At 69.3% G+C, this 121,896-nt stretch overlaps 9 protein-coding genes and 1 non-coding gene across 17 annotated transcripts in view; 8 read left to right on the top strand and 2 right to left on the bottom strand.

The window, feature by feature from the left end:
- Positions 1–853: 853 nt before the first annotated feature.
- On the bottom strand, positions 854–2,988 carry C13H14orf119 (chromosome 13 C14orf119 homolog). The gene is made up of 2 exons (XM_039498313.1): positions 2,853–2,988; positions 854–1,746 (listed from the first exon to the last, which is right to left on the bottom strand). The coding sequence occupies exon 2, from the start codon at positions 1,744–1,746 to the stop codon at positions 1,393–1,395; it is 354 nt and encodes a 117-aa protein (XP_039354247.1). The 5' UTR covers positions 2,853–2,988; the 3' UTR covers positions 854–1,392.
- ACIN1 (apoptotic chromatin condensation inducer 1) lies at positions 2,812–29,081 on the top strand. Its single transcript, XM_039498753.1, is given in 18 exon segments — positions 2,812–3,554; positions 10,566–10,631; positions 11,049–11,160; positions 12,284–12,378; positions 14,148–15,674; positions 17,720–17,884; positions 18,021–18,106; positions 21,945–22,086; positions 25,605–25,650; positions 26,073–26,209; positions 26,299–26,451; positions 26,536–26,677; positions 26,967–27,011; positions 27,014–27,108; positions 27,369–27,476; positions 27,554–27,661; positions 28,021–28,031; positions 28,520–29,081. Coding segments are annotated over 18 exon segments (3,906 nt in total). The 5' UTR covers positions 2,812–3,029; the 3' UTR covers positions 28,863–29,081.
- LOC120380527 (splicing factor 3A subunit 2-like) lies at positions 22,791–24,851 on the top strand. Its single transcript, XM_039498301.1, has 2 exons — positions 22,791–23,263; positions 23,310–24,851. The coding sequence occupies exons 1-2, from the start codon at positions 22,823–22,825 to the stop codon at positions 23,835–23,837; spliced, it is 969 nt and encodes a 322-aa protein (XP_039354235.1). The 5' UTR covers positions 22,791–22,822; the 3' UTR covers positions 23,838–24,851.
- Positions 29,082–40,349: 11,268 nt separating the features above from the next.
- On the top strand, positions 40,350–60,279 carry CDH24 (cadherin 24). The gene is made up of 11 exons (XM_039499451.1): positions 40,350–40,693; positions 41,267–41,561; positions 42,738–42,857; positions 43,423–43,590; positions 50,225–50,406; positions 53,390–53,643; positions 55,515–55,651; positions 56,940–57,061; positions 57,144–57,258; positions 58,259–58,513; positions 58,972–60,279. The coding sequence occupies exons 1-11, from the start codon at positions 40,490–40,492 to the stop codon at positions 59,394–59,396; spliced, it is 2,277 nt and encodes a 758-aa protein (XP_039355385.1). The 5' UTR covers positions 40,350–40,489; the 3' UTR covers positions 59,397–60,279.
- Positions 60,280–68,991: 8,712 nt separating this feature from the next.
- On the top strand, positions 68,992–71,454 carry PSMB5 (proteasome 20S subunit beta 5). The gene is made up of 3 exons (XM_039497288.1): positions 68,992–69,255; positions 70,282–70,588; positions 71,063–71,454. Exons 1-3 carry the CDS (start codon positions 69,052–69,054, stop codon positions 71,362–71,364), a joined length of 813 nt encoding a protein of 270 aa, XP_039353222.1. The 5' UTR covers positions 68,992–69,051; the 3' UTR covers positions 71,365–71,454.
- Positions 71,455–78,995: 7,541 nt separating this feature from the next.
- Positions 78,996–89,391, top strand: C13H14orf93 (chromosome 13 C14orf93 homolog). 4 transcript variants are annotated; one of them, XM_039497210.1, is made up of 7 exons: positions 78,996–79,053; positions 85,216–85,786; positions 86,106–86,363; positions 86,442–86,503; positions 86,778–86,881; positions 88,090–88,202; positions 88,373–89,391. In XM_039497210.1, exons 2-7 carry the CDS (start codon positions 85,313–85,315, stop codon positions 88,778–88,780), a joined length of 1,419 nt encoding a protein of 472 aa, XP_039353144.1. In that variant the 5' UTR covers positions 78,996–79,053; positions 85,216–85,312; the 3' UTR covers positions 88,781–89,391. The 4 variants fall into 4 exon arrangements, with proteins under 4 accessions (XP_039353144.1, XP_039353143.1, XP_039353142.1 ...); XM_039497209.1 differs by lacking the exon at positions 78,996–79,053 and having other exon boundaries at positions 85,005–85,654; XM_039497208.1 differs by lacking the exon at positions 78,996–79,053 and having other exon boundaries at positions 85,005–85,786; positions 86,193–86,363.
- Positions 89,392–90,900: 1,509 nt separating this feature from the next.
- Positions 90,901–96,884, top strand: HAUS4 (HAUS augmin like complex subunit 4). Its single transcript, XM_039498752.1, has 10 exons — positions 90,901–91,031; positions 92,572–92,632; positions 92,701–92,843; positions 92,918–93,049; positions 93,828–93,968; positions 94,050–94,146; positions 95,495–95,640; positions 95,724–95,854; positions 96,230–96,322; positions 96,660–96,884. Exons 2-10 carry the CDS (start codon positions 92,578–92,580, stop codon positions 96,841–96,843), a joined length of 1,122 nt encoding a protein of 373 aa, XP_039354686.1. The 5' UTR covers positions 90,901–91,031; positions 92,572–92,577; the 3' UTR covers positions 96,844–96,884.
- A 10,508-nt stretch (positions 96,885–107,392) lies between these two features.
- On the bottom strand, positions 107,393–107,465 carry TRNAR-ACG. Its single transcript has one exon. It is a non-coding gene; the product is annotated as a tRNA-Arg (tRNA).
- A 403-nt stretch (positions 107,466–107,868) lies between these two features.
- Positions 107,869–117,951, top strand: PRMT5 (protein arginine methyltransferase 5). The gene is made up of 17 exons (XM_039498825.1): positions 107,869–108,005; positions 109,045–109,163; positions 109,458–109,543; positions 110,540–110,674; positions 110,747–110,859; positions 111,036–111,085; positions 111,180–111,343; positions 111,545–111,706; positions 112,790–112,867; positions 113,060–113,118; positions 113,322–113,444; positions 115,574–115,749; positions 115,887–115,996; positions 116,128–116,221; positions 116,518–116,634; positions 117,215–117,279; positions 117,467–117,951. The coding sequence occupies exons 1-17, from the start codon at positions 107,872–107,874 to the stop codon at positions 117,617–117,619; spliced, it is 1,938 nt and encodes a 645-aa protein (XP_039354759.1). The 5' UTR covers positions 107,869–107,871; the 3' UTR covers positions 117,620–117,951.
- The window catches only part of RBM23 (RNA binding motif protein 23), an 8,456-nt gene continuing 4,510 nt past the window's right edge, over positions 117,951–121,896 (top strand). For 2 of the 5 annotated variants that reach the window (XM_039498827.1, XM_039498828.1), the window contains exons 1-7: positions 118,349–118,473; positions 119,275–119,380; positions 119,470–119,550; positions 119,699–119,746; positions 119,825–119,874; positions 121,101–121,145; positions 121,414–121,569. In XM_039498827.1, coding sequence (XP_039354761.1) covers positions 118,418–118,473; positions 119,275–119,380; positions 119,470–119,550; positions 119,699–119,746; positions 119,825–119,874; positions 121,101–121,145; positions 121,414–121,569 — 542 coding nt within the window. In that variant the 5' untranslated portion in view covers positions 118,349–118,417. Of the gene's footprint in view, positions 118,474–118,741; positions 118,769–119,274; positions 119,381–119,469; positions 119,551–119,698; positions 119,747–119,824; positions 119,875–121,100; positions 121,146–121,413; positions 121,570–121,896 lie in introns of those variants that run through there. The other 3 variants (XM_039498831.1, XM_039498829.1, XM_039498830.1) reach the window with 3 other exon arrangements.

Genomic DNA, 121,896 nt, shown 5'->3' with positions numbered 1-121,896 from the left:
CCGGCCTCGGCTCGATGGGGGACCCGCGGGGCGCTGGCCCGGACGCCTGGGTCCTGGGCTCTGGCCGGTCTCCCCTCCCCCGGCCGCGGTGTTGTGCAATGCCGGTTGGTTCAGCCCGCGGTCGGTGTCTCAACCTCCAGAGCTTCCGGGGGGGAGGTGGGGCAGAGACACCGTTCCCCCAGGGGTGGAGCGTCCCCCAGGTCCCCCCGTCCCCCAGATCCCCCCAGCGAGGGCCAAGGCCCTGCCCCCCCTGCAGCCGGGGAGATTGCACCGAGTTGTGAAACAGGCCGTTACCCCGCCCCCCCCGGGGTTTCCATGGGGCCGGTTTGCGAAACTCCCGGCCAGGCTCTTGCCACCCGCAGGGCGGACCTGGGAGATCCCCTCCCCCGCCCTGCGCACCCCCCTCTCCACCGCTTCCCCTTTGCCCCCGGGCTGGGAGCGAACCCAGGCGTCCTGGCTCCCAGCCCCCCCTGCTCTAACCACCAGCCCCGAGCTGGGAGCGAACCCAGGAGTCCTGGCTCCCAGCCCGCCCCGAGCTGGGAGCGAACCCAGGAGTCCTGGCACCCAGCCCCCCTGATCTAGCCACCAGCCCCCCCACCCCGAGCTGGGAGCGAACCCAGGCGTCCTGGCTCCCATCCCCCCCTCCTCTAACCACCAGACCCCTGAGCTGGGAGCGAACCCAGGAGTCCTGGCTCCCAGCCCCCCCTGCTCTAACCCCGCCCCCCTCCCCCCGAGCTGGGAGCGAACCCAGGAGTCCTGGCTCCCAGCCCCCGAGCTGGGAGCGAACCCAGGCATCCTGGCTCCCAACCCCCCCCCATGGCAGTGTGTGAACAGACCACTCGGGGCTGCTGCGTTGGTGCTTTTGGACCCATTCACTGTTTATAAACAACGTGGTGACCCCCGTCCCCGGGCCTCCGCTGGCTGCTCCAGGCACTCAGGACAGGCCTGTAGGTCCTACGTAAACAAGTCCCCATGAAGAAACGGCCAGAGGTGTAGCTCAGGCCGCGGGTGGGGTGTAGAAAGCATTGTAGGGCCTATGTCAACAAATGCCACCGTGGTGACTGGCAGGGAGGCTGGCACGGAGCGGGTCGCCAGGGGGCAGCTGGCTGATGCAATGATGTGTAGGCCCTACATAAACAGACTCACTTATTGTAGGTCCTATGCGATGTGCATCCTGAGATACAGCGGGGAGGGATTTGCCATGGGGTCCCTGTGCCTTTCCCACAGCTGCCGACTTCTTCGCGGTCCCACATCAACAGGCCGACTTACGGTAGGTCCTACGTAAACCACTGCTGTGGAATGGAGGCTGGTGAGCAGATGGGGGGGGTTCCCCCCCAGTGCAGACCGGAAAGGGGGTCCCTGGCGCGGCGCTGGGGGGCAGCCCCCACCCACCTAGTCCTGCCCGGCGGTGGCTGCCAGCTGGCTGTAGAAGTGGGCGGCGAAGTCCGGGTCGACCTGCTCCAGCCGGGCCAGGAAGTGGTTGCGCTCCGGCTCGCTCCAGCCCCGGAACCACTGGTCCCACAGGCGCAGCTGGCACTGGAAGAGGGAGGGGGGCGGGGTGGGCGCCCCGGAGAGGCTCAGCCCCTCCAGCCCCTCCAGCAGGGGGCGCAGCTTGCCGGGCACAGCCTTGGCCAGCAGGTCCCGCAGGAAGCGCTGGCGCTGGGGGGGCGCCCAGCCCGAGAACCAGTGCAGGACACAGCGCATCTCCTGGGCCACCCCGCGCGCCGGCAGGGGGCGCTCCGCCATCTGGGGAGAGAGGGGTCAGCGCCGGGGTCAGAGCCCCGCCCCCAGCCTGGGCACAGCCCCGCCCCTCTGCTGTTAGCCCCGCCTCCTGGGCACAGCCCCGCCCCTGTGGTGATAGCACTGCCCCCTGGGGATCACCCCCAGCCTGGGCACAGCCCCGCCTTCTGCTGTTAGCCCCGCCCCCTGGGCACAGCCCCGCCCCTGTGCTGATAGCCCCACCCCCTGGGGATCGCCCCCAGCCTGGGCACAGCCCCGTCCCTGTGCTGTTAGCCCCGCCCCCTGGGCACTGCCCCGCCCCTGTGCTGATAGCCCCACCCCTGGGCACCGCCCCGCGCCTGTGCGGTTCGCCCCGCCCCCTGGGGAGCGCCCCCAGCCTGGGCACAGCCCCGCCCCTGTGCTGTTAGCCCCGCCCCCTGGGCACTGCCCCGCCCCTGTGCTGATAGCCCCACCCCTGGGCACAGCCCGCCCCTGGGCACCGCCCCAGCCTGGGCACCGCCCCCAGCCTGGGCACCGCCCCCAGCCTGGGCCCAGCCCCGCCTCTCTGCAGATAGCCCCGCCCCCTGGGCACAGCCCCGCCCCAGTGCAGTTATCCCCGCCCCCTGGGCAATGCCCGGCCCCTGTGCTCATAGCCCCACCCCCTGGGGATCGCCCCCAGCCTGGGCACAGCCCCGCCCCTGTGCTGTTAGCCCCGCCCCCTGGGCACTGCCCCGCCCCTGTGCTGATAGCCCCACCCCTGGGCACAGCCCCGCCCCCTGGGGATCGCCCCCAGCCTGGGCACCGCCCCCAGCCTGGGCACCGCCCCCAGCCTGGGCACAGCCCCGCCTCTCTGCAGATAGCCCCGCCCCCTGGGCACAGCCCCGCCCCTGTGCTGATAGCCCCGCCCCCTGGGGATAGCCCCCAGCCTGGGCACAGCCCCGCCCTTGTGCCGTTAGCCCCGCCCCCTGGGCACAGCCCCGCCTCTCTGCCGTTAGCCCCGCCCCCTGGGCACAGCCCCGCCTCTCTGCAGATAGCCCCGCCCCCTGGGCACAGCCCCGCCTCTCTGCCGATAGCCCCGCCCCCTGGGGCAGGGAGCGGGACAGAGCCCGGCCGGGGGAGAGCTCAGTCCTCACCCGGGTCCGTTCCGCGATCGAAAGGCGTCCACACGCGCAGCCCCCGGCCAAGCCTCGTTTTCACCGGGGCCCCGCCCGCAAGCACACGAGCGTTTCCGGAGCGGCCCGAGCGCACGGACCCGCCTTCAGCTGGCGGCGGAAATAACCGAGCGCGTCCGAACGGCCGCCGTCCAGCGCATGCGCAGTGACGGAACCGAGTCGGTGCCGGACGTGCCCGATATTTTCCGAGTAAGGACGGACGCACCCGAGCGCTGCAGGATCTCACTTCCGGGTCCCGAGCCGCAACCCGAAAGCTCCCGAGGAGTGACGGAAAGTCCCGAAGCCCACTTCCGGGTGGGCGATGGCGCCGGCGCGGACCGAAGCGAGGCCGGAAAGACCCGAAGAGCCGAGGCGGGGACTTCTAGGTGGGCGAAGGCTGCCGAGCGTCTCCGGAAAGAGCCGAAGGTGCGCGAGAGGCGGCCTGGCGGCGGCCGAGCCTCTCCGGAAAGAGCCGAGGTGTGGCCGGAAGTTGCCGAGCGGGCCCGGACCGGGCGAGGGAGGAGGCCGGCAGCGGCGCCACACAAGATGGCGGACGGGGAGGAGGTGACTCTGGACGGGAGGCCGCTGCAGGCGCTGCGGGTCGCCGACCTGAAGGCGGCCCTGCAGCAGCGCGGCCTGGCCAAGAGCGGCCAGAAGAGCGCGCTCATCAAGCGGCTCCGCGGGGTGAGGCGCGGGGCGCAGCGCGCATGCGCGGCGGGACCCCCGCTTCCCGCCCGGCACAGGGCCCGGGGCCCCGCGGGGAGCCAGCACGCATGCGCGGGGATCCCACCCTGGCACGGGCGGGGGCGGGGAAAGGGGAGCCCGGGGCGCAGGGGTGGGGAGGCCCGGGATAGCGCCAACTGCCGCCCGCGGGGGGCGGGGCTTGGGGAGACCCCACTACTGGCACCACCCATGGGGGCGGGGCTTGGGGAGACCGCACTGCCCCCGCCAGCGGGGGGCGGGGCTTGGGGAGATCCCACTACTGGCACCACCCATGGGGGCGGGGCTTGGGGAGACCGCACTGCCCCCGCCAGCGGGGGGCGGGGCTTGGGGAGACCCCACTGCCCCCGCCAGCGGGGGGCGGGGCTTGGGGAGACCCCACTGCCACCAGTGGGGGGGCGGGGCTTGGGGAGATCCCACTGCCACCAGTGGGGGGCGGGGCTTGGGGAGATCCCACTACTGCCACCACCCATGGGGGCGGGGCTTGGGGAGACCCCACTGCCACCAACGGGGGGCGGGGATTGAGGAGACCGCACTGCCCCCGCCAGCGGGGGGCGGGGCTTGGGGAGACCCCACTGCCACCAGTGGGGGGGCGGGGCTTGGGGAGATCCCACTGCCACCAGTGGGGGGCGGGGCTTGGGGAGATCCCACTACTGCCACCACCCATGGGGGCGGGGCTTGGGGAGACCCCACTGCCACCAACGGGGGGCGGGGATTGAGGAGACCCCACTGCCACCAGTGGGGGGGCGGGGCTTGGGGAGATCCCACAGCTCCAACCAACGGGGAGCGGGGCTTGGGGAGATCCCACTGCCACCATCCATGGGGGCGGGGCTTTGCCACCATCCATGGGGGCGGGGCTTGGGGAGATCCCACTGCCACCAATGGGGGGCGGGGCTTGGGGAGATCCCACTGCCACCATCCATGGGGGGGGGGGCTTGGGGAGATCCCATTGCCACCACCAACGGGGAGCGGGGCTTGGGGAGATCCCACTGCCACCACCAACGGGGGGAGGGACTTGAGGAGATCCCATTTCCGCCACCAGTGGGGGGCGGAGCTTGGGGAGATCCCTCTGCCACCACCAACGGGGGCGGGGCTTCAGTTGACTCCCCTTCTGCCACCAATAGGGTCAGGGCTTGAGGAGATCTCCCTGCCCCCGCCAACTGGGGTTGGGTCTTGGGGAGACCCCACTGCCACCACCAGTGGGGGGTGGGTCTTGGGGAGAGCCCACTGCCGCCAGCAGTAGGGCTTGGGGAGAACTCACTGCCACCAGCAGAGGGGGGCGGGGCTTGGAGAGATCCCATTGCTGCCACCAATGGGGGGGCGGCGCCGGCTTCGGGAATCCCACTTCCCCCATCAATGGGGGCAGGGTTTGGGGAGATCTCACTGCTGACTCCAATAGAGAGTGGGGTTTGGGGGATCCCCTTGCTACCACAAACCACAGAGGTGAGGCTTGGGGGGATCCTCTTCCCACCACAAATTCAGGGTGGTTGAGGCTTGGGGAAATCCCACTTCCCCCACCAATGTGGGGGGCAGGGCTTCGTGTGGATGTTGTGTTGGACAGTTCATGGTTGGTGGAGTTGTGGTTCAGGGACACAGTTGATTTGGTTGGAGAGCGAATGTGCTAGCACTGGATGTTGGATTATTGTTGAATTACATGATTGGATTGGATGTGTCTGAGATACATGGTGGAATAGGTTGGATGGCAGCTGTTGTGTTGGACAGTCAACATTGGGTTGAGTTGCCGAGTAGTATGGAGGGAGTGGGTTGTATGGCAGATGTTGAGTTCGGCAATCTACACTGAATTAGGTCGTTGAATTACAAAGTAGAATTAGATTGGGTGGCAGTTGTTTGCTTCAGTTGTAGTTGAGTTTTGCGAAGGAATTCAACTGGGTGGCAGTGGTTGAGTTGGGCAGCCAACATTGGGTTGGGTTTTAGTTGCGCTGTGTAGTGAATTGTATTGGGCAGTGGTGGTTGGGTTGGGCAGCCATCATTGGGCTGGGTTGTGGTTGAGTTGGGCAGTAGAATTGGATTGGGCGGTGGTGGTTGGGTTGGACAGCCAGTGTTGGGCTGGGTTGTAGTTGAGTTGTGTGATGGAACTAGATTGGGTGGTGGTGGTTGGGTTGGGCCTCCAATGTTGGGCTGGTTTGTAGTTGAGTTGGGCGGTGGAATTGGATTGGGCGGTGGTTGTTGGATTGGGCAGCCAGTGTTGGGTCAGATTCTACTAGAGTTGTGCAGTGGAACTGGATTGGGTGGTGGTGGTTGTGTTCGACAGCTGACGTTGGGTTGGGTTGTAGTTGAGTTGTGCGGTAGTATTGGATTGGGTGGTGGTGGTTGTGTTCGACAGCTGACATTGGGTTGGGTTGTAGTTGAGTTGTGTGGTAGTATTGGATTGGGTGGTGGTGGTTTAGTTGGGCATCCAGTCTTGGGCTGGGTTCTAGTTGAGTTGGGCCGTGGTGGTTGCATTGGACAGATGACATTGGGTTGGGTTCTAGTTGAATTGGGCCATGGAATTGGATTGGGCAACGGTGGTTAGGTTGGGCTGGGTTGTAGCTGAGTTGGGCACTGGAATTGGATTGGGTGGTGGTGGTTTAGCTGGGCATCCATTGTTGGGCTGGGTTCTAGTTGAGTTGGGCAGTGGAATTGGATTGGGCGGTGGTGGTTAGTTGGACAGCCTGTGTTGGTCTGGTTTGTAGTTGAGTTGGGCAGTGGAATTGGATTGGGTGGTGGTGTTTGTGTTGGACAGCTGATGTTGGGTGGTGGAATTTGATTTGGTGGTGATGGTGAAGTTTGGCATGCAATGTTGGGTTGGGTTGTCGTTGAGTTGGGCAGTGGAATTGGATTGGGCCATGGTGGTTAGTTGGACAGCCTGTGTTGGGCTGGTTTGTAGTTGAGTTGAGCGGTGGAATTGGATTGGGCGGTGGTAGTTGGGTTGGACGGCCTGTGTTGGGCTGGTTTGTAGTTGAGTTGGGAGGTGGAATTGGATTGGGCGGTGGTGGTTGGGTTGGACGGCCTGTGTTGGGCTGGGTTCTAGTTGAGTTGGGCGGTGGTGGTTGGGTTGGACGGCCTGTGTTGGGCTGGTTTGTAGTTGAGTTGGGCGGTGGAATTGGATTGGGTGGTGGTGGTTGGGTTGGACGGCCTGTGTTGGGCTGGTTTGTAGTTGAGTTGGGCGGTGGAATTGGATTGGGTGGTGGTGGTTGGATTGGACGGCCTGTGTTGGGCTGGGTTGTAGTTGAGTTGGGCGTTGGAATTGGATTGGGCGGTGGTGGTTGGGTTGGACGGCCTGTGTTGGGCTGGTTTGTAGTTGAGTTGGGCGGTGGAATTGGATTGGGCGGTGGTAGTTGGGTTGGACGGCCTGTGTTGGGCTGGTTTGTAGTTGAGTTGGGCGTTGGAATTTGATTTGGTGGTGATGGTGAAGTTTGGCATGCAATGTTGGGTTGGGTTGTCGTTGAGTTGGGCAGTGGAATTGGATTGGGCCATGGTGGTTAGTTGGACAGCCTGTGTTGGGCTGGTTTGTAGTTGAGTTGGGCGGTGGAATTGGATTGGGCGGTGGTAGTTGGGTTGGACGGCCTGTGTTGGGCTGGTTTGTAGTTGAGTTGGGCGGTGGAATTGGATTGGGCGGTGGTGGTTGGGTTGGACGGCCTGTGTTGGGCTGGGTTCTAGTTGAGTTGGGTGGTGGTGGTTGGGTTGGACGGTCTGTGTTGGGCTGGGTTCTAGTTGAGTTGGGCGGTGGAATTGGATTGGGCGGTGGTGGTTGGGTTGGACGGCCTGTGTTGGGCTGGGTTCTAGTTGAGTTGGGCGGTGGAATTGGATTGGGCGGTGGTGGTTGGGTTGGACGGCCTGTGTTGGGCTGGGTTCTAGTTGAGTTGGGCAGTGGAATTGGATTGGGGGGTGGTGGTTGGGTTGGACGGCCTGTGTTGGGCTGGTTTGTAGTTGAGTTGGGCGGTGGAATTGGATTGGGCGGTGGTGGTTGGGTTGGACGGCCTGTGTTGGGCTGGGTTCTAGTTGAGTTGGGCAGTGGAATTGGATTGGGGGGTGGTGGTTGGGTTGGACGGCCTGTGTTGGGCTGGTTTGTAGTTGAGTTGGGCGGTGGAATTGGATTGGGCGGTGGTAGTTGGGTTGGACGGCCTGTGTTGGGCTGGTTTGTAGTTGAGTTGGGCGTTGGAATTTGATTTGGTGGTGATGGTGAAGTTTGGCATGCAATGTTGGGTTGGGTTGTCGTTGAGTTGGGCAGTGGAATTGGATTGGGCCATGGTGGTTAGTTGGACAGCCTGTGTTGGGCTGGTTTGTAGTTGAGTTGGGCGGTGGAATTGGATTGGGCGGTGGTAGTTGGGTTGGACGGCCTGTGTTGGGCTGGTTTGTAGTTGAGTTGGGCGGTGGAATTGGATTGGGCGGTGGTGGTTGGGTTGGACGGCCTGTGTTGGGCTGGGTTCTAGTTGAGTTGGGCGGTGGTGGTTGGGTTGGACGGCCTGTGTTCGGCTGGTTTGTAGTTGAGTTGGGCGGTGGAATTGGATTGGGCGGTGGTGGTTGGGTTGGACGGCCTGTGTTGGGCTGGGTTCTAGTTGAGTTGGGTGGTGGTGGTTGGGTTGGACGGTCTGTGTTGGGCTGGGTTCTAGTTGAGTTGGGCGGTGGAATTGGATTGGGCGGTGGTGGTTGGGTTGGACGGCCTGTGTTGGGCTGGGTTCTAGTTGAGTTGGGCAGTGGAATTGGATTGGGTGGTGGTGGTTGGGTTGGACGGTCTGTGTTGGGCTGGGTTCTAGTTGAGTTGGGCAGTGGAATTGGATTGGGTGGTGGTGGTTGGGTTGGACGGTCTGTGTTGGGCTGGGTTCTAGTTGAGTTGGGCGGTGGAATTGGATTGGGCGGTGGTGGTTGGGTTGGACGGCCTGTGTTGGGCTGGGTTCTAGTTGAGTTGGGCAGTGGAATTGGATTGGGGGGTGGTGGTTGGGTTGGACGGTCTGTGTTGGGCTGGGTTCTAGTTGAGTTGGGCAGTGGAATTGGATTGGGTGGTGGTGGTTGGGTTGGACGGCCTGTGTTGGGCTGGGTTCTAGTTGAGTTGGGCGGTGGAATTGGATTGGGCGGTGGTGGTTGGGTTGGACGGCCTGTGTTGGGCTGGGTTCTAGTTGAGTTGGGCAGTGGAATTGGATTGGGGGGTGGTGGTTGGGTCGGACAGCTGATGTTGGGCTGGGTTGTAGTTGAGTTGGGCGGTGGAATTGGATTAGGTGGTGGTGGTTGGGTCGGACGGCCTGTGTTGGGCTGGGTTCTAGTTGAGTTGGGCAGTGGAATTGGATTGGGGGGTGGTGGTTGGGTCGGACAGCTGATGTTGGGCTGGGTTGTAGTTGAGTTGGGCGGTGGAATTGGATTGGGCAGTGGTGGTTGGGTCGGACAGCTGATGTTGGGCTGGGTTCTAGTTGAGTTGGGCGGTGGAATTGGATTGGGTGGTGGTGGTTGGGTTGGACAGCCTGTGTTGGGCTGGGTTCTAGTTGAGTTGGGCAGTGGAATTGGATTGGGTGGTGGTGGTTGGGTTGGACGGCCTGTGTTGGGCTGGGTTGTAGTTGAGTTGGGCGGTGGAATTGGATTGGGTGGTGGTCGTGTTCAGAACATTAGGTTACGTATACCCACCTCGTTTGGGTCGAGTGACTAGTCCAGTGCCCCAGGGTTTTTCCAGCTGGGAGTAGAAATTGGCGATGGAATCTGGCTTTTTGTCTCCTGCAGTTGTATTTGCTTACAAAGAACATACATAGTCTCGTTTTTCTGCATGCAGGAGGAATCCAGCACCAGCAGATGATTCCTTTGCTTGCTGTCCCGGGCTTGCCTTCCAGCCAGTTATGTGCCCAAAAAGCTTTTGCCTTTAGTTTTCTCATCAGGCCACGTTACTGTGCTTCCAATCTGCCTGCTTGGCTTTCTCTCTGTGTCCATGTGTCTCTCTCTCTCTTGTGCTGAGTCTAGTCTTCTCACACTCTGACACACACGTACCCTTATCCCGAAAACAATACTCGGTGAGAACCTTTGTGTCTGAGTTGTTTGTATTCTTGAGTGGCCTTGGGTGTGCCTTGGAGCTCCTACGGTTACTTGTGCGAAGCCTGAGCCAAGTGCAGCATTTCACCTCACTGAGAATAATGGGCAGTCTGTAACAGCGCGCCGAGGATAGCCACTCTTGTGGTGTTCTGTTGGGTTAATCACATGGCAGCTGTGGACAGGGCGGCAGATGGATTGAGATGGGATGAAGCTGGATGGGTGAGTTGAAAGGTGGCTGTTGAGTGTGATGGATGGGGATGTTGGCAGGCTGAGCATGGCTGACAGGTGTTGTGTCGTGGTGGAGTTGGTTTGGATGGCGGATGTACTGAGAAGGTCCAGGAACGTAGCAGAGGCTGTTGGGAGTCTGGTGCGATGGTGGATTTTCAGGGCTGTCTAGCTAGGTCTGCGGCTGGTGGAGGGTCACGTGGGTTGGATGGCAAACGCTGAGTTGGTCAGCCCATGGGCGTCGTGTTGAGAGAGTTGACTGGGGGGTCTTGGGTTGTGTGGTGGGTTACAGAGTAGATATTGTGTGGGTAGGGTTGAGTCAGGCCTTGAATATAGCCTTGATGGGATGACTGCTGGGTTGGAGGGGCTGCGAATGGACATTGGGTGGGAAGGTGGTCATCAGGGCGGGCGTAGCTGGCTTGGGTCAAGTCACGGATGAAGGCTGGAGGCGGGGGGATGTGGCTTTGGAAGGGTGGGCAGAGGGTTTTGGGTTGGGCTGCAGAGGCGGTCCATTGAGGGAGTTAGGTTGTGGATGGGTTAAAGGAGAGCACTTGGATGGTTGTGTGGGGTCACGCGTGTGAGGGTTGGGCTCAGCTGGGCGGGGGCAGGCCCTGTCTGTAGGGTTGGGACAGGAGGGCTCGGAGGAGCTGGGGAGTGGAGGCTGGGCTGGGGGGCCAGTGCTGGGGGCCCCTTCAGCAGCAGGGATCCATCTCTGAGCTCGGTGTCTCTCCGCCCCAGGCCCTGATGCTCGAGAACCTCCAGAAGCACTCAACCCTGCACGCCACCTTCCAGCCCAACTCCCAGGTGAGACCCCGTCACGAGCACCGGGGGGGGCATCTGAGCACAAGTGCAGGCAGCTCTTCCATAGCCCCAGCCACCGCCAGCCCACTGGGTGGGGGGGGGGGGGGGGGCTGTTCCCTCTTCTAGGCTTGCCTCTAACCACTAGAGTCCACTGCCTTCCCAGAGCCAGGAGAGAGCCCAGGAGTCCTGGCTCTCAGCCCCCCTCTCCCAATCCCCTCCCAGAGCCGGGGAGAGAACCCAGGAGTCCTGGCTCCCCCCCCCCCCAACCACTAGAGCCCATTGCCTTCCCAGAGCAAGGAGAGAACCCAGGAGTCCTGGCTCCCAGCCCCACCCCCACTCTAACCACCATCCCCGCTCCCCCTGCAGAGCAAGGGATGGAACCCAGGCATTCTGCCCCCTCACCCTCTCATCTCCCTGCAGATCGGTGAGGAAATGAGCCAGAACAGCTTCATCAAGCAATACCTGGAGAAGCAGCATGAGCTGCTGCAGCAGCGGCTGCAGAGGGAGGCACGAGAGGCAGCCGAACTGGAGGGTGAGTGTGGGGTGGGGCCCACACTAGTGTCAGTGCCCAGGGACCCTGGTTCTTTTCAGCCGGGGAGGGGGGCACCGGGCACATCTGATTGCCTGGGATTCCCCTCAGCATTCAGCCAGTGAGCATGAGGCGTCTTCAGAACCCAAGCCACCGGTGAGGTGGAAATGGGTGCCTTTGATTGGCTGACTGCAGAGGGGGTGTCAGCCAATGGCAGGGCTGCTGCCAGGTTTGCATCTCTGGGTCTGCCCAGTACTACCTGCATCCTTCCCCCTTCCTGTGGCTGAGCAAGCTTTGCCCTCTGCATCTGGAGCAGGTGGCTGACTGGACTCTAGAACCCTGGGATCTAGAACAGCATGCTCTGGAGCTGGTGTTCTGGAGTTGGATTCTAGAATGAGTGGTCTGGAATCTAGCAAACATAGCGCGTGGACTGGTCTAGAACATGCTGCCCCAATCTGGAATTTGCTCTGGAAGGGTGTGTGAGACCCAGAAATCTGAGGTGATCTAGAACCTTGCTCTCCCCAGGGGTGTGTCATTGCACTGGTCATGAGCTCTCTTCGCCACAGTAACCAAGCATTTTAGAATCAGGGGTCTAGACCGAGACACTTAGAATATTGCTTGGGTCTAGACCTCTCAGTGCGCTCTTTGAGGCCAGTTCAGCAGAGATCTAGAATGCTGTCTGCTCCAGATAAGAGTTTTGAGAGACCAGGATATCAGTCTAGAACCTAGACCACTCTAGATCCATGCCACTCAGTTTTGAAGTGAACACTGGCTCCCATGATCCTTTGCTATCTGGATGCAAGATCTGGTCGGGGGTGGGGAGTCAGAGTACTGCAGTTGCAGAAACCTCACTTCCTGAGGAGCTAGAAAACCAGAGAGGCAGCAAGAATGGAGAAGGAAGGTGCTGGGTCTAGGACAGGTGAGTTCTGGATCAGATGGAGCGAGGTTCTAGATCACTGGGTGGTGGGTTCTGTCCAAGCGGGATCTAGATTCAAGAGGCTGGGCCTGGCCTGGGTATCCAGAAGGGAGAGGTTCCGGATCGGGGGTGGTGCAAACGTCAAGAACAGGATGCAGCCTGGACTCCAGGCCCAGCTCCTCGAGCTGATGGTTCCCTGTCACTTCCCAGCCTCCGGGAAGAGCTACCCCATCTCCCGGGAGAGAAACGACTCTGACGAGGAGGGAACCAGGAGGCAGGAGCGCCGCTCCACCCGGGTCAGGCAGGTCAGTGCTGCAGCATAGAGCTAGGGGGCGCCGGGCTGCAGGGGGCGGGGCAGGGGGCAGCAGGGGCGCCGGGCTGCAGGGGCAGCAGGGGCGCCGGGCTGCAGGGGCGGGCGGGGGCACCAGGGGCGCCGGGCTGCAGGGGTGGGGCAGCAGGGGGCACCGAGGGGGTACCTGGGCTGCGAGGAGCAGGGAGAGGACAGGGGCGCGTGCTGGGCGTGGGGGCAGGGAGTGGGGGCAGGGGCGCTGTGCTGGAGGGTGGGGGCAGGGAGTGGGGGCAGGGGAGCCGTGCTGCAGGGCGTGGGGGCAGAGAGTGGGGAGGGCACCGTGCTGCAGGGCGTGGGGGCAGAGAGTGGGGCAGGGGCACCGTGCTGTAGGGTGTGGGGGCAGGGGCGCCGTGCTGGAGGGTGTGGGGGCAGGAGTGGGGCAGGGGCGCTGTGCTGGAGGCGTGGGGAAGGGAGTGGGGGCAGGGGCGGGAGTGGGGCAGGGGCGCCGTGCTGCAGGGCGTGGGGGCAGAGAGTGGGGCAGGGGCGCCGTGCTGCAGGGCGTGGGGAGCAGGGAGTGGGGGCAGGAGTGGGGGCAGGGGCCGTGCTGGAGGAGTGGGGGCAGGGAGTGGGGGCAGGGGCGCCATGCTGCAGGGTGTGGGGGCAGGGAGTGGGGGCAGGGGCGCGTGCTGGAGGCGTGGGGGCAGGGAGTGGGGGCAGGGCGCCATGCTGAGGGAGTGGGGGCAGGGAGTGGGGTAGGGGCGCCATGCTGCAGGGTGTGGGGGCAGGGAGTGGGGGCAGGGGCGCCGTGCTGGAGAGTGGGGGCAGGGCGCCGTGCTGGAGGGTGTGGGGGCAGGGAGTGGGGGCAGGGGTGCTGTGCTGGAGGGTGGGGGCAGGGAGTGGGGGCAGGGAAGCCATGCTGCAGGGCGTGGGGGCAGGGCGTGAGGGGCAGGGGCGCCGTGCTGGAGGAGTGGGGGCAGGGAAGCCATGCTGCAGGGCGTGGGGCAGGGAGTGGGGGCAGGGGCGCCGTGCTGCAGGGGTGGGGGCAGGAGTGGGGAGGGCAGGGGAAGCCATGCTGCAGGGTGGGGGCAGGGAGTGGGGGCAGGGGCGCCGTGCTGCAGGGCGTGGGGCAGGGGCACCGTGCTGCAGGGAGCAGGGTGGGGGCAGCAGGGGCGCCGGGCTGCAGGGCGTGGGGCAGGGCGTGGGGCGGCAGGGGCGCCGGGCTGCAGGGGTGGGGGCAGGGGTGCCGTGCTGGAGGGTGTGGGGACAGGGCGTGGGGGCAGGGGCACCGTGCTGCAGGGCGTGGGGCAGGGGCACCGTGCTGCAGGGAGCAGGGTGGGGGCAGCAGGGGCGCGGGCTGCAGGGCGTGGGGGCAGGGAGTGGGGCGGCAGGGGCGGGCTGCAGGGGGCAGGGCTGTGGGGGCACAGGGCGCTGAGCCTTGGGGGCAGGGGTGCCGTGCTGGAGGGCGTGGGGACGGCGTGGGGCAGCAGGGGGCGCCGGGCTGTGGGGGGCACAGGGGGTGCTGAGCCTTGGGGGGGCAGCAGGGGGCGCCGGGCTGTGGGGGGCACAGGGGGCGCTGAGCCTTGGGGGGGCAGCAGGGGCGCCGGGCTGTGGGGGGCACAGGGTGCTGAGCCTTGGGGGCAGCAGGGGCGCCAGGCTGTGGGGGCACAGGGGCGCTGAGCCTTGGGGGGGCAGCAGGGGGCGCCAGGCTGTGGGGGGCACAGGGGGCGCTGAGCCTTGGGGGGGCAGCAGGGATGCCCTCTCTGAGCCGCTCCCCTTCTCTCCCAGGCCAGAGCCGCCAAGCCCCCGGAGGGCCCCCAGGCCGTGGGGCCGGAGGAGCGGGAGGCGCCCCCTAGGGGCCGGAGGCCCGGGCCACGGCCCCCCCTGAAGCTGGAGCAGGAGCAGGAGGAGGACGAGGAGGAGGAGGAGGAGGACGAGGAGGAAGACGAGGAGGAGGAGGACGAGGACGAGGAGGAGGAGGAAGCAGCAAAGGCTCCGGAGGGGAAGGAGGCTTCCCGGGGGATGGGGGAAGCCTGGGCCCCAGGCCCTCAGGCCAGCAGCTCACCCCAGGAAATCAGGGGGGCCCGCCAGGAGAAGGGGGGGCTCATGGTCCCAGCACCCCAACCGACAGGAGTGCCCAGATCCCCAGCACCCCAGGAAGTGGGAGGGGGCAGATCTCCGGCACCCCAGGAAGTAGGGGGGGCTGAGACCCAGGGAGTGGGGGGCCCCACATCACCAGGGCCCCAAGAAAGGGGGTCAGCCCAGGCCCTGGGGCCCCAGGAGACAGAGGGGCCCAGAGCTCCAAAGCCCCAGGAAAGGGGGGTGACCAGGCCCTCGGAACCCCAGGGAAGTGGGACAGTTGTGACTCCAGCCCCCCAGGAGAAGGGGAAGCCCAGTCTACCGGCCCCCCAGGAGAAGGGGGAGCCCAGCCTGCCAGTCCCCCAGGAGAAGGGGGAGCCCAGCCCAATGGCCCCCCAGAAGGAGGAGGAGCTGAGCCTGCCAGCCCCCCAGAAGAAGGAGGAGCCGAGCCTGCCAGCCCCCCACGAGAAGGGGAAGTCCAGCCCAACAGCCCCCCACAAGAAGGAGGAGGCCAGCCCGCCAGCCCCCCACAAGAAGGGGGAGCCCAGCCCGCCAGCCCCCCACAAGAAGGGGGAGGCCAGCCCGCCAGCCCCCCAGGCAAAGGGGGAGCCCAGCCCGCCAGCCCCCCACAAGAAGGGGGAGGCCAGCCCGCCAGCCCCCCAGGCAAAGGGGGAGCCCAGCCCGCCAGCCCCCCACAAGAAGGGGGAGGCCAGCCCGCCAGCCCCCCAGGCAAAGGGGGAGCCCAGCCCGCCAGCCCCCCACAAGAAGGGGGAGGCCAGCCCGCCAGCCCACCAGGAGAAGGGGCAGCCCAGCCCCACGGCTCCCCCGCTGGAGGATTCCCCAGAGAAGAAGGGAGTGACTGGGCTCCAGGAAGACAAGGGGGTCCCCCAGGAGGAGGCAGAGGAGCCCCCTGAGATCTCACAAGAAGGGGGGGTGGCTGCAACCGCCAGCTCCCCAGCCCCTCCCCAGCTGTCAGAAGGGGAGGCACCGATGGCCCCCCCTGGGGAGGATGAGCCCCCTCCGCCACTGCTGACCAAGGAGGCCCCCCCCAGTCAGAAAAGGCCATCGGGGACCCACCCAGCATCACCATCCCCTCCCCCCCAGCGCCGGCGGAGGGGTGGGTCCGACTCAGACTCCGACTCAGATTCCACTTCCTCCGGATCCCGCTCCAGCCGTTCCGAGTCGCCCACCAGGAAGCGCCAGGCCTCACGCTCCAGCTCCAGCAGCAGCAGAAAGGTGAGCCCCGAGCCGCCTGCCCTGCTCCCTGTGCGATCTAGAACCCCAGCCTATGCCAGAGCCATGTTCTGGAGGGCTAGACCGGTTCCAGACCCAGTCTTGGTGTTCTAGATCACTTCCCCACTAGCTCCTCCTGCCTGTGTGATCTAGAACCCCAGCCTATGCCAGAGCCATGTTCTGGAGGGCTAGACCGGTTCCAGACCCAGTCTTGGTGTTCTAGATCACTTCCCCACTAGCTCCTCCTACCTGTGTGATCTAGAACCCCCAGCCTATGCCAGAGCCATGTTCTGGAGGGCTAGACCGGTTCCAGACCCAGTCTTGGTGTTCTAGATCCCCTTCCCCTCCAGCTCCCTGTGCGATCTAGAACCTGACCCTATGCCAGAGCCATGTTCTGGAATGCTAGGCCTGTTCCAGACCCAGTCTTGGCGTTCTAGATCCCCTTCCCCTCCAGCTCCCTGTGTGATCTAGAACTCGACCCTACGCCAGAACCATGTTCTGGGGGGGCTAGGCCTGTTTCAGACCCAGTCTTGGTGTTCTAGGTTGCAGCCTCCTCTTATAGACCCAAAAGGTGCCCCATTCCTCCATGAGCTAGTTCTGGGCCCCATTCCTGCTCCCCTTCCTGGGGTGCTGGGCTCACTTCAGGTGCAGGGGGGCATTCTAGAGCCTAGCCAAGCCCCAGACCCTGCCGGGGCACCTGCCTCTCCAGGCCTCTGCTCCAGAAACCATACAGATCCTGCCTCTGGCACTGGCTATTAGTGACCATGCCAGAGAAGCTGAACATCACGGGGGGCTCCCCCCAGTAGTATCTGCATTCAGAAAGGGATCGATCCCAACCGAGACTGCTGGTGACCAGGGTGAAATGCCTGCAAACTGCAGGGAGAGTCAGGGAGGCTCAATTTGCAGCTATTCCCCCAGGGAGAGGCCAAACGGGAGTCAGAGCAGGGACAGAGGAGCAGCTGGCAGGAGCCCGTCGGAAGCAGGGAGTGTGGCACGAAGGGAGCCCAAGGCCATGGCAGAGACGCGCTCTCGGCATCGCGCCTCGCTGGCCGGCCACGGGTCAATCCCCAGCCGCTCTCGGGGGGTGACGGGGCTGAGGACGCGGTGTGATGCCCCAGGCCCAGGGCTCTGTGCTACGGAACTGGCCTCGCGCCCAGCGGGCTGGCACCTCGCTGCCGTGACGCCCGTTTCTCCTGGCAGTGCCAGGCCCGGCTAAGCTCTAGCAAAGAGCCGCGGGATCGGCCCTGAGCTGGGCCCCACAGGCTGTGGGCAGGGAAATCTGCTTTGCCAGGCAGCCCATGGATCCGTGGGCGGGGAGGGGCAGCGAGCCTGGACCCCAAGGGCTCCTAGCCCAGTGAGCGGGTCAGTGACGCGCCCCAATCCCCGCTCGCCGCGCGGCCGCCCTCGGGCCAGCTCCCGGCGCGTTAGGAGAGAGCCCAGTGCCCACCCTGGCACCCCGCACGCAGAGCCACCCCCAGCTCCAAGGGCTCCAGGCACTGGGAGAAAGGCCAGAGCCGGCCGGGGACAGGGACTGGGGCACCCGGGCCGGGGGCTCAGGAACATGCAGCAGGTTTCCAGCAGGCAGGATTTCCGTTAACCCGTGGAACTCACTGCCGGGGGTGGGCTGAGGCCAGCAGTCGAAGGGGGTTTGACACACAACGAGCCACGTTCCTGGAGGCCGGGTCCAGCGACGGCTATTGGCGCCGGGTGGCCCCAGAGCTCGGGGTGCCAGGAGCTGGCTGGCTCGCTGGATTGCCCTCCTCTGGCCAGTCGGATGCAGTCTGCTGGGCAAGAGGGGTCCAGTTCTTAGGTTCCAGGGCCTGTGATGTTCTAGACCCTGTGGACCCCCCCACCTGCTCCCAATTCTGTTCAGACCCCATCCCTGGTTCCAGATCCAGCTGGCAGTTCTAGATCCTGACCAAGTCCTCGAGCCCCAAGGAGCCTCCGGTCGATACTCTAGATCCGGCTCTAGGTCGCCTCCCCCCATTCCAGATCTCACCTGGGGCGATGCCTCACTAAAGCTCTGTCTGTTTCTCTGGATGCCCCAGTCGCGCAGCCCTGACGCCTCGCGGGCCGGCCCCAGCTCCCCACACACCAAAGAGCCCTCCCCAGCAGGACAGCAGGAGGCGCCGGAGAGTCCCATGGCAGAGGGCAGGCCGGCCCCCCAGAGACGCCCCAGCCACGGGCACCGGCACAGCCCGTTGTTGCAGCAGGTATGAGACAGGGGCATGGGGCCTTTTCCTCGGGGGGCACTGGCCCCGATCCGGCCCCAGGGCCAGAGAGGGAACAGGCTGGGGGGCGGGAATGGGTCCCCTCTAACACAGGCCCCTCGTCTGCCTCTCCCCACAGGGCGGCTCAGAGACCCCGGGGGGCCCAGCCAGGGCAGAGCCCACAGGGGACCCGCCGCGCCAGGCAGAGCAGAGGCAGCGTGTGAGGTAAGTGTCCAGAGGCTGGGAGCGGGGCAGGCTCGGACACCTGGGTCCCTGAGCCGGGGGGGGCAGGGATGGGACATCGGGGGAGGGGCAGGCTCGGACACCTGGGTCCCTGAGCTGGGGGGGGGGCAGGGATGGGACATCGGGGGAGGGGCAGGCTCGGACACCTGGGTCCTTGAGCGGGGGCGGGGGGGGCAGGCTCGGACACCTGGGTCCCTGAGCCGAGTGGGAGGGGGGGCTGTGTGGCAGGGGCGGCTCTAGAAATCGGGCTGCCCCAAGCAGCGCGGAGCGCTGCGCCGCCCTTCCCCGGTCCCGTGGCGGGTCCCCTCTTCCCGCGGCTCCGGTGGAGCTCCCCCCGGCATGCCTGCGGCAGGTCCACCGGAGCCCGGGACGAGCGGGCCTGCCGCAGTCATGCCTGCGGCGGGTCCCCTCTTCCCGCGGCTCCGGTGGAGCTCCCCCCGGCATGCCTGCGGCGGGTCCCCTCTTCCCGCGGCTCCGGTTGAGCTCCCGCAGGCATGACTGCGGCGGGTCCCGGCTTCCCGCGGCTCGGTTGAGCTCCCGCAGGCATGACTGCGGCAGGTCCGCCGTCCCGCGGCTCCGGTGGACCTGCCGCAGGCATGCCGGCGGGAGCTCCACCGGAGCCAAATGCCGCCTCCCCCGGAAACGGCCGCCCCAAGCGCCTGCTTGGCGCGCTGGGGTCTAGAGCCGCCCCTGCTGTGTGGGCTGGCAGTGGTGGTTAGGGCTGTGAGCTGGGACGGGGGAGGGGTGAGCGAGAGGCTGCAGGGGCGGGGCTGTGAGCGAGGGGGGCCGCGTCCGTGGGGGCTGGGGGCTCTGGGCCGGGGATGGGCGGCTGCGGGGCGGGCTCTGGGCCGGGAGATGGGGGTGGGGGCTCTGGGCCGGGGATGGGGGCTGCAGGGGCGGGCTCTGGGCCGGGGAGATGGGGTCGGGGGCTCTGGGCCGGGGGATGGGGGCTGGGGGCGGGGCTCTGGGCCAGGGGAGATGGGGGTCAGGGGGGCTCTGGGCCAGGGGATGGGGGCTGCAGGGGGCGGGGCTCTGGGCCGGGGGGAGATGGGGCGGGGCTTTGGGCCGGGGATGGGGGCTGCAGGGGGGGGCTCTGGGCCGGGGAGATGGGGCAGGGGGCTCTGGGCCGGGGGAGATGGGGGCTGCAGGGGCGGGGCTCTGGGCAGGGAGATGGGGGCTAGGGGCTCTGGGCCGGGGGGATGGGGGCTGCAGGGGCGGGGCTCTGGGCTGGGGGAGATGGGGGTAGGGGGCTCTGGGCCGGGGGGGATGGGGGCTGCGGGGTGCGGGGCTCTGGGCCGGGGGGGAGATGGGGGGTCGGGGGGTTTTGGGCCGGGGGGGGATGGGGGCTGCGGGGGGCGGGGCTCTGGGCCGCTGGGGTTGGGGCGGGGCCGGCTCTACAGATTCCGCCGCCCCGAGCCGTCCTGCGCGGGAGGCGCCCGAGCCCCGGGCTCGACCCGTGGGCTCCGCTGGCGGCGCGCTCGGCCGGGCTCCCGCCGGCCCGATCTGCCGCCCCACGCGCGGGCTTGTCGCGCTGCGCTCTGGAGTCGGCCCTGATGCGGGGGCGGGGCTGTGAGCCGGGTGGGGGCTGCGGGGCGGGGCTGCGGCCGGGGATTGGGGGCTGCAGGGGCGGGGCTGCGGCCGGGGTTGGGGGCTGCGGGGGCGGGGCTGTGAGCCGGGTGGGGCATGGGGGACTGCGGCCGGGGATTGGGGCTGCGGGGCGGCAGGGGGCCGGGGCTGGGGAGGCAGGGGCTGGGGATGGGGGCTGGTGGGGCATGGGGCTGCGGCCGAGGGGGATGGGGTGCTGCAGGGGCGGGACTGTGAGCCGGGTGGGGATGGGGTGCTGGGGCGGGGCTGTGAGCCGGGTGGGGATGGGGAGCTGCGGGGGAGGCTGCGGCCGGGGATGGAGGGCTGCAGGGGCGGGGCTGTGAGCCGGGTGGGGATGGGGGCTGCAGGGGCGGGGCTGTGAGCCGAGTGGGGATGGGGCCTGCAGGGGCGGGGCTGCGGTCGGGGGATGGGGCTGCAGGGGCGGGGCTGCGGAGGGGGATGGGGGCTGGGGCGGGGCAGGGCTGGGGGGATGGGGGCTGCAGGGGGCGGGGCTGTGAGCCGGGTGGGGATGGGGGGCTGGGGGGGGCTGCAGCCGGGGGATGGGGGCTGCAGGGGCAGGGCTGCGGCCGGGGATGGGGCTGCGGGGGGCCAGAGCCGGGTGGGGATGGGGGGACTGCGGCCGGGGATGGGGGCTGGTGGGGCCAGGCTGGGGATGGGGCTGCGGCTGGGGGGATGGGGGCTGCAGGGGAGGGCTGCGGCCGGGGGATGGGGGCTGCAGGGGCAGGGCTGCGGCCGGGGGAATGGGGGCTGCAGGGGCAGGGCTGCGGGGATGGGGGCTGCGGCGGGGGATGGGGGCTGCGGGGCTGGGGGGGGGGGCGGGGCTGCGGCCGGGGATGGGGGCTGCAGGGGCGGGGCTGCGGCGGGGGATGGGGGCTGCGGGGCGGGGCTGCGGCCGGGGATGGGGGCTGCGGGGGCGGGGCTGCGGCCGGGGGCTGCGGCGGCCCGCCCCGCGCGGGCTGCTGGGTAGCGGTAAAATGGCCGCCCCGCCCGCTCGCCGCCCGCCGCTGCCCCGGCCCGGTCCGCAGCCCTGAGCCGCCATCGCCGCCGCCGCCGCCATGCCGGGCCGCGGGCCTGGTGAGACCCGCCCCCTTGCCGGCTCCGGCCGGCGCCCCCCCATTCATCCCTCCCCGCCGGGGCTGGGCGGTGCCCGGCTGGGCTTGGGGGCGCTGGGGTGCAGGGGCTGGGGATGATGGTGTGGGGAAGGGGCTGGTGTTCTGGGGCAGGGAGAGCTGGGGTGCAGGAGCTGGGGGTGATGGTGTGGGGGTGAAGGGGTGGGGTTCTGGGGTGCAGGGGCTGGGGGGATGATGGTGTGGGGGTGAAGGGGGCTGGGGTTCTGGGGTGCAGGGGCTGGGGTGCAGGGGCTGGGGATGATGGTGTGGGGGAAGGGGCTGGGGTTCTGGGGGTGGGGAGAGCTGGGGTGCAGGGGCTGGGGTGATGGTGTGGGGTGCAGGGCTGGGGTTCTGGGGTGCAGGGGCTGGGGTGATGGTGTGGGGTGAAGGGGCTGGGGTTCTGGGGTGCAGGGGCTGGGGTGCAGGAGCTGGGGGTGATGGTGTGGGGTGAAGGGCTGCAGTTCTGGGGGTGGGGAGAGCTGGGGGTGCAGGGGCTGGGGGTGATGGTTTGGGGAAGGGGCTGGGGTTCTGGGGGTGGGAGAGCTGGGGTGCAGGGGCTGGGGGTGATGGTGTGGGGAAGGGGGCTGGGGTGCAGGGGCTGGGAGGTGATGGTGTGGGGTGAAGGGGCTGGGGTTCTGGGGGTGGGGAGAGCTGGGGTGCAGGGGCTGGGGCGGTGATGGTGTGGGGTGAAGGGGTGGGGAGATCTGGGGTGCAGGGGCTGGGGTTCTGGGGTGCAGGGGTTGGGGTGCAGGAGCTGGGGGTGATGGTGTGGGGTGAAGGGGCTCGGGTTCTGGGGGGGTGGGGAGAGCTGGGGGTGCAGGGGCTGGGGGTGATTGTGTGGGGGTGAAGGGGGCTGTGGTTCTGGGGGGTGGGAGAGCTGGGGTGATGGTGTGGGTGAAGGGGCTGGGGTTCTGGGGAATGGGGAGAGCTGGGGTGCAGGGCTGGGGTGATGGTGTGGGGGTGAAGGGGCTGGCGTTCTGGGGTGCAGGAGCTGGGGTGATGGTGTGGGGGAAGGGGTTCTGTGGGGCGGGAGTGCTGGGGTGAAGAATATGGGGGTGAAGGCATATAGGGCGCCCACCCCCCAGTAACCCCCCATTTCCTCCCAGTAGCCAGGAGGAGAAGGAGGAGGTGCCTATGGAGTACGAGCCCCCCCAGGCTGGCGCTAGCCCCCCGGCCGGCCCCCCCACTCAGCCCCCCGGCCCCGACGAGCACCCCGACGGGGGGCCCGAGGACGAGGAGAGGAAAGAGGTAGCATGGCGGGGGCCCCCTGTGGTGTGGTGGGCAGGTGGGGGTCCTGGGGGGGGTAGCTCAGCCAGCATGGGGCAGGGCCTGGGTTGGGGGGCGCCAATGGGGAGGACTTTGCTGGCAAAACCAGGGTGAGGGAGGGGTCTGCCCCCTTTCCAAGGCATTTGGGGGGGTCTCCCCCACTTCCAGAGTTGCTCACAGTGGAGGAGACGGGGGGGCATGTGCTCTCCTGGGCACCCCTAGCCACAGGAGGGTTTCGGGAACCCCCGCCAGAGCCAGCCAAGCCTCCCCCTGGCCCCCCGCTAGCTGTAATTTGGGGGCGCAGGGCCTGGGGTGCGGGAGGGGAGAGGGGTTGGTTCTGCACAATGTCGCCTTGTCATGAGGTTCATCTCTCCCGAGCTCCGCCCTGATCCTCGGTGCCCCCCCCCGCCCCGGCTGGGGCACCCCCTCTCCCAGAGCCGCCTCCGGGGACAGGCAGGCCCCCCCGCGGCCCCCCCAATCCCCCGTTGACCTTCTCCTCTGGACTCCTCTGTTCTGATCCACGTTTTTAAAGAGCATCCGGCCCAGCGGGCACACGCGCCAGAGAGATGCGGAGAGAGAGACAGAGAGCGGGCGGGGGGAGGGGAGCATGAACCCTGGCGTCCGGGCAGTTCAAGCTCCCAGCTGCGTGGAGCCCCTGCTTCTGCGCAGCTCCGCTGGGGCATAGCGTCTGCGTGTGGGGCCGGGGCATCTGCTGCTCATGGACCTTGGCCCCTGGGGTCTCCAGGCTGATGGGACGGTCCGAGGACCTGGGGGTCATCTCCAGGCCCCCCAGGTCACTGATAGCCCCGGGGGTCTCCAGGCTGGTGGATTCACTGCAAACCCCTCTGGTACCGAGCTGCGCCCCCCAAGCGTCTGCGCTGCCAGGAGCCTCCGCTGCTCCTGGGGCTCGCTCCAAGGACCTCCGGCCCCCCGGGCGTCTCCTCCGGCCCCCCGGGCGTCTCCTCCGCTGCTCCTGGGGCTCGCTCCAAGGACCTCCGGCCCCCCGGGCGTCTCCTCCGGCCCCCCCGGGCGTCTCCTCCGGCCCCCGGGCGTCTCCTCCGCTGCTCCTGGGGCTCGCTCCAAGGACCTCCGGCCCCCCGGGCATCTCCTCCAGCCCCTGGGGCCTCCGCTGCTCCTGGGACTCGCTCCAAGGACCTCCGCCCCCCGGGCGTCTCCTCCGGCCTCCGCTGCTCCAAGGACCTCCGGCCCCCCGGGCGTCTCCTCCGGCCCCCGGGGCCTCCGCTGCTCCTGGGGCTCGCTCCAAGGACCTCCGGCCCCCCGGGCGTCACCTCCGCTGCTCCTGGGGCTCGCTCCAAGGACCTCCGGCCCCCCGGGCATCTCCTCCGGCCCCCGGGGCCTCCGCTGCTCCTGGGACTCGCTCCAAGGACCTCCGGCCCCCGGGCGTCTCCTCCGCTGCTCCTGGGGCTCACTCCAAAGACCTCCGGCCCCCCGGGCATCTCCTCCAGCCCCTGGGGCCTCCGCTGCTCCTGGGACTCGCTCCAAGGACCTCCGGCCCCCGGGGCCTCCGCTGCTCCTGGGGCTCGCTCCAAAGACCTCCGGCCCCCCGGGCATCTCCTCCAGCCCCCGGGGCCTCCGCTGCTCCTGGGACTCGCTCCAAAGACCTCCGGCCCCCGGGCGTCTCCTCCGCTGCTCCTGGGGCTCGCTCCAAGGACCTCTGGCCCCTGGGTGTTTCCTCTAACACCCAGGGCAGAACTCAGCTGTTCAGGGGATGAGCTCTGAAGACCTTCATCTCCTGGGGTTCCCTGCAACTCTCACGAGTCATTCCAAGGATCTCCAGCCCCTGGGGTCTCCGTTGCTCTCAGACCATGCCAAGACCTCCGGCCCCCAGGCCTCTCCTCCAGCTCTGGGAGTCTCCATTGCTCTCAGGACGTCCGGGCCCCGCAGTCTCCGCTGCTCTTGGGACTTGCTCCAAGGACCTCCAGCCCCTGGGTTCTCCTCCACCCCGGGGGTCTCCACCCCCTCAGGACTTGGTCCAAGGACCTCCAGCCCCTGGGTTCTCCTCCACCCCGGGGGTCTCCGTTGCTCTCAGGACTTGCTCCAAGGACCTCCAGCCCCTGGGTTCTCCTCCACCCCGGGGGTCTCCGTTGCTCTCAGGACTTGCTCCAAGGACCTCCAGCCCCTGGGTTCTCCTCCACCCCGGGGGTCTCCGTTGCTCTCAGGACTTGCTCCAAGGACCTCCAGCCCCGGGTGCCCGCTCTCTTGGGACTCTCCACCCAGCCCCCCGCCGGCGGGCGGCTCCCACCTTTGCCCTGTCTCCTCCGGGATGCCAGCCAGCGCTAGGTTCCTCCGCCACCACCACCTTGTCTCTTGCCGCCCCGCCCCGCCCCTCCACACCTGGGAGGGTGCATTGCGATTGGACCGGCCGTTGCCTAGCTACCCTGGGCACTGCGGTGCGATTGGCCGACGAAGGACGCCCCAGGTGTGAGATGGTACCTGGCGCCTCTGGCAGCACCTTTATTTCTTCTTGTCTCTTTGGTTTCCTTATGTTCTTTAAAGACAAAGCAGGTTTTTGGTTAAACTCTGTGCGGAGTTTTTGGGGGGAGGGGCCCAGCCTGCAAGGGGTTAATGGATCTGTGGGGCAGCAGGGTTCCCAGCTCCCTCTTCGGGGTTTGAGCTTTGGGGGCAGCGTGGGGCCTGGAGGTCAGGGGGGCAGAGTTGGGTCACGCGGCTCACAGAGAGTAGGGTGCAGCCAGCAGCTTGTGGGATTGGGGTCATGGGAGGCAGTGTGGGGCGGGTGGGGGGCAGTGAGGGGATCGGGGTCATGGGGGCAGTGTGTGGGGCTGGCAGGGGCAATGGGGATCGGGGTCGTGGGGGCAGTGTGGGGCTGGTGGGGGCAATGGGGATCAGGGTCGTGGGGGCAGTGTGTGGGGCTGGCAGGGGCAATGGGGATCGGGGTCATGGGGGCAGTGTGTGGGGCTGGCGGGGGGCAGTGGGGATCGGGGTTGGGGCAGTGTGTGGGGCTGGCAGGGGGCAATGGGGATCGGGTCATGGGGGCAGTGTGTGGGGCTGGCGGGGGCAGTGGGGATCGGGGTTGGGGGTATTGGGGTGGTGGGAGCAGTGTGTGGGGCTGGCGGGGGCATTGGGGGCTGGCGGAGGGCAGTGGGGATGGGGGCAGTGTGGGGGCTGGCAGGGGCAGTGGGGATCAGGGTTGTGGGGGCAGTGTGGGGCTGGCGGGGGGCAGTGGGGGGATTGGGGTCATGGGGGCAGTGTGTGGGGCTGGCAGTGGGGTAGACCCCCTTTCCCAGGACTCTGAGCCCTAGCCGTGCCCTGTTGCTGGGGGGGGAGGGTGCCCCGTTATTCCTGGACTGTCTGAGAACCCCCCATCTCCCAGCCCCTTGGCCCCATCCGAGCCGCTTGCGCCCCCCACCCCAGCGGGTCTGGGGGCCGCTGCCCCACGGAGAGGTGCTGACCGGCCCCCTTCCCCTATGTGGGGCTCTCTCCCCTCCTCCGTCTCGTTCCCTCCTCCCCTCTCTCCGCAGGCCACGGCGCAGCACAAGGCCTTCAAGAGGAAGATCTCCGTCGTGTGTAAGTGCCCCGGGCCCCGCGCCCCGGCCCCGGGCCCGCCCCGGGCCCGGGCCCGCGCCCCGGGCCCGGGCCCCGCGCCCCGGGCCCCGGGCCCCGCGCCCGCGCCCCGGCCTCGCCGCCGCGCCCGGCCCCGCCTCGCGCCCCGGGCCCCCGCCACGCCCCCCCCGGGCATGGGGGTGGTGCACTGGGTCCCTGCCCTATGCTCTGATTGGCTGTAGGGTTGTGTGTGTGGAGGGAGGAATAAGGGGTGGCCCTTCTGGGGGTCTCCATCCTGTGCTCTGATTGGCTGGCAGGGGTGGGTGTGGCCCGGGGTGGGGTGGGGCAGTGGCCCCATGCTGTGCTCTGATTGGCTGGCAGGGGTGGGTGTGGCCGGGGTGGGGTAGTGGCCCCATGCTGTGCTCTGATTGGCTGTTGGGTTGCAGCAGCGGCCAAGGGGGCAGCGGCAGGGAACAGTGACACGGAGGGCGGCCAGTCGGGGGGGCGCAAGCGGCGCTGGGGGTCCAGCACGGCTGCCACCCAGAAGAAGCCGTCCATCAGCATCACCACCGAGTCGCTTAAGGTATGTGGGGCCCCGCCCCGGAGCCCTGGGTCCCGGTCCCTTCCCCTCCCCCGGACGCCTGGGTCCCATTGCTCTCCCGCTGCCCGCAGAGCCTGATCCCCGAGATGAAGCCGGCGGCGGGGCAGGAGGCGGTGGTGGATCTGCACGCCGACGACTCCCGCCTTTCAGAGGACGAGGCAGAGCGGCACGGGGAGCCGCCGGCCCACGAGAAGGGGCTGAAGATCTGCCGGACCGTCACGCAGGTACGGGGGAGCCCCAGAGCCCTGCTCTGCCGGGGGCCCGGCCGCCGGGGGCCCCTTCCCCACGTGTTCTCTCTCCTGCGGCAGGTGGTGCCAGCCGAGGGGCAGGAGAACGGGCAGGGCGAGGAGGAGGAGGAGGAGAAGGAGCCGGAGGAGGAGCAGCCTGAGGCCCCTCCGGTCACAGCAGAGTTGCCGTTGCCCCCACCTGTGGAGCACGAAGTCAAGAAAGGTCGGGACTGGGCTGGGGGGCAGAGGTGGGGGGCAAGGTTGGGCGGACCTGGGGCAGTGGGGGTGGCTGGGGGAGCCTGGAATGGGGGTCGAGGCCAGGATGAGCTCTGGGCAGTGGGGGGGGCTGGGGGTGCCTGGAGTGTGAGGCAAGGCCAGGCTGGGAGACCACGGGTGCCTGGACTGGGGGGCAGCCTGTGGGGCGGGGAGCAGGACCATGGGAGTGAGTGGGGCGGGGTGGATCAGGAGTCGGGGCCCCCCCATGGCTGTCTTACCCTCTCTGTCCCCTGCAGTGACGCTCAGCGACACCCTGACGCGCCGCTCCATCAGCCAGCAGCGCTGGGCGTCTCCATCACCATCGATGACCCCGTGCGCACGGCCCAGCTGCCGTCGCCCCGCGCCAAGCCCAGCCCCATCGTGCACATCTGCAACCTGGTGAGTGGGGCTGATCCCGGCCGGGCCTGGTCCCCACCGCGCGGCGGGCCTGGGTCTCCCCGCGGCCGGGCCTGGGTCTTCCCGCGCGGCCGGGCCTGGGTCTTCCCGCGCGCGGGCCTGGGTCTCCCCGCGCGGCCGGGCCTGGGTCTTTCTCCCCGCACGCGCCGGGCCTGGGTCTTCCCGCCTGCTCGGAGGGGGAGCCCTGCTCTGTTGGCCGCGGCCTGGCACCTTCCCCCGCTCAGCTCGCCCCTCCCCCGCAGGTGCGGCCCTTCACGCTGGGCCAGTTGAAGGAGCTGCTGGGCCGGACGGGGACGCTGGTGGAAGAAGCCTTCTGGATCGACAAGATCAAATCGCACTGTTACGTCACGGTGAGTGGCCCCCGCCCGGCCCCCCGCCCCGCCGCGGGCCGGCCCCGCCCCTGCTGCAGCTCTCTCTCTCCCCGCAGTACTCCACGCTGGAGGAGGCAGTGCTGACCCGCAACGCCCTGCACGGGGTGAAATGGCCCCAGTCCAACCCCAAGTTCCTGTGCGCCGACTTCGCCGAGCAGGACGAGGTACCGGGGGGGGGCACTACGCCCGCTCGGATCCCTTCCCCCCAGCTGGATTACTCTGGGGGGCTCTGTCGGGGGAGGAGTTTGTGGGAAGTCGTTGTGGGGGCTGGGGGGACCAGAGAGAGTTGGGGCACTGAGGATTTTGGGGGGACTGGGGGGAGTTTGGGGGGACCAGAGTGAGTCAGGGCACTGAGGATTTTGGGGCCCTGGGGGGAGTTTGGGGGGACCAGAGTGAGTCAGGGCACTGAGGATTTTGGGGCTGGGGAGTTTTGGGGGACCACCCCTCTCTCGCACTGAGGAGTGGGGGCTCTGGGAGTTTGGGGCTCCAGAGTGAGTCAGGGCACTCACCCCCTCTCTCGCAGTTCGTGCAGGAGTGGGGGGCACCCTGGGGAGTGGGGGCTCCCGGCCCGGCACTCACCCCCTCTCTCGCAGTTCGTGCAGGAGTGGGGGGCTCCCTGGGGAGTGGGGGCTCCCGGCCCGGCACTCACCCCCTCTCTCGCAGTTCGTGCAGGAGTGGGGGGCTCCCTGGGGAGTGGGGGCTCCCGGCCCGGCACTCACCCCCTCTCTCGCAGTTCGTGCAGGAGTGGGGGGCCCCCGGCCCGGCACTCACCCCCTCTCTCGCAGTTCGTGCAGGAGTGGGGGCTCCTGGGAGTGGGGCTGCCCGCACTCACCCCTCTCGCAGTTCGTGCAGGAGTGGGGCTCCTGGGGAGAACTGGGGGCTGCCGGCCCGGCACTGACCCCTCTCGCAGTTCGTGCAGGAGTGAGGGGCCCCGGCCCGGCACTCACCCCCTCTCGCAGTTCTGCAGGAGTGGGGGCACCCAGGTGAGCGTGGGGCTTGCCCTGCACTCACCTCTCTCGCAGTTCGTGCAGGAGTGGGGGGCTCCCTGGGGAGTGGGGGCTCCCGGCCCGGCACTCACCCCCTCTCTCGCAGTTCGTGCAGAAGCAGGCGGAGCGGGCGGCCCGGGCGCGGGAGCGGGAGCGGCGCCGCAAGGAGCTGGAGGAGGAGGAGCTGCGCCAGCGGGAGCGGAGCCGCCAGGCCGAGCGGGACAAGCGACGGGAGCACAGCCGGGAGCGGGGAGCTGGGGGCGCCCCAGGGGGGGCAGGCAGCGCCGAGCGGGGGGGCCGGGAGCGCCGCGAGGCCAAGAGGCACAGCCGGAGCCGGAGCCGCAGCACCCCGGTGAGGGACCGCGGGGGGCGCCGCTGAGCCTCCGTTGGGCAGCTGTGGGGGAGGCGGGCCCAGCCCCCCATGGGGCCCCCCCGGGCTCTGCCGGGGGCTGCTGGGTTATTGAGTTGGATAATTCTGCTGCCCCCTGGGGCAGATCCCCCCGAACCCCGTTAATTTGTATTTTATTTTGGGACAAATGTTTTTTTATTCTGCTGTCGCTGGCAATCGAGAGGAATAAAAGCCGGAGTTAGTTTCATACGCGAGGGGTGTGTGTGATTCTTGGGAGGCCGAGCGCCAGCATCGGGGCCCCTGGGCGGCACTGTGGGGTCACCCCCAAGGTACAGCCAGCCCCCCCCAAATCTACCCAGCACCCTGCGCCCGCTCTGCTGTGGGGCTTCTACCAGGACCAGCCCAAAGAAGCGAGTGGGTGTTTGGGGGGAAATCAAACAAATCCCTTCATAAAACCCTGGGGTTTCCCAAGTGGTGCCACCGCAAATTCTCACACACACACACCCCCCCCGGGCATTTCTCCGCTGGGAAAAGGGGGCGAGTGGGCAGGGCTGAGTGTCTCCGGGTGACGCCCGGATTCGTCGCTCGTTAACCAGGCCACAGTTGTTAAGGGGAAAGGCCCTTTTCCCAGTGGTGGTATTTGTAATTTTCCAGGATAAAAACGCCCTGGCAGGTTTGAAACGGCCCCAGAGCGACAGGTGAGGGGCTGGACCAGTTCTGCGGCTTTGCAGGGTTTAAAACCCCGAGAGAAATGAGAAACCCGGCCCTGGATTTCCCCGGAAATGGGATTAGCCGTTTCTTTGCCCCTTTTCAAACACTTCTCCAGGTGAAGAAACGATAAAAACCTTCCCATCGAATGAGAAATGACTCTCTGCCCCCTGCGGGCGGAAATCTGAAAATATTTAAAATTGATTTTAAAAGGACTAATTTTTTTTTAAAACAATTTTTATTTTTTAGGCTAATTTTAAAAAATGCCAGCTAGGCCAGTTCAAAAATGTAGATTTTTCCCTCATTCTCTCCATTCGTGAGTTTAAAAAGACTCAGTGAAATCCATGAAGGAGAGAAGATACTGACAATTGGGAGAAAGGAATTGGGGGGGTTCCCGTGCACGCTCGCGTCCGTTCCATGGGGGGGGCAGGCCGCGTGCACGGTTGCTGGAGATTTTTCCCCTAGTGGTATCCGTAGGGGCTGGGCCTAGCGCCCCCTGGAGCCCCGTGCTCATGGGGCCACTGGCTCCGCATCATTGACAGTCGCCGGAACGTCGCTGGCGATTGCAAGTCTCCTAGCGGTTCCTGGACTTGCAGGAGTTTTCTCTTGTGTATAGTTCAGATTTTACTTTAGTTATTTAGTTCGTTGTCCCGCTTCGGGTGCCAGGCGTTGCCGCCGTGAGCCACCTGCCGTAAGCCCAGGCCAGCGAGCGGCCGGCGTGCGAGCTGCTCAACGTGCCTCGGGGAAGCTCGCGGCAGGGACGGGTGCAGGATCTGCAGGACCCCGCACAGCGCAGGACGGGGAGGTTGGTTTGAAGGCCCCGTTCTTGGAAGTGGCTCTTAGACCGAGAACGTTGGCCTTGGTGCGCACCGGGGCCCTCCCGGCACCGCTCTCGTGTCAGGCGAGACAGCGAGCAGAAAGCGGACGCTCCCTGGCGCCTCCGAGGACTAGGCGGGGGACAAGGTGAGGGCCGGGCCAGGCGTCCTGCCCAAAGCACTGGCGGCAGCAGCAACACTCCCCAGGACCCATCACCCCCTCCACCTACGAGCTCCATCGACACCTGGCGGCGTTCCAGGCAGTGCCCCCCACATCCTGGAACATCGACCGGCCCCTTGGGGGGGGAATCCCCCCATGGCCTCCAACCTGACGCAGGTCTCCAGCTTCACAACATCCATCTCCGGCTTCACCGGCCCCCAGAGCCACAACCCGTATCACCAGTGTCGCAGCATCAGTCTCCGGCCCGATGCCACTCGCCAGCCCCTCAGCACTGCCGATCCGCGGACACGGCAACGGCTCCGCCATGGTCCCCGAGGGAGGAATCCTCGTCAGGCTCCGGGGTTAATCCATCCCTCCCCAAAGAGGCACCAGTACCAGACGTACACGTCGGGCCTCGGTGTGGGTCTCTGCAGGCGCTTGGCCTTATTGGGATGTCGTCCGCAGTGGTCTCCGAGGCAGACCCGGATTTGGACTCTGAGCCTGGTACTGAGCTTCCAGCGGTGGCAGTGGAGGAGGAAGCAGCTCCTGGCGGTTTCAGCTGTTACCGAGCCGGGGACGAGCGAGCACCACCCCTGAAAATAAGGCCGTGAAAAGACTCGATTGGTCTGGTAGGAAGGCGTGTTCGGCAGCCAGCCGACACGTTTGTATCTCCAGCCAGCAGGCGTTGCTGGGGAGCTTTAAGATTTGGAACTCCGTGGCCAAGCGCCGGGACCCCCTGCCCCAGGAGTTGAGGCAGGAACTCTTGGCCATCCTGGAGGGAGGCAAGACCACCTCAGACACAGCCAATTGGGCGACCAGATGGGTGGCATCGGCTGTCTGTGCGGCTCTGGCCTTCGGGCCTTTCTGCCACGGCTCAGCAGTGGGTCCCAGACGGCCCCTGAGCTGCACAGCTCGAAGGGCTCTAGGGTCAGGCCGTGCTCTCTGCCTGGACACGCTCACAGCCTCGGAGCTACTTCCAGCCACAGCCACCTCTCAGCTTCGCGGGGCCTCCCAGGAGCGAGGCCTACGGAGAGACGGCAAGCGCCAGCAGCCCGCCCCATCCTCGGCCCCCCAGTCGGGCTTGGGAAGATTCCCCGGGAGCCCAAGGCGGCCTGAGGACGGTGCACCATCCCCCTTGATTTGTCCCAGAGAACTTCGCGCCGTTGGGTGCTCAGCACTCGGGCAGGTTTTATCCATTGCCCCCTCTTCAGGGACCGCCTCATGAGCTGCTCCTCATCCAAGGTGGAAGCCCTCCTGCGGGTGGGGGCTGCGGAGGAAAGTTCGTGAGCTGGGGGGCTAAGCCAAAGGGGGGCCTCAGGCCCATCCTGGACCTGCATCGTCTCAACAACTACCTCAAAAAGTTGGAAAAAAGAGCAGGAGTACTTGTGGCACCTTAAAGACTAACAAATTTATTTCAGCATGAGCTTTCGTGAGCTGCAGCTCACTTCTTCGGATGCATAGAATGGAACACACAGACAGGGGATATTTATACATACAGAGAACATGAAAAGGTGGAAGTATGCATACCAACAGGCAGAGTCTAATCAATTGAGATGAGCTATCGTTAGCAGGAGGAAAAAAAACTTTTTGAAGTGATAATTAAGATGGCCCATAGAAGGTGTGAGGAGAACTTAACATAGGGAAATAGATTCAATTGGTGTAATGACCCAACCATTCCCAGTCTTTGTTTAGGCCAGTGTTAATTGTATCTAATTTGCATATTAATTCGAGTTCAGCACTCTCTCTTTGGAGTCTGTTTGTGAAGTTTTTTTGTTGCAAAATTGCCACCTTCAAGTCTGTCACTGAGTGGTTAGAGAGGTTGAAGTGTTCTCCCACTGGTTTTTGAATGTTATGATTCCTGATGTCAGATTTGTGTCCATTTATTCTTTTGCGTAGAGACTGTCCGGTCTGGCCAATGTACATGGCAGAGGGGCATTGCTGGCACATGATGGCATAGATCACGTTGGTAGATGTGCAGGTGTACGAGCCCCTGATGGCGTGTCTGATGTGATTAGGTCCTATGATGGTGTCACTTGAATGGATATGTGGACAGAGCTGGCATCGGGCTTTATTGCAAGGATAGGTTCCTGGGTTAGTGTTTATGTTGTATGGTGTGCGGTTGCTGGTGAGTATTTGCTTCAGGTTGGGAGGCTGTCTATAAGCGAGGACTGGCCTGTCTCCCAAGATCTGTGAGAGTGAGGGATCATCTCTAAGGATAGGTTGTAAATCTTTGATGATGCGCTGGAGAGGTTTTAGTTGGGGGCTGTAGGTGATGGCTAGTGGCGTTCTGTTATTTTCTTTTTTAGGCCTGTCCTGTAGTAGGTGGCTTCTGGGTACTCTTCTGGCTCTGTCAATCTGTTTTTTCACTTCAGCAGGTGGGTATTGTAGGTTTAAGAATGCTTGATAGAGATCTTGTAGGTGTTTATCTCTGTCCGAGGGATTGGAGCAAATACGGTTGTATCTTAGAGCTTGGCTGTAGACAATGGATCGTGTGGTGTGTCCGGGATGGAAGCTGGAGGCATGTAAGTAAGTATAGCGGTCAGTGGGTTTCCGGTATAGGGTGGTATTTATGTGACCATCGTTTATTAGCACAGTAGTGTCTAGGAAATGGACCGCTTGTGTGGATTGGTCTAGGCTGAGGTTGATGGTGGGATGGAAATTGTTAAAATCTCGGTGGAATTCCTCGAGGGCTTCTTTTCCATGAGTCCAGATGATGAAGATGTCATCAATGTAGCGCAAGTAGAGTAGGGGTGTTAGGGAACGAGACCTAAGGAAGCGTTGTTCTAAGTCAGCCATAAAGATGTTGGCATACTGAGGGGCCATGCGGGTACCCATAGCAGTGCCACTGACTTGAAGATATATATTGTCCCCAAATGTGAAATAGTTGTGGGTGAGGACAAAGTTGAAGTTCCTCAGGGTCTCCCTGGCCTCCATCACTCCTCCCTGGACCCAGGAGACGGGTCTGCTGTTCTTGATTTCAAGCAGTGGTTCTCAGCCAGGGGTACACGTACCCTGGGGGGTACACAGATGTCTTCCACGAGGTACATCAGCTCCGCTAGAGACTTGCCTAGTTTTCAACAGACTAATGAAACAGCACTACCAAAGTCAGTCCAAACGAACGTTTCCTACGGACCATACGCTCTGGGTACTAGACCCTGGAGGTAAGTACCACAGTGATAGTCCAGTTGATTTAGAATTAGATGGTAACAACCACCGTGTGCTGTTGGGTTTTTTTCACCCAACGCACAGTCAACCTGGGGAACTCCTTGCCCGAGGATGCTGTGAAGGCCAAGACTCATGGAGGACAGGTCCCTCGATGGCTGGGAGCCAGGATGGGCAGGGACGGTGGCCCTGCCTCTGTCTGCTAGAAGCTGGGAATGGATCTGTCACGGACTCACAGATCTGCCCACGCTTGGCCCCGTGTGGTCCGGGGGGGGGGGGGTCCCTTTCAGTGCGAGAGCCCATCTCGGGGGTCCACTCGCTCTCAGGGCCGCACCTCTCTGAGCCTCAGCTCCTCTCTCTCTTCGGGGGCCCCCCAGGGAATCCCCTCGTTCTGGCCCCCCAGGGACTCCACCCCCCGCAGGGCACAACGCAACCCTGCTCTCCAGCCTGGAGCGACTCTCCCCAGCGTAACACAGGAGGTTTATTGAGGGTTGAACCCAGCACAGGAAACTCTCTGGCCCCCGGCCTGGCCTCCCTCAGCGTGGCCCAGCCCAGTCCCCCTGCAGCCAGGGGGGCTCTGCCTGCTCCCCCCTCCAGCCCCGAGCCCCCTGCGGGGGGCACTGGCCGGAGGCAGGCCACTGGGCTGTGGATGGACCTTGGGGCCGAGCCAGTCTGGCCGTTCTCCTGTGCCTCAAGGAAGCCGGTTTTCGGGCCGGGGAGGCTGAGACACTCGTATTTTTTCTGATTTGGTAAGTGAGGTGGAAGTTGGGGCTGCAGGACAAATCAGACTCCTGCCAGGGGCCAGGCTGGAGAGGGGGAGCCGCTGAGGGAGAGGATGTTCATTTCCAGCTCAGCGGCCGTGGGCACAGGCACGTCCTCCGGCTCGTGCTGGAGCAGCCCCCGCCCCCCTGCGCGCTCTCGTCAGCCCCACGGGTCTCACATGGCAGGGGGGGGTACAGCCCCCGAGGCCAGGCAGCCCCAGGACTGACCCCGCGTGGGCCGGGCACCCGGCGGGAGCTGGGGCTGCCTGTGAACAAGCAGCAGGGAAGGCTGCTGCCAGGCCAGGCTGACGTCCCCCAGCCAGGCGGCGCTCGCGGCTCTGCTCGGGTGGGACGCGCCCGTCCCCTGGAGCCGTCACACCTGGCCGGCGACGCGTGGGGGCGGATCTCCCCACCCCACGGCGGGGGCCTCCCGCGTGGACCTGGTCCCCCCCCAGCAGTGTCCTCCTGTAACACCTTCCTGCCAGCCCCCTGGGTGCCCGGGCTCCTTTTAACTTTGTTCTGAGGGTTCCGAGAACTGAGATTCTGGGGAATGGGGCAGAATTGCGCCCTAGTATTTTTGTCCTGTTTTTCCCTGGGAGGGGTCAGGAATATTAAAGGGGGGGCGGGGGGGTCGCTGTAATTTAACACGTTGCGGGGGGGGTTCTTTGCCCACAGGAGAAGGGGCCGATTTGTCCAGCTTTCCTCAGCCTAAAAATCTTTTACAGTGGGATGGAAACGACGTCGTCACTTTTCCCCTCTGCTTTTCTCGTTGTTCCTTTTGCCGGGCCAGTAACGGAAGCCGCGGCCCCGACCCGGCCGGGTTCGTGCGTTACCCCCCCGGCAGATTTCACCGCACGAGGGAATAAATCAAACTGATGCACCGGGGGGGGGCGGGGCTGCCATTGTGCCTGGGTCAAGGAAGAGGAAAAGATCAAATATTTTCTCTCCTGAGGCTGAAGAAAAGTTTGTTCTATGGAGTGAAGTGGGGGGGTGAAAACTGAGGGTTTGGGGGTCGCTAATGGGGCCTGGTCTGGGGGGGGAGGGGGCTGGCTGGGGGCACAGAATTGGGGTTTGAGCCTCTGGGGGGCTGGACCCGGAGGTGCCAGACACCAGGGTGAGGGGCTGTAAGAATCGCTCCAGGCTGGTGGAGGGTCCCCCTGGCCCAGTGAGGGGGAGACAAGGGGGGGAGCTCAACCCCCCTGGCCCGTTGGGGGGGGACTGGAGCAGAGAGTCCCCAAAGGGGGGGGAGGAGCTATTTGGTGCTTTTTGCACCCTGGCCCCCTGACCTTTACCCCCAGGCTCTCTAAGGGCGAGCGCCCCCCCCCCCCCGCCCCAGTGCAGGAGGGCCCCAGGCACTAGGGGAACAACACCCCTCCCCCTCCCACACGTGCCTGGGCCCAAAGGCCCCCGCTACACTGTTGCCTCGGGGTTATAAGGCCATTAACTAAACACTCGCCAATAGTGCCCCCCACTCCCGACCCGCAGCCCCGCCGGTGCCCCTCATTCCCGACCCGCAGCCCCCTGCGCCCCCAGCCCTGCCGGTGCCCCTCACTCCCGACCCGCAGCCCCCAGCGCCCCCCGCCCGGCCGGTGCCCCTCACTCCCGACCCGCAGCCCCCTGCGCCCCCAGCCCTGCCGGTGCCCCTCACTTCCGACCGCGCCCTGCCCCCAGCCCCTCCGGTGCCCCTCACTCCCGACCCGCAGCCCCCTGCGCCCCCAGCCCTGCCGGTGCCCCTCACTCCCGACCCGCAGCCCCGGCCAGCCCAGCCCTGCCGGTGCCCCCACTCCCGACCTGCAGCCCCAGCCCTGCCGGTGCCCCCACTCCCGACCCGCAGCCCTGCGGTGCCCCTCACTCCCGACCCGCAGCCCCTGCGCCCCAGCCCTGCCGGTGCCCCCACTCCCGACCCGCAGCCCGCCGGTGCCCTCATTCCCGACCCGCAGCCCCTGCGCCCCAGCCCTGCCAGTGCCCCTCACTCCCGACCCGCAGCCCCTGCGCCCCAGCCCTGCCAGTGCCCCTCACTCCCGACCCGCAGCCCCCTGCGCCCCCAGCCCTGCCGGTGCCCCTCACTCCCGACCCGCAGCCCCCTGCGCCCCCAGCCCTGCCGGTGCCCCCCACTCCCGACCCGCAGCCCCGCCGGTGCCCCCCACTCCCGACTCGCAGCCCCCTGCGCCCCCAGCCCTGCCGGTGCCCCTCACTCCCGACCCGCAGCCCTGCCAGCCCAGCCCTGCCGGTGCCCCCACTCCCGACCCGCAGCCCCGCCCCCAGCCCTGCCGGTGCCCCTCATTCCCGACCCGCAGCCCCTGCGCCCCAGCCCTGCCAGTGCCCCTCACTCCCGACCCACAGCCCTGCCAGCCCAGCCCTGCCGGTGCCCCCACTCCCGACCCGCAGCCCCTGCGCCCCAGCCCTGCCGGTGCCCCTCACTCCCGACCCGCAGCCCCTGCCCCCAGCCCTGCCGGTGCCCCCACTCCCGACCCGCAGCCCCACCGGTGCCCCTCATTCCCGACCCGCAGCCCCTGCGCCCCAGTCCTGCCGGTGCCCCTCACTCCCGACCCGCAGCCCCGCCCCCACCCTGCCGGTGGTGCCCACTCCCGACCCGCAGCCCCGCCCCCAGCCCTGCCGGTGCCCCTCACTCCCGACCCGCAGCCCCTGCGCCCCAGCCCTGCCGGTGCCCCTCACTCCCGACCCGCAGCCCCTGCGCCCCAGCCCTGCCGGTGCCCCTCACTCCCGACCCGCAGCCCCGCGCCCCAGCCCTGCCGGTGCCCCTCACTCCCGACCCGCAGCCCCTGCGCCCCAGCCCTGCCAGTGCCCCTCACTCCCGACCCGCAGCCCTGCCCGCCCAGCCCCGCCGGGGCCCCCACTCCCGACCCGCAGCCCCTGCGCCCCAGCCCTGCCGGTGCCCCTCACTCCCGACCCGCAGCCCTGCCAGACCAGCCCTGCCGGTGCCCCCACTCCCGACCCGCAGCCCCGCCCCCAGCCCTGCCGGTGCCCTCATTCCCGACCCGCAGCCCCTGCGCCCCAGCCCTGCCAGTGCCCCTCTCTCCCGCCCAGCAGCCCTGCCAGCCCAGCCCTGCCGGTGCCCCCCACTCCCGACCCGCAGCCCCTGCGCCCCCAGCCCTGCCGGTGCCCCTCACTCCCGACCCGCAGCCCCCTGCCCCCCCCAGCCCTGCCGGTGCCCCCCACTCCCGACCCGCAGCCCCACCGGTGCCGCTCATTCCCGACCCGCAGCCCCCGCCCCAGCCCTGCCGGTGCCCCTCACTCCCGACCCGCAGCCCCTGCCCCCACCCTGCCGGTGCCACTCACTCCCGACCCGCAGCCCCTGCCCCCAGCCCTGCCAGTGCCCCTCACTCCCGACCCGCAGCCCCTGCGCCCCAGCCCTGCCAGTGCCCCCACTCCCGACCCGCAGCCCCCTGCCAGCCCAGCCCTGCCGGTGCCCCTCACTCCCGACCCGCAGCCCCTGCCAGCCCTGCCCCCACCCGCCTTCCCAGCCCCGGCCAAGCATCACCTGCCCGTGGTGATTGTTCGTTAATGAGCTGTTGACTCTTTAACGGTGGAGGGGGGACTCAGCGGGGGCCATTGAACTCCCTTGGCAGCCCCTCCCCCCGCGTTCCCCTTATCCCCAGCTGGGGGATCCCGCCCCCGTGAGTCACAACAGCGACAGTTTGTGGATGCGAATTAGAGACAATGTTAAATATTGATACAGTCCCGGAGCGGCCTCCAGCCCTGGAATATAAATAACCCGGGGCTGGCGGGGGCTGCGGGTCTGGAGTGAGGGGCACCGGCAGGGGGCGGGGCTGCGGGTCGGGAGTGAGGGGCACCGGCAGGGCTGGGGGCGGGGCTGTGGGTCGGGAGTGAGGGGCACTGGCAGGGCTGGGGGGCGGGGCTGCGGGTCGGGAGTGAGGGGCACTGGCAGGGCTGGGGGCAGGGGCTGCGGGTCGGGAGTGAGGGGCACTGGCAGGGGGCGGGGCTGTGGGTCGGGAGTGAGGGGCACTGGCAGGAGGGGGCGGGGCTGCGGGTCGGGAGTGAGGGGCACCGGCAGGGCGGGGGCAGGGGCTGCGGGTCGGGAGTGAGGCACCGGCAGGGGGGGCAGGGGCTGCGGGTCGGGAGGAGGGGCACCGGCAGGCGGGGGCGGGGCTGTGGGTCGGGAGTGAGGGGCACCGGCAGGAGGGGGCAGGGGCTGGGCTGGAAGGGGGCTGCCGGTAGGCACCAGCGGGGGGAAGGGAGACGCTGCGGGGGGTCGGGGGGCTCTTATCTCTCCCCCCCACCTGGAGGGGCGGGGGGCAGGGACGGAGCGAAGGAGGCGGGCGGGGGGTTGCGGGGGGGGCAGGACTCGGCTCTGTCTCCGCATCCCTCGCTCCGTGTCCAGACAGCGGTTCCGGCTCCTCTCCCGTCCCCCCCCCGCGGCTCCTGCTCTCGCCCCCCCCGACCCAGGCTCCCCCAGGCCCAGGTAAGTCCCTCGGGGGGGGACGTCTGTGGGCGTTGGGGGTCGGGGAGGGGGGCCCGACCCCCCCGAATCTCCGTGCCCCCGTTCCACATTCCCCGGGTGTCTCTTCCGCGCTGGGGGGGGAACCGGGGGGGTTCGGGGGGGCGGGAGAGCTCGGGGCTCCGTGGGGGGGCGGTTCGGGGGGCTGAGAGCGGTTTGTCTCTTCCTCTCCCCCCCCGGGGGTATTTGGGATCTGGGGGGGGAGACGGGGGGACCATCCCCCCCCTTTTGTCCGCCAGGCGCGTCCGGAGCGATTAAATATTGACTGTGACAATCGCAGTGACGGGCGAGGGGACATGGGGAGGGGGCGGGGGACATGGGGATCTTCCCGGTCTCTCTCCAGCTCCTTCAGCGGCTCCGACCCGCATTAGCCATTTCGGTCACGCAGCCCCGGCTGTGAATCTGCTTCCAGGGCCGCGGTGCCCCTCACTCCCGACCCGCAGCCCCTGCCCCCGCCAGCCTGCCGGTGCCCCTCACTCCCGACCTGCAGCCCCTGCCCCCGCCCTGCCGGTGCCCCTCACTCCCGACCCGCAGCCCCTGCCCCCGCCCTGCCGGGGCCCCTCCCCCCCGACCCGCACCCCCTGCCCCCCCCGCCCTGCTGGGGCCCCTCCCGCCCGACCCGCAGCCCCTGCCACCCCCGCCCTGCCGGTGCCCCACACTCCCGACCCGCAGCCCCTGGCCCCCCAGCTCTGCCGGTGCCCCTCACTCCCGACCCGCAGCCCCTGCCCCGCCAGCCTGCCGGTGCCCCTCACTCCCGACCCGCAGCCCCTGCCCCCGCCCTGCCGGTGCCCCTCACTCCCGACCCGCAGCCCCTGCCCCCTGCCCTGCCGGTGCCCCTCACTCCCGACCCGCAGCCCCTGCCCCCGCCCTGCCGGTGCCCCTCACTCCCAACCTGCAGCCCCTGCCCCTCCGCCCTGCCGGTGCCCCTCACTCCCGACCCGCAGTCCCGCCCTGCCGGTGCCTCACTCCCGCCCCGCAGCCCCTGCCCCCAGCCCTGCCGGTGCCCCTCACTCCCGACCCGCAGCCCCTGCCCCCCATCCTGCCGGTGCCCTCACTCCCGCCCCGCAGCCCCTGCCCCCCAGCCCTGCCGGTGCCCCACTCCCGACCCGCAGCCCCTGCCCCCGCCCTGCTGGTGCCCCTCACTCCCGACCTGCAGCCCCTGCTCCCCAGCTCTGCCGGTGCCCCTCACTCCCGACCCGCAACCCCTGCCCCCATCCTGCCGGTTCCCCTCACTCCCGACCCGCAGCCCCTGCCCCCCCCGCCCTGCCGGTGCCCCTCACTCCCGACCCGCAGCCCCCTGCTCTGTTGGATTCTCTGCTGAGACCGGGAAGCTCATCACACCGGGTGCTGGTGTCTCTGTGGTTCTCCCACGGCTCTGCTCCCCTTTTCCTCACCCCCTGTCCCCCCCCCTCAGGGTGAATTTCCTGACAACCGGGGGCTGGGAGGGGGAGGGGCTCTGGGGTGTCTGTCTCCATAGCTGACCCTGTCTCCCCCCAGGTCCCCCCCAATGGGGTAGCTGGACGGGGGCCCATGGGCAGTGCCCCTCGCAGGAGGCGGCGTGAGCAGGCACCATGCCCAGCGTCCTGGGGCTCCTGCTGGCCTGGCTGGGGGGCTGCGGCTGTGCCGGACGCCTGGGTCCCCCCTGGCCGGGCTCCCGGGGGACCCCACCCCAGGGCTGGGAACGCCCCCTGCTGAGATCCCGACGGAGCTGGGTCTGGAACCAATTCTTCGTCATCGAGGAGTATGCAGGCCCTGAGCCTGTCCTCATCGGCAGAGTGAGCACCCGGACACCTGGGTCCCATGGGTGGGGGAAGGGCCCGGACACCTGGGTCCCCTGGGTGGGGGAAGGGCCCGGACACCTGGGTCCCCTGGGTGGGGGAAGGGCCCGGACACCTGGGTCCCATGCCTGGGGGCAGGGCCCGGACACCTGGGTCCCGTGGCTGGGGGCAGGGCCCGGACACCTGGGTCCCGTGGCTGGGGGCAGGGCCCGGACACCTGGGTCCCATGGGTGGAGGAAGGGCCCGGACACCTGGGTCCCGTGGGTGGGGGCAGGGCCTGGACACCTGGGTATTCTGGAAGGGATGCGGCCCGGACACCTGGGTCCCGTGGGTGGGGGCAGGGCCTGGACACCTGGGTATTCTGGAAGGGATGCGGCCCGGACACCTGGGTCCCGTGGGTGGGGGCAGGGCCTGGACACCTGGGTATTCTGGAAGGGATGCGGCCCGGGATCGGGTGTGGAGCTGGGAGCCAGGACTCCTGGGGTCTCTGCCTGGATCTGGGAAGGGAGCGGGTCCTGCAGAGGGCCGCAAGCCCGGACGCCTGGGTCCCAGGCCCCCCTCTCCCCCCAGCTGCACTCGGACGTGGACCGGGGCGAGGGGCGGGTCAGGTACGTGCTGACGGGCGAGGGGGCCGGGACGGTGTTCGTGATCGACGAGCGGACGGGGAACGTGCACGTCACCAAGACGCTGGACCGGGAGGAGAAGGCCCAGTACACGCTGCTGGCCCAGGCTGTGGACTGGGCCTCGAACCGGCCCCTGGAGCCGCCCTCCGAGTTCATCATCAAAGTGCAGGACATCAACGACAACCCGCCCGTCTTCCCGCCCGGCCCCTACCACGCCACTGTGCCCGAGATGAGCGACGTGGGTGAGTGCGCCCGCCTGTGCCACCCCCGGGGCCCCTCACTCCCGACCCGCAGCCCCCCGGAGCCCCTCACTCCCGACCCGCAGCCCCCCGGTGCCCCTCACTCCCGACCCGCAGCCCCCCGGAGCCCCTCACTCCCGACCCGCAGCCCCCCGGTGCACCTCACTCCCGACCCGCAGCCCCACCGAGCCCGGCCCTGCCCCCCCGGCCCTGCCGGTGCCCCTCACTCCCCACCCGCAGCCCCAGCTAGCCCGGCCCCAGCCCTGCCGGTGCTCCTCACTCCCGACCCGCAGCCCCCGGAGCCCCTCACTCCCGACCCGCAGCCCCTGCAGCCCCCGGTGCCCTCACTCCCGACCCGCAGCCCCCCGGTGCCCCTCACTCCCCCCCCGGAGCCCCCCGGAGCCCCTCACTCCCGACCCGCAGCCCCCCGGTGCTCCTCACTCCCGACCCGCAGCCCCTGCTAGCCCGGCCCTGCCCCCTCGGCCCTGCCGGTGCCCCTCACTCCCGACCCGCAGCCCCTGCTAGCCCGGCCCCCCCCCCAGCCCTGCCGGTGCTCCTCACTCCCGACCCGCAGCCCCCCGGTGCTCCTCACTCCCGACCCGCAGCCCCCCGGTGCCCCTCACTCCCGACCCGCAGCCCCCCGGTGCCCCTCACTCCCAACCCGCAGCCCCTGCTAGCCCCAGCCCGGCCGGTGCCCCTCACTCCCGACCCGCAGCCCCCCGGTGCCCCTCACTCCCGACCCGCAGCCCCCCGGTGCCCCTCACTCCCAACCCGCAGCCCCTGCTAGCCCGGCCCCCCCCCAGCCCTGCCGGTGCCCCTCACTCCCAACCCGCAGCCCCCCGGTGCCCCTCACTCCCGACCCGCAGCCCCCCGGTGCCCCTCACTCCCGACCCACAGCCCCTGCTAGCCCGGCCCTGCCCCCTCGGCCCTGCCGGTGCCCCTCACTCCCGACCCGCAGCCCCTGCTAGCCCGGCCCTGCCCCCGCCAACCCTGCCGGTGCCCCTCACTCCCAACCCGCAGCCCCTGCTAGCCCGGCCCCCCCCCAGCCCTGCCGGTGCCCCGCACACCCGACCCGCCGCCCCGGAGCCCCTCACTCCCGACCCGCAGCCCCTGCCCCCTCGGCCCTGCCGGTGTCCCTCACTCCCGACCCGCAGCCCCCCCACGGTGCTCTCCCCCCAGGCACGTCGGTGATCCAGGTGACGGCGCAGGACGCCGATGACCCGAGCTATGGGACCAGCGCCAGGCTGGTGTATGTGGTGCTGGAGGGGCTGCCCTTCTTCTCCGTCGACCCCCAGAGCGGTACGGCAGCTGCCGGGGACGGGGGGTGGGGTGCAGCTGGGCCATACAGGGGTGGTGGGGGGGTGAGGAAATGGGGGGGATGATGTGGGGCCCCCCGTGTTCATCTCCCATCCCCCGTGTCTGTGCCATGGCTGGAGCTGGGGGCCCCCTGCCCCCTTCAACCCACCTGCCCCTGCTCATGGCTTCTGTGCCGTGTGTGTGTGTGTGTGTGTGTGTGTGTGTGTGTGTGTGTGTGTGTGTGTGTGTGTGTGTGTCCCCTCCCTCAGCAGCATCCGGCCATCACCTCATCCACGTGTCCACCCGTCTGTCCACCCACCTGCCCCTGCTCATGGCTTCTGTGCCCTCCGTGTGTGTGTGTGTGTGTCCCCTCCCTCAGGAGCATCCGGCCGTCCATCCATCTGTTCGTCCATCCATCCATCCAACACGCCATCCATCCATCGATCCATCCGTCCGTCCGTCCGTCCGTCCCCCCCGTCCCCATACACACCCCTCCATCCGTTGCGGTTAGAATCCACCCGCCCGGCCCTGGCCCCTGGCTCTCTGACCCCCGCTCTCTCCGTGGCAGGCGTGGTGCGCACTGCGACCCCCAACATGGATCGGGAGGCGCAGGCCGAGCTGCTGGTGGTGATCCAGGCCAAGGACATGGGGGGCCACGCCGGGGGGCTGTCGGGGAGTGTCACTGTCACGGTCACCCTGAGCGACGTCAATGACAATCCGCCCAAATTCCCCCAGAGTAAGAGACCCCCCGTGCCCCATCGGCTGCCCCTCCCCCACACCCGACTCCCCCTCCTGCCCTGCTCATGTACTCAACCCCCTGCCCCCAACACCCCCCTCCCTCACGTATCACCCCCAGATCTCACCCCCCCGTAACCCCAAGGGGCTGTGCCCCCAACCCTCTCTACCCCCAACCTGCCCCACTCCCGAAACCACAACCCCTGTGCCCCTCCCGTCCCTTTAACTCCTGCCCCATTGCACCCCCAACCACCCCTCCCTCCCCCCTCCCTCCCCCTCGCGGCGTCCCCCTCCATCTTTCACCTCCCTTCTGTTTACTGGGGGGCACGGGGTGTGTGTGGGCTGCCAGCAGGGGGGGCTCACAATGGGGTCCGTGGGTCACAAGGCAGTGCTGGCTGGGGGCACGGGGTGTGTGTGGGCTGCCAGCGGGGGGGGGGCTCACAATGGGGGGGCTCACAATGGGGTCCGTGGGTCACAAGGCAGTGCTGGCTGGGGGGGCACGGAATGTGTGTGGGCTCCCAGTGGGGGGGGCTCTGTCACGGCGTGTGGGGGCGCCAGGCCCTGCACCCCCGGCTCCCTGCGATTCCCCAGGACTCTCAGCCAGCCAGTAACGCAGCAGGTTATTAGCCGACAGGACACAGGCCAGCCCAGGGCTTCAGGCACCGATAACCGGATCCCCCCGGTTAGGGCCATCTTGGGGCCCCACAGCCCCCCCGGGGATCAGAGCCCTGTCCCTGCTTCCCCCCTTTCCCCAGCCAGCCCCAGTCTGCCCCCCCCACTGGCCCCACCTCTCTGCCCAGCCCCCTCCGGCCCCTCCTGTCACGGCGTGTGGGGGAGTCCGGCCCTGCACCCCCGGGCTCCCTGCGATTCCCCGGGACTCTCAGCCAGCCAGTAACGCAGCAGGTTATTAGCCGACAGGACACAGGCCAGCCCAGGGCTTCAGGCACCGATAACCGGATCCCCCCGGTTAGGGCCATCTTGGGGCCCCACAGCCCCCCCGGGGATCAGAGCTGGGTCTACCTGCTCCCCTCTCTTCTTCAGCCCACTCCCGTCTCCCAGTCCCCTCCGGCCCCTCCTCTCTCCTCCGCCTCCTTCCTTTGTCTGCCCTGGCCAGAGGTGTCACCTCCCCTCCCCCAGGCCAAGCTCAGCTCACAGTTCAATTCCTGACACTCACCTAAACCTCTGGCTCTCCCCTCCCCCGCACAGACAGTCTGTGCTTCCTACTCCCCCACACCTCTCCCCCCTCCGAGACTGAACTGAGCGGGGTCACTCCAGCCAGTGACCCGGGGAAGTTCGGACCCACCTACAACCTTATGCCGCCCGCGCCCTTTCCCCACCCCAGTACCCCTGGGGTGCACGCGGGGCTGGGGCCTCCTCCCCACGTTCCAGTCTGGGGGGGCTGTGATTCGGGCTCTCTCGGTTCAGAGCCCCCCTCTTGACCCTGGCCCCCCTCTGGACAGGCTCCTCGGGGCGGGGCGAGGGTCTTACAGCCACCTTCCCCCCCCTCTGGCAGGGGGCACAGGAGCGGCAGTGCTGCCGGACATGGGCAAAGACCCCAGGCCAGTAATAGTTCTGCAGCAGCCGCTGCTGGGTACGCCAGGCTCCCGGGTGCCCTGAGGGGGGAATGTCATGGGCCTGGCACAGCAGCTGGTGGCGATACTCCTGGGGTACCACCAGCTGCCTCCTGATCCCCCCTGACTCCATCTTCCCTGGGGGAGCCCATTCTCGGTACAGGAGCCCCTTCTCCCACAGGAACCTTTTCCGGCCACCTCCCCCCATGGTCTGTCCCCCCCCGAGGCTGGCCAGGTCCCCTATCCTCCGCAGGGAGGGGTCTTCCCGCACCGCGGCCTGGTACTCAGCCGCTGGGGCAGGGGCGGGGATCTGTCCTCTCTCACCGGCTGGGTCCGGGGCCACAGCCTCTCTGAGCCCTGTCCCGGGGCGTTCCCTCCCCACCGGGTCAGGGTCCGGTGCCCCGGGCAGAGAACCTTCCCCGGGGTCAGGGTGCAGAGCCCTGCGCCGACTCTGACTACGGTTCACGGCCAGGGCACCCCGGGTGTTACTGGGCCAGTCCTCGAGATCCCCCCCATTAACACCTCCGTGGGCAAATGTGGGTGCACCCCCACGTCCTTGGGGCCCTCCTTGTCCCCCCACTTCAGGTGCACCCTTGCTACAGGCACCTTGAATGGGGTCCTGATCACACCCCTCAGGGTCAGGTAGGTGTTGGGCACCATCCGATCTGGGTCCACCACCTCGGACCGGGCCAGCGTCACCTCTGCGCCCGTGTCCCAGTACCCAGTGACCTCCCTCCCGTCTACCTCCAGGGGAACAAGGCACTCGTTCCGGAGGGGTAGTCCCGTGCCCACCCTGTAAACCCAAAACTCAGGGTGGGGAGCATCCAGCCCCTCGGAGGGTCCACCCCAGGGCCCACCTCCCTCCTTCGCAGGTGGTACGCGGCCAGCCCCCCTTTCCTGCGAACGCTGCCCCTCATCCGGCTGGGTCTCTACGCAGTTAACCCGGTGGGGGGTTGGTCGGCTCAGTTTGTCCGGGAGTTTGGGGCACTGGGACCACAGGTGGCCCCACTGGCCACAGTGATAGCAGCCCATGTCTCATGGGTCCCCTTGAACCGGTCGGTTGTCCCTGGCGCTGGCCGTTCCCTTGGGGAGGGGGTTCTCCCGATTCCCCTTTGGGAGGTCCCAGGGTGACTCTCTCTCTGCGTCGCGACGGGCCTGTTCCTTTGGGGTTCCTCCCTGCCACCCCCCGACCGGCTCTTCACATAGTCATCGGCCAGCCGCCCTGCATGTCGCGGGTTCTCTGGCTTTTGGCCCCTCAACCACAGCCTCACGTCGGATGGGCACCGCTCATACAGCTGCCCCAGGACCAGCAGTTTAACCAGGTCCCCCGGCGTCTGGGCCCCAGCTGCCCACTTGCGGGCGTACCCCTCCATGCGGACGGCCAGCTGCAGATAGGAGACCTCAGGGGTTTTATCCTGACTCCGGAACCTCTCCCGGTACATCTCAGGGGTCAGCCCAAACTCGCGCCGCAGGGCCTGCTGGAATGGGTCGTAGTTCCCTTTCTCCTCCTCTCCCAGCTGGCCGTACAATGCCATGGCTTTGGGGTCCAGTAAGGGGGTGAGAACCCGGAGCCTGTCCGCAGGATCCACCTGGTGCAGCTCGCAGGCCGTCTCAAAGGCATCTAGGAAGTCACCCATGTCCTCCCCCTCCTTGCGCGGGGCCAGGATGGACTTATCAAAGCTCCGCGCAGTCCTGGGCCCCCCGTCACTCACCGCCGCCCGGGGCCTGCTGCCCCCCAGCCTCGCCAGGGCCAGCTCATGGTGACGCTGTCGCTCTTCCTCCGCCCGTTCCTGCTCCCTCTGTCGCGCCTCATGGTCCCTCTGTCTCTCCTTCTCCTTCTGGTCATGCTCCCTCTGTTCCTTACGCTCCTCCAGCTCTCTCCGTTTTATCTTTCTCTCCCAGTCCAGCCGCTGGCGCTCCACGGATGAGCGTCGCCGGGGGGATCCCCGGCTGGGGGGTGAGCGTCGCCGGGGGGATCCCCTGCTGGGGGGTGAGCGTCGCCGGGGGGATCCCCGGCTGGGGGGGTGAGCGTCGCCGGGGGGATCCCCTGCTGGGGGGTGAGCGTCGCCGGGGGGATCCCCTGCTGGGGGGTGAGCGTCGCCGGGGGGATCCCCGGCTGGGGGGTGAGCGTCGCCGGGGGGATCCCCTGCTGGCCGGGGGGGCCACGTCGCCCTTGGTGCTCGCTGGGCTCCTCCTCCCCCTCCCCCTAGGCATAGGAATGGGGGGTCTCGGGAAGCCCTCAGCGGCCGGCTGACCCCTCCCAGCGGGGACAGACACTGGTACCTGGGCTGCATCTGCCCGGCTGCTTCCCTCAGAGACCGGGATCGGTTCATTCACACGATCTGCCTCCTCCAGCCGGGCAATCAGCTGGGCCTTGGTGAGTTTCCCACAGTGCAGCCCCCTCCGCTGGCACAGCCCCACCAGGTCGCACTTGCGCTGCGTGGCATACATCTCCCTGCTGGCCGCTCACAGGCCGGGGTGCTCGCCGCTCCCCACGGGTTCCAGGGGGACCCCTAGTGTGCCAGTCCTTGAGGTCACCCCCTCTCTGCCAGGGTCGAGCTGCAGACTCCTCCGCCCCTGGGATCGCTCGCTGTGATCCCCCGGGGGACCCTGTTACTGCAAAGTCCTTCTCTCTGGCCACACTGCCCCAGGGGTGAATCGCCCCTTCGTTTTACTGCTCCCCAGTCACTCACTGCAGGAAGCGCCGTCCACGGGGTGCCGCCGATCCCACCGCTGCCACCAGTTGTCACGGCGTGTGGGGGAGTCCGGCCCTGCACCCCCGGCTCCCTGTGATTCCCCAGGACTCTCAGCCAGCCAGTAACGCAGCAGGTTATTAGCCGACAGGACACAGGCCAGCCCAGGGCTTCAGGCACCGATAACCGGATCCCCCCGGTTAGGTCCATCTTGGGGCCCCACAGCCCCCCCGGGGATCAGAGCTCTGTCCCTGCTCCCCCCCTTTCCCCAGCCAGCCCCAGTCTGCCCCCCCCTCCGGCCCCACCTCTATGCCCCCGGCCCCTCCTCTCTGCCCACCCCTCTGGCCCCTCCTCTCTGCCTACCCCCTCCTGCCCCTCCTCTCTGCCCAGCCCCTCCGGCCCCTCCTCTCTGCCCCCCCCTCCGGACCCTCCTCTCTGCCCCCCCCTCCGGACCCTCCTCTCTGCCCAACCCCTCCGGCCCCTCCTCTCTGCCCAGCCCCCTCCGGCCCCTCCTCTCTGCTCCCCTCCTTCCCCGGGCCAGGAGCTCACCTGACCCCTTTGGCTCCAGCACCTTTGCAGGGAGGGGCCCGGCCAGCCGTTGCTAGGAGACAGTGTCAGGCATTTGCTGCATGGCCTTTTGCTGCTAGATACTTACGATCTGTCCCCAGCCCCCAGCGCAACCAGTCCCACTTCGTCACAGGCTGGCAATGGGGGGGCCGTGGGTCACAAGGCAGTGCTGGCTGGGGGGCCCGGGGTGTGCGTGAGCTCCCAGCGGGGGGGCTCGCAATGGGGGGGCTGTGGGGCACAAGGCAGTGCTGGCTGGGGGGCACGGGGTGTGCGTGGGCTCCCAGCGGGGCTCGCAATGGGGGCTGTGGGGCCCAAGGCAGTGCTGGCTGGGGGCACGGGGTGTGCGTGGGCTGCCAGCAAGGGGGGGTCTCGCAATGGGGTCCGTGGGTCACAAGGCAGTGCTGGCTGGGGGCACGGGGTGTGTGTGGGCTGCCAGCGGGGGCTCGCAATGGGGGCCGTGGGTCACAGCCGGGCGAGGGGTGGCTGGGGGGCCCGGGGTGTGCGTGGGCTCCCAGCAGTGGGGCTCGCACTGGGGGGGCCGGGGGTCACAAGCCAGTGCTGGCTGGGGGGCCTGGGGTGTGCGTGGGCACCCAGCGGGGGCTCGCAATGGGGGCCGTGGGTCACAAGCCAGTGCTGGCTGGGGGGCCCGGGGTGTGCGTGGGCTCCCAGCGGGGGGGCTCGCAATGGGGGGGCCGTGGGTCACAAGGCAGTGCTGGCTGGGGGGCCCGGGGTGTGCGTGGGCTCCCAGCGGGGCTTGCAATGGGGGCCGTGGGGCACAAGGCAGTGCTGGCTGGGGGGCCCGGGGTGTGCGTGGGCTCCCAGCGGGGGCTGCAATGGGGGCCGTGGGTCACAAGGCAGTGCTGGCTGGGGGGCCCGGGGTGTGCGTGGGCTCCCAGCGGGGGGGCTCGCAATGGGGGGGGCCGTGGGGCACAAGGCAGTGCTGGCTGGGGGGCACGGGGTGTGCGTGGGCTCCCAGCGGGGGGACTCGCAATGGGGGCCGTGGGTCACAGCCAGGGCGCCGGGCGGGGTGGCTGGGGGCCCGGGGTGTGCGTGGGCTCCCAGCGGGGGCTCGCAATGGGGCCGTGGGTCACAGCCGGGGCGGGGGTGGCTGGGGGCCCGGGGGGGGCGTGGGCTCCCAGCGGGGGGGCGCGCAATGGGGGGGCCGTGGGTCACAAGGCAGTGCTGGCTGGGGGGCCCGGGGTGTGCGTGGGCTCCCAGCGGGGGGCTCGCAATGGGGGCTGTGGGTCACAAGGCAGTGCTGGCTGGGGGGCCCGGGGTGTGCGTGGGCTCCCAGCAGAGGGGCTCGCAATGGGGGGGCCGTGGGTCACAAGGCAGTGCTGGCTGGGGGGCCCGGGGTGTGCGTGGGCTCCCAGCGGGGCTCGCAATGGGGGCCGTGGGTCACAGCCGGGGCGCCGGGGCGGGGGCTGGTTCGGGGCTCGCAATGGGGGCCGTGGGGCACAGCCGGGGGGCGCCGGGGCGGGGCGGGGGGGGGCTCGCAATGGGGGCCGTGGGGCACAGCCGGGGGGCGCCGGGGCGGGGGCTGGCTGGGGGCTCGCAATGGGGCCGTGGGTCACAGGCAGGTGCGGGCGGGGCTGGCTGGGGGCTCGCAATGGGGCCGTGGGCACAGCCGGGGCGCCGGGGCGGGGCTGGCTGGGGGGCTCGCAATGGGGCCGTGGGGCACAGCCGGGGCGCCGGGGCGGGGCTGGCTGGGGGCTCGCAATGGGGCCGTGGGGCACAGCCGGGGGCGCCGGGGCGGGGCGCCCGGGGGGGCCCTCTCTCCGGCTGACCCCCGGCCTCCTGGCAGGTTCTTACCAATTCTCGGTGCTGGAGACGCAGCCGCCCGGCTCCCCCGTGGGGCGGCTCCGGGCCCACGACCCAGACGAGGGGGCCAACGCGCGGCTGAGCTACCGGCTGCTGGACGGGGCCGGGCCCTTCGCCATCAGCACTGACCCGCTGGGCCGGGACGGCATCCTCACCCTCAGCCAGGTGCGCCGCCGGACGCCTGGGTCCCCGCCGCTCGGACGCCCCCTCCAGAACCCCCCCAGCTCCTCCAGCCAGCTGGCCCCCACCCCAACCCCTTCCCGCCCGGACGCCTGGGTCCCCGCTGCTCGGACGCCCCCTCCCCCCCCAGAGCCCGCCCCAGCTCCTCCAGCCAGCTGGCCCCCACCCCAACCCCTTCCCGCCCGGACGCCTGGGTCCCCGCTGCTCGGACGCCCTCCCCAGCTCATCCAGCCAGCTGGCCCCACCCCCCCCCCTTCCCGCCCGGACGCTGGCGTCCCACCGTGCCCTCCCTGGCTACCGGACTTGCTTCCCCCTTCCCGGATGCCTGGGTCCCTTTGCTATTCAGCTGCCCAATGCCCCCTTTCCCAGGCTGGACCCACCTCCCGGGACCAGCTGCTAACCCCCATTTCCCCGCTGCTAACCCCATCACCCCCGGCTGCTAACCCCCATCACCCCCGGCTGCTAACCCCCATCACCCCTGAGACCGGCTGCTAACCCCCATCACCCCGGCTGCTAACCCCCATTACCCCCGGCTGCTAACCCCATTACCCTCCTGAGACCGGCTGCTAACCCCCCACCCCCCGCTGCTAACCCCCATCCCCGCCCCGAGACCGGCTGCTAACCCCCATCACCCCTGAGACCGGCTGCTAACCCCATCACCCCCGGCTGCTAACCCCCATTATCCCCGGCTGCTAACCCCATTACCCTCCTGAGACCGGCTGCTAACCCCATCACCCCCGGCTGCTAACCCCATTACCCCCGGCTGCTAACCCCCATCACCCCTGACCGGCTGCTAACCCCATCACCCCCGGCTGCTAACCCCCATTATCCCCCGGCTGCTAACCCCCATCGCCCCGAGACCGGCTGCTAACCCCGTCACCTCCCCGGCTGCTAACCCCCGTCACCCCCGGCTGCTAACCCCCATTACCCCCGGCTGCTAACCCCCATCACCCCTGAGACCGGCTGCTAACCCCCATCACCCCAGACTGGCTGCTAACCCTCGTCACCCCCAGACTGGCTGCTAACCCCCGTCCCCCCCAGACCGGCTGCTAACCCCCGTCACCCCCAGACCGGCTGCTAACCCCCTGTCACCCCCAGACCGGCTGCTAACCCCCGTCACCCCAGACCGGCTGCTAACCCCGTCACCCCCAGACTGGCTGCTACCCCCGTCACCCCCAGACTGGCTGCTAACCCCCGTCCCCGCTCCGAGACCGGCTGCTACCCCCGTCACCCCAGACTGGCTGCTAACCCCCGTCACCCCCAGACCGGCTGCTAACCCCCGTCACCCCCAGACCGGCTGCTACCCCCGTCACCCCCAGACTGGCTGCTAACCCCCGTCACCCCAGACCGGCTGCTAACCCCCGTCACCCCCAGACCGGCTGCTAACCCCCGTCACCCCCAGACTGGCTGCTAACCCCCGTCACCCCCAGACCGGCTGCTAACCCCCGTCACCCCAGACCGGCTGCTAACCCCCGTCACCCCCAGACCGGCTGCTAACCCCCGTCACCCCCAGACCGGCTGCTAACCCCGTCACCCCCAGACCGGCTGCTAACCCCGTCACCCCAGACCGGCTGCTAACCCCCGTCACCCCCAGACCGGCTGCTAACCCCCATCCCCGCCCCCAGACCGGCTGCTAACCCCCGTCACCCCCAGACCGGCTGCTAACCCCATCATCCCCAGACCGGCTGCTAACCCCGTCCCGCCCCAGACCGGCTGCTAACCCCCGTCACCCCAGACCGGCTGCTAAACCCCGTCACCCCCAGACCGGCTGCTAACCCCGTCACCCCCAGACCGGCTGCTAACCCCGTCACCCCAGACCGGCTGCCAACCCCCGCCCCAGACCGGCTGCTAACCCCCGTCACCCCCAGACCGGCTGCTAACCCCGTCACCCCCAGACTGGCTGCTAACCCCCGTCACCCCAGACCGGCTGCTAACCCCCGTCACCCCCAGACCGGCTGCTAACCCCGTCACCCCCAGACCGGCTGCTAACCCCATCATCCCCAGACCGGCTGCTAACCCCCGTCACCCCCAGACCGGCTGCTAACCCCCGTCACCCCCAGACCGGCTGCTAACCCCCATCACCCCCAGACCGGCTGCTAACCCCCGTCACCCCAGACTGGCTGCTAACCCCGTCACCCCCAGACCGGCTGCTAACCCCCGTCACCCCCAGACCGGCTGCTAACCCCTGTCACCCCCAGACCGGCTGCTAACCCCCGTCACCCCCAGACCGGCTGCTAACCCCCGTCACCCCCAGACCGGCTGCTAACCCCCGTCACCCCCAGACCGGCTGCTAACCCCGTCACCCCAGACCGGCTGCTAACCCCCGTCACCCCCAGACCGGCTGCTAACCCCCGTCACCCCAGACCGGCTGCTAACCCCGTCACCCCCAGACCGGCTGCTAACCCCCGTCACCCCCAGACCGGCTGCTAACCCCCGTCACCCCCAGACCGGCTGCTAACCCCGTCCTCCCCAGACTGGCTGCTAACCCCCGTCACCCCCAGACCGGCTGCTAACCCCCGTCACCCCAGACTGGCTGCTACCCCCGTCACCCCCAGACCGGCTGCTACCCCCGTCACCCCCAGACCGGCTGCTACCCCCGTCACCCCCAGACCGGCTGCTAACCCCCGTCCCCGCCCCAGACCGGCTGCTAACCCCTGTCACCCCAGACCGGCTGCTAACCCCCGTCCCGCCCCAGACCGGCTGCTAACCCCCGTCCCCCAGACCGGCTGCTACCCCCGTCACCCCCAGACCGGCTGCTAACCCCGTCACCCCCAGACCGGCTGCTAACCCCCGTCACCCCCAGACTCGCTGCTACCCCCGTCACCCCCAGACCGGCTGCTAACCCCCGTCCCCGCCCCAGACCGGCTGCTACCCCGTCACCCCAGACCGGCTGCTACCCCCGTCACCCCAGACCGGCTGCTAACCCCCGTCACCCCAGACCGGCTGCTAACCCCCCGTCTCCCCCCAGCCGCTGGACTTCGAGCGGCGCCAGGCCTACGCCCTGCGGGTGGAGGCAGCCAACACGCAGGTCGACCCGCTGTACATCCGCCAGGGGCCCTTCAAGGACGTGGCCACCGTGCACGTGGCTGTGCAGGATGCGGCCGAGCCCCCGGCCTTCGCCCGGCCCAGCTACCAGCTGGGGGTCCCCGAGAACAGCCCCCCCGGCACTGTGGTGGGGAAGATCACAGCCTCCGACCTGGACACACCCAGCAGCGCCATCCGGTACTGGCTGCATCCTGCAGGGGGCGCTGGGGAGCGGGGGGGCGCTGGCCGTGGGGGAGCTCCCAGCAGGGGGCGCTGGGGAGCGGGGGGGCGCTGGCCGTGGGGGAGCTCCCAGCAGGGGGCGCCGTGGGGCATGGGGGGAGCTCCCAGCAGGGGGCGCTGGGGAGCGAGGGGGGCGCTGGCCATGGGGGAGCTCCCAGCAGGGGCGCCTGGGGAGCGAGGGGAGCTCCCAGCAGGGGTGCGGGGGAGCGAGGGGGGCGCAGGATGTGGGGGAGCTCCCAGCAGGGGGTGCTGGGGAGCGGGGCGCCGGCCGTGGGGCGCTCCCAGCAGGGGCGCTGGGGAGCGAGGGGGCGCCATGGGGCATGGGGAGCTCCCAGCAGGGGGCGCCGTGGGGCATGGGGGGAGCTCCCAGCAGGGGGCGCCGGGGGGCCAGGGGGGCGCTGGCCGTGGGGGTGCTCCCTGCCGGGGGCGCCTTGGGGCTTGGGGGGAGCTCCCAGCAGGGGGTGCTGGGGAGCGAGGGGGGCGCAGGATGTGGGGGAGCTCCCAGCAGGGGGCGCCGTGGGGCATGGGGGGAGCTCCCAGCAGGGGGCGCCGTGGGGCATGGGGGGAGCTCCCAGCAGGGGTGCTGGGAGCGAGGGGGCGCCGTGGGCATGGGGAGCTCCCAGCAGGGGCGCTGGGGAGCGAGGCGCAGGATGTGGGGAGCTCCCAGCAGGGGCGCTGGGGAGTGAGGGGCGCCATGGGGCATGGGGAGCTCCCAGCAGGGGGCGCTGGGGAGCGAGGGGGGCGCAGGATGTGGGGGAGCTCCCAGCAGGGGGCGCCGTGGGGCATGGGGGGAGCTCCCAGCAGGGGGTGCTGGGGAGCGAGGGGGGCGCAGGATGTGGGGAGCTCCCAGCAGGGGCGCTGGCCATGGGGGAGCTCCCAGCAGGGGGCGCTGTGGGGCATGGGGGGAGCTCCCAGCAGGGGCGCTAGGGAGCGAGGGGCGCAGGATGTGGGGAGCTCCCAGCAGGGGCGCCGTGGGGCATGGGGAGCTCCCAGCTGGGGGCGCTGGGGAGCGAGGGGGCGAGGATGTGGGGAGCTCCCAGCAGGGGCGCCGTGGGGCATGGGGAGCTCCCAGCAGGGGTGCTGGGGAGCGAGGGGCGAGGATGTGGGAGCTCCCAGCAGGGGGCGCCGTGGGTCATGGGGGGAGCTCCAAGCAGGGGGCGCTGGGGAGCGAGGGGTGCGCAGGATGTGGGGGAGCTCCCAGCAGGGGGCGCCGTGGGGCATGGGGAGCTCCCAGCAGGGGCGCTGGGAGCGAGGGGCGCTGGCCGTGGGGAGCTCCCAGCAGGGGCGCCGTGGGGCATGGGGAGCTCCCAGCAGGGGCGCTGGGGAGCGAGGAGCGCAGGATGGGGGGGAGCTCCCAGCAGGGGGCACCGTGGGGCATGGGGGGAGCTCCCAGCAGGGGGTGCTGGGGAGCGAGGGGGGCGCTGGCCGTGGGGGAGCTCCCAGCAGGGGGCGCCCTGGGGCATGGGGGGAGCTCCCAGCAGGGGCGCTGGGAGCGAGGAGGCGCAGGATGTGGGGAGCTCCCAGCAGGGGGCGCCGTGGGGCATGGGGGGAGCTCCCAGCAGGGGGCGCTGGGGAGCGAGGGGAGCGCAGGATGTGGGGGAGCTCCCAGCAGGGGGCGCCGTGGGGCATGGGGGGAGCTCCCAGCAGGGGGCGCTGGGGAGCGAGGGGAGCGCAGGATGTGGGGGAGCTCCCAGCAGGGGGCGCCGTGGGGCAGGGGGGGAGCTCCCAGCAGGGGGCGCTGGGGAGCGAGGGGGCGCTGGCCGTGGGGGAGCTCCCAGCAGGGGGCACATGAGACCCCCCGACCCCCCATCTCTCGCTGCCCCCCCCAGATACTCCATCCTGCCCCACTCGGACCCCGGGCGGTATTTCAGCATCAGCCCCCAGGACGGGATCCTGCGCACGGCCCTGCCCCTCGACAGGGAGACGCTGGCCTGGCACAACCTGACCGTGGTGGCCACCGAACTAGGTAAGGGGGGGCCCAGCCGGGGCTGGCTGCCCAGGGGATTGACTGGGGGAGGGGCAGGGGAGGGCTGGGGGGTGCTGGGGGGCAGGGGGCCCAGGTTTGCCTTAGTATGTATTCACCGGCCTTTTCTCCCCTCCCTGTGTCTGCGTGTTGGTGATGTGGTGTTTGCTTGTGGTTGGTGTGTTCTTTGCGTGTTGGTGCGTGTGGGCATCTGCGGGTGCCTGCTCTGCCCTGGTGGTGTGTGTGCTGTGTGTGCGTCGTGTATGGGACGTGGCCGGCCTGTGGGCTGCATGTTGGTTGCGTGTGGGTGTGGTTTGCGTGTTGGCTGGGTGGCGGCTGGCCCCGGTTGCATGTGGGCTTTGCGTGTTGGCGGCATATTGCTGGTGCTGTGGGGCTGGTTGTGCATCGTTCCCTATTCGCCGTGGGTGGACTGACACGTGCTTTGCATGTTCTGTGTTGGCTGCATGTGTGCTGGTGTTGCTGTGTATCATTGCGTGCTACCTGGCGTGTTTCTGCACATGGCTGGCGCGTTTCCATGTGTGGCTGCTGTGTTTCTGCGTGTGGCTGACGTGTTGCTGGCATATGCTTGTGCGTGACTGGCATGTGCTTGTGCATGGCGGGCGTGTTTGTGTGTGTGGCTGGCGTGTGGTTGTGCATGGCGGGCGTGTTTGTGTGTGTGGTTGGCGTGTGCTTGTGCATGGTGGGTGTGTTTCCATGTGTGGTTGTGCATGGCGGGCGTGTTTGTGTGTGTGGCTGGCGTGTGGTTGTGCATGGCGGGCGTGTTTGTGTGTGTGGCTGGCGTGTGGTTGTGCATGGCGGGCGTGTTTGTGTGTGTGGCTGGCGTGTGCTTGTGCATGGTGGGTGTGTTTCCATGTGTGGTTGTGCATGGTGGGCGTGTTTGTGTGTGTGGCTGGCGTGTGGTTGTGCATGGCGGGCGTGTTTGTGTGTGTGGCTGGCGTGTGGTTGTGCATGGCGGGCGTGTTTGTGTGTGTGGCTGGCGTGTGGTTGTGCATGGCGGGCGTGTTTGTGTGTGGCAGGCGTGTGGTTGTGCATGGCGGGCGTGTTTGTGTGTGTGGCTGGCGTGTGGTTGTGCATGGTGGGCGTGTTTGTGTGTGTGGCTGGCGTGTGCTTGTGCATGGTGGGTGTGTTTCCATGTGTGGTTGCGCATGGCTGGCATTTCTGCATGTGGCTGGCGTGTTTCCACGTGTGGCTGGCGTGTTTCCACGTGTGGCCGGCGTGTTTCCACGTGTGGCCGTGCTGGCCGCCTGCCCCTCCCCGTCTCTTGCTCCAGACAGCCCGGCGCAGGCTGCGCCCGTCCCCGTGCTGGTCCACGCGCTGGACGTGAACGACAACGTGCCCACGCTGGCGCCAGGGACCGAGCCCTTCGTCTGCCACGGCACCAGGCCCGGCCAGGTGAGCACCCGGACGCCTGGGTCCCTCCCTGCCGGGGACTGGGGGCCAGGACACCTGGGTTCACGGTCTCCTCCCCCCACAGCTGATCCAGACCATCTGGGCCCTGGACCGGGACGAGGAGGCGTCCGGGAGTCGGGTGACGATTCGCTCCCCCCCGGGGCTGGGACCCTCTGACATCACAGTGCAGGACAATGGGGGTGAGTGGCCCCCGCCCCCAGCCCCGTGCTCCCCCTCCGCCGCCCCACGTCCCCACCCTCCGCCTGCCCCCTCAGTCCTGCGCTCCTCCCTCCCCGGCCCCCACGCTGCCCCCTCCCCGTGCTCCCCCTCCGCCGCCCCACATCCCCACCCCTCCGCCAGCCCCCTCAGTCCTGCGCTCCTCCCCTCCCCAGCCCCCACGCTGCCCCCTCCGCCGCCCCACGTCCCCACCCCTCCGCCAGCCCCCTCAGTCCTGCGCTCCTCCTCCCCGGCCCCACGCTGCCCCCTCCCCGTGCTCCCCCTCCGCCGCCCCCATCCCCACCCCTCCGCCAGCCCCCTCAGTCCTGCGCTCCTCCCCTCCCGGCCCCCACGCTGCCCCCTCCCCGTGCCCCCTCCGCCGCCCCCACGTCCCCACCCCTCCGCCAGCCCCACGCTGTCCCCTCCCCGTGCTCCCCCTGCTGCCCCCACGTCCCCACCCCTCCACCTGCCCCCTCAGTCCTGCGCTCCTCCTCCCCAGCCCCCACCTCCGCTGCCCCCTCCGCTGCCCCACGTCCCCACCCCTCCGCCAGCCCCCTCAGTCCTGCGCTCCTTCCCCTCCCGGCCCCCACGCTGCCCCCTCCCGCTGCCCCTCCCGTGCTCCCCCTCCGCCGCTCCCACGTCCCCACCTCCCCAGCCCCACGCTGCCCCCTCCCCGTGCTCCCCCTCCGCCGCCCCACGTCCCCACCCCTCCGCCAGCCCCCTCAGTCCTGCGCTCCTCCTCCCCAGCCCCTCCGCTGCCCCCTCCGGCGCCCCACGTCCCCACCCCTCCGCCAGCCCCTCAGTCCTCGCTCCTCCTCCCCAGCCCCTCCGCTGCCCCCTCCGGCGCCCCCGTCCCCACCCCTCCGCCAGCCCCCTCAGTCCTGCGCTCCTCCCCTCTGCCAGCTGCTCCCCACCCCTCCCGGCCCCACTTCTCCACTCCTCCCCCAACCCCCTCACTTACTCTCTGTGTCTCTCCCCCCACAGATGGCTCAGCCGCTCTCCTGCTCCGGACACCACGGCTGCCCCCCCCAGGTGGCCCCCCCCTGCTGGTGCCCCTGGAGCTGGTGGATGGGGGACGCCCCCCCCTGACTGGCACCCCCACCCTGACACTGAGCGTCTGCCAGTGCCGGCCCGACGGTGCCCTGCGCTCCTGCCAGCCCCCCCCCGCCACTGGCGCCCCCCCGGGGCTCAGCACCGCCGCCCTGCTGGCCATCCTGGGCTGCGGCGCCAGCCTGCTCGGTGAGGGGGGTGGGGCCTGGGGGGTGCAGGAAAGGGGAGGGGAAGGGCAGGAGGGGCTCGGGGGGCCCGGCACTGACCCCCCCTCTCCCCCCAGCGCTGGCGGGGCTCCTGGCCTGGGGGACCCCATGGGGGGGTGGGACGGGGGAGGGCTCGGGGGGTCAGCTGGGGGATAGGAGGGGCTCGGGGGGCCGGCACTGACCCCCCCTTTCCCCCCAGCGCTGGCGGGGCTCCTGGCCCAGGGGGACCCCAAGGGGGGGTGGGACGGGGGGGGCTCGGGGGGTCAGGTGGGGATAGGAGGGCTCGAGGGCCCGGCACTGACCCCCCCTTTCCCCCCAGCGCTGGCGGGGCTCCTGGCCCAGGGGGACCCCAAGGGGGGGTGGGACGGGGGGGGCTCGGGGGGTCAGGTGGGGGATAGGAGGGGCTCAGGGGCCCGGCACTGACCCCCCCTCTCCCCCCAGCGCTGGCGGGGCTCCTGGCCAGAGGGCGCCCCAAGGGGGGGCCGCGGATGACGCCGGCGGAGGAGGGTGAGGTGCGTGAGAACATCATCAGCTACGACGACGAGGGGGGGGGCGAGGCCGACACCCAGGCCTTCGACATGGCCGCCCTGCAGCGTCCGCCCCCCCCCGCACTCCCCCCTGGCCCCCCCCACCTGGCCGCCTGCCTGGCCGCCCGCCTGGGCCGGGCTGACGCTGACCCCCGGGCCCCCCCCTACGACTCGCTGCAGGTCTATGGCTACGAGGGGGGGGGGACGCCCTGCGGCAGCCTCAGCCCCCTGGGCTCCTCCTGGGGGGGCAGCGAGGGGGAGGGGGGCGACCCTGGTGAGTGGGGGCCCCTCTTTCGCACCCTGGCCGAGCTCTACGGGGGCCAAGAGGGGCCCGCCTGAGGCCACGCCCACCTCAGCCACACCTGAGAGGCCACGCCCCCTCCCTGTAGGTCATGCCAGCGAGGCCACGCCCACCTCCCGCCATGCCATGGGACCACGCCCACCTCCCAGCCACACCTGAGAGGCCACGCCCCCTCCCTGTAGGTCATGCCAGCGAGGCCACGCCCACCTCCCGCCATGCCATGGGACCACGCCCACCTCCCAGCCACACCTGAGAGGCCACGCCCCCTCCCTGTAGGTCATGCCAGCGAGGCCACGCCCACCTCCCGCCATGCCATGGGACCACGCCCACCTCCCAGCCACACCTGAGAGGCCACACTCACCCGGTCATGCCAGTTAGGCCACACCCACCTGGGCCATGTCCACAAGGCCACGCCCATTTCCCAACCACACCTGTAATTCCCCCCCAGGTCATGCCAGCGAGACCACGCCCACCTCCTGGCCACACCAGTGAGGCCACGCCCACTGCCAGGCCACGCCTTGGCCGCACCTGCAGGCCCTTGCACTCTCCTAGCCACGCCCCCCGAGCAGGCCACTCCCACTTCCCGCCACACACCCCATGGCCCCTGCAGCCCTGCCTCCCCTCAGTGCTTCGCCCCCCCCACGCTTGGCCTTTGTCCTGTGTCCGTCTGTCCCCCCTCCCCCGCTCACTGGGTGTGTTCCCCTCATTGGGTGATCAGCCCCCCCATTCCAGCCTTGCCCCCCCCACCCCGATTAATGCTGGATCCAGCCCCCCCCCTCAGGCTGAGCCCCTGCCACCGCCCCCAGCCAGGGGAGCCCCAGGAAATCCCAGGGGATTGTGGGGGCCTGGACCCCACAGCTCTAGGAGCCTCCCCGAGCCACTGGCCCCTGCTGCTCCCCCTGACCCCCCCCTCCCGGGGGACGGTTAATGCCAGGGGATACTAGGGGGGGGTGGGGAGCTGCCATTGTGTGGGGGTGGGGGATGTACTATTGTGTTCGAGGGGAGGGGGGGAGCGTCCATGTTATAATTTCGTAATAAACACTTTATTTTGTAAAATACAAACTTCTGCCTCATTGTGGGGCCTGGACACTTGGGTCCCTCCCGGCTCTCGGCGGGGAGTGGGGTCTGGTGGTTAGAGCAGGGGGGAGGGGAGCCAGGACTCCTGGGTTCCCTGCTGGCTTTGGGAGGGGAGTGGGGTCTGGTGGTTAGAGCAGGGGGGAGGGGAGCCAGGACTCCTGGGTTCCCGGCTGGCTCTGGGAGAGGAGTGGGGTCTGGTGGTTAGAGCAGGGGGGAGGGGAGCCAGGACTCCTGGGTTCCCAGCTGGCTCTGGGAGAGGAGTGGGGTCTGGTGGTTAGAGCAGGGGGGAGGGGAGCCAGGACTCCTGGGTTCCCAGCTGGCTCTGGGAGAGGAGTGGGATCTGGTGGTTAGAGGAGGGGGGAGGGGAGCCAGGACTCCTGGGTTCCCAGCTGGCTCTGGGAGAGGAGTGGGATCTGGTGGTTAGAGCAGGGGGGAGGGGAGCCAGGACTCCTGGGTTCCCAGCTGGCTCTGGGCAGGGAGTGGGATCTGGTGGTTAGAGCAGGGGGGAGGGGAGCCAGGACTCCTGGGTTCCCAGCTGGCTCTGGGCAGGGAGTGGGGTCTGGTGGTTAGAGCAGGGGGGAGGGGAGCCAGGACTCCTGGGTTCCCAGCTGGCTCTGGGCAGGGAGTGGGGTCTGGTGGTTAGAGCAGGGGGGAGGGGAGCCAGGACTCCTGGGTTCCCAGCTGGCTCTGGGAGAGGAGTGGGATCTGGTGGTTAGAGCAGGGGGGAGGGGAGCCAGGACTCCTGGGTTCCTGCAGGGCCCCGGGGGGCAGGGGCGATGCTGTAATGACTTTTCTGCCCAAGTGTCTTTGTCTCCGATTTCATGTCTATGTAACTGAGAAGGAGGGGGGCCAGCAGGGACCAGCAGCAGTGAGGGGTGCAGGGCCGGCTCCAGACCAGCCCAGCAAGCAGCTGCCTGGGGCGGCAATTCCGCGGAGCTGCCTCGGAGCCGGCCCTGGAGGGGTGGGGGCCCAGCCCATCCCCCTCCCTCCGCTGGAGCATGAAGGACCCACTAATGGGGCCCCGTGAACACCGGATCCCCCTAGACAGACGGGGGTCAGGAGGGGCTGGCAGGAGAGAGCCAAGCAGTGGGGGAAAGGGGGGAGAGAGAGCTGGGGGGAGCTAGCGAGCAGGGCGGCGGGACAGAGCGAGTGGGGCCGGGACTCAGGAAGGGGGGCAGGCCAGGCCGGAGGGAGTGGGGCAGGACACAGGAAGGGGGGCAGGCCAGGCCAGAGGGAGTGGGGCAGGACACAGGAAGGGGGGCAGGCCAGGCCGGAAGGAGTGTGGCCGGGACACAGGAAGGGGGGCAGGCCAGGCCGGAGGGAGTGGGGCCGGGACTCAGGAAGGGGGCAGGCCAGGCCGGGAGGAGTGGGGCAGGACACAGGAAGGGGGGCAGGCCAGGCCGGAGGGAGTGGGGCCGGGACACAGGAAGGGGGGCAGGCCAGGCCGGAGGGAGTGGGGCAGGACACAGGAAGGGGGGCAGGCCAGGCCGGAGGGAGTGGGGCAGGACTCAGGAAGGGGGGCAGGCCAGGCCGGAGGGAGTGGGGCAGGACACAGGAAGGGGGGCAGGCCAGGCCGGAGGGAGTGGGGCAGGACACAGGAAGGGGGGCAGGCCAGGCCGGAGGGCGTGGGGCAGGACACAGGAAGGGGGCAGGCCAGGCCGGAGGAGTGGGGCCGGGACTCAGGAAGGGGGCAGGCCAGGCCGGAGGAGTGGGGCCGGGACACAGGAAGGGGGCAGGCCAGGCCGGAGGAGTGGGGCCGGGACACAGGAAGGGGGGCAGGCCAGGCCGGAGGAGTGGGGCCGGGACACAGGAAGGGGGGCAGGCCAGGCCGGAGGGAGTGGGGCCGGGACTCAGGAAGGGGGGCAGGCCAGGCCGGAGGGAGTGGGGCAGGACACAGGAAGGGGGGCAGGCCAGGCCGGAGGGAGTGGGGCAGGACACAGGAAGGGGGGCAGGCCAGGCCGGAGGGAGTGGGGCCGGGACACAGGAAGGGGGGCAGGCCAGGCCGGAGGGAGTGGGGCCGGGACACAGGAAGGGGGGCAGGCCAGGCCGGAGGGAGTGGGGCCGGGACTCAGGAAGGGGGGCAGGCCAGGCCGGAGGGAGTGGGGCAGGACTCAGGAAGGGGGGCAGGCCAGGCCGGAGGGAGTGGGGCAGGACACAGGAAGGGGGGCAGGCCAGGCCGGAGGGAGTGGGGCAGGACACAGGAAGGGGGGCAGGCCAGGCCGGAGGGAGTGGGGCAGGACACCGGACGGGGGGCCGGCCAGGCCGGAGAGAGTGGGGCAGGACACAGGAAGGGGGGCAGGCCAGGCCGGAGGGAGTGGGGCCGGGACTCAGGAAGGGGGGCAGGCCAGGCCGGAGGGAGTGGAGCAGGACTCAGGAAGGGGGGCAGGCCAGGCCGGAGGGAGTGGGGCCGGGCCGGAGGGACAAGGACGGGGCGCGCAGGTGGCTGGCAGCGGGGCAGGGCCGTGGGGCAGGGCAGACAGACGGGCAGCGAAGCAGCGAGCAGAAGGAGGAGTCGGGGCCTGGGGGGAGGACGCGAGTTCAGATCAGGGGAGTGATGTGCCGCAGGGCGTGGCTGGAATAACAACCCCCAGCCCCTGGGCGCCGGGGGGCTCCCAGTTACCCCAGTCCCAGCCTCGCCCCGCAGGGGGCGCTGGGGGGCTCCCAGTTACCCCAGTCCCAGCCTCGCCCCGCAGGGGGCGCTGGGGGGCTCCCAGTTACCCCAGTCCCAGCCTCGCCCCGCAGGGGGCGCTGGGGAGCTCCCAGTTACCCCAGTCCCAGCCTCGCCCCGCAGGGGGCGCTGGGGGGCTCCCAGTTACCCCAGTCCCAGCCTCGCCCCGCAGGGGGCGCTGGGGGGCTCCCAGTTACCCCAGTCCCAGCCTCGCCCCGCAGGGGGCGCTGGGGGGGTCCCAGTTACCCCAGTCCCAGCCTCGCCCCGCAGGGGGCGCTGGGGGGGGTCCCAGTTACCCCAGTCCCAGCCTCGCCCCGCAGGGGGCGCTGGGGAGCTCCCAGTTACCCCAGTCCCAGCCTCGCCCCGCAGGGGCCGCTGGGGGGGTCCCAGTTACTCCAGTCCCAGCCTCGCCCGCAGGGGCGCTGGGGCTCCCAGTTACCCCAGTCCCAGCCTCGCCCGCAGGGGCGCTGGGGGTCCCAGTTACCCCAGTCCCAGCCTCGCCCGCAGGGGCGCGGGGGGGATCCCAGTTACCCCAGTCCCAGCCTCGCCCCGCAGGGGGCGCTGGGGAGCTCCCAGTTACTCCAGTCCCAGCCTCGCCCCGCAGGGGGCGCTGGGGGGCTCCCAGTTACTCCAATCCCAGCCTCGCCCTGCAGGGGGCGCTGGGGGGCTCCCAGTTACTCCAGTCCCAGCCTCGCAGGGGGCGCTGGGGGGGTCCCAGTTACCCCAGTCCCAGCCGCGCCCCGCAGGGGGCGCGGGGGGGGTCCCAGTAACCCCAGTCCCAGCCTCGCCCGCAGGGGCGCTGGGGGTCCCAGTTACCCAGTCCCAGCCTCGCCCGCAGGGGCGCTGGGGTCCCAGTTACCCCAGTCCCAGCCTCGCCCGCAGGGGCGCTGGGGGCTCCCAGTTACCCCAGTCCCAGCCTCGCCCGCAGGGGCGCTGGGGGTCCCAGTTACCCCAGTCCCAGCCTCGCCCGCAGGCGCTGGAGGGTCCCAGTTACCCCAGTCCCAGCCTCGCCCGCAGGGCGCTGGGGTCCCAGTTACCCCAGTCCCAGCCTCGCCCGCAGGGCGCTGGGGGTCCCAGTTACCCCAGTCCCAGCCTCGCCCGCAGGGGCGCTGGGGGTCCCAGTTACCCCAGTCCCAGCCTCGCCCGCAGGAGCGCTGGGGGTCCCAGTTACCCCAGTCCCAGCCTCGCCCCGCAGGGAGCGCTGGGGGGCTCCCAGTTACCCCAGTCCCAGCCTCGCCCCGCAGGGGGCGCTGGGGGGGTCCCAGTTACCCCAGTCCCAGCCTCGCCCCGCAGGGGGCGCTGGGGGGGTCCCAGTTACCCCAGTCCCAGCCTCGCCCCGCAGGGGGCGCTGGGGAGCTCCCAGTTACCCCAGTCCCAGCCTCGCCCCGCAGGGGGCGCTGGGGGGGTCCCAGTTACCCCAGTCCCAGCCTCGCCCCGCAGGGGGCGCTGGGGGGGTCCCAGTTACCCCAGTCCCAGCCTCGCCCCGCAGGGGGCGCTGGGGGGGTCCCAGTTACCCCAGTCCCAGCCTCGCCCCGCAGGGGCCGCTGGGGGGGTCCCAGTTACCCCAGTCCCAGCCTCGCCCCGCAGGGAGCGCTGGGGGGCGGGGGGGTCCCAGTTACCCCAGTCCCAGTTACCCCAGTCCCAGCCTCGCCCTGCAGGGAGCGCTGGGGGGCGGGGGGGTCCCAGTTACCCCAGTCCCAGCCTCGCCCTGCAGGGGGCGCTGTGGGGCGGGGGGGGATGGAGGGATAGTGCCAGCTGGGCAGATAAATATGTAACACACACACACCCCCTGGTACGGCTCAGTCCCCAGCCGCAGCCGCAGTTCGTGCCCATCGACTGGCACCGGTTCCTGCCGCAGCAGCCGGCTCCGGGGCCAGGCGGGTCGGGCCGGGCTCTCAGGCGCAGGCTGGGTGTGTGCGTCCAGGCCACGGTGCCCCGCTGGTTTCTACTGGTCTAACCGGTTTATGCTGGTGAAGCCTGGGCCGTGCAGCTTCATCGTGCCCCAAGTCCGTGGAGCCTGGGCCGTGCTGGTGCAGCCTGGGCCGTGCTGGTGGAGCCTGGGCCGTGCTGGTGCAGACTGGGCCGTGCTGGTGCAGCCTGGGCCGTGCTGGTGGAGCCTGGGCCGTGCTGGTGCAGCCTGGGCCGTGCTGGTGCAGACTGGGCCGTGCTGGTGCAGCCTGGGCCGTGCTGGTGGAGCCTGGGCCGTGCTGGTGCAGCCTGGGCCGTGCTGGTGGAGCCTGGGCCGTGCTGGTGGAGCCTGGGCCGTGCTGGTGCAGACTGGTGGAGCCTGGGCCGTGCTGGTGGAGCCTGGGCCGTGCTGGTGGAGCCTGGGCCGTGCTGGTTCAGACTGAGCCGTGCTGGTGCAGCCTGGGCCGTGCTGGTGGAGCCTGGGCCGTGCTGGTGCAGCCTGGGCCGTGCTGGTTCAGACTGAGCCGTGCTGGTGCAGCCTGGGCCGTGCTGGTGCAGACTGGGCCGTGCTGGTGCAGCCTGGGCCGTGCTGGTGGAGCCTGGGCCGTGCTGGTTCAGACTGGGCCGTGCTGGTGGAGCCTGGGCCGTGCTGGTGGAGCCTGGGCCGTGCTGGTGCAGACTGGGCCGTGCTGGTGGAGACTGGGCCGTGCTGGTGCAGACTGGGCCGTGCTGGTGCAGCCGGGCTAATGACGCTTCAGGCTGCTTCCTGCTGCTTCAGACTGGTCCCCGCTGGTCTCTTCTGCTCCTTCCTCCTCCTCCTCGGCGGGGCCCAGGCCCCGGGCCAGGCCCCCCAGCTCCCCCACGTCGCCGTGGGACACCCAGACCCAGCCGCTCTGGCGCACGTGGAAGACGTCGACGCAGCCCCCGGAGTAGGCGTCGCGGCGGGTGGCGAGGGCCACGGCCCGGCGGGCCAGGGCGTAGGCGGCGGCGGGCGGCATGTCGGGGCGGTAGGCGCCGTCCAGCAGCCCGTAGGCGTAGGGCGAGCCCGAGCCCACGGCCACCACGTCCAGGGGCAGGCGGGTGCCGTCGCTGTAGACGTACCAGAGGCCGGGCCGGCGTCCCAGCCGCAGAGCGCCACGGCCACGCACAGCCCACGCCCGCTGGGCCCGCAGCCCCCCCGCCAGCAGCGCCGCCGCCTCGGCCACGCCCGGCTCCCGCCCGGCCTCCTGGCGCCGCAGGGCCAGCTGGCAGCGCAGGGCGCGCAGCCACGTGGCGCAGTCGGCCGAGGTCCCCGAGGTGGTGGCCAGCAGCCGGGCGTGGACGGGCAGCACCTTGCGGGAGGCTGGGCAGGCCACGTAGGTGCCGCAGGACGAGCGGGTGTCGGCCGCTGCCACCACGCCCTGGGCCAGCCGGAAGGCCAGCGTGGTGGTGCCGTGGGGCAGGGGGCAGGGGGTGCCGACAGGTGCCGGGCAGGGGGGTGGCAGGGGCCACGGGGGTGGCGGGGAGCGGGGCCGGCAGCGCAGCAAGTCTTGCAGAGCCATGGGGCGCCCAGGAGAGTGGGGCGGGGAGGGAGGGGACCAGGAGATATAGGAGGCGGGGGAAGGGCAGCAGCGCTAGGGGGAGGGATCCCCCCGCGGGTCTCTGACCCCCCCGCAGACGCTGCCTTGTCAGCTCCCGTCACCCTCCATTACTCAGCCTGGCGTCCCCCACCCCCCACGCCGCGTCCCCTGCCTGGAGCAGGGGGTGGGGAGAGACACGCAGGTAACAGCACCAGATGTCTGCCAGGACCCCTCGCCCCACACCTGCCAGGGCTGGGGGCTGCGGCGAAATGGGGGTGTCTCCTCCCACACGCTGAGCCAGGGCTCCAGAGGTGAGTGGCACCAGCCAGCTGGCACTGGCAGGGGCGTCGTGCAAGCACCGGGGTGGGGGTGGGGGGAGTTTGCTTTGCACTCGCACAAGGACTTTTGCACGGTTCCAGGGGGCTTTGCACACCCAAGGCATTTGGCAGGTCGGGGGGCACTGGCACACCTGCCCTCTGCTTTCCACGTGCCCAGCGTACTTGGCACACCCAAAGGCATACAGCCAGGCGCAAGGGGCTCTGTACAAACGGGGTGGGGAGGCACACAGAGGAACTGTACATGTGGTGTGGCTTTGCACACTCAGAGGGGATTGTGCACATGCATGGGGGGGGGTTGATCTGCACAAGAGGCAACTTGCACACAGGGGAGCCTGTGCGGGAGGCTGAACCTGCACAGGGGGCCACTGGCTGCCGTGCAAAGGGGGCTGGCCAGGCCCCAGGTGTTTTGCACACTCGCGTGGAGGTTGTACACACACATGCTGACGGGCAAGGAGCCGCCCTTACACACCAGGCATTTGCCTGCACATCAGGGGCAGCTGACGCCAGCACAGGGCTGTTGCACCAGGGCCGCCCAGAGGATTCCGGGGCCCCGGGGTCTTCGGCTGTGGGGGGCCCCTGCTTCAGTGGTTATTCGGCGGCGGGGGGCCCTTCCGTTCCGGGACCTGCCGCCACAGTGGCCCGAAGCCCCGCGGCGGGGGCCCCCCGCCACCGAATTACTGCTGAAGCAGGCCCCGCCGCCGAAGTGCACCCGCTGCGGCGGTAATTCGCAGGCGGGGGGTCCTTCTGCCCCGGAGCGGAAGAACCCCCTGCTGGCGAAGACCGGGAGCGGAAGAAGCTCCGGGGGCCTGGGCCCCGTGAGAGTTTTCCGGGGCCCCCGGAGCGAGTGAAGGACCCCGCTCCAGGGGCTCTGAAAAACTTTCGTGGGGGCCTCTGTGGGGCCCGAGGCAAATTGCCTCTCTTGCCCCCCCTCTGGGCGGCCCTGTGTTGCACCCCCACCACTCTACGAAGGGTTGAGGGAGTTGCATGCTCTGGGGGGAAGGGGAGTTGCACACAGAGCCAGTAGCTTGCACATTCACGGGGCATTTGCAGCTCCCAAGGGGACCTGCACATTGCAAAGGGATTTGCATGCACACAGAGGGGTTTGCACACTCATGGGGCTTGCATTCATTGGCAAAGGGGTTGCGCAATCAAAGCGGGGGTTGCACACTCACAAAGGGATTGCACGCACCCATTTGCAACAGGGGCTTGCACACTCCAGGGGGCTTGCGTACTCATTTGCCAAGTTGCACGCTCCCAAATGATTTCCACACTCACAAAGGGGGATTTGCACGCGCCCATGATGGGATGCACAAACGCGGCGAAGGGGGAGGTTGCACACTCACAAAGGGGGATTTGCACGCTCCTGGGGGGTTGCACGCGCCCATGATGGGATGCACAAACGCGGCGAAGGGGGAGGTTGCACACTCACAAAGGGGCTTTGCACATGGGGGGGTCTCACACTGGCTGTGCTCAAGTGAGTGTGCAGGGAGGTTTGCACTAGGGTGTCTGGTGTTTGACCTGCTGGGGGGGCCGCTAAGAGTCTGGCTGGCGTCGCAGCGCCCGGCCCAGAGACCCCTCGGTCCCAGCCCGGAGCACGCGCTGGAGGAGGGGCGGCGCGCGCGGCTCCAGCCCGCTCCTCTTCCAGGGCCAGTCGTGCCCCTAGTAAAGATGGCCGCCACTCCCCATGTGTTAGACGGGAGCGAGAGCGTGCCCATAACCAAGATGGCCTCTGAGCGGGTCGGTCACGTGATCTTCACTGCCCTCGGAAAATATGGCGGACCGCCGCTTTTCTCAAGTAGTGAAGCCGCCTTGCCTTTTTCCAAGATGGCCGCCACGCCGAGCTTTACGCTGCCGAACTCCATGAGTGACCAGTGAAGCCTGCTCGCCTTCACGGCGCCAGCGCTGCCCACACCGAACATGGCTGCCGAGAAGAACGGCCAAGGCGCCGCCGAGTCACGCTGTGCCCTCACCCAAGATGGTGCCCATGCTCCATACATCTGATAAGAGGTGAAGTCACAGAACCCTTCCGTCCAATATGGCGGTCACGGCGCCGCCGAGTCACGCTGTGCCCTCACCCAAGATGGCGGCCGGCCATACATATAGAGCAGTGCGAGGCCACGCCCCCATCCTGCCCTCACCCAAGATGGCGCTGGCCAGCCTGCTGCCCCCGGAGCTGCCCGTCAACCGGCCCGGCTTCTTCGGGCTGGCGGGACGCTGCGAGCTCCAGGCCCCCGGACTCCGCCCGGCCCCGGGCCCGCCCGCCTTGGCCCCGCCCGCCTGGGGGCTCCCGGCCGCGGGGGACGCCGGGATCGAGCTGCTGCACGGGACCACCACGCTGGCCTTCAAGGTGGGCGGGGCCGCGGAGGGAGGGAGACCGACCCCGCTGGGGGCGGGGCCAAGCCAGGGGCGGGGCTAGAGAGAGCCCCCCCTTGGGTGGGAGGGGGCGTGGCTACTCAGGGAGACCCCCCCAGGGGCGGGGCTAGAGCTGGCGACCCCCCCATAGGAGGAGGGGGCTGGGGACAGACTCCCGTGGGGGGGGGAGTGAGGGGGCGCCCCCCCGGACGTGGTGCAGCCCAACCTGCAGCGGAGTCCGCATGGGGGGCACAGTGATCTGGGGGTGTCTCTGGTGCGGGAGTGGGGCTGCCATCCTGGGGGGGCAGTGCCCCAGCTCGGTGCCCCCTAACCCCCCTCCCCTAGTTCCAGGAGGGCGGGGGGGGCACCGTGCTCGGGGGGGGCTGTGCCCCAGCTCGGCGCCCTGTGACCCCCTCCCCTAGTTCCAGGAGGGCGTGGGGGGGGCGGCGGGGGGCACCGTGCTCGGGGGGGGGGGCTGTGCCCCAGCTCGGCGCCCTGTGACCCCTCCCCTAGTTCCAGGGGGGCGTGGGGGCAGCGGGGGCACCATGCTCGGGGGGGGCAGTACCCCAGCTCGGCGCCCTGTGACCCCCTCCCCTAGTTCCAGGAGGGCGTGGGGGGGGCAGCGGGGGGCACCGTGCTCGGGGGCTGTGCCCCAGCTCGGCGCCCTGTGACCCCTCCCCTAGTTCCAGGAGGGCGTGGGGGCGGGGGCACCATGCTCGGGGCTGTGCCCCAGCTCCGCCCTGTGACCCCCTCCCCTAGTTCCAGGAGGGCGTGGGGGGGGCCGGGGGGCCCCGGGGTCGGGGGGGGCAGTGCCCCAGCTCGGCGCCCTGTGACCCCCTCCCCTAGTTCCAGGAGGGCGTGGTGGTGGCGGTGGGGGGCACCGTGCTCGGGGGGGCTGTGCCCCAGCTCGGCGCCCTGTGACCCCCTCCCCTAGTTCCAGGAGGGCGTGGTGGTGGCGGCGGGGGGCACCGTGCTCGGGGGGGGCTGTGCCCCAGCTCCGCCCTGTGACCCCCTCCCCTAGTTCCAGGAGGGTGTGGTGGTGGCGGCGGACTCCCGGGCCACGGCCGGCTCCTACGTGGCCTCGCAGACGGTGAAGAAGGTGATTGAGATCAACCCCTACCTGCTGGGCACCATGGCGGGCGGCGCCGCCGACTGCAGCTTCTGGGAGCGGCTGCTGGCCCGGCAGTGCCGCATCTACCAGCTGCGCAACAAGGAGCGGATCTCCGTGGCCGCCGCCTCCAAGCTGCTGGCCAACATGGTGTATCAGTACAAGGGGCTGGGCCTCCACATGGGCACCATGATCTGCGGCTGGGACAAGCGGGGCCCAGGTGAGGGCACCCCAGCCCCCCCGTGTCTCCCCAGCCCCCCCGGGGGGGCCCGAGCACCCAGCCCCCCCGTGTCTCCCCAGCCCCCAGGGGACCCCAAGCACCCAGCCCCGTGTCTCCCAGCCCCTGGGGCCCGGAGCACCCCGCCCCCTCCCTGTGTCTCCCAGCCCCCGGGGGCCTGAGCACCCAGCCCCCTCCCAGTGTCTCCCAGCCCCCAGGGGCCCCGAGCACCAGCCCCCTCCCTGTGTCTCCCCAGCCCCCCCAGGGGGCCCCGAGCACCCAGCCCCCTCCCTGTGTCTCTCCAGTCCCCTCCCTCCCCAACTCCTTGTCCCCGCATTCACCGGCCCCAACCTTCCCCCTTGGGACTTGGGGTGATCCCCTTCTCCACCCCTTCCAGGGGCCCCTCATTGCCACATCCCCCCCCTGGGCTGCACTTTGGTGGGAGGGGTTACACGTGCAATGCCCCTGTCCCCTCAGGCCTGTACTACGTGGACAGCGAGGGGAACCGCCTCTCGGGCACGGCGTTCTCCGTGGGCTCCGGCTCGGTGTACGCCTACGGGGTGCTGGACCGTGGCTACGCGCCCGACATGCCGGCCGAGGAGGCCTACGACCTCGCCCGCCGCGCCATCTACCAGGCCACCTACCGCGATGCCTACTCCGGGGGCGAGGTCAACCTGTACCACGTGCAGCGGGACGGCTGGGTCCGCGTCTCCACCGACGACGTGGCGCTGCTGCACGCCCAGTACCGCGGGGACCCGCAGGGGCACGGGGCTGCCTGAGCGGGGGCGTGGCTGGGCTGGGCTGACTGCCCGTGGCCTATGGGGGCGTGGACCCCGCTGGTTCCCTATAAAGCTTGGTTCTGCCCCACAGCTGGAGAGTGTCGTCATTTGGGGGGGGAGGGGCAGTCCTAGGCTGGTCTGCCAGTGAGCTCAGCCTGTGCCACCCACTCCCTGGGCATCAGCCCGCCCCGGCTCGGGGCCGGGAGCAGTGCTCTGACCCTGAGTTCCCTGCCCTCCCAGGAAGGCTGGGGGAGGCACAGGGAGCATCGCCGATGGGGGCAGTCAGGGTTGGCAGTGCCAAGGTACCCCCCAGCACCGCTGCCTGGCTGTACCCGCTTTACTGCCTGAGGGGCTGCCCCTGCCAGCTGTAAATCCCCAGCGCTGGCCTCCAGGGAGTATTGCGGCACTGCCCAGTGGGCCCCAGTTTAATGCCTCGTGCCAAGGCTCAGTGCCAGCCGGTGACGAGCACAGAGTCTCTGCCAGTGCAGCTGTTCCCGAGGGTAAAAGCTGGCTGCGTGGGGGACCTCACTGGGGCATCGGCCACCAGCTGGACGCATTTTCTCATTTGCCTGCCAGAGGCTGGCCAGTAATGCTTGACCCCACAGCTGGGGGAGTGGGAACGGAGGATGGGTTGGGCCCGGTGTGATCTGCAGCATGGGGCGAGCTGGGCATGAGCCACCGCTGCAGGTGTGAGTACAGCTGGGAGCGACTGTCCCAGCCACCGCTGGGGGGGTGAATGCAGCCGGGAGTGAGTGTCCCAGCCAGTGCAGGCGTACGGGTACAGCCGAGAGCGAATGGCCCAGCCAGCGCTGTGGGTGTGAGTACAGGCGTATGGGTACAGCCGGGAGCGAGTGTCTCAGCCGGGGCTGGGGTGTGAGTACAGGCGTATGGGTACAGCCGGGAGCGAGTGTCTCAGCCGGGGCTGGGGTGTGAGTACAGGTGTATGGGTACAGCCGGGAGCGAGTGTCCCAGCCGGGACTGGGGGTGTGAGTACAAGCGTATGGGTACAGCCGGGAGCGAGTGGCCCAGCCGGGGTTGGGGGTGTGAGTACAGGCGTATGGGTACAGCCGGGAGCGAGTGTCCCAGCCAGTGCTGGGCGTGTGAGTACAGGTGTATGGGTACAGCTGGCAGCGAGTGTCCCAGCCCGTGCTGGGGTGTGAGTACAGGTGTATGGGTACAGCTGGCAGCGAGTGTCCCAGACGGGACTGGGGGTGTGAGTACAAGCGTATGGGAACAGCCGGGAGCGAGTTTCCCAGCCGGGGCTGGGGGTCTGAGTACAGGCGTATGGGTACAGCCAGGAGTGAGTTTCCCAGCCGGGGCTGGGGGTCTGAGTACAGGCGTATGGGTACAGCCGGGAGCGAGTGGCCCAGCCAGCACTGGGGGTGTGAGTACAGGTGTATGGGTACAGCCGGGAGCGAGTGTCCCAGCCAGTGCTGGGGTGTGAGTACAGGTGTATGGGTACAGCCAGGAGTGAGTGTCCCAGCCGGGGTTGGGGGTGTGAGTACAGGCGTATGGGTACAGCCGGGAGCGAGTTTCCCAGCCGGGGCTGGGGGTGTGAGTACAGGCGTATGGGTACAGCTGGGAGCGAGTGGCCCAGCCGGGGCTGGGGGTGTTAGTACAGGTGTATGGGTACAGCCGGGAGCGAGTGTCCCAGCCGGGGCTGGGCGTGTGTGTACAGGTGTATGGGTACAGCTGGCAGCGAGTGGCCCGGCTGGGGGTGTTAGTACAGGTGTATGGGTACAGCCGGGAGCGAGTGTCCCAGCCAGTGCTGGGCGTGTGTGTACAGGTGTATGGGTACAGCTGGCAGCGAGTGTCCCAGACGGGACTGGGGGTGTGAGTACAAGCGTATGGGAACAGCCGGGAGCGAGTTTCCCAGCCGGGGCTGGGGGTGCGAGTACAGGCGTATGGGTACAACCAGGAGTGAGTTTCCCAGCCGGGGATGGGGGTCTGAGTACAGGCGTATGGGTACAGCCAGGAGTGAGTGTCCCAGCCGGGGTTGGGGGTGTGAGTACAGGCGTATGGGTATAGCCGGGAGCGAGTTTCCCAGCCGGGGCTGGGGGTGTGAGTACAGGCGTATGGGTACAGCTGGCAGCGAGTGTCCCAGCTGGCGCTGGGGGTGAGTGTACAGGCGTATGGGTACAGCTGGCAGCGAGTGGCCCAGCCGGGGCTGGGGGTGTTAGTACAGCCGGGAGGGAGTGGCCCAGCCAGCGCTGGGGGTGTGAGTACAGGTGTATGGGTACAGCCAGGAGTGAGTGTCCCAGCCGGGGTTGGGGGTGTGAGTACAGGCGTATGGGTATAGCCGGGAGCGAGTTTCCCAGCCGGGGCTGGGGGTGTGAGTACAGGCGTATGGGTACAGCTGGCAGCGAGTGTCCCAGCTGGCGCTGGGGGTGAGTGTACAGGCGTATGGGTACAGCTGGCAGTGAGTGTCCCAGCTGGCGCTGGGGGTGTGAGTACAGGCGTATGGGTACAGCTGGCAGCGAGTGTCCCAGCCGGCGCTGGGGGTGAGTGTACAGGCGTATGGGTACAGTTGGCAGCGAGTGTCCCAGCCGGGGCTGGGGGTGTGAGTACAGGTGTATGGGTACAGTTGGCAGCGAGTGTCCCAGCCGGGGCTGGGGGTGTGAGTACAGGCGTATGGGTACAGTTGGCAGCGAGTGTCCCAGCTGGCGCTGGGGGTGAGTGTACAGGCGTATGGGTACAGCTGGCAGCGAGTGTCCCAGCTGGCGCTGGGGGTGTGAGTACAGGCGTATGGGTACAGTTGGCAGCGAGTGTCCCAGCTGGCGCTGGGGGTGAGTGTACAGGCGTATGAGTACAGTTGGCAGCGAGTGTCCCAGCTGGCGCTGGGGGTGTGAGTACAGGTGTATGGGTACAGTTGGCAGCGAGTGTCCCAGCTGGCGCTGGGGTGTGAGTACAGGCGTATGGGTACAGTTGGCAGCGAGTGTCCCAGCTGGCGCTGGGGGTGTGAGTACAGGCGTATGGGTACAGTTGGCAGCGAGTGTCCCAGCTGGCGCTGGGGGTGTGAGTACAGGCGTATGGGTACAGTTGGCAGCGAGTGTCCCAGCTGGCGCTGGGGGTGTGAGTACAGGCGTATGGGTACAGTTGGCAGCGAGTGTCCCAGCTGGCGCTGGGGTGTGAGTACAGGCGTATGGGTACAGTTGGCAGCGAGTGTCCCAGCTGGCGCTGGGGGTGAGTGTACAGGCGTATGGGTACAGCTGGCAGCGAGTGTCCCAGCCGGGGCTGGGGGTGTGAGTACAGGCGTATGGGTACAGCTGGCAGCGAGTGTCCCAGCTGGCGCTGGGGTGTGAGTACAGGCGTATGGGTACAGCTGGCAGCGAGTGTCCCAGCTGGCGCTGGGGGTGTGAGTACAGGCGTATGGGTACAGTTGGCAGCGAGTGTCCCAGCTGGCGCTGGGGTGTGAGTACAGGCGTATGGGTACAGCTGGCAGCGAGTGTCCCAGCTGGCGCTGGGGGTGTGAGTACAGGCGTATGGGTACAGTTGGCAGCGAGTGTCCCAGCTGGCGCTGGGGGTGTGAGTACAGGCGTATGGGTACAGCTGGCAGCGAGTGTCCCAGCTGGCGCTGGGGTGTGAGTACAGGCGTATGGGTACAGCTGGCAGCGAGTGTCCCAGCTGGCGCTGGGGGTGTGAGTACAGGCGTATGGGTACAGCTGGCAGCGAGTGTCCCAGCTGGCGCTGGGGTGTGAGTACAGGCGTATGGGTACAGCTGGCAGCGAGTGTCCCAGCTGGCGCTGGGGGTGTGAGTACAGGCGTATGGGTACAGCTGGCGAGGGTCCCAGCTGGCGCTGGGGTGTGAGTACAGGCGTATGGGTACAGCTGGCAGCGAGTGTCCCAGCTGGCGCTGGGGTGTGAGTACAGGCGTATGGGTACAGCTGGCAGCGAGTGTCCCAGCTGGCGCTGGGGTGTGAGTACAGGCGTATGGGTACAGCTGGCAGCGAGTGTCCCAGCTGGCGCTGGGGTGTGAGTACAGGCGTATGGGTACAGCTGGCAGCGAGTGTCCCAGCTGGCGCTGGGGGTGTGAGTACAGGCGTATGGGTACAGTTGGCAGCGAGTGTCCCAGCTGGCGCTGGGGTGTGAGTACAGGCGTATGGGTACAGTTGGCAGCGAGTGTCCCAGCTGGCGCTGGGGGTTAGTGTAAAGGCGTATGGGAACAGCTGGCAGCGAGTGTCCCAGCTGGCGCTGGGGTGTGAGTACAGGCGTATGGGTACAGCTGGCGAGTGTCCCAGCTGGCGCTGGGGTGTGAGTACAGGCGTATGGGTACAGCTGGCAGCGAGTGTCCCAGCTGGCGCTGGGGTGTGAGTACAGGCGTATGGGTACAGTTGGCAGCGAGTGTCCCAGCTGGCGCTGGGGGTGTGAGTACAGGCGTATGGGTACAGTTGGCAGCGAGTGTCCCAGCTGGCGCTGGGGTGTGAGTACAGGCGTATGGGTACAGCTGGCAGCGAGTGTCCCAGCTGGCGCTGGGGTGTGAGTACAGGCGTATGGGTACAGCTGGCAGCGAGTGTCCCAGCTGGCGCTGGGGGTGTGAGTACAGGCGTATGGGTACAGCTGGCAGCGAGTGTCCCAGCTGGCGCTGGGGTGTGAGTACAGGCGTATGGGTACAGCTGGCAGCGAGTGTCCCAGCTGGCACAGACAAGACACGGGGCTGCAAGGTGAAACCGCACCATGAGGACGTCAGTTGCAACTGGCAGTTTTGCTCTGAGCTGCCATGTGCAGTGGGGGGCCTGGGCACAGCCCACCCCGGAGTTGGCACCATCCACACGGATCATGTTCTGCAGGCCTCATAACCGCCCCTGTGCCCTGCCTTCGCCTGCGGTGCCGAGGTGGCTGTGGCAGCAGCCCCCCAGGGGGTAGCAGGGAGATGGGGCTAGAACCCAGCAGTCCGGCTCCCAGCTCTGCCAACCACTGGACCCTACTCCCTTCCCAGAGCCAGGGAGAGAACCCAGGAGTCCTAGCTCCCAGCCCCACCCCCACTAGACCCCACTCGCTCCTGGAGCCAGGGAGTCCTGGGCTCCCCCCAAGCGGCCTGTGCCCTGCAAGCCCCCATCTCACCCCCCTTGTTCTTGGCTGGGTCACTCTGTGGGAGGCAAACCAGGGTTAACCTCGCCCGCCCCCATCTCTGCTCGACCCCACTACTGCTCCCCCTCCATCCCCGCAAGGAGCAGATGGGGCAAGTAAGAGAGACCCGGGTCTTATCCCCCCAGCGCTTCGGAGAGGGGGACACGGCGCAGCCAGGGCTGCCCCTGGCAGGGCCCCACTGAGGAGTGTGGGGTTGGAGGGGGCAGGAGCTGGATGGGGAGCAGTTGGGGGACTGGGGAGTGGGAGCAGGTCAGGGTGCCCCTGGCAGGGCCCCGTTAAGGAATGTGGGGGGGCGTGTCTGCATCTGGGGGTGTGCATTCTGGGGGCCAGCAGTGCAGTGGGAGAAGGGGGGAAGGGATGGGGCAGCTGGGGAGGGGGGCTGAGGGAGTGGGAGCAGCCAGGGGAGCAGTGCATGCTGTGAGCTGGGGGCGTGTGCAGCTGGGAGCGGGGTGAGGAGTGGGGAGCGGTGCGTGCTGTGGGCAGGCGTGTGCAGCTGGGGGAGCTGGGCAGGCGTGTGCTGGTGGGAGGGGAGGAGGAGGGAGTGGGATCAGTGCGTGCTGTGGGTGGGCGTGTGCAGCTGGGGAGCTGGGCAGGCGTGTGCAGCTGGGGGAGCTGGGCAGGCGTGTGCAGCTGGTGAGGTGGGAGGGGAGGAGGATCAGTGCGTGCTGTGGGTGGGCGTGTGCAGCTGCGGGAGCTGGGCAGGCGTGTGCAGGGGGGAGGGAGTGGGATCAGTGCGTGCTGTGGGCGGGCGTGTGCAGCTGGGGGGGAGCTGGGCAGGCGTGTGCAGGGGGGAGGGAGTGGGATCAGTGCGTGCTGTGGGTGGGCGTGTGCAGCTGGGGGGGAGCTGGGCAGGCGTGTGCAGGGGAGGAGTGGGATCAGTGCGTGCTGTGGGCGGGCGTGTGCAGCTGGGGGAGCTGGGCAGGCGTGTGCAGCTGGTGAGGTGGGAGGTGGGAGGAGTGGGATCAGTGCGTGCTGTGGGTGGGCGTGTGCAGCTGGGGGGGAGCTGGGCGGGCGTGTGCAGCTGGTGAGGTGGGAGGGAGTGGGATCAGTGCGTGCTGTGGGCGGGCGTGTGCAGCTGGGGGGGAGCTGGGCGAGCGTGTGCAGCTGGTGAGGTGGGAGGAGGAGTGGGATCAGTGCGTGCTGTGGGCGTGTGCAGCTGGGGGAGCTGGGCAGGCGTGTGCAGCTGGTGAGGTGGGAGGGGAGGGAGTGGGATCTGTGCGTGCTGTGGGTGGGCGTGTGCAGCTGGGGGGGAGCTGGGCGGGCGTGTGCAGCTGGTGAGGTGGGAGGGGTGAGGGAGTGGGATCAGTGCGTGCTGTGGGTGGGCGTGTGCAGCTGGGGGGGAGCTGGGCAGGCGTGTGCAGCTGGTGAGGTGGGAGTTGGGAGGGAGTGGGATCAGTGCGTGCTGTGGGCGGGCGTGTGCAGCTGGGGGGGAGCTGGGCAGGCGTGTGCAGCTGGTGAGGTGGGAGGTGGGAGGGAGTGGGATCAGTGCGTGCTGTGGGTGGGCGTGTGCAGCTGGGGGGGAGCTGGGCAGGCGTGTGCAGCTGGTGAGGTGGTAGGGGGGAGGGAGTGGGATCAGAGCGTGGTGTGGGTGGGCATGTGCAGCTGGGGGAGCTGGGCGGGCGTGTGCAGCTGGGAGGGGGGAGGGAGTGGGATCAGTGCGTGCTGTGGGTGGGCGTGTGCAGCTGGGGGAGCTGGGCAGGCGTGTGCAGCTGGTGAGGGGGGAGGGGAGGAGTGGGATCAGTGCGTGCTGTGGGTGGGCGTGTGCAGCTGGGGGGGAGCTGGGCAGGCGTGTGCAGCTGGGGGAGCTGGGCGAGCGTGTGCAGGTGGGAGGGGGGAGGGGGGGAGGGAGGGGGATCCGTGCGTGCGGTGGGCGGGCGTGTGCAGCTGGGGGGGAGCTGGGCAGGCGTGTGCAGGTGGGAGGGGGAGGGAGGATCAGTGCGTGCTGTGGGCGGGCGTGTGCAGCTGGGGGAGCTGGGCAGGCGTGTGCAGCTGGTGAGGTGGGAGGGGGGAGGGAGTGGGATCAGTGCGTGCTGTGGGCGGGCGTGTGCAGCTGGGGGGGAGCTGGGCAGGCGTGTGCAGCTGGTGAGGTGGGGAGGGAGTGGGATCAGTGCGTGCTGTGGGTGGGCGTGTGCAGCTGGGGGGGAGCTGGGCAGGCGTGTGCAGCTGGTGAGGTGGGGGGGGAGGAAGTGGGATCAGTGCGTGCTGTGGGTGGGCGTGTGCAGCTGGGGGGAGCAGGGCCGGCGTGTGCAGCTGGTGAGGTGGGGAGGGAGTGGGATCAGTGCGTGCTGTGGGTGGGCGTGTGCAGCTGGGGGAGCTGGGCAGGCGTGTGCAGGTGGGAGGGGGAGGGGAGGGAGTGGGATCAGTGTGTGCTGTGGGTGGGCGTGTGCAGCTGGGGGAGCTGGGCAGGCGTGTGCAGGTGGGAGGGGGGAGGGGGGGAGGGAGTGGGATCAGTGCGTGCTGTGGGTGGGCGTGTGCAGCTGGGGGGGAGCTGGGCGGGCGTGTGCAGCGCCCCGGCCAATCAGAGCAGGTGGGGGGGGCAAGCGGCCCACGTCCCCCCCTCGTGCACACACACGAATACAAAGAGCCGCCCGCGACCTTCCTGTATCCTTTACCCGGGGCCCTGGGGGGCCGGGCCTGGCCCCCCACCCAGCCCCCCTGCGCTGCCTGGCCTGGGCACACGTGCAGACGGGCGGGCTGGGGCAGGGACGTGTGCAATGGAGAGGGGGCGATAGGTACATGGGACGCGGAGGGGTGGGGGAGCTAGAGGGGGAGGGGAATAGATGTGGGGGGCTGGATAGGGAGGGGGTTTGAGGGCGACAGATAGATGGGGCTGGAGGGGTAGATAGATATCTCGGGGTGGGATTTGATTGCACAGCTCTTGGGGATGGGAGGACAGAAAGGAGGAGAGATGTACACGCTCACAGGGGTGGAGAACGTGGAGGAGAAGGCTGGCGTGGGGAGGGGTGGACGGGAAGGGAGGGGGAGAAGGCCGGCGTGGGGAAGGAGGAGGGTGGAGAAGGCCGGCGTGGGGAGGGGGACGGGAAGGAGGGGCGAGAAGGCCGGGTGGGGAGGGGATGGGAAGGAGGGGGAGAAGGCTGGCGTGGGGAGGGATGGACGGGGAGGGAAGGGGTGAGCGAGGTAGGGCGAGGGGTAGGAGGAGGGAAGGGGAGGGGATGGAAGGGAGGGGTGAGGGAGGTAGGGCGAGGGGTAGGAGGGAAGGGGAGGGGATGGAAGGAGGGGTGAGGGAGGTAGGGCGAGGGGTAGGAGGGAAGGGAGGGGGATGGAAGGGAGGGGTGGAGAAGGCCGGCGTGGGGAGGGGACGGGAAGGAGAGGGGTGGAGAAGGCCGCGTGGGGAGGGGGACGGGAAGGAGGAGGGGAGAAGGCCGGCGTGGGGAGGGGGATGGGGAGGGGAGAAGGCGGTGTGGGGAGGGATGGACGGGGAGGAAGGGGTGAGGAGGTAGGGCGAGGGGTAGGAGGGAAGGGAGGGGGATGGACGGGAAGGAGGGGGAGAAGGCTGGCATGGGGAGGCGGGGACAGGGAGGAAGGGGTGAGGAGGCAGGGCGAAGGGTAGGAGGGAAGGAGGGGGATGGACAGGAAGGGAGGGGGAGAAGGCCCCGCCTGGGGAGGTGGACGGGAAGGAGGGGGAGAAGGCCCTGTGTGGCGAGGGGACGGGAAGGGAGGGGAGAAGGCCCTGTGTGGCGAGGTGGACGGGAAGGAGGGGGAGAAGGCCGGCGTGGGGAGGGGACGGGGAGGGAAGGGGTGAGGGAGGCAGGGCGAGGGGAGGAGGGAAGGGGAGGGGGGATGGAAGGGAGGGGTGGAGAAGGCCCCGCGTGGGGAGGGATGGACGGAGGAGGGGAGAAGGCCGCGTGGCGAGGGGTGGACGGGAAGGGAGGGGGAGAAGGCCCGCGTGGCGAGGTGGACGGGAAGGGAGGGGGAGAAGGCCCCGCGTGGGGAGGTGGACGGGAAGGAGGGGGAGAAGGCCGTGGGGAGGGGGGACGGGAAGGGGGGGGAGAAGGCCGGCGTGGGAAGGGGTGGACGGGAAGGAGGGGGAGAAGGCCCCACGTGGGGAGGTGGACGGGAAGGAGGGGGAGAAGGCCGGCGTGGGGAGGGGGAGGGGAGGGGGGTAGAAGGCCCCGCGTGGCGAGGGGTGGACGGGAAGGGGAGGCGTGGAGAAGGCCGGCGTGGGAAGGGGTGGAGAAGGCCGGCATGGCAAGGGCGCGATGGACAGGGGCCATGTGCAGAGGCCCAGGAACTAGGGGGGTGGGGGTGCTGCAGCCCCGCTCCCAGCCTCAGCTTGGGGGGCAGGCACAGTGGTTTTCAGCACCCCCACTATTAAAAATGTTCCAGCACCACTGGCCATGCATGGGGAGGGATGGACAGAGAGGCCGCAATGGAGGAGGGCCAAACACGTAGGGAGGATGGATGGGGAGGAAGGCCGGGGGGCGGCCATGACAGAGGTTAGCATGACCTGACAGGAGGTCTGGGGGGGGTTGGCGTGACCCAGACTGGTGTGGCCGTGACAGAGGGTGGCGTGACCTGACAGGAGATGTGGGGGGGTTGGCGTGACCCAGACTGGTGTGGCCGTGACAGAGGGTGGCGTGACCTGACAGGAGGTGTGGGGGGGTTGGCGTGACCCAGACTGGAGTGGCCGTGACAGAGGGTGGCGTGACCTGACAGGAGGTGTGGGGGGGTTGGCGTGACCCAGACTGGTGTGGCCGTGACAGAGGGTGGCGTGACCTGACAGGAGGTGTGGGGGGGTTGGCGTGACCCAGACTGCTGTGGCCGTGAGAGAGGGTGGCGTGACCTGACAGGAGGTGTGGGGGGGTTGGCGTGACCCAGACTGGTGTGGCCGTGACAGAGGGTGGCGTGACCTGACAGGAGGTGTGGGGGGGTTGGCGTGACCCAGACTGGTGTGGCCGTGATAGAGGGTAGCGTGACCCAACAGGAGGTGATAGGTGTCACCCAGGTCTGGAGATCATCTGTTTGGTGGGGAGGAGCCCTGAAATCCAAGATGGCTACGGGGTGGCCATGAAAAGGGCCCAACTTCAAAGTCCCCCCTGAGGGACCCCTTCTCCCCTCTCTGCTCCTTGACCCCCCCTCTCTTCTGCCCTGGCTCAGCGACTGCCGGATCTCAGCCAATCGGCTCCTTCGGGCTTTTGCCGCGCTAGCCAATGAGAGCGTTGGTGGCGAGGGGCTCGGCGCTTTGTACACGGCCGCGGCGCTCGCTCCCTCCTCACGTCGCCCCCCCACACACACACTGCCGCCGCTCGCGCGCTGCACACACGGAGTGGAACGTTGGCCAGGCCGGGATTCTAAACCGTTGGGCCCCAAGTAAACAACCAACGGCCTGGACGGGGCGGGGCATCGTTAGCATTTATGGTAATGAGGATCCCGGGGGACTCCCGGGCTTGTCACACAAACCGCTGTTCCGAGCCCATCAGCCTGCATCACGCCAACCCCCCCCCGGCCCCACGTCATGCCAACCCCCCGTGTCAAGCCAACCCCCCCAACCCACGTCATGCCAACCCCCCATGTCAAGCCAACCCCCCCAACCCACGTCATGCCAACCCCGGCCCTGTGTCACGCCAACCCCACCCCACGTCACGCCAACCCCGGCCCTGTGTCACGCCAACCCACCCACCCCACGCCACGCCAACCCCGGCCCTGTGTCACGCCAACCCACCCACCCCACGTCATGCCAACCCCGGCCCTGTGTCACGCCAACCCCGTGTCACGCCAACCCACCCCACGTCATGCCAACCCCGGCCCTGTGTCACGCCAACCCACCCACCCCACGTCATGCCAACCCCAGCCCTGTGTCACGCCAACCCACCCACCCCACGCCACGCCAACCCCGTGTCACGCCAACCCACCCACCCCACGCCATGCCAACCCCGGCCCTGTGTCACGCCAACCCACCCACCCCACGTCACGCCAACCCCGGCCCTGTGTCAAGCCAACCCACCCACCCCACGTCATGCCAACCCCGGCCCTGTGTCACGCCAACCCCTGTGTCACGCCAACCCACCCACCCCATGTCATGCCAACCCCGGCCCTGTGTCACGCCAACCCACCCACCCCACGTCATGCCAACCCCGGCCCTGTGTCACGCCAACCCACCCACCCCACGTCACGCCAACCCCGTGTCACGCCAACCCACCCACCCCACGTCACGCCAACCCCGGCCCTGTGTCACGCCAACCCACCCACCCCACGCCACGCCAACCCCGGCCCTGTGTCACGCCAACCCACCCACCCCACGCCACGCCAACCCCGGCCCTGTGTCACGCCAACCCACCCACCCCACGTCATGCCAACCCCGGCCCCGTGTCACGCCAACCCCAGCCCCACGTCATGCCAACCCCGTGCCTCGCCAACCCCGGCCGCACGCCACGCCAACCCTCCTGACCCGTGCCTCGCCAACCCCGGCCCTGTGTCACACCAACCTCCCTGCCCCACGCCACGCCAACCCCGGCCCCACGCCACGCCAACCTCCCTGCCCCGTGTCACGCCAACCCCGGCCCTGTGTCACGCCAACCCCGGCCCTGTGTCACGCCAACCCCACCCCACGCCATGCCAACCCCGCCCTGTGTCACGCCAACCCCACCCCACGTCACGCCAACCCCGGCCCTGTGTCACGCCAACCCACCCACCCCATGTCACGCCAACCCCCACCCCACGCCACGCCAACCCCGGCCCCGTGTCACGCCAACCCCGCCCCACGCCATGCCAACCCCGTGCCTCGCCAACCCCGGCCGCACGCCACGACAACCTTCCTGACCCGTGCCTCGCCAACCCCGGCCCCACGTCATGCCAACCCCGGCCCCACGCCATACCAACCTCCCTGCCCCGTGTCACGCCAACCTCGGCCCTGTGTCACGCCAACCCTCCTGCCCCACGCCACGCCAACCCCGGCCCCCCGTCACGCCAAACCTCCCTGCCCCGTGCCTCGCCAACCCCCCCGGCCCCACGTCATGCCAACCCTCCCTGCCCTGTGTCACACCAACCCTCCCTGCCCCACGTCACGCCAACCCCCCGGCCCCACGTCACGCCAACCCTCCCTGCCCCGTGTCACGCCAACCAACCCACCCCACGTCACGCCAACCCCGGCCCCACATCACGCCAACCCCGGCCCCACATCACGCCAACCCCGGCCGCACGTCATGCCAATCCTCCCTGCCCCGTGCCACGCCAACCCACCCACCCCACGTCACGCCAACCCTCCCTGCCCTGTGCCTCGCCAACCCCCCCTGGCCCCACGTCATGCCAACCCTCCCTGCCCCGTGTCACGCCAACCCACCCACCCCACGCAACCCCCCCCGGCCCCACGTCACGCCAACCCTCCCTGCCCCGTGTCACGCCAACCCACCCACCCCACGTCACGCCAACCCCCCTGGCCCTGTGTCACGCCAACCCTCCCTGCCCCATGTCACGCCAACCCCCCCGTGCCTCGCCAACCCCGGCCCACGTCACGCCAGCCCTCCTGACCCGTGTCACGCCAACCCCGGCCCCACGTCACGCCAACCCCAGCCCTGTGTCACGCCAACCCACCCACCCCTGTCACGCCAACCCCAGCCCTGTGTCACGCCAACCCTCCCTGCCCCATGTCACGCCAACCCCGTGCCTCGCCAACCCCAGCCCCACGTCATGCCAATGCCCCGGCCCGACGTCATGCCAACCCCGGCCCCACGTCATGCCAACCCCTGCCCTGTGTCACGCCAACCCACCCACCCCAGCATCACGCCAATCCTCCGCCCCTGTGTCACGCCAACCCACCCACCCCACGCCACGCCAACCCCGGCCCTGTGTCACACCAACCCACCCACCCCACGCCATGCCAACCCCGTGTCATGCCAACCCCTGCCCTGTGTCACGCCAACCCACCCACCCCACGTCATGCCAACCCCCCCTGCCCTGTGTCACGCCAACCCACCCACCCCACGTCATGACAACCCTCCCTGCCCTGTCACGCCAACCCACCCACCCCACGTCATGCCAACCCTCCCTGCCCTGTGTCACGCCAACCCACCCACCCCAGCATCACGCCAACCCACCCACCCTAACCCTAACCCTAACCCTGCCCCCATCCCGGGTCACGCCGACCCCCTGCCCCCATCCCGGGTCACGCCAACCCCCTGCCCCCATCCTGGCTCACGCTAATCCCCTGCCCCCATCCTGGGTCAGGCCGACGCCCTTCCCCCCATCCCGGGTCACGTCGACCCCCTGCCCCCATCCCGGGTCACGCCAACCCCTGCCCCCATCCTGGCTCACGCTAATCCCTTCCCCATCCCGGGTCACGCCAACCCCTTCCCCATCCCGGGTCACGCCACCCCCTTCCCCCATCCCAGGTCACGCCGACCCCTGCCCCCATCCCGGGTCACGCCAACCCCCTGCCCCCATCCCGGGTCACGCCAACCCCTGCCCCCATCCTGGCTCATGCCAACCCCTGCCCCCATCCCGGGTCACGCCAACCCCTGCCCCCATCCTGGCTCACGCTAATCCCCTGCCCCCATCCCGGGTCACGCCGACCCCTGCCCCCATCCCGGGTCACGCCAACCCCCTGCCCCCATCCCGGGTCACGCCAACCCCCTGGCTCCATCCCGGGTCACACCAACTCCCCCGCCAGCCATCCCCCTGTCATGCCAACCCCGCTCTCACAATCGCCCCCCTGGTCACACCAAACCCCAACTTGCAGCCACCCCCCCGGGTCATGCCAATCCCCCCCCCCAAGGTTGTATTTTCCTTGACCTCCCCTCCCCTCAGCCCCGACCAGGAGTGCCATGGGCTCTGGGAGCCACCCGTGGGTGTGCCCGCGCCAGGGGTGCTGAGTGGGAAGCTCCCACAATCCCTTGGGGCCGCCATGTCCTTCAGCGCCACCATCCTCTTCTCCCCTCCCGGCACCCAGGAGGCCACAGGCTGCTGCTGCGCCTGCAAGCGGGAGCCGGGGGCGGAGGGGGCGGGCGGGGCCCCCCCGCCCCCCTGCGCCCCCATCAGCGTCTCGGGACACGGGCTGGCGGTGCAGAGCTCCGAGCAGCTGCTGCACGTCATCTACCAGCGCCTGGACAAGGCCGTGGGGCTGGCCGAGGCCGCCCTGGCCCTGGCCAAGGCCAACAACCAGGCCCTGCGGCGGCTGGAGGAGGAGGTGGGGGGGCTGCGAAGCGGCAAGGCCAGCCCCCCCCCGCCGGCGGCCCAGGAGCAGGAGGTGGAGGCTGAAGGCTTGGGGAGCAGCGTCCAAGTGGTGATCGAGGAGCTGAGGCAGCTAGGGGCAGCGGCAGGGCCGCCCGGACGTCTGGGCTTCTCCCCGCTGCAGCCGGGAGCCTCGGGACTGGGTGGGGTGTGTGAGCCACAGCCCCCCCCCTCGCTGAGCCCCCTCTGCCTGGGAACAGCTGGCTTCTGTCGAAGAGCCGCTCGGCAGTGATGCATGATGGGAGTCACGCCAACTCCCACTTGGCGCCTGGGGCTTGAAGGGCAATGCCAGAGATCAGGGGGTTGGGGGTTGGGAGTGAGGGGCACCAGCAGGGCTGGGGCGAATCCCGGGGTGCTGCAGGTCAAGAGTGAGGGGTGCCACGGGGCTATGGGGGACTCCCAGGGGGCTGTGGGTCAGCAGTGAGGGGCATCGTCAGGGCTGATGCATTTCTCCCCCACTCCCCAAGGTGCTGGAGGAGCTGCCCCCCCTGGAGGTCCCCCATCAGCGAGTGGTGGTCCCAGATTTTCACACCACCCCCTCCCCTTCCCCCCAGCCTGTGGGGGAGCTGTCGCCCTCAGGCTCTGAGGAGCCGCCCCCCTGCACTGCCCTAGAGGATGGCGGCCCCGGGGAGCCCCGTTTCTCACTGGGGTTCAGCAGCAGCCCCTGCCGCAGCCGGGGCAATGGGCCCAAGAACGCCCGGCGCAAGAGGGACCTGGTGCTGTCGGTGAGTGGGGGCTGCCGGGATGATGGGGGGGGCAGCCTGGGGATCCCTCACCCCAGTGACTCACTGTCTGCCCCACAGAAACTTGTCCATAACGTCCACAACCACATCACCAACCAGAGGAGATTCAACGGCTCGGAGAGGTGAGTCCCTCCCCCCAAAGGAGTCCTGGCATGCCCCTCCCCCCCCGCTCTAACCACTAGACCCACCTGCCCTCCTAGAGGCACGGAGAGAACCCAGGAGTCCTGGCATTACCCTCCCCCTCCTCTCTAACCATTTGACCCCCTCCACTCCCAGAGCTGGGATAGAACCCAGGAGTCCTGGCTCCCAGCCCCACTCTCTAAGCTCTAGAGCTGAGGGGCAGGGGGGTGCAGGGCCCTGCTCTGACTCTCGCCCCCTCTTCTGCCCCCTTGGCAGCATCAAGTCTTCCTGGAACATTGGGGTGGTGAAATTCCTGTTGGAGAAACTGAGGCACGAACTGGCGATGAGTCAGCACAACTACACCGACAAGGAACTCAAGGGTGAGCGTGTGTTTACACCCTGCCCCCCACGCCCCTGGGCGCCTTCCCGCCTGCCCCCCTGTGCCCCTCGGCGCCCGACCCCTGCCCCCTCTGTGCCCCTCGGCGCCCGACCCCTGCCCCCTCTGTGCCCCTCGGCGCCTTCCCGCCCGACCCCTGCCCCCTCTGGGCCCCTCGGCGCGTTCCCGCCCGACCCCTGCCCCCTCTTTGCCCCTCGGCGCCTTCCCGCCCGACCCCAGCCCCTCTGTGCCTCGGCGCCTTCCCGCCTGATCCCTGCCCCCCTGTGCCCCTCGGCGCCCGACCCCTGCCCCCTCTGTGCCCCTCGCCGCCCGCCCCCTGCCGCCTCTGTGCCCCTCGGCGCCTTCCCGCCCGACCCCTGCCCCCTCTGTGCCCCTCGGCGCCTTCCCGCCTGCCCCTGCCCCCTCTGTGCCCTCGGCGCCTTCCCGCCTGCCCCTGCCCCCTCTGTGCCCCTCGGCGCCTTCCCGCCCGACCCTGCCCCCTGTGCCCCTCGGCGCCTTCCCGCCCGACCCTGACCCCTGTGCCTCGGCGCCTTCCCGGCCGACCCCTGCCCCCTCTCTGCCCCCCGGCGCCTGCCCGCCCGACCCCTGCCCCCCCTGTGCCCCTCGGCGCCTTCCCGCCCGACCCCTGCCCCCTGTGCCCCTCTGTGCCCCTCAGCGCCCGACCCTGCCCCTCTGTGCCTCGGCGCCTTCCCGCCTGACCCCTGCCCCCTCTGTGCCCCTCGGCGCCCGACCCTGCCCCCTCTGTGCCCCTCAGCGCCTTCCCGCCCGACCCTGCCCCCGTGCCCCTCGGCGCCCGACCCTGCCCCCTCGGTGCCTCGGCGCCCGACCCTGCCCCTCGGTGCCCCTTGGCGCCTTCCGCCCGACCCCTGCCCCCTGTGCCCCTTGGCGCCTTCCCGCCCGACCCTGCCCCCTGTGCCCCTCGGCGCCCGGCCCCTGCCCCCTGTGCCCCTCGGCGCCCGACCCTGCCCCCTCTGTGCCCCTCAGCGCCCGACCCCTGCCCCTCTGTGCCCCTCGGCGCCTTCCCGCCCGACCCTGCCCCTCGGCGCCTTCCCGCCCGACCCTGCCCCCTCTGTGCCCCTCGGCGCCTTCCCGCCCGACCCCTGCCCCCTCAGTGCCCCTCGGCGCCTTCCCGCCCGACTCCTGCCCCCTCGGTGCCCGTGGCGTGCTGCCGACCGAGCCTGTCGTGCCCAGGTGCCTGCGTGGCGTACTTCCTGACCAAGCGGCGTGAGTATCGCAACTCCCTGAACCCCTTCAAGGGGCTGAAGGAAAAGGAGGAGAAGAAACTGCGGAGCCGGCGCTACCGGGTGAGGGGCCTGGCATGGTGGGGTCCGGCCGGGCCGGGGGGTGCATGTGAGGAGGGGTGGGGGTCGTGCACAGCCTGTGGATGGGGGTTATGGAGGTGCAGGGGGTGGGGCCGTGCGTGACCGGGGCCCCTGGCAGCGCGGTGAGGCTGACCCCCCGTCTCGCCCCCCAGCTCTTTGCCAACCGGGCGGGCGTGGCACGGCTGCTGGGCCCCGAGGAGCAGCGCCTGTGGCGGGGCGTGACGGAGGAGCTCATGTCGGACGAGGAGGACAGCCCGAGCGAGCCGGGGGTGTGGGTGGCTCGGTCCCCCCGCTTCCGTGCTGCCCCCCTCACCCAGCTCTGCTACCGCCTGGACATCAACGCCAAGCACGGCGCCAAGGCCAACCGGGTCTACGGGCCACCCTCCGAGCGCCTGCCCTCCGCCGAGGCCCAGCTCCTGCCCCCCCACCTCTACGACCCCTGCTTCCAGGAGCCTGAGGAGGGGGGGGACTCCAGCTCTGCCCCTTTCCCCCCACCCCACAAGGCCTTCTGCCCTGACCTCCGCCCCTTCCTCGAGATCAAGGTGGAGAAGGATGAGTGAGCCGGGACAGCTGCCCACACCCAAGATGGCCGCCACAGGGGCCAGCGACCCTCCCGACGTGGGCTCAAGGTGGAGAACGCTGATGGACCCAAGATGGCTGCTGGAGGACTCTGGGGGAATGGGGACAGGAAATGGGGCAACAAGGTGGAGAGAGATGAGTGAGCAAAGATGGCTGCCATGCATCCAAGATGGCTGCCCCACATTCAGCATGGTTGCCTCCCAGCAAGATACCACCAGTAGGCTGTGAGGGGGCGGGAGCTGCACCTCAGTGCTGCCAGGGCCCCTGGGGAAGGATAAGTGAGCCAAGATGGCCACTGCAGATTGGGGGGTCAGGGCTGTGGAATGCCCCTCCCCCAACCTCAGGGTGGAGACAGATGAGAACTTGGGGGACAAAAAGGGGGAGCCAAGGTGGCTGCTCCACATCCAAGATGGCCGCCCTGCACACAAGATGGCCACTGTGGGGAAAGGGAACAGACCATCCCCAGCCCCACTGGGCCTGATCTCATGGTGGAGGAGGATGAACGACGGGGGGGAGCCAGAAATGCTGGTGTCCCCCAAGGGACTGGGACTGGGGGGGGGGCAGTGACAAGGGGGGAGTCCCCTGAAATACGAGGCCTTTTCACTCTCACACCCTGCCTCAGTATCTCCTTTCGCTGCGGTCTCTACTGCTTCTCTGTGCCAGGACGCCTGGGTTCTCTGCGCTGGGGGAGGGGAGAGGTGATGGGGGTGGGAGTAAGGATGCCTGGGTTCTCTCCCGGCAGGGTTGGGGGATCGGGGAGGGGGTGTTCAAGGGGGTCTGAGGCCAGGCTGGGCCCTTCACCTGGCAGACACTGGGGTTGCCCATTCTGCCCCCACTTCTCCGCTCCCAGAATACCCTGCCTGTGCAAAATTAGCATATGCAAATCATACATTTGACTATATTTCTGGTACTAAACAGGCCTCCCTCTGCCCCCGCCATTGCCTGGGAAACCCCCCGCTCGGGGAGGGGCAGGGCCCATTGGCTGGCTGGGGGAAGGGCAGGGTGAGGGTCATGGGGCAGCCCTGGCAGGGCCCTCAGTAGGGGGCAGAGAGAGGAAGGGGGCAGCAAGTACCATGCGGTGGGGGGGAGGAGCCCTGAGTTAGCCCCTCCCCTGCGGTGTTCCCCCGCCCCCCTCAGCCCCTCCCTGCCCTGCCGTGTTCCCCCGCCCCCCTCAGCCCCGGCCTGCCCTGCCCCCCCGCCCCCTCCGCCCCTCCCTGCCCTGTTCCCCCGCCCCCCTCAGTCCCTCCCCTGCCGTGTTCCCCCGCCCCTCTCAGCCCCTCCCTGCCCTGTTCCCCCGCCCCCGCAGCCCCTCCCTGCCCTGCCCTGTTCCCCCGCCCCCTCAGCCCCTCCTGCCCTGCCCCCGCCCCTCAGCCCCTCCTGCCCTGTTCCCCGCCCCTCAGTCCCTCCTGCCCTGTTCCCCGCCCCCCTCAGTCCCTCGCCCCGCCCCTGCCCTGTTCCCCACCCCCTCAGCCCCTCCTCTGCCCCCTGCCCCTCAGCCCCTCCCTGCCGTGTTCCCCCTGCCCCCTCAGCCCCTCCCTGCCCTGCCCTGTTCCCCGCCCCCTCAGCTCCTCCCTGCCCTGTTCCCCAGCCCCCTCAGCCCCTCCCTGTCCTGTTCCCCGCCCCCTCAGCCCCTCCCCTGCCGTGTTCCCCCGCCCCTCAGCCCCTCCTGTTCTGTTCCCCGCCCCCCTCAGCCCCTCCCTGCCCTGTTCCCCGCCCCCTCAGCCCCTCCTGCCCTGTTCCCCCCCCCTCAGCCCCTCCCTGCCCTGTTCCCCGCCCCCTCAGCCCCTCCTGTTCTGTTCCCCCGCCCCCTCAGCCCCTCCTGCCCTGTTCCCCCACCCCCTCAGCCCCTCCTCTGCCCCCGCCCCTCAGCCCCTCCCCTGCCGTGTTCCCCCGCCCCCTCAGCCCCTCCTGCCCTGTTCCCCCCCCCTCAGCCCCTCCTGCCCTGTTCCCCGCCCCTCAGCCCCTCCTGCCCTGTTCCCCCGCCCCTCAGCCCCTCCCTGCCCTGTTCCCCCGCCCCGGCGCTCCCATTGGCTCCCGGCTCCCCGGCGCTCCCATTGGCTCCCGGCTCCCCGCCCCGCCCCCGGCGCACCCAGTGGCTCCCGGCTCCCCGCCCCGCCCCCGGCGCCCCCCTTGGCTCCCGGCTCCCGCCCCGCCCTCCGGAGCTCGCCGCGCGCCTCACCCCGCGGGGCGCAGCGCGGACGCGAGAAAAGGCGGGAACCGAGGCGGCTCCAGGTACTTTGCCGCCCAGGCGGGGGGAGGGGGGGGAGCCGCGGGCTGGTGCCTGGGGCCGCCCCTGGGGCCTGTTCTCACCGCGGTCCGACCCCACCAGGAGGGTGCAAGGGGCGGGGGGCGGGGCGACGCCGGGGGGGGCCGGGGTGGGGCTGGGGGCGGGGCGACCCCGGGGGCCCGGGAGGGCTGGGGCGGGGCGACGCCGGGGGCCCGGAGGGGCTGGGGCGGGGCGACGCCGGGGGCCGGGAGGGCTGGGGCGGGCGACGCCGGGGGCCCGGGAGGGGCTGGGGCGGGCGACGCCCGGCGGGGGTGAGTCTGGATGGGCTGGGGAGGGCGACGCCCGGGGAGCCCGGAAGGGGCTGGGAGGGGCGACGCCCGGGGAGGGGCCCGGAAGGGCTGGGGAGGGGCGACGCCCGGGAGGGGCCCGGAAGGGGCTGGGGAGGGCGACGCCCGGGGAGGGGCCCGAAGGGGCTGGGGGAGGGCGACGCCGGGGAGGGGCCCGGAAGGGGCTGGGGGAGGGCGACGCCCGGGGAGGGGCCCGGAAGGGGCTGGGGAGGGCGACGCCCGGGAGGGGCCCGGAAGGGGCTGGGGGCGGGGCGACGCCGGGGGCCAGGAGGGCTGGGGGCGGGGCGACGCCGGGGGCCGGGAGGGCTGGGGGCGGGGCGACGCCGGGGGCCAGGAGGGCTGGGGCGGGGCGACGCCCGGGCGGGGTGAGTCTGGATGGGCTGGGAGGGCGACGCCCGGGAGCCCGGAAGGGGCTGGGGAGGGCGACGCCCGGGAGGGGCCCGGAAGGGGCTGGGGAGGGCGACGCCCGGGAGGGGCCCGGAAGGGGCTGGGGAGGGGCGACGCCCGGGGAGGGGCCCGGAAGGGGCTGGGGAGGGGCGACGCCCGGGAGGGGCCCGGAAGGGGCTGGGGAGGGCGACGCCCGGGAGGGAGGCGGAAGGGGCTGGGGAGGGCGACGCCCGGGGAGGGGCCCGGAAGGGGCTGGGGAGGGCGACGCCCGGGGAGTCTGGATGGGCTGGGGAGGGCGACGCCGGGGAGTCTGGATGGGCTGGGGAGGGCGACGCCCGGGAGTCTGGATGGGCTGGGGAGGGGCGACGCCCGGGAGTCTGGATGGGCTGGGAGGGGCGACGCCCGGGGAGTCTGGATGGGCTGGGGAGGCGACGCCCGGGAGTCTGGATGGGCTGGGAGGGCGACGCCGGGGTCTGGATGGGCTGGGAGGGGCGACGCCCGGGGTCTGGATGGGCTGGGAGGCGTGCCCGGGAGGCGAGGTGCTGCCCCGGAGGGACGTGCCCTGGTGCTCTAGGCAGGGGGTGTCCGTGGAAGACCTTTGGGGATCCTACACCTCAGCAGTGGGAGCTGGGCATGGGCCACCCCCAGCCCTGGATGTGGGGCGCCCTGTGCGGCCCCACAGGTGTTGCCTGGTTCGGCGGGGGCCCAGGTGGGCCTAGGCTGGGCGCCCCCCCCGTCTGACTGGTGCGTCCGGGGGCACCCAGGACAGGGGCCGGCATGAGGCCCCGCTGAGCCCTCGCGTCTCTTGCAGCGGGTGATGGCTGCGCCAGCCAGGGTGCCAGGGGACATGGGCGTGGAGCTGCTGGGACCAGGTAAGTGGGGGAGGGGCCAGGCTGGGCGGGGGGTGCCCCTCGCTCCCCCTCACTGTGTCTCCCCACAGCTGGCGGTGCCCGCCTGCCCCTGTGCCAGCTGACAGAGGAGGACACGAGTGCCCATCCTGGGTTGGCCAACCTGCTGCTTGGCCTGACCCCCTACCTGGACCCCAGTGGGCTCAGCACCCCCCTGGCCCGCCAGCTGGAGCAGGTACGTGTGGGGACGCCCCGAGGGAGGGTGGCTGCCCTGCTGCACCCCGCTCACCCCCTTCTCAACCCCTGCAGGCGGGGAAGGAGCTGCAGCTGCGTCGGGCGGCCTGGCTGCGCTGGGAGGCCCTGCACCGGCTCCTGCAGGAGGCGCTGATAGAGCAGAGGGCCGGCAGGGGGGACGCCAGCCCTTCCCTGGAGCACAGGAAGGTGAGTTGGGGGGGAATGTGGGGGCACAGAGACAATAGGGCAGGGCGTGGGGGCTGGGCTGGGATTTGGGCTCAGGGGAAGGGGACATGAGGGAGGGGCTTGGGGGCTCAGGGGATGGGGAGGGATTGGGGAGAGTGGGAGGGTTTGGGGACTCAGGGAAGGGGAGGGGTTAGGGGAGGGGTTGGGGGCTCAGGGAAGGGAGGGATTGGAGAGAGGGGACAGGAAGGGGTGAGGGATTGGGGCTCAGGGGAGGGGTTGGGGGCTCAGGGAAGGGGAGGGATTGGGGAGAGGGGAGGGTTTGGGGGCTCAGGAGGGAGGGATTGGGGGCTGAGGGTGGAGGTTTGGGAGCTCAGGTGATGGGAGGGATTGGAGAGATGGGGAGGGTTTGGGAGCTCAGGTGATGGGGAGGGATTGGGGGCTCAGGGAGGGATTGGGGGCTGAGGGTGGAGGGTTTGGGGAGCTCAGGTGATGGGGAGGGATTGGGGGCTCAGGGGAGGGAGGGATTGGAGAGGGGAGGGTTTGGGGAGCTCAGGTGATGGGGAGGAATTGGGGCTGAGGGGTGGAGGGATTGGGGATCGGGGGAGGGATTGGGGGCTCAGGTGATGGGGCGGGATTGGGGGCTGAGGGGTGGGGAGAAGGCAAAGGGGGTAGGGACGTCCTTGGGAACTAGGGGCGTGGGGAAGGGCTGGGGGTCATGGGGTGGGGCAGAGGTTAGCTGGGGGTGGGCACAGGGCAGTGGTGGCCCCACATTCTCTGACCCCCGGTTCCTCCCCCATAGTTCCTGGAGACGCTGGAGCAGCGGCTGCTGCTGGGGGAGCTGAGCCGCATCCTGGAGCCGGGTCCTTCCCTGCATGGTGACCGCCCCCCCCTGCTGGGCCTGGGGGCCCCTGACCTGCTGGAGCTGCTGCCCCCGAGCCAGGTAACCCAGCCCCATGGGCAGGGAGCGGGAGGGACCCTGGCGTCCGGGCGCTGAGCCCTCTCTCTGTCTCCCCCCCCGCAGGACCTGGCGCTGCTGCGGCAGCACCTCCCCCAGGAGATAGAGGAGCGGCTGCGGCGCAAGGCGCTGGCCCTGCTCAGCTACCACCGGCCCGACAGCGGTGAGTGGATGGGGGCCGGAGAGCGGGGAGGGGTCGGCTCTGCCCCCTGGGCCCCCCGAAGGCGCGGGGGAGGCGGCGCTGTGCCCTGCTCTGCCCCCTGGGCCCCCGGACGGCGCGGGGGAGGCGGCGCTGTGCCCTGCTCTGCCCCCTGGGCCCCCGGACGGCGCGGGGGAGGCGGCGCTGTGCCCTGCTCTGGCCCCTGGGCCCCGGACAGCGCGGGAGGCGGCGCTGTGCCCTGCTCTGCCCCTAGGCCCCGGACAGCTGGGAGGCGGCGCTGTGCCCTGCTCTGCCCCTAGGCCCCCGGACAGCCTTGAGGCGGCGCTGTGCCGTGCTGCCCCTGGGCCCCCGGCCGGCGCGGGGTAGTCGGCGCTGTGCCCCGCTCTGCCCCCCGGGCCCCCGGACGGCGCGGGGGAGGCGGCGCTGTGCCCTGCTCTGCCCCTGGGCCCCAGGCGGCGCGGGAGGCGGCGCTGTGCCCTGCTCTGCCCCTGGGCCCCAGGCGGCGCGGGAGGCGGCGCTGTGCCGTGCTCTGCCCCTGGCGGAGGGACTGGCAGGGGTGGGGGCAGGGGTGAGGGGTCTCAGCTCTGCCCCCTGTGCCCCCAGACGGCGCGGGGGAGTCGGCGCGCTGTGCCATGCTCTGGCCCCTGGCAGAGGACTGGCAGGGGTGGGGCAGGGGTCTCAGCTCTGCCCCCTGTGCCCCCAGACGGCGCGGGGGAGGCGGCGCTGTGCCATGCTCTGGCCCCTGGCGGAGGCACTGGCAGGGGGTGGGGGGCAGGGGGTCTCAGCTCTGTCCCCTGTGCCCCCAGACAGCGCGGGAGAGTCGGCGCGCTATGCCATGCTCTGCCCCCTGGCGGAGGGACTGGCAGGGGGCACGGGGCAGGGGGCAGGGGGTCTCAGCTCTGCCCCCTGTGCCCCCAGACAGCGCGGGGGAGGCGGCGCGCTGTGCCATGCTCTGCCCCCTGGCGGAGGGACTGGCAGGGGTGGGGGCAGGGGTGAGGGTCTCAGCTCTGCCCCTTGTGCCCCCAGACGGCGCGGGGGAGTCGGCGCTGTGCCATGCTCTGCCCCCTGGGGGAGGCACTGGCAGGGGCACGGGGTGGGGGCAGGGGCAGGGGTCTCAGCTCTGCCCCCTGTGCCCCCAGACAGCGCGGGGGAGGCGGCGCGCTGTGCCATGCTGTGGCCCCTGGCGGAGGCACTGGCAGGGGGTGAGGGGGTGTCAGCTCTGCCCCCTGTGCCCCCAGACGGCGCGGGGGACTCGGCGCGCTGTGCCATGCTGTGGCCCCTGGGGGAGGCACTGGCTGGGGGTGGGGGGCAGGGGGTGAGGGGGTCTCAGCTCTGCCCCCTGTGCCCCCAGACGGCGCGGGGGACTCGGCGCGCTGTGCCATGCTGTGGCCCCTGGCGGAGGGACTGGCAGCGGAGCAGCGGCGCCTGCAGGCGGCCCGGAGCCGGCGCCGGGAGCTGATGGGGCTCTTGGAGAGGCAGCGAGCCGCCTACCCCCAGGTACGGGCCGGGCCGGGCGGGGTGGGGCAGGGTGGGGCGGGGCTCGGCCGGGGCCGCCCCCTCTCACCGCCGCTCTCCCCCAGGTTCTCCTGCGGTGCCTGGGCCTGCTGCGGCGCCTGGCTCTGGAGCACCGGCTCGGGGCGCAGGCCCAGCTGGACCAGCTCAACACCCACTACCTGGAGGTGAAGTGCAGCGCCATGTTCCTCAAGATCCGGTGGCGGGCGGGCGGGGCGGGGGCCGGTGCTCAGCGGGGGCTCGGCGCTGACGGGGCAGGACCGGTGCTCAGCGGGGGCTCGGCGCTGACGGGGCAGGACCGGCACTGGCGGGGGCTCGGCGCTGACAGGGGGCAGGACCGGTGCTCAGCGGGGGCTCGGCGCTGACGGGGCAGGACCGGTGCTCAGCGGGGGCTCGGCGCTGACGGGGCTGGGCCGGTGCTCAGCGGGGGCTCGGCGCTGGGGCTGGGCCGGTGCTCAGCGGGGGCTCGGTGCTGACGGGGGCTGGGCCGGTGCTCAGCGGGGGCTCGGCGCTGACGGGGCAGGGCCGGTGCTCGTCACGGGGCCCAGGGGCTCAGGGCTCGCTGTCCCCACAGGCTGGAGGAGCTGAGCCTGCTGCTGGACACCTACTCGCGGAGAGTGTGGAGGTGCATCGCGCCTCAGGTGCAGGGGCCCCGGCGCCTCCCAGGGCCGGCCCGGGGCTCAGCGCCCGCCCCCGGACCCGCCCTCCCAGGGCCGGCCCGGGGCTCACCGCCCTGCCCCCTCCCAGGGCCCCCTCCCAGGGCCGGCCCGCGGGCCTCACCGCCCACCCCTCTCCCCAGGGCCGGCCCGAGGGCTCAGTGCCCGCCCCCTCCCGGGGCCGGCCCGGGGCTCACTGCCCCGCCCCCCTTGGGCCGGCCGGGGCTCAGCGCCCGCCCCTTGGGCCGGCCGGGGCTCAGCGCCCGCCCCTGGGGCCGGCCGGGGCTCAGCGCCCGCGCCCTCCCAGGGCCGGCCCGCAGGGCTCACCGCCCCTCCCCCTCTCCCCAGGGCCGGCCTGCAGGGAGCCGTGCAGCAGCAGGAGCAGGAGCTGGCCACGGCGCAGAAGATCCTGGCCACCTACGAGAGCCTGGGCCCCGAGTTCGAGGGGCTGGTGCAGGAGTACGCCCAGCTGTGCGGGGGCATCGAGAACAAGCGCTGGGCCCTGCACGAATTCAACAAGGGCTGCCACTGACGGGGGCGCGGGGGCAAATAAACGTGGCCCTGGATCCCCTGGCTCGGTGCCCCTGGCGTCCTTCCTGGCCCCGCGGCCCTCCCCGCGCCAGCCCAGAACCCAGGAGTCCTGCCCCCCGGCGCCCCTCCCCGCGCCAGCCCAGAACCCAGGAGTCCTGCCCTCAGCCCCCCGCGCCCCTCCCCGCGCCAGCCCAGAACCCAGGACTCCTGCCCCAGCCCCCGTGGCCCCCCGTGCCAGCCCAGAACCCAGGAGTCCTGCCCTCCGACGCCCCTCCCCGCGCCAGCCCAGAACCCAGGAGTCCTGCCCTCAGCCCCCTGTGGCCCTCCCCGCGCCAGCCCAGAACCCAGGAGTCCTGCCCCCCGGCGCCCCTCCCCGCGCCAGCCCAGAACCCAGGAGTCCTGCCCTCAGCCCCCTGTGGCCCCGCGCCAGCCCAGAACCCAGGAGTCCTGCCCCAGCTCCCCGTGGCCGCCCCCGCGCCAGCCCAGAACCCAGGAGTCCTGCCCTCATCCCCCTGTGGCCCGCGCCAGCCCAGAACCCAGGAGTCCTGCCCCCCGGCGCCCCTCCCTGCGCCAGCCCAGAACCCAGGAGTCCTGCCCCCCGGCGCCCCTCCCTGCGCCAGCCCAGAACCCAGGAGTCCTGCCCCGCGCCCGCCCAGAACCCAGGAGTCCTGCCCTCAGCCCCCTGTGGCCCCGCGCCAGCCCAGAACCCAGGAGTCCTGCCCCCACCCCACCCGCGGCCCTCCCCGGCCAGCCCAGAACCCAGGAGTCCTGCCCCCCGGCGCCCCTCCCCGCGCCAGCCCAGAACCCAGGAGTCCTGCCCCCCGCTCCCCGTGGCCGCCCCCGCGCCAGCCCAGAACCCAGGAGTCCTGCCCCCCGGCGCCCCTCCCCGCGCCAGCCCAGAACCCAGGAGTCCTGCCCCCAGCTCCCCGGCGCCCCTCCCTGCGCCAGCCCAGAACCCTGGAGTCCTGCCCCCCGGCACCCCTCCCCGCGCCAGCCCAGAACCCAGGAGTCCTGCCCCCAGCCCCCTGTGGCCCCGCGCCAGCCCAGAACCCAGGAGTCCTGCCCTCAGCCCCCTGTGGCCCCGCGCCAGCCCAGAACCCAGGAGTCCTGCCCTCAGCCCCCTGTGGCCCACGCCAGCCCAGAACCCAGGAATCCTGCCCTCAGCCCCCTGTGGCCCACGCCAGCCCAGAACCCAGGAGTCCTGCCCCCAGCTCCCCGTGGCCGCCCCCGCGCCAGCCCAGAACCCAGGAGTCCTGCCCTCAGCCCCCTGTGGCCCCGCGCCAGCCCAGAACCCAGGAGTCCTGCCCTCAGCCCCCTGTGGCCCCGCGCCAGCCCAGAACCCAGGAGTCCTTCCCCCCGCGCCCCGTGGCCCCGCGCCAGCCCAGAACCCAGGAGTCCTGCCCCCAGCCCCCCCTGGCCCTCCGCCAGCCCAGAACCCAGGAGTCCTGCCCCAGCCCCCCGTGGCCCTGCACCCCTCCCCAATGTTGTACAGACAAAACTGCACAGGATCTTTTCAGGGGACAAGACAGAGATGCCACATTTATGAGAACAATCTGATTTATGACCAATAATTAATATCTTAATCCCCCCCCCCCGTCAGACGTCCTGCAGCTGCTGCATCGTTCCCAGTCCTGAGCACGGCTTGATCCGTGGCTCGAGTCTGCAGCTTGGGCTTGTGGCTACTAACTGGCCAGGAAAGCCGGGCACAAGGACGGGCTGGGTCTCTGTTGGGCCCTTCCCTGTTGGCAGCAGAACGTTACCCTCCAAAATCTCCCCTCACCCAGCCTTTTTGTGGGCTTGAGTCTGACTCCAGAGTCTGTAGGTCTTGCTGTGTCCCGCTGCCTCTGGGTTTGGTGATCGATCACCCGGCAATTGCAGGCGACTTCCAGCCTGGGACCTGGCTTTGATCTTCCTTCTCTTGCACCTTTACTTTGTAGGGGGGCCTCTGCTCACTGTGCAGCTTCACCGGGGGGGTTGAACAGGCTGGGCTGGAGGTTGATCCCATCACCCATCCATGCCCCAGTCACACGTCTACACTAACTCACAAGCTTACAGCAGGGTTTGCAGAAAGGAAGGTTGGAGGAAGCTTTTACACAATGGAGGGAGTGTTGTAAAGGCGGCGCGGCGCGAGGCGGAGGCGAGCCCCTGCCCCCTGCCCTGAGACAGCCCAGAACCCAGGAGTCCCGCCCCCATCGCTCTAGCAGACTCTCCCCTGTGGCGCCCGTTTCTGCAGAGGGGCATCCTGGCAGTGCCAGGCCCGCAGGATCGGCTGCCGAGCTGGGCCCCATGGGCTGCGGGAGGGGAAATCTGCCCCATGGAGCCGTGTGCCACGCTCCCTCCCCAAGGGCTCCTAGGCCAGTGAGCGGGGGCAGGGCTCTCCTGGGGCAGGGGCTGGGGTGCAGCCAGGCCCAAAGGGGGGTTCGGGGCAGAGAGGGGTAAACAGCGGGTTCCCGGGGCAGGGGCACAGAGTTCCCCAGGCTAGTTCAGCCCGGGGGTCTCCGAGCTGGGCTGGCCCCACAGCGACCATGCAGCGTGGAGAAGAGCCCGCGAGAGCTCTCGGTCCTGGCAGAGCCGCCCGCCGCGTGGCTGCCCTCGGGCCAGCTCCCGGCGCGTTAGGAGAGAGCCCAGTGCCCACCCTGGCACCCCGCACGCAGAGCCGCCCCCAGCTCCAAGGGCTCCAGGCACTGGGAGAAAGGCCAGAGCCGGCAAAGCCTGGGCCCGCCCGGCGGGGCCACGGCCCAGGGCTGGAACCTCCTGGCTGGGCCGGGGACAAGGACTGGGGCCCCCGGGCCGGGGGCTCAGGAACATGCAGCAGGTTTCCAGCAGGCAGGATTTCCGTTAACCTGTGGAACTCACTGCCGGAGGTGGGCTGAGGCCAGCAGTCGAAGGGGGTTTGACACACTGTGACGAAGTGGGACTGGTCTTACTGGGGGCTGGGTACAGCTCTTAAGTTCCAGCAGCACAAATGCCTGACACTGTCTCCTAGCAACTGATGGCCGGGCCCCTCCCTGCAAAGGTGCTGGAGCCAAAGGGGTCAGGTGAGCTCCTGGCCCGGGGAAGAAGCTGGGCAGAGAGGAGGGGCCGGAGGGGGGGGGGGGAGACTGTTGTTGGCTGGGGAAACAGGGGAGCAGGGAGGAAGGGCTCTGATCCCCGAGGGGGGCTGTAAGGCCCCCCAAATGGACCTAACCGGGGGGATCCGGTTATCGGTGCCTGCAAGACCTGTGCTGGACTGTGTCCTGTCGGCTAAATAACCTGCTGCGTTACTGGCTGGCTGAGAGTCCTGGGGAATCGCAGGGAGCCCGGGGGTGCAGGGTCCTGACTCCCCCACACTCCGTGACAACTGGTGGCAGCGGTGGGATCGGCTGCACCCCGTGGACGGCGCTTCCTGCAGTGAGTGACTGGGGAGCAGTAAAACTAAGGGGCGATTCACCCCTGGGAGAGTGTGGCCAGAGAGCAGGACTTTGCAGTAACAGGGTCCCCTGGGGGATCACAGCGAGCGATCCCCGGGGTGGAGGAGTCTGCAGCTCAACCCTGGCAGAGAGGGGGTGACCTCAAGGACTGGCACAATAGGGGTCCCCCTGGAACCCGTGGGGAGCGGCGAGCACCCCGGCCTGCGAGCGGCCAGCAGGAAGATGTATTCCCAGAAGCGCAAGTGTGAGCTGGTGGGGCTGTGCAAGCAGGGGGGGCTGCGCCATGGGAAGCTCACCAAGGCCCAGCTGATTGCCCGGCTGGAGGAGAGAGACCGCGTCAATGAACCGATCCCGGTCTCTGAGGGAAGCAGCCCGGCAGACGCAGCCCAGGTACCAGTGTCTGTCCCCGCTGGGAGGGGTCAGCCGGCCGCTGAGGGCTCCCCGAGACCCCCCACCCCTAGGCGTAGGGGGAGGGGGAGCCCAGCGACTACCGAGGGCTCAGTGGCCAGCAGGGGATCGTCCCGGCGGAGCTCCCTGTCCCTGGAGCGGAGGCGGCTGGAATACGACAGGGAGGCGCTCGAGTTAAGGAGGCAAGAACTGAGACAGGAGCGGGAGGAGAAGCAGAAGCAGCGGGAACACGAGGAGAGGGAGAAGGAGAAACAACGTAAACATGAGCTGGAGCTGGCCCGGCTGAGGAGCAGTGGGGCCCCGGCTGCGGTGAGTGAGGGGGGGCCCAAGCCTACAAAGAGCTTTGATAAGAGCTTCCTGGCCCGGCGTAAGGAGCGGGAGGACATAGACACCTTCCTGACGGCCTTTGAGACGGCCTGCGCGCTGCACCAGGTGGACCCTGCAGACAGGATTCCGTTTCTCACCCCCTTACTGGACTCCACCGCCGTGGAGGTGTACAGCCGAATGAGAGGGGCGGAGGCGGGGGACTACAACCTGTTCAAAGAGGCCCTGCTCCGCGAGTTTGGGCTGACCCCGGAGATGCACCACAGAGGTTCCGGGGTCAACGTAAGACCTGGGAGGTCACCTACCTACAACTGGTCAACCGGGCGCAGGGATACGCCCGCAAGTGGACGGCTGGGGCCCAAACTAGAGAGGACCTGCTTGACCTAGTCGTACTGGAGCACCTGTATGAGCAGTGCCCGTCGGACCTGAGGCTGTGGTTGATGGACCAGAAGCCGGAGAACCCGCAGCATGCAGGCCGGCTGGCCGACCAATACATGGACAGTCGGGCAGGGGATGGCAGGGAGGCGTCTCGAAGGAGCAGGTCTGCCTCGACGCAGAGGGAGATTCACCAGGGGACCTCCCAGAAGGGGCCGAGGGAGGGCCCCCACCAAAGGGAAACATCTGGCGTCAGGTCCAGTCGTCCCCCTCGAGGGGACCCACGAGACATGGGCTGCTATCAATGTGGCCAACAAGGCCACATACGGGCCCAGTGCCCCAAGCTCCGGGACAAACTGAGCAGACCAACCCCCCACCGGGTTAACTGTGTAGAGACCCAGCCGGATGAGGGGCAGCGTTCGCAGGAAAGGGGGGCTGGCCGCGTACCCCCTGCGAAGGAGGGAGGGGGGCCCCGGGTCGGCCCCTCCGAGGGGCTGGATGCTCCCCGCCCTGAGTTTTGGGTTTACAGGGTGGGCACGGGGCTGCCCCTCCGGAGCGAGTGCCTTGTTCCCCTGGAGGTAGACGGGAGGGAGGTCACTGGGTACTGGGACATGGGAGCAGAGGTGACGCTGGCCCGGCCGCAGGTGGTGGGCTCAGATCGGATGGTGCCCAACACCTACCTGACCCTGAGGGGTGTGATCGGGACCCCATTCAAGGTGCCTGTAGCGAGGGTGCACCTGAAGTGGGGGGACAAGGAGGGCCCCAAGGACGTGGGGGTGCACCCACATTTGCCCACGGAGGTGTTAATGGGGGGGGATCTCGAGGACTGGCCCAGTAACACCCGGGGTGCCCTGGCCGTGACCCGTAGTCAGAGTCGGCGCAGGGCTCTGCACCCTGACACCGGGGAAGGTTCTCTGCCCGGGGCACCGGACCCTGACCCGGTGGGGAGGGAACGCCCCGGGACAGGGCTCAGAGAGGCTGTGGCCCCAGACCCAGCCGGGGAGAGAGAGCAGATCCCCGCCCCTGCCCCAGCGGCTGAGTACCAGGCCGCGGTGCGGGAAGACCCCTCCTTGCGGAGGATAGGGGACCTGGCCAACCTCGGGGGGGGGACAGACCATGGGGGGAGGTGGCCGGAAAAGGTTCCTGTGGGAGAAGGGGCTCCTGGACCGAGAATGGGCTCCCCCAGGGAAGATGGAGTCAGGGGGGATCAGGAGGCAGCTGGTGGTACCCCAGGAGTATCGCCACCAGCTGCTGGGCCGGGCCCATGACATTCCCCCCTCTGGGCACCCGGGAGCCTGGCGCACCCAGCAGCGGCTGCTGCAGAACTATTACTGGCCTGGGGTCTTTGCCCATGTCCGGCAGCACTGCCGCTCCTGTGCCCCCTGCCAGAGGGGGGGGAAGGTGGCTGTAAGACCCTCGCCCCGCCCCGAGGAGCCTGTCCAGAGGGGGGCCAGGGTCAGAAGGGGGGCTCTGAACCGAGAGAGCCCGAATCACAGCCCCCCAGACTGGAACGTGGGGAGAAGGCCCCCGCCCCGCGTGCACCCCAGGGGTACTGGGGTGGGGAAAGGGCGCGGGCGGCATAAGGCTTCCCCCCTGCAACCTGCAAGTGCCCTCGAGTCCCCCCGACCTACAGGGGGGCAGGAAACGGGAATGACCTGGGGTAACTCTCCCCCCAGGACGGGGGGGCCCTGGGGCAGCCATGGGAATGTAGGTGGGTTCGAACTTCCCCAGGGCACTGGCTGGAGTGACCCCGAGTTGTCACGGCGTGTGGGGGAGTCCGGCCCTGCACCCCCGGCTCCCTGCGATTCCCCAGGACTCTCAGCCAGCCAGTAACGCAGCAGGTTATTAGCCGACAGGACACAGGCCAGCCCAGGGCTTCAGGCACCGATAACCGGATCCCCCCGGTTAGGGCCATCTTGGGGCCCCACAGCCCCCCCGGGGATCAGAGCCCTGTCCCTGCTTCCCCCCTTTCCCCAGCCAGCCCCAGTCTGCCCAGCCCCCTCCGGCCCCTCCTCTCTGCCCAGCCCCCTCCGGCCCCTCCTCTCTGCCCAGCCCCCTCCGGCCCCTCCTCTCTGCCCAGCCCCCCCTCCGGCCCCTCCTCTCTGCCCAGCCCCTTCCCTGGGCCAGGAGCTCACCTGACCCCTTTGGCTCCAACACCTTTGCAGGAAGGGGCCCGGCCAGCCGTTGCTAGGAGACAGTGTCAGGCATTTGTGCTGCTGGAACCCAGCCCCCAGTAAGCCCAGTCCCACTTCGTCACACACACAACGAGCCACGTTCCTGGAGGCCGGGTCCAGCGACGGCTATTGGCCAAGCCCCGGCGCCGGGGGGATCATGGGATCTGTCGGCCCGTTACAGGCCCTATGGCCCTACTCCTGTGCCGGTGCGGCCTGGGGGAGCCAGCGGAGTCACTCGATTGGGGGAACTGCAGAGAGCGGGGCTGACAATCCCGCCGCCGGTGGATCTGCCAAGCCTCCGATTTCCCAAGCAGCCCAGAAGAGCTACGGCAGCTCCCTGGTTCCCCAGAGGCCAGGGCCCCCAGTTCCCTTCCAGCGCCCAGGCCAGGCCGCCGGCCACACGCTCCCGTGAGGGTTCCTGAGACGCTCTTGGCGTGTAACAGAAACGGTTCTTCCAGCCCCAGGTCCGATGGCAGCTGAGCTCTGACCCAGCTGCACCCTATGAACTCGCCTGTAACGCGGGACACAGGAAACGCGAGGGAGGTGGGTGACAAATCAGCCTCCAGCCAGACGTCAATTCGGACACAGCAGAGAGGAGCTGGTAGCTGCCAAAAGTCCTTCAGGAACAGGCCAGAGGTTCATCTTCAGGTGGCTCCAGTCAGCGACTGGGGACCTCGACCCCTGGGGCTCAGGGTTCCCCTCTTGAAACCCAAAGCGGCTCTGAGCTGAAGCAGGATCGTGTCCGGGGTTTTCCTACGTTTCCAGCCGCCTTTGGGCCTGAGAAAACAATGGGCTGAACTCTCCTCCTCCCAGCCAGCCCGGCCATTAGCCCAGGCTCAATCGTCCATGAAACCGTCCAGACACCGCGCCAATGCCGCTGCTCCCCTCCCGGGTCACCAGGAACGGCAGGATTCCTGCTCTGAGCTTTGCAGCAAAGCTCTAGCGATGGCCAAGCCTTGTTTGCTGCCATCCCAAGCCCTGAGCAGACGCCCACCCGAGGATCCCTCACACGCCGGCTCGGCTCGGCCCGGCTCGGCTCGGCCCACTGCATTTCCAGCTCTTCCTAACCAGCCCTCAAGGTCCCCTGGGGCAGGGCAGGCTGGGAGGTAATTAACTCTTTCTGCCCCTGTCACCTTTCAAGGAGATATTAGATCAGACTCATAACGTCACAACTCCCCCCCCACCCCGAGGGCTGGGCACAGAACCCAGGAGTCCAGGCTCCCTGCCCCAACCCCCTCGCTGACCTCTGAGGTGGGCACAGAACCCAGGAGTCCCTGCCCCTACTCTGAGGCGAGCACTGAACTGGGCTTCTCACTGCCGCTCCAAGGTGGGCACAGAACCCAGGAGTCCGGGCTCCCCACCCCCTGCTCTGAGGCAGACACTGAACCGGGCTCCCCTCCCCCGCTCCGAGGTGGGCACAGAACCCAGGAGTCCGGGCTCCCCGCCCCTGCTCTGAGGTGGGCACAGAACCCAGGCATCCGGGCTCCCCGCCCCTGCTCTGAGGCGGACACTGAACCGGGCTCCCCGCCCCTGCTCCGAGGTGGGCACAGAACCCAGGAGTCCGGGCTCCCCACCTGCTCTCTGCGGACACACTGGGCGGGCTCCCCGCCCCTGCTCTGAGGTGGGCACAGAACCCAGGCGTCCGGGCTCCCCACCCCCTGCTCTGAGGCGGACACTGAACCGGGCTCCCCGCCCCTGCTCCGAGGTGGGCACAGAACCCAGGAGTCCGGGCGCCCCGCCCCTGCTCCGAGGTGGGCACAGAACCCAGGAGTCCGGGCTCCCCGCCCCTGCTCCGAGGTGGGCACAGAACCCAGGCGTCCGGGCTCCCCGCCCCTGCTCCGAGGTGGGCACAGAACCCAGGCGTCCGGGCTCCCCGCCCCTGCTCCGAGGTGGGCACAGAACCCAGGCGTCCGGGCTCCCCGCCCCTGCTCTGAGGTGGGCACAGAACCCAGGCGTCCGGGCTCCCCTCCCCAGAGGCGGCAGGTTTGTATAACTTTTGGCGGTGCCTAGAACAGGTCCAAGTCCCACCCCCGCCCTGTGAGCCGCTCTGTATTTTTGTAAAGAATGTAAAACTGAGCTGGAAACAATCAGCCTTGGCAGCTTCCCTCTCGTGCAAATATCACTAGTGTGAGAAAAGCAGTAAGTGCGACTATCACCGTTCGCACGAGGCTTGTGAGTACGGACACAGCCCAGCACTCGGCTCCGTAACTCCAGCAGCCAGAGCAGCGCAGCCCCGTCGTTCGCCATGTTCTTCGGGGGCGGCCGCCCCTCGGGGGGCAGCCTGGGGCCGGAGCGGTGACGGGGGGGGGGCAGGGTGGCACCCAAGGCCCCGCATCTCCCGTCCGGCCAGGGCCGGCTCCAGGCCCCAGCGCAGCGAGCAGGTGGCCGGTGTCCGGCGCAGGTGGGTGGGTTTTTTGGCTGTTTGGGGCGGCCAAGCCCCTGCCGTCCCGTGAGCCCCTCCTCCCCTGCTGCTGGGGTTGGGGGACGGGGCTGCCCCTTGCCAAGCGTGGGGCGGGAATGGTGACTGCGGGGGGGGGCAGGAGTCCCACACTCAGCCAAGCCCCCGCTGCTCAGGTCCAGACGCCGGGAAGCCCCCCCGAGGCGGAGTGGGGGTCGGGGGGGCTGCCATCACACGTGCCCCTCCTCCCTCAGCACCGCACAGCGCAGCCTGCCACGGGCACTGGGCCGGGGAGGGGGCTGCCAGGCTGCAGGCGGGGCTGGGGGAGAGACCTGACCCCCAACATTGGGGCAGGGGGTCCCTGGGCCCTGAATATGGCTGGAGCCAGGGCCGGCTCCAGGGGTTCGGCCGCCCCAAGCAGCCACAAAATAAAAAAAAAGCCGCGATCACGAACTGCAGCAATTCAGGGCCCATATAACTCACTGCCCCGCCTCTCCCCTGCTCTAAGCCCCTTGGCCCACCCCGAGGCGGGCCCCGAACCCAGGAGTCCGGGCGCCCCGCCCCCACCCCGAGGTGGGCACAGAACCCTGGAGTCCGGGCGCCCCGCCCCCACCCCGAGGTGGGCACAGAACCCAGGAGTCCGGGCGCCCCGCCCCCACCCCGAGGTGGGCACAGAACCCAGGAGTCCGGGCGCCCCGCCCCCACCCCGAGGTGGGCGCGGAACCCAGGAGTTGCGGAACTATTAACTAAGGTTTGTAACCTGTCCTTTAATTCGGCTTCGGTACCCAATGACTGGAAGTTAGCTAATGTAACGCCAATATTTAAAAAGGGCTCTAGAGGTGATCCCGGCAATTACAGACCGGTAAGTCTAACGTCGGTACCGGGCAAATTAGTTGAAACAATAGTAAAGAATAAAATTGTCAGACACATAGAAAAACATAAACTCTTGAGCAATAGTCAACATGGTTTCTGTAAAGGGAAATCGTGTCTTACTAATCTAGGACTATAACAATGTTTAAAAGGGGACTGGATAAATTCATGGTGGCTAAGTCCATAAATGGCTATTAGCCAGGATGGGTAAGAATGGTGTCCCTAGCCTCTGTTCGTCAGAGGATGGAGATGGATGGCAGGAGAGAGATCACTTGATCATTGCCTGCTAGGTTCACTCCCTCTGGGGCACCTGGTATTGGCCACTGTTAGTAGACAGATACTGGGCTAGATGGACCTTTGGTCTGACCCGGTACGGCCGTTCTTATGTTCTTATGTTCTTAGGAGTCCGGTCCCCCCGCCCCCACCCCGAGGTGGGCACAGAACCCAGGAGTCCGGGCGCCCCGCCCCCACCCTGAGGTGGGCACAGAACCCAGGAGTCCGGGCGCCCCGCGCTGCTCCGAGGTGGGTCAGTGAAAAGCGAGACGCGAGGGGGCGGGGCCGGCGGCCGCTGACGCGGCGCCAAAACGGAGCCGAGCCAGCCAGGAGTCGAACCTAGAATCTTCTGATCCGTAGTCAGACGCGTTATCCATTGCGCCACTGGCCCGCGCGCTGAGCCGCGCGCAGCCGCGCCTATAGCCCAGCCGGGCGGGGCCGGGCACACCCGGGGCATGCTGGGAGCTCGCGCTGCCTCCAGGGGCTGCGGCGCACGCTGGGAAATGTAGTCCATAAGCCATGGGCGGGCGCTAGGGGGGCCCTGGCGGGCAATGAATCCTGCCAGCCCATAGACCGCAGGGGCGCAATGCATGGTGGGTAATGTGGTCCTTGCCCCGCGAACCGCATGACGGGAAATGGGACCTTCCTGGTGCCACGAGCACGATTGGTTCTCGCCCATTGGGCCCGACCCTCTGCTCTGCGATTGGCCGCCTGGACCGGAAGCGCGCTGCGGTTGGCCGGCGGGGCCCGGCGCGGCGCTGTGATTGGCCGGCCGGGCGGGGGCGCGTCTGGCAGTGATGGCGGCGGCAGCGGCGGCGGCGGCGGCGGCTCCGGGGCCGTGCGGGGCGGGGGGCCCCCGCGTGTCCAGCGGCCGGGACCTGAGCTGCGTCCCGGAGGTGGCGGAAACGCTGGGGGCCGTGGCCCGGCAGGGGTGAGACCACGTGACCCGCCCCACGTGGCCATGGCCCCGCCCCCTCCGAGCCCCGCTCATGTGCCGGGGAATTGCCCGGCCCCCCCGTCCCCCCCCCGCGGCCTGGGGACCCCCCGGGGCCGGGCCCCCCCGTCCCCCCCCCGCGGCCTGGGGACCCCCCCGGGGCCGGCCCCCGTCCCCGCGGCCTGGGGACCCCCGGGGCCAGGCCCCCGTCCCCCGCGGCCTGGGGCCCCCGGGCCAGGCCCCCGCGGCCTGGGGCCCCGGGGCCAGGCCCCCGCGGCCTGGGGACCCCCCGGGGCCGGGCCCCCCCGTCCCCCCCCCGCGGCCTGGGGACCCCCCCGGGGCCGGGCCTCCCCGTCCCCGCGGCCTGGGGACCCCCGGGGCCAGGCCTCCCCGTCCCCGCGGCCTGGGGACCCCCGGGGCCAGGCCCCCGTCCCCGCGGCCTGGGGACCCCCGCGGCCTGGGGCCCCCGTCCCCGCGGCCTGGGGACCCCCGGGGCCAGGCCCCCGTCCCCCGCGGCCTGGGGACCCCGGGGCCAGGCCCCCGTCCCCGCGGCCTGGGGACCCCGGGGCCAGGCCCCCGTCCCCCGCGGCCTGGCCCCCGGGGCGGGCCCCGTCCCCCGCGGCCTGGGGACCCCCGCGGCCTGGGGACCCCGTCCCCCGCGGCCTGGGGACCCCGGGCCGGGCCTCCCCGTCCCCGCGGCCTGGGGACCCCCGGGCCGGGCCCCGTCCCCCCGCGCGGCCTGGGGACCCCCGGGGCCGGGCCCCCGTCCCCGCGGCCTGGGGACCCCCGGGGCCGGGCCCCCGTCCCCGCGGCCTGGGGACCCCGGGCCAGGACCCCTGTCCTCCCCGCGGCCTGGGGACCCCCGGCCTGGGGACCCCCCGGGGCCGGGCCCCCCCCCGCCACTGCGGCCCCTCTCCCCTCCGGGTCAGCGTGGGGCTTGGCGGGATCGCACCCAGGGGGGATCTGGGCTCTGCTGGCCTGGGGAACCCCCCGCCACTGGACCTTGCCCTCCACCCCAAGCCCCGTCTCTCCGCAGGTTCGATTTCCTGTGCATGCCGGTCTTCCACCCGCGCTACCGCCGGGAATTCAGCCACCAGCCGGCCCGCGGCCGCCCCGGCCCCCACACCCGCTCCGACCTGCTGCTCTCGGGGAGAGGTGAGCCCCCAGCGCCGTCTGCTCCCCCCTAACCGCCAGCTGTGCCTCCCTCTGCCCCCGGGACAGCGCCCCCTGCTGGGATCCCCCTGCGGTCCTGGCCTTGGAGCCCCCCCCCCCGCCTTGTCCGTGTCTCCTGCTCGGCTGCCAAGCACCATCTGGGCCCCCCAACCCAGGGAGAGCGCCCCCCCCCGCCACTAGGCTGCCTGGTGCCATGTCCGTCTCCCCCACCCTGCTGGGCCCCTGTGTGCTCTGTGCCCCCTGCACTGTGGATCTCACCTGCTCTCACCCCCCTAGACTGGAACACGCTGATCGTGGGGAAGCTCTCCCCCTGGATCCGCCCTGACGCCAAGGTGGAGGCGGTCCGCAGGAACTCGGAGGCGGTGAGCCTGGGGTGGGGTGGGTGTAACAGCCTGGGGGGGTGTCACGGAGTGTGGGGGAGTCCGGCCCTGCACCCCCGGGCTCCCTGCGATTCCCCAGGACTCTCAGCCAGCCAGTAACGCAGCAGGGTTATTTAGCCGACAGGAACACAGGCCAGCCCAGGGCTTCAGGCACCGATAACCGGATCCCCCCGGTTAGGGCCATCTTGGGGCCCCACAGCCCCCTCGGGGATCAGAGCCCTGTCCCTGCTTCCCCCCTTTCCCCAGCCAGCCCCAGTCTGCCCAGCCCCCTCCAGTCCCTCCTCTCTGCCCCCCCCTCCGGCCCCTCCTCTCTGCCCAGCCCCTTCCCCGGGCCAGGAGCTCACCTGACCCCTTTGGCTCCAGCACCTTTAGATGCACCTTTGCAGGGAGGGGCCGGGCCATCCGTTGCTAGGAGACAGTGTCAGGCATTTGCTGCATGGCCTTTTGCTGCTAGATACTTAGGATCTGTCCCCAGCCCCCAGCGCGACCAGTCCCACTTCGTCACCTCTCTTCCCTTCGAGACCGAACTGAGCAGGGTCACTCCAGCCAGTGACCTGGGGAAGTTCGAACCCACCTACATTCCCATGGCTGCCCCAGGGCCCCCCCGTTCTGGGGGGAGAGTTACCCCAGGTCATTCCCGTTTCCTGCCCCCCTGTAGGTCGGGGGGACTCGAGGGCACTTGCAGGTTGCAGGGGGGAAGCCTTATGCCGCCTGCGTCCTTTCCCCACCCCAGTACCCCTGGGGTGCACGCGGGGCGGGGGCCTTCTCCCCACGTTCCCGTCTGGGGGGCTGTGATTTGGCTGCATGGCCTTTTGCTGCTAGATACTTAGGATCTGTACCCAGCCCCCAGTGCGACCAGTCCCACTTCGTCACAGGGGGTTGGTGGAGGGGTGGGGGGAGGGTGACATCTGGTGGTGAGCTGGGGGGTGGGATAGACCCTGTGGGGTTACTCTGGGGTACAGTCTCCTGTCTCCCCAGGCAATGCTGCAGGAGCTGAACTTTGGGGCGTACCTGGGGCTCCCTGCATTCCTGCTGCCCCTGACACAGGGCGAGAACCCCAACTTGGCCCGGGTGCTGAGCACCCACATCCACACCGGGCACCACAGCACCATGGTGAGTGCAGGGCTGGGCGGAGTGGGGGGGCCGGGGCTGCATCCACCACTAACCCCTCGTTTCCCCCCCCAGTTCTGGATGCGGGTCCCTCTGCTGGCCCCCGAGGATCTGCGGGACGACCTGATCGAGAACGAGCCGGTGCCAGTACCCGAGGACGGCTCGGGGGACGAGAAGACGTGGATATGGTGAGGGGCAGGGGGGCACTGCTCCCGGCTGGGGCAAGCACACGGGATGCGGGGAGGGAGCCTGCTGGGGCGGAGCTTAGGGATCTGCGGGGGAGGGGAGGAATGCTCAGAGGGGAACCGGGGGAGGGCAGGATCTTGCCCCCCATTCACTGCCCCCCCCACCCCTTTGTCTGCAGGTGGCATAATTTCCGGACTCTCTGTGACTACAACAAGCGCATCGCAGTGGGTGAGTTCGGGTGGGGGCACTGCCGCGGGGAAGCTCGCAGCACTGGGGCAGGGGGCTGGCGGGTTTCTTGACCCCTGTTTTCTGCCCCCACCAGCTCTGGAGGTGGGGCCAGACCTGCCCTCCAATCATGTCATCGACCGCTGGCTGGGGGAGCCAATCAAAGCGGCCATCCTGCCCACTAGTATTTTCCTGACCAATAAGAAGGGGTTTCCCGTCCTCTCCAAGATGCACCAGCGCCTGGTCTTCCGCTTGCTCAAGGTAGAGCCCCGCCCCTGCCCCCGCTTGGCCCACCCACTGAGCCCCCTCGCCAAGCTCTGACCACCCAGAGCCCCGCCCCCCAGGCCCCCTCCCAGCACTGGGGTGGAGGAGGGGTGTGACCCCAGGGGCTCGTTTCCCCGCGCTGGGGCTCAGGCTGTGGGCGGAGGGTTGTCCCTGTCTAACCCCTTCCCTGCCCGCCAGCTGGAGGTGCAGTTCATCGTGTGGGGCGCTCACCACCACCCCGAGAAGGAGTTCTGCTCCTACCTGCAGTACCTGGAGTACCTGAGCCAGAACCGGCCCCCCCCTTCCGCCTACGAGCTCTTCGCCAAGGGCTACGAGGACTATCTGCAGTCCCCCCTGCAGGTGAGCGACCCCGGCTGTCATCAGGGTTAACAGCCTGGCATGTTAGCGGCGTGGCTCAGGGTGAACGCTGGCATAGGACTGGGGCTAAGCCCCATCGGTCACAAAACAGCTTCTTCAATGTTCGGGGCTAACATCGCCGACTGGCATTGCTACAGCTTGCACCAGTATCCTGTCCTACCATCGTTAGGGTTCAGGGTTAACGGCGTGGTCCAGGATTGGTGCCAGCTGGGCTAGCATCATATAGGATTAGTGCCAGCTGGGCTAGCATCATATCCACCCTCCTCGGCTCCAGGCTTCCATTATGGTCAGGATTAGTGCAGCTGGGGCTGCATCATCATCCACCTCTCCTCGCTCAGGCTGCAGTATGCTATCCTGCCATCGGTAGGGTTCAGGGTTAACGGCGTGGTCCAGGATTAGTGCCAGCTGGGCTAGCATCATATCCACCCTCCTCGGCTCCAGGCTTGGCCAGTATTCTATCCTGCCATCGGTAGGGTTCAGGGTTAACGGCGTGGTCCAGGATTGGTGCCAGCTGGGCTAGCATCATATCCACCCTCCTCGGCTCCAGGCTTGGCCAGTATTCTATCCTGCCATCGGTAGGGTTCAGGATGAATGCTGCCTCCTGCTGGGGTTGGGACTCATGGGTATCAAAACGGCATAACTAGGGCACAGGACCGACGTTCTCGTGCATCATTGTTAGGGTTCAGAGTTAACACCGGGACTTGTCAGGATTTGGGAGCAGCATCAGTCCACACTGTCATTAGGCCTCAGGGTGAATTCTGCTAGAGCATCGTCATCGGGCCTTCATTCATGGAGGATCACCTATTGTTGTTGTTACGCCTGTGGGTTGTTGGGGTTCTGAGGGAACGCCCCATAACTCTACAATGTTGATGCATCCGTCATCAGGGTTCAGAGTGAATGTCGCAAGTCAGGGTTCATCATTAGGACCCAGAGTGAACACTTTCCTTGGTGAGCTTTGCATCCATTATTAGGGTTCAACATGAATGTCACCCGCTTCGCAGTGCAATGGGGGGGGGGTGTCTTCCTCCTCCCCCCCCCTCATGCTGCTCTTCCCCCCTCCCCCAGCCCCTGATGGACAACCTGGAGTCCCAGACCTACGAGGTCTTTGAGAAGGACCCTATCAAATACTCCCAGTACCAGCAGGTGAGGGGGAGCCGGGCTGTGACTGGGGGAGGGGCTTGGTGGGTGGGGCCAGAGGGAAGGGGGAGTGGCTGTGGGAAGGGGTGGGGCCTGTGGCGAGGGGCAGTGGGTGAAGGTTCAGGGATGGTGGGGGGTGGGGGCAGGGTCCGAGGGGGGCTGCAGGGCTCCCCAGTGACCTCCCCCTCCCCCCCCCAGGCGATCTACAGGTGCCTGCTGGACCGGGTGCCTGAAGAGGAGAAGGAGACGAATGTGCAGTGAGTGAGGCCCCGCCCCTCCATGGCGATGCCCCGCCCCTCAGTTATACCCCTCCCACCTGGGTCATGGCACCCCTGACAACCCCCCCCCCCCGGTGATGCCCCCTGAAGGTGGCTCTGACCCTTCCCCCCCCGATGGGGGGGTCCCATCCTCCGTGGCACCCCCTGTGTGCTGCCCTCTGACCTCCCTCTCTGCCCTGCAGGGTGGTGATGGTGCTGGGGGCTGGCCGGGGCCCCCTGGTCAATGCCACGCTACGGGCGTCCCGCCAGGCCAGCCGGCGGGTCAAGATCTATGCCGTGGAGAAGAACCCCAATGCTGTGGTGACGTGAGTGCCCCCACGCCGGCCCTGCCCCCCTGCCTGTCGGCCCTGCCCTATAAACACCCCGCCCCACCCCAGGCCCATTGCGTGTGTGTGTCCGTGTCCATCCCTCCTCCCCTGAGAACTCGCGGTAGGCGTGGGGGGGATACAGTGGCGGGCAGTTCCCTGGATGAACCCTATTGTACTTCAAGTGCTGCACAGGATCCTTTCAGGGGGGATACGGGTATTAATCAGCACTGTATCACACGCACACGAGATACGTTACACTCCTGCACGCGCACCCTCCCCCGTCTGTGCTCCCCTTATCTGCACTGGCCAGGTGAGTTAGATGGGGGTGGGGCGAGCTGGACTGGGGCCCTCTGCAAGACCCCTCCCATTTCTAGCAGCTTCCCTCTCATGCAAATCTGTGTGTGTCTGTTGGGCCTTCGTGCTGCTTCCCTGCGGGGGGGGGTCCCAGTGCTGCACAGGGGGGGTTCCCAAAAGCAGGGGCTGGCTGCTAAGCCCCGAGGCCGTCGATACGTCTGCTCTGCAGTGAGCCCGCTGGGCACCTGGCTTGTTCCTGGCTCTGGCTTCCAGCCCCTCGCCAAGGCTTGCAGCTGCCTGGAGGCGCCCGCCTGCCCCTCGCCCCTCGCTCGCCCAGCGGGGCAGCTGATCGGGGGGCAGAGAGCTCGTTCTACTCCCGGCAAAAAGCCATTTTCTTCTACCTTAGAGGTTATAACATTATACCAAGGCACAATACAAAGTTCCTACATAAGGATTTGATACAAAGTTCCCATATCAAAGGACTTGACACAAAGTTGCCTGAAAACAGAGATCACACATGGATAGACCCAATACAAGGTTATATGAAGAGGCATAATACAAAGTCATATGAAAATGATGCTACACTGTTATGTGAAAGTGCTTAATGCAGAGATTTATCTGCAACCCCGCACTCCCCGCAGACTGGAGCGCGGGCAGTATGAAGCGGGGGGAATCCAGTGGCGGGCAGTTCCCCGGGTTAACCCTGCACTCCTCCCCAGAGCTGGCAGTACGAAGGGGGGAATCACAGTGGGGGGGGAGCCAGTGGTGGGCAGTTCCCCAGGCTAACCCTGAACTCCCTGCAGACTGGAGCGCGGGCAGTATGAAGGGGGGGGAATCCAGTGGCGGGCAGTTCCCCGGGCTAACCCTGAACTCCCTGCAGACTGGAGCGCGGGCAGTATGAAGCGGGGGGAATCCAGTGGCGGGCAGTTCCCCGGGTTAACCCTGCACTCCTCCCCAGAGCTGGCAGTACGAAGGGGGGACTCACAGTGGGTGGGGGAGCCAGGGGCGGGCAGTTCCCTGGGGTAACCCTGAACTCCCTGCAGACTGGACAGTGGCGGGCAGTTCCCCGGGCTAACCCTGAACTCCCTGCAGACTGGAGCATGGGCAGTATGAAGGGGGGGGGGAGAATCCAGTGGCGGGAAGTTCCCCGGGTTAACCCTGCACTCCTCCCCAGAGCTGGCAGTACGAAGGGAATCACAGTGGGGGGGGGGAGCCAGTGGCGGGCAGTTCCCCGGGCTAACCCTGAACTCCCCGCAGACTGGAGCGCGGGCAGTATGAAGGGGGGGGGGAATCCAGTGGCGGGCAGTTCCCCGGGTTAACCCTGCACTCCTCCCCAGAGCTGGCAGTACGAAGGGGGGAATCACAGTGGGTGGGGGAGCCAGTGGCGGGCAGTTCCCTGGGTTAACCCTGCACTCCCTGCAGACTGGAGCGTGGGCAGTATGAAGCGGGGGGAATCCAGTGGCGGGCAGTTCCCCGGGTTAACCCTGCACTCCTCCCCAGAGCTGGCAGTACGAAGGGGGGAATCACAGTGGGGGGGGAGCCAGTGGCGGGCAGTTCCCCGGGTTAACCCTGCACTCCTCCCCAGAGCTGGCAGTACGAAGGGGGGAATCACAGTGGGGGGGGAGCCAGTGGCGGGCAGTTCCCCGGGCTAACCCTGAACTCCCTGCAGACTGGAGCGTGGGCAGTATGAAGGGGGGGGGAATCCAGTGGCGGGCAGTTCCCCGGGTTAACCCTGCACTCCTCCCCAGAGCTGGCAGTACGAAGGGGGGAATCACAGTGGGGGGGGAGCCAGTGGCGGGCAGTTCCCCGGGCTAACCCTGAACTCCCTGCAGACTGGAGAGCTGGCAGTACGAGGAGTGGGGATCGCAGGTGACCGTGGTCTCGTCCGACATGCGGGAGTGGTCAGCACCTGAGCAGGCCGATCTCCTGGTGTCGGAGCTGCTGGGCTCCTTTGCCGACAATGAGCTGTCCCCCGAGTGCCTGGACGGGGCACAGCACTGCCTGCGGGGTGAGTGGGCGCCGGGGGTAGGGGGAGCTGTGGGTTGGGCAGGGGAAGGAGCTTGGGGGGAGTTGGGGGGGGGGAGACAGTTTTCATGGGGGTGCTTGTTGCCCTGATGTCTGACCCACCCCTCCCCCATCCTCCAGCGGGCGGCGTGAGCATCCCCAGCACCTACACGTCCTTCTTGGCTCCCATATCATCCTCCAAGCTGTACAACGAGGTGCGGGCCTGTCGCGAGAAGGACCGGCACCCCGAGGTGAGCCTCCCCTGCCCCCCCAGCCCCCTCTCCCCCCAGCGCAGGGCCAGCCTGTCTGAACCCCCCAGCTCTGTGCCTCTTGGGGGTTGCGCTCTGACCGGGTCTCTTCCCCCCCCCCCCCGCCTCCCCAGGCGCAGTTCGAGATGCCCTACGTCGTGCGGCTCCACAACTTTCACCAGCTGGCACCACCCCAGCCCTGCTTCACCTTCCACCACCCGCACCCAGGTAGGGTGCTGGGGCGGGGCCTGAGCAGACCACACCCCTCGGGGTGGGGGCGGGGCCTGAGCAGACCACACCCCTCGGGGTGGGGGCGGGGCCTGAGCAGACCACACCTCTTGGGGTGGGGGGCGGGGCCTGAGCAGACCACACCACTTGGGGTGGGGCGGGGCCTGAGCAGACCACATCTCTCGGGGTGGGGGCGGGGCCTGAGCAGACCACACCCCTCGGGGTGGGGGCGGGGCCTGAGCAGACCACACCCCTCGGGGAGCACGTTCTCCCCTAACCTCCCCCCTGTTGGGCAGACCCGGCGCGGGACAAGAGCCAGTACCGGCAGCTGGAGTTCGCAGTGGAGGTGAACACGGTGCTGCACGGCTTCGCCGGCTACTTCGAGACCACGCTCTACGGCGACATCACGCTCAGTGAGGGCGGGGCCCGGCCCAGGGGCAGGGGAGGGAGGGGGTGGAGGTTCCCAGGGGGGCGGGGCCCGGCCCATCAGCAGGGGAGGAGGGGCGGAGGTTCCCGGGGCGGGGCCCGGCCCAGGCCCAGCAGGGAGGAGAGGGGGTGGAGGTTCCCCAGAGGCGGGGCCCGGCCCAGGGGCAGGGAGGGAGGTGGAGGTTCCGGGGCGGGGCCCGGCCCAGGGGCAGGGGAGGGAGGGGGTGGAGGTTCCCGGGGGGGCGGGGCCCGGCCCAGGGGCAGGGGCAGGGAGGAGGGTGGAGGTTCGGGGCGGGGCCCGGCCCAGGGGCAGGGAGGAGGGTGGAGGTTCCGGGGCGGGGCCCGGCCCAGGGGCAGGGGAGGGAGGGGTGAGGTTCCGGGGCGGGGCCCGGCCCAGGGGCAGGAGGAGGGGTGGAGGTTCCGGGGCGGGGCCCGGCCCAGGGGCAGGGGAGGAGGGGCGATTTCCCGGGGCGGGGCCCGGCCCAGGGGCAGGGGAGGGAGGGGGTTCCCCGGGGGGGGCACCAGGCCCGGGGTCCTGCTGCCCGTCTCACCCCCCCCTGCCCCCAGGTATCCGGCCCGAGACGCACTCTCCCGGCATGTTCTCCTGGTTCCCCATCTTCTTCCCCATCAAGGTGAGCCCCGGTCGGGGCCTGCGGGAGGGGCGGGGCTTGGCGCAGGGGCGGGGCTCCGCGGGAGGGGCGGGGCTTGGCGCAGGGGCGGGTCTCCGCGGGAGGGGGGCTTGGCGCAGGGGCGGGGCAGGGGCGGGGCTTGGCGCAGGGGCGGGGCTCCGCGGCGCTGACGCTCCCTCTCTTCCCACAGCAGCCGCTGGCGGTGCGCGCGGGCGAGCGCGTGCGCGTGGCCTTCTGGCGCTGCGCGGGCCCGCGCAAGGTGTGGTACGAGTGGGCGGTGACGGCGCCCGGCTGCTCTGCCCTGCACAACCCGAGCGGCCGCTCCTCCACCATCGGCCTGTGAGCGGCCGCCACGTCACTGAGAGCCCGCCCCCCGCTCCTCCGTCTAGGCCTATGAGCGGCCGCGACATCACCGGGGGCGGGGCTGAGCCGAGACCCCGCCCGCGCGGCGCTCCCGCTCCCCTTTGTCCCGGTCCGAGCGTTTCAATAAAGCTTCTGTCACGGCCCCTGTCTGCGTCTGTCTGCGGGGGGGGAGGGGGGCGCCCTCGCGTTGTCATGGTAACTGGCTCCCTGCGTGCTGTCTGCAGCCGCTCTTCGTTCCGGGCCAATCAGCGTTGCTGCTGTGAGCCAAGTCCCGGCCTTGCCTTCATAGTCAACCAATCAGGGTGGCCCCGCCTCCACTTGCCAATCACCCTGCGGCCGTGGCGACAAAGGCGCGCCCCTCCCGCTTCGGGCCAGCAAACCCCGTCCTTTCCTCGATCTCGGCCAATCATCGCTGGAGCCGAGGAAAAACATTCCGCCCCGACACGCTCTCTGCCAATCAGAGCCACCCCTCTGGGAGATTGACCAATCAGCGACGGCGCTCTGCAAAGCCGCGTCCTCTAGGCCGACCGCGGCCAATCAGCGTCGCCCCCCTCACCCAACGAGCGTCGCGCTGCCGCCCCGCCTGCGCCTGCGCACGGAGTTTCGGGGGGAGGGGAAGGTTCTGGAGGCAGCCGCGGCCTCCGCCATCTTAGCGCCGCGTCCGGCCGCGGAAACCCGGAGTCCCAGGAGCCGGCGCCGCCGCCGCCGCGGGGGACGGTGAGACCGGGGCGGGGTGACGTCACGGCATCGGGGGCACCTCACGGGGGGGGTGAGGGAGATGACGTCAGTGGCCCGTGGGGAGGGTGAGCGCGAGCGCGGAGTTCTAGAACGTTGGTGAGTGGTGGGGGAGGGGTTCGTGGGAGGCTTAGAACGCTGGGGATGGTGCTGGGCGGGGCTTGCAAGGGGGCTTAGAACGCTGGGGCTTGGGGCGGGGCTACGAGGTTGGGCGGGGCTTGCAAGGGGGCTTAGAACGCTGGGGGCTTGGGGGCGGGGCTACGAGGCTGGGCGGGGCTTGCAAGGGGCTTAGAGCGAGGTCTAGAACGTGGGGGCGGGGCCTAGAGAGGGGGTTCTAGAGCCGAGGTCCCGCAAAGGGGGCTGGGCCTGGGGGCTGTGCTAGACCCTTGGCCAGGTGATGGGCGCCCGGGGTTCTAGAGCCGGGCTGGAACGGGGAAGGATCTAGAGCAGAGCCTGGCCCAGGATTTCGAGCCGGGATGCTCCAGAACAGGCCTGGCTGGTTCCCCAGCCCATGGGGTGGTGTCTCCCCTGAATGTTTGGCTAGAGCAGCGGGGCGGGAAGGAGGTGACTCGTGGTTCTGGAGCCCCCGGCCTGCTCTGGAACAGGAGTTTTTCTAGAGCCAGGCTGCTTGCTGCGGGGACCTTGTAAAGTGCTCCAGACTAGCAATGGGTCAGCAACGTCTGGGGCTCGGCCTGACATTGGGGGGATGGCTCTGGAGCGTGGGGGTGCGGCTAGCACTGTGCAGGCTGGCCATGGCCCCCGCGCGGCCCCCTGGCTCACCGCGCGGCCCCCTGGCTCACCGCGCGGCCCCCTGGCTCACCGCGCGGCCCCCTGGCTCACCGCGCGGCCCCCTGGCTCACCGCGCGGCCCCCTGGCTCACCGCGCCCCATCTTTCCGCAGGACACGTCTGAGCCACTCGAGCCCTGAGCCTGCCCTGCCCTTCGGGGGTGGGGCCCCCCCAGCGCGCTCCATGGAGCCGGGGGTTTCGAATCCGCTGCAGGAGCCTGTGAGTACCCCACTCCCCTTGGCTGTGGTGCCCTGGGTGGGGCCCCCAGGGGCCGGCCTGGGGCTAACCCCCCCTCCTCTCTCCCACAGAGCCCGGCCGACGCCATGACGCCCGACGACTTTGACATCGTCATCGAAGCCATGTTGGAGGCGCCCTACAAGAAGGAGGAGGTGAGGGGTGGGGGCCCTTGTGCGGGGGCGTGCCTCAGTTTCCCCAGCATCTCTGGAGGGGTGGGGGCTGGAGGGGGGCCCTTGGTGGAAGGGGGGGCCGATGGGGGCTGCCCCCTACGTCGCTGAGGCATGGCTTTGTTCCCTCCAGGCTCAGGCAGGACCCTCAAAGGCACCGGCTGAAGCCCCCGCAGCCCAGGTAACGTACAGGGGTCCTGGGGGGGAATGGGGAGGGGGGGCGCGTCCCATACTCACCTCTCCGTGCTCCCCCCCGCAGCCCCCAGAGGAGCAGAGCAAGGAGGTGAAGAAGGAGAGTGCCAGCGGCAGGTGAGAGGGGCGAGGCGTCCCCCTCGGTAACAGTGTCTCCTCTGGCACTGGGAGGGGGGCGTCCCCCACGGTAACGGTGTCTCCCCCGGCACTGGGAGGGGGGGGCGTCCCCCTCGGTAACGGTGTCTCCCCCGGCACTGGGAGGGGGGGGTGTCCCCCTCGGTAACGGTGTCTCCCCTGGCACTGGGAGGGGGGCGTCCCCCACGGTAACGGTGTCTCCCCTGGCACTGGGAGGGGGGCGTCCCCCGCGGTAACGGTGTCTCCCCCGGCACTGGGAGGGGGGCGTCCCCCGCGGTAACGGTGTCTCGCCCGGCACTGGGGGGGGGGGTGTCCCCCTCGTAACGGTGTCTCCCGGCACTGGGAGGCGTCCCCACGGTAACGGTGTCTCCCCTGGCACTGGGGGGGGGGTGTCCCCCACGGTAACGGTGTCTCCCCCGGCACTGGGAGGCGTCCCCACGGTAGCAGTGTCTCCTGGCACTGGGGTGTCCCACGGTGCAGTGTCTCCCGGCACTGGGGGGTGTCCCCAGTGTGTGTGTCTCCTGGCACTGGGAGTGTGTCCCCAGCGGTGCGGTGTCTCCCCTGGCACTGGGAGGGGGGGTGTCCCCCTCGGTAACGGTGTCTCCCCTGGCACTGGGAGGGGGACGTCCCCCGCGGTAACGGTGTCTCCCCTGGCACTGGGGTGTGTGTGTGTCCCCCACGGTAACGGTGTCTCCCCCGGCACTGGGGTGTGTGTGTGTCCCCCACGGTAACGGTGTCTCCCCCGGCACTGGGAGGCGTCCCAGCGGTGCAGTGTCTCCCGGCACTGGGAGGGGCGTCCCCAGTGCGGTGTCTCCCGGCACTGGGAGGCGTCCCCACGGTAACGGTGTCTCCCCCGGCACTGGGAGGGGGGCGTCCCCCGCGGTAACGGTGTCTCCCCCGGCACTGGGGGGGGTGTGTGTCCCCCACGGTAACGGTGTCTCCCCTGGCACTGGGGGGTGTGTGTGTCCCCCACGGTAACGGTGTCTCCCCCGGCACTGGGGGGGTGTGTGTCCCCCACGGTAACGGTGTCTCCCCTGGCACTGGGGGGGGGTGTCCCCCACGGTAATGGTGTCTCCCCCCTCCCCCCACGCACACACACAAACACTGTGGGGATGGGGAGCTGCCACATGCTAAAAGTGTCTCAGCCTGGCAGTGGGGGGCTGCCCCACGGTAACGGTGTCTTTCCATCTCCTCCCTCCCCCTCCCAGTAGCAGCAGGAAAAAGAGGAGTCGGAGCCGGGAGCACAGACACAGGTAGGGGCGGTGGGGGGGGCTTGTGTGATTGCCCAGGGGTATGGGGGGGGCGGCGCAGGGTGTCTGAGGGGAGCTGTGATTGGCTGGAGGTGGCCCTGGGATGCTGTGTATGGCTGGGACGGTACAGAGTGGGGGAGTGCGGTGTGATTGGCTGAGGGAGGGTGAGGGGAGCTGTGATTGGTAGGGGAGGCCAAGGGTGAGTGAGGGTGGCTGTGATTGGCTGGGGGAGGCCAAGAGAGGCTGTGATTGGCCAGCGGGGTCTCTCTAGCCGGGATCAGGAGCGCCGGCGGCGTAGCAGCCGGAGCCGGGAGCGCCGGAGCCGCCACAGGAGCCGGAGTCGGGAGCGCCGGCGGGGAAGCCGTTCCCGGAGCAGGGAGCGCCGGCGTGAGGAGAGAGCGCGGTACCGCAGTCCTCCGCCCCCTGGGTGAGTGAGACCCCGCCCCTGGCCAGGCCCCGCCCCCTGGGTGAGTGAGACCCCGCCCCTGGCCAGGCCCCGCCCCCTGGGAGAGTGAGACCCTGGCCAGGCCCCGCCCCCTGGGAGAGTGAGACCCTGCCACTGGCCAGGCCCCCCCCTGGGAGAGTGAGACCCCGCCCCTGGCCAGGCCCCCCCCTGGGAGAGTGAGACCCCGCCCCTGGCCAGGCCCCACCCCCTGGGGGAGAGTGACTCCGCCCTCTGGAAGAGAGACCCCGCTACTGGGCATGCCCCCCCCACCCTCCCACCCCAGGTGAGTGGCACCCTGCTCCCAGCCAA

Source organism: Mauremys reevesii, linkage group 13 (genome assembly GCF_016161935.1).
Source record: "Mauremys reevesii isolate NIE-2019 linkage group 13, ASM1616193v1, whole genome shotgun sequence".
Classification (NCBI taxonomy): Eukaryota; Metazoa; Chordata; order Testudines; family Geoemydidae; genus Mauremys; species Mauremys reevesii.
Note: the sequence above shows the minus strand (reverse complement) of the source record. Positions and strands in the feature narration are given on the sequence as shown.

Excerpts from the sequence above, each read along its gene's own strand:
- C13H14orf119 (XM_039498313.1), bottom strand. The coding sequence starts at position 1,746 with ATGGCGGAGCGCCCCCTGCCGGCGCGCGGGGTGGCCCAGGAGATGCGC.
- LOC120380527 (XM_039498301.1), top strand. The coding sequence starts at position 22,823 with ATGGACCTTGGCCCCTGGGGTCTCCAGGCTGATGGGACGGTCCGAGGA. Across the intron at positions 23,264-23,309 it reads GACTCGCTCCAAGGACCTCC|GCCCCCCGGGCGTCTCCTCC; the intron begins GCCCCCCGGGCG and ends CAAGGACCTCCG.
- CDH24 (XM_039499451.1), top strand. The coding sequence starts at position 40,490 with ATGCCCAGCGTCCTGGGGCTCCTGCTGGCCTGGCTGGGGGGCTGCGGC. Across the intron at positions 57,062-57,143 it reads ACGGCACCAGGCCCGGCCAG|CTGATCCAGACCATCTGGGC; the intron begins GTGAGCACCCGG and ends CTCCCCCCACAG. Across the intron at positions 57,259-58,258 it reads CACAGTGCAGGACAATGGGG|ATGGCTCAGCCGCTCTCCTG; the intron begins GTGAGTGGCCCC and ends CTCCCCCCACAG.
- PSMB5 (XM_039497288.1), top strand. The coding sequence starts at position 69,052 with ATGGCGCTGGCCAGCCTGCTGCCCCCGGAGCTGCCCGTCAACCGGCCC. Across the intron at positions 69,256-70,281 it reads CCACCACGCTGGCCTTCAAG|TTCCAGGAGGGTGTGGTGGT; the intron begins GTGGGCGGGGCC and ends CCCCTCCCCTAG. Across the intron at positions 70,589-71,062 it reads CTGGGACAAGCGGGGCCCAG|GCCTGTACTACGTGGACAGC; the intron begins GTGAGGGCACCC and ends CTGTCCCCTCAG.
- C13H14orf93 (XM_039497207.1), top strand. The coding sequence starts at position 85,163 with ATGCCAATCCCCCCCCCCAAGGTTGTATTTTCCTTGACCTCCCCTCCC. Across the intron at positions 86,364-86,441 it reads AGAGGGACCTGGTGCTGTCG|AAACTTGTCCATAACGTCCA; the intron begins GTGAGTGGGGGC and ends TCTGCCCCACAG. Across the intron at positions 86,504-86,777 it reads AGATTCAACGGCTCGGAGAG|CATCAAGTCTTCCTGGAACA; the intron begins GTGAGTCCCTCC and ends CCCCCTTGGCAG.
- HAUS4 (XM_039498752.1), top strand. The coding sequence starts at position 92,578 with ATGGCTGCGCCAGCCAGGGTGCCAGGGGACATGGGCGTGGAGCTGCTG. Across the intron at positions 93,050-93,827 it reads CTTCCCTGGAGCACAGGAAG|TTCCTGGAGACGCTGGAGCA; the intron begins GTGAGTTGGGGG and ends CCTCCCCCATAG. Across the intron at positions 94,147-95,494 it reads CTACCACCGGCCCGACAGCG|ACGGCGCGGGGGACTCGGCG; the intron begins GTGAGTGGATGG and ends CTGTGCCCCCAG.
- PRMT5 (XM_039498825.1), top strand. The coding sequence starts at position 107,872 with ATGGCGGCGGCAGCGGCGGCGGCGGCGGCGGCTCCGGGGCCGTGCGGG. Across the intron at positions 110,860-111,035 it reads GACGAGAAGACGTGGATATG|GTGGCATAATTTCCGGACTC; the intron begins GTGAGGGGCAGG and ends CTTTGTCTGCAG. Across the intron at positions 113,119-113,321 it reads GAGAAGGAGACGAATGTGCA|GGTGGTGATGGTGCTGGGGG; the intron begins GTGAGTGAGGCC and ends TCTGCCCTGCAG.